Source organism: Lycorma delicatula, chromosome 2 (genome assembly GCF_047948215.1).
Source record: "Lycorma delicatula isolate Av1 chromosome 2, ASM4794821v1, whole genome shotgun sequence".
Classification (NCBI taxonomy): domain Eukaryota; kingdom Metazoa; phylum Arthropoda; class Insecta; order Hemiptera; family Fulgoridae; genus Lycorma; species Lycorma delicatula.
Genome location: NC_134456.1, coordinates 192,412,823 through 192,557,001, shown reverse-complemented (window position 1 = coordinate 192,557,001; position 144,179 = coordinate 192,412,823). Strand labels below are relative to the sequence as shown.

The 144,179-nt window shown below is 32.0% G+C and overlaps 2 protein-coding genes across 3 annotated transcripts; both read right to left on the bottom strand.

The window, feature by feature from the left end:
* Window positions 1-28,145: 28,145 nt before the first annotated feature.
* On the bottom strand, window positions 28,146-107,594 carry LOC142319533 (uncharacterized). 2 transcript variants are annotated; one of them, XM_075356919.1, is made up of 12 exons: window positions 107,400-107,594; window positions 106,063-106,236; window positions 104,957-105,030; window positions 101,441-101,503; window positions 100,049-100,186; window positions 84,925-85,050; window positions 67,033-68,103; window positions 57,073-57,924; window positions 47,020-47,109; window positions 43,173-43,333; window positions 35,570-35,660; window positions 28,146-28,986 (listed from the first exon to the last, which is right to left on the bottom strand). In XM_075356919.1, exons 2-12 carry the CDS (start codon window positions 106,200-106,202, stop codon window positions 28,907-28,909), a joined length of 2,886 nt encoding a protein of 961 aa, XP_075213034.1. In that variant the 5' UTR covers window positions 106,203-106,236; window positions 107,400-107,594; the 3' UTR covers window positions 28,146-28,906. The 2 variants fall into 2 exon arrangements, with proteins under 2 accessions (XP_075213034.1, XP_075213035.1); XM_075356920.1 differs by having other exon boundaries at window positions 47,020-47,106.
* A 9,298-nt stretch (window positions 107,595-116,892) lies between these two features.
* Window positions 116,893-143,284, bottom strand: LOC142320021 (serine protease inhibitor dipetalogastin-like). Its single transcript, XM_075357701.1, has 9 exons — window positions 143,269-143,284; window positions 136,260-136,475; window positions 134,990-135,166; window positions 129,924-130,079; window positions 128,197-128,367; window positions 124,206-124,282; window positions 124,088-124,154; window positions 120,289-120,482; window positions 116,893-116,925 (listed from the first exon to the last, which is right to left on the bottom strand). The coding sequence occupies exons 1-9, from the start codon at window positions 143,282-143,284 to the stop codon at window positions 116,893-116,895; spliced, it is 1,107 nt and encodes a 368-aa protein (XP_075213816.1).
* Window positions 143,285-144,179: the final 895 nt, after the last annotated feature.

Sequence of the window (144,179 nt, the reverse complement as noted above, 5' to 3'; positions counted from 1 at the left end):
ATAAACAGAATCTGTATCAAAGGTAATTTACTACTGTTCACTATACTGCCAGTACAGTATTTACATGTAAATATACTTAGCTATTTATTTGTGTTGCCAATAAATGTCTCAAATTTTAAATTCTGTACTTACTATGCTAATACGGTAATTTTATATGAAATTTACATATTATTATTACAATTTACTTACTATTATTCATATTAACATTGTTCACAGTATCAACTACTTCCATATTTTTTATTGTAAAGTATGTATTTTGCCAAATTAATAATTTCAAATTTCCATTTTGTAATGAGATTCCTTTAGCGTAGCTGTGTGGCCCAGAACATAAAAGGACATCATAGTCTTCTTATTGCTTAGTCTTTTGCAGAAGCCAGTCGTCTGCTTCTTAGAGGGTCAGGGTCAGTCGACCCTCTAAGAAGTGTTGTTGAGTGCCAGTAGCATAATTGTGGATACTGGGTCTGCCTAGTTAGTTAGTAGGCTAGTCTCGTTTGTTGTAGTAATTAACCAGACATATTACTTTGACTAAGAATAGTCACACGCTGAATCAAAAGATAACTTTTAATCTGTCAATCCTTCTGGTTTCCAGTCCTGCTTTGTTTTCCAATGTCTTTTTAATTTTTCATACTTTCCTTTTCACTATTAGAATATTTTATTATGCTTTTCTTTTGTTTGTGTTCTATATAGTATTCGTCCTTAACATGTGCATTCGTAATTATTTATTAACTTCATTATGTAATCAATTGTTGATTACTCCTGAAGGAATCATTTTCACTTTCTCAGCCATAAATTTTTTTGTATAGTTGTACGGTATACTTTATCAGAAAAAGTGTGTTATTGGGTCAAACTCTGCAAGTTAGGTTTTTAAATATTGATGTTTCATGACCTCTTCTAACCAAAAAACACAATTTTAGTAGTGAAAAATTACAAAAGAGTGAATGTGTGTACATATATGTATGATGTATATTGGCTCTGTTTTTGTTTTGTATCTCTAGACTGAAAGAACCATTTGGATGAAATTTGAAAATTTGGCACACTTGATTTCTGTATATGGGTCTTTGATGCTGCTTAATTTCGGCCATTACTGATCAAGGGAGCAGAGAGATATGAACCTTATGGATCCTGTACCTCAAAGTTTTATTCAAAGTATAGGTAAATTTTTTCACATAATGTGTCATGTCTCTTAGATAATTAAGGTACTTTCTTATTACGTTTGGTCTTATTCAAACCCCGATAAAGAATTACTAGCAAAAAAATCCTTTATTCTCTTTTCTGAACTCAAATCACATTTTTGTAGTAATTAGATGATTTCACTGTATTAGTATGTCACTTTTCTTGGGTATTTGAGAAATTTCATTCAATGGTGGGGGATAACAGGTTTAATATTTTTGTCAGTTATCATTTAGCTTAATATATGTTTAAACAAGATAAACAGATTTTATTAATTTTTTTGGATGACTTCTGAATATGAGTCATTGATGGCATTTAATTTTATTTATAATTGGTCAAGGTTTAGGAAGGTATGTTTATGGGGAGGTCCTGTATTTCAAAGAGTAAAATAATTTTTTACATAATTCTTTCATACTTAAATGTTCCACTTAATTTTCCTCCTAAGTACCAGACTGTTGAGGGCGAAGCCCATGGTAACCAGAGCTGCATAACTTCCTCTGCTTCACCAGCATAAAACAACAACTCTGTTGGCTTTTTTATTTTCTTTATTACTTTTTTGGGGTTTTTTTTAAATTAGGACACACATATCTTCTGATATTTTACTAGAATTTATAAAGTCTCAGTCATACCTATTTTTTTCATAGCCATTTTATTTGTTGGTTATATTCATTTTGCATTCCTACGCCCAAAGTTGAAACTTTGACCCTCCTCAGACTATGATCAGATGTGGAAGAAATCAAGGAAAACAATTTATTATTTTTTTTTACAATTAATATTACTATTGCTACATTCTCTTTTATTACTCTGTTATAGTAAATAACATAAAGTGAAGAAAATTTTGAATTATGTTTTTATTTATTAATAATATTTGTATTATGTTCTCTTGCAGATACCTCTGTTTCTTCAGATTAAATAATGAACCATTAATTATGCTAAATAAGTTTCCTAAATCAATCACTTAAGTAAAATTAAATAATGTGCTGCTAACAATCTGTTGATAGATAATGAAACTACTGATTTGGTACCATTTTTTTAATATATTTTAGTAATAACATTTTAATAATTTAAGTTACATGCATTATTTCTGTGAACTAATGTTCAAATTTAGTAAAATTTGAACAATGATTGACTTAAATAACATAATTTAAATATTCAAACAATTGTAATTTGTATTTAATATATTCAGGCATACATAGTTCCAAACAATTGCTTCATTACAGATCAACAGAACGTAATAGCAATAGATTATGACATTTTACTTCAGTGATAGAGGTAATAAACATTACTCTATATAGATTTTTAAAATTATTTTTTATAAAAATCTATTTTGAAGAAGCAGAAAAAGATGCTTAAAAGAAAAAACACAATAAGTGAAAAAAGAATATAACAAAATTATATTGTGCTGGTAGGAGGGTCCAATTTATTAACTACAAATACCCATATTTAAATTTTTTTAGTAATTCAACGATAATATTCACATAGTAGTTCTCTACAAATAAAAGAAAAAATAGATTTCTGTAAATTAAAAGAATAAATGGGTTTTATCACTTAACTTAAATAACAACTCAGTAATATAAACAAATAGCATTTTAAACCTTGTGGCGGGATTTTTTTTTCCTTTATAATCTAGGAAATTAAAATCCATTTTAAATAGATAATTGAGAATTATACTTATTTTTAATTGCATTATAACAAGATATTTCATTTGAATATACACTCAACTATACTAAAAACTATAAACCATACTTCATATAAAGCATTTATTTAGATATCTAATTTACTAAGATAAAATACAAAAGGAAACATTCTAAAGCTATCCTTATTTACACAATGAGATTAAAAAGGCAATGATAAAAAAAATCAATTACTCTACATCTAAAAATATAGACTGATCTTATTTCACAGAATAATTAATTAAGATCAGTCTATATTTTTAGATGACCAAACAGTTTTTTCACAGAATAATTAATAACACTGTTTGGTATAAATATCTTATAACTAATAAAAAGGTGTTCATTTAAATTTATTTTTAGATAAAAAATCTATGTTTAAATATTATTTATGAAATATGGCAAAAATTATAATTTTATTTCCAAAATTAGAAAACTCTAACCTGACTAATCTGTAGTTCATGGTATACTATATTATATAACATAACATAACTAACTGATATTTACTAGATAATGATGTATTACAAATTTCAAGTTAAAATATAAGATTAAAAGTTGATAATGCTAAGTTATGTTTTAAAAATGAATAAAGATTTAACAGCTTATAAATTAATAAGATTTAAAAGCTTGCCTTTTAATGTGCAGTAATAGAAATCTTGCCCAGCTGTATATGGTACAATAATAATATTGAACACACTATTTACTGCTATAGCAACCATAGCATTGTTTATCACCGAAAATATCATCATCACACAAAACATTGACAATTTAATTGGTACAAATTCACTTCATTTAATTTATAAATACATTTACCAATCATCCTGATCATTACTGTTATTTTACTTATACAGCTATATTAATAAATATTTTTAAAAATTTCTTAATTTTCTTTGGAAGGTCTGAGAGAAGATTTTGAATCTCTCCCAGCGTCAGTCAGTAATCAATCATGGGATTGATTACTTTGAAAATGAACGAAAGAGTCTTCACAAAGAACTGCATTCAGCACATCATGCAGGATGTAATAGTTAATTCTTTTCCAATTTTAACTCGGTTCACTACTTAATTTTTTTCATTTATTTAGTTTATAGATTTTACATTGTAAAACATTTTCTTCTATTTGATTAAAATATAAAATTGAGATTTGTGTACTTTCATGTGGCTTTTATTTTATTTTTAACAATGTTCAGTAAATAGTAATAATTAATAAAAACAACTTTAATTATAAAAGCTACATGTATAAAAAAAATATTTCAAAAAGTAATTTTAATTATAATGTAAATATACTTTTGAAATATGCATAATATTGTGTTTCTTTTTCATCAGTGATGTTGTTCAATTAGTCACCACTAATAAAGGAGCTATGCAACAGTTCTGAAAAACTTCTGAAAAGATAATTTCACAAATTTAGAAAGTCCATATATTTAACAGTACATTTTATTAAGCTGATTAATGAATATAATGATTACTCATATTAAAGAATAAAATAAGTAAATGTTTTTAGGAGAAATAAATAAAAATATTACAAACTGAATACATACAGAAAAAAAATTATTTACGTTAAAACTAAAATACATTTTACACAACTAGTTTAAAGATAATTAGAACTTTGTTTATTCCTGCTTGAAATATATCTGTAATGTATGATATTTGCAAACTTTGAAACCACACTGACTCCAGCTTTCTTCAGATAGTTGATATTAGATCTTCAATCAAGAATTACCAACTGCTGGGCAATTACATGATAATTTTGTTTTAAAGGATCAAGCCTTCTGAGACAATACTTGACTAAGTTAATGTGATGTTTATGGATGGATATTCATCTCAGGAAAGATTGTACAATTGGATAAAATTATTTTGTGCGAGAGAATGGAAGAAAAATGAAACTTGTACTTTGCAAGTGAGAGAAATTGATTACTCCTGATAAAATACTTAAAATTGGTAGGACTTTTCAGAATAACTAAGAACAACTGTGGACAGTTTAAACAACTATGCTTTATAAGGTAGAAATCAGTGACGGGAGGATTGAAAAAATACTACATGAAAATACAGTACAAAAAAATGGGTGTGAAAGGTGGGTTCTTTGCTTTCTTACACTGTAGCAAAACTTCTTTAACAATTTGAAAGAGAAAAGAGTTTATTTAAGTTCATATAATATTAAAAGAAAATCAAAACTGTTGTATTGGTACTAATTTTTTACTTTTTAAAAACAAAATTGTCACATTTCTCAATTATTCACATTTTTTTCTTGGTCATTCTTGTAGTCACCTGCAGTTGCTTTCAGTGAATATTTTTTCCATTAACTCAAGATTTCATAAAAATGACTGAAAACATTGATGGAAGTTTTTAAAGTATTAAGCTAAATAAATTTGGTTTAGTTTGTCATTAAAAATTAATACTTTTGCCTAACTTTCACTGGTAACTGATATGAACAAAAACATTCTAGTTTTTAAATTAGCATTATCAAGCTTTCAAATTTTATTCTCAGTCTATAAGCAGATACAAACTTTAACAAATTATTTACGTTTATTTTTATTGATTAAAATTAGCATTGTTATAATTAAAAATCAAGACTATTTTTTTAATTGTAAATTATAATTAAAAATTAATAAACTAAGTATGGTCTAAGAAGAATAGGTATAACTCAAATGGTGAGTTTATTTATTAGGTGGTTCATTGACATATGCAATTCATTATTATTGTTTCTTTTACTTATTTCATGATGTGGCTGTGATGAGCTTTCTTTATATCAATAAAAGGGAGAAAATTCCTTTTTCCCATTTTTTAGGGCTGGAAGGATGTAAAAGTAAAATAAAATTCCCCATTAAACAGGGATTAATGAAAGATTAAACAATTTAGGTAATTTGAGAGAAGGGTCTTGAAAGATCGGAAGGCGTTTTTGTTACTGGAAGGTGTGGTAAAGACGAAAATAAAATTATTGGCTATCAGTTCAAAAGAATAGTGTCAGTATAATATCAACAATTCATTAAAAGTAGCAGAAAAATACTAAACTGCATTAACAGTGGCCAAAAAGTAAAGAAAATAGAAGAAATAATTAATGCAAAATTTTCTATTCCATATTACCATACAATAAGCTTCAAACTTGCACAATGAATTGATTAATTAACATAAATAGTTTCTTTAAAAGCAATCTAATATTAATTACACAGATAATTCACAATTCAAAAACTACAATGCTTCCGTTAATATTATCTGAATTTGACCATACGTAAGTGTTCACTGCTTCCCAAATTAGTTCACAATTCTATTTACCTTTATTTTATATTACTTCATACGTACATTGCAATCTATTCAATTTTTGAACAATAAGCAACCCCATGGCCCAATGAGTCAGAATATGTAATGAAAATGAGGATACAGAATAACATGAAAATGAGATGTAATATTGCACACTCAGGTTGAACCTTAGATGTGAGATTAATTGAACTCCACCCACTAAAGTACACCGGTATCCTTTCTTGTATTCAAATCCATATAAAATTAATTTATCTTAACTAAGATTTGAACCTCAGAACCTTCAGCTTCAAAAATCAGCCGTTAAAACAACAGATTTTCAACAATTTTACCACAGAGCAAACTGGTGAGTCTCATTCTATCAGGTTGGTTTTTTATTGATGTACAGAGTGATTTAAAGAAACGGGAAATTTTGAAAGTTATTTTGGTAGCCGTGGGCGATTGGTACACTTTATATGGCGCCAGCCTCCCTAACCTAACCTGCCATTTAGTAGTCATGAATCCTTGGAGTGATGCGCAACGTGCATTTGCTATCAAAGCGTTTTACAAAAACAATGACAGTGTGGAGGGAGCGTGTAGAGAATTCCGCCGTCATTTTAATCTGGGACGGCACGACCGTGTTCTATCAGCACATACAATTCCGTACACCGCAGAATGTTCAAGCTTTATAAGATGCTGTCACACGAAGTCCACATCGGTCAATCAGTCGTCTCTCAGCATCTTTACAATTGCATAGTTCAAGTGTTCGAACAATGTTAGTGAAGGACTTGCAATACCATCCATACAAGTTGCAGATCGTCCAGGAACTGAAACCAAACGATGCAGTTGAGCGAGCACAATTCTGTAATGTAATGCTTCAGAAGATAAATGATAACGAAGAGTTTGTTCACGAACTGTGGATGTCGGACGAAGCGCATTTCACCTCAGTGGATTTGTTTACAAGCAAAATTTCAGATACTGGGCACAAGAAAATCCTACCCAGCTACACCAGCGTCCGTTGCACAGCCAGAAAGTGACCGTGTGGTGTGCTATGTCATCTTACGGTGTTATAGGCCCTTATTTTTTTGAGGATGACAACGGTCTTGCGATTACAGTGACGTCGGCTCGTTACGTAGCCATGATTGAAACCTTTGTTGTGGAACAACAAAAGAGATTTCCACCGATTCTTAACACAGCCTGGTTTCAACAAGATGGAGTAACGTCACATACTGCACAAATATCGATGGCAGCTGTACGCCGATTGTTTGGACAACGTGTCATTTCACGAAATGGTGACATTAGATGGCCTCCCAGATCGCCTGATCTCTCAGACTGCGATTACTTTTTGTGAGGTCACCTTAAAAGCAGTGTTCCACAGTAGACCTGCTACAACGGAAGAACTGAAGGCAAAGATCCGAGAAGCAATTGTGGAAATTCCAGTTGAGATGTTATGTCAAATCATGAACAATTTAACGAAGAGACTTCGTGAGTGTTTACGTAGAAGAGGAGGTCACCTGGAAGATGTCATAAAACTAAAATGTATGTATCCTAAAATGGCAACATTTGTACAATTACATGAAATAAAATTCTTTTTCTAAAAAATTTTTCATTAACGTTATTTAATTTTTAAAATTTCCCGTTTCTTTGAATCACTGTGTATAAGCAACGTATATCATTGTACAATAACATAATTGCAAGATAAGTTTAGTATTTTACATAAGTTTTTTACTTATATTTCTTCATGCATACTTTTTACCCAGTCATTAGTTAATAAGGTTATTTTAAAAAAGGTTACAAAAGAATTAGGAAACCCAAATTTTAATAACATGCAATAAAAAATATAACAATTTTTAATTAAAATCAATCATTCTTTATTCTTAATTACAAAATTTCAAAAAATAGAAATTCTGAAATTTTATATAGTATTTGAGAGAAACTGTTTCCATTTTTAATGAATTGTCTCTAACAAATTATTTGTAAAACAATTTTTTTCACTTTATTGTTCTTTCAATGATTAGTCCACCTGCTATTATTACGAGGGTAAGTCAATTATCATCCGCAATTTAGTTATATTTTTATTTATGTTGGTAGTACTGTCGTGTTAGATGCACTGTCATCTGTGTAGGTTTGATGTTGCTAGGTTAGTTCCATTATTGCTGCCCTGCCGTTAACAATGGTTGTTCCACTTTCTGTTTGCACCAAAGAAGAGCAACGTTCAGTGATCCATTTTTTGTGGTCGGAGGGTGTATCAGGGGCTGAAATTCATCTAAGACTTTCGGAACAGTACAGAACAGTGTGTTGCCGCAACAGTGTATACGAATGTATTGAAAAATTCAAAAATGGTCGCACAACGAAGAAGCCGGACGACCGTTTACTGCCACAAGTGAGGAAAACATTGAGCGTGCACGTGACATGGTTTCCTTAGACAGACGAGTAACTATTGATGAAGTGGCACATCGTCTGCAAATTAGTCACAGTTCTGCCTACGAAATCATCCACAACAGAATTTATAAAGTCTGTGCAAAATGGGTCCCAAAACAACTGACGCAGTTACATAAACAAACGCACTTGGACATCTGCCAAAAACATTTGGGTCGCTATGGTAACGAACAGCACATCTTCTCAGACAGAATCATCACTGGTGACGAAACATGGATCCATCATTACGAGCTGGAGAGTAAACGGCAGATTATGGAATGGAAACATCCAAATTCGCCCTGCAAAAAAAGTTCAAGACACAACCATCTGCAGGAAAACTGATGCTTGTGGTTTTTTGGGACTCACAAGACTACTGGAACATTATGAGGAAAGTGACATGACAATAAACAGTGTACGTTACAGTGAGATTCTTACTGTCAAGCTGAAGCCAATTCAAAGCAAACACAAAGGACTGTTGTCGAAAGATGTTGTGTTTTTGCACGACAATGCCTGAACACATATTGCTGTCCACACTGCCGAAACGCTTCAGAAACTCAACTTTGAAGTACTGGCTCATCCTCCGTATAGTCCTGATCTTGCCCCTTTTGACTACCACTTGTTTGGTCCACTCAAAGAGGCATTAAGGGGCCATCGATTTACCTCAGATGAAACAATGAAAGAAGCAGTGCATTACTGGCTCGCAGCTCAACTGAAAACCGAAAACTACATTGCGGATAATAATTGATATACCCTCGTACTTTATGATAGCATTTACTTTTTGTAAAGTTTCTTTTACCCCATGATGTCAGACCTTTAACAGCCAATAACAAAAGTAGTATAATTAAGTGAACAATATAAACAAAAGAAATATGAGTATACAATAAAATAATGAGGAATATGTAAAATAATAAAAAAGATGCATGTGTATTAAAGTACTTCATTTTATTTTTTTAGATCATCTTGAACATGCAAATATTATCTGTCATGCAGGATTAGATCCAGCTCAACCTGGTTTTGAAAAGGCTCATCCAAGTACTTGTCTTGATCCAGCTGATGCTCAATTTGTTGATGTCAATCACACAAATGCCAACCATTTTTATCAAATCTTGGCTTAGGAATAATGCAACCTGTAGGTCAGTACAAATTGTAATAAGTGCAATATTTTGATTATTAGTCATGGTAAATTATTAAGTTTCTGACCAAATTATCAGTATCCATAGTAATTGTATTATTCTTAGTTTCAAAACATTTTTTTACTTAAAAAAAAACGTTTTAAAAAATCTTTGTTTCTTTTGACCAAATGAAAATAATTTAAAGCACAAACATTTTTATCTAGATAATTTTCTTTTAAATTTCAGCTATCACCCCTCTTGCAAAAAACTGATTTTATGCACATTTCCTTGGTTATTTTATATTTTATGAAAAGTATTACAGGAATAAAAATTTTAACAATTTTTTTCTCTAAAGCATCTCTTGAAATGTTGACTAGAGTTCTTACCTACCTAACAGCGAAAATGGACTTTTTTATTATTTATTCAGAAATTTCATTAGAGGAAAAATTAAACCTTGTGTTTTTAACTTCTTTATTCAATAAATTGTTTTTAGGGATAAATTTTTATGAAAAACCACATTAATGTTTTAGCATTTTTGGGCTCAAGCTAACAGCTCTTCTGTAAGCAGCATGGAATTGATTAAATAACCATTTAATACAGTTTTCAGTCAACTACCTTACTGCTTAAAAAATATCAATCAACATGGAGATCAGTTATTAACTTATGTACAAAGACAGGACACCTTCTGGGTATTTTCATATCAATAACTAAAGTTTTGAAGTGGCAATAAAATTTTAGGATTATATAAATTTTTTATTTGCAAAAAATCACCCAATTTAGTAGTCATAGAGTACCCAATAAGTAGTTGTTAGCAATGAATGAACAGAAAAATAAATAAGAAAGCATTATGTTATATACAAATATTGAGTATAAATACAGAATATACCAGATCACAGTGCTCTAAACCTTTTATTTGCTATGTGAACTTAAATGATTATTATGTATATTTTTAGCAAAATCTTTTGTAAACAAAACAGTCACAGAATGTTCTCATAAGATGTTATTGATAGTAATATGAATTGTTCATTTACTAAAAAAATATTGCTTTATTTGTCCCGTAAAAAGTAACATTTTGAAATAATTTTGTAATGTACATACATTCTTAACTCCACAAATTCTTCAGTATAATAAATAAATTATCCACATAAAAGCAGCAAAGTAAAGAGAAAACTGGCACAACTTTGTATATGAGTAAACTATAATCATATACAACAGAATCTTGTAAACTTGTACCGACTAGACTAAATAAATGTAATAAATTAATTTCAAGAATGAAAAACATTATTACACAGTTTCTTTGAAACTGAAGAATTTTTCCCCATAAGAAAAGAAAGGGTCATTCACGGGAACCGGATGTTTTTAAAATAATCATAAAAAATTGAATATTTACTTTAAAAAAGTTTTATTGGTACTGAAACACTTGTTAAATCAAAGCATTTGTTACTTACTCATGAACGAAAAATTATGTCCGGCAAGTGATGTCCATTTTGGGCATTGTTGTAGCCTTTTACGGTAACTGGCCTCAATTCTTTGCAGCATGTCTACATCAATCTGGGTGACGTGATGACGAATTGCGATCTTTAGGTCCTCCAATGTACGCGGTTTATTGCCGTACACACGCGATTTCAGAAACCTCCACAAAAAAAAATCACAACTACTCAAGTCGGGGGACCGAGGGGGTCAAGAAATGTCGCCGAATCTGGAAACGATCCGTCCCGGAAACAAGTTACGAGAACAGCCATCGTTGCCCTCGCTGTGTGCGCTGTAGCTCCATCCTGCTGGAATAACACATTTTTAAAATCGATTCCCCGGTTTCGTAACTCAGGGATGAAAAACGTATTCAACATCGTAATGTAACGATCAGCTGTTACAGTTACGGCAGCGTCATTTTCTTCAAAAAACCTTTGGGCTATGAAGTGGTCTCTCGTGAAGCTGATGTGGGTTTCTTTCTGCCCAATACCGGCAATTCTGTTTGTTGACGAAGCCATTCAGATGAAAATGGGCTTCGTCACTCATTAACAATAACAAATTTTCATTTTCTTCAAAAATGGTAAGCATTTGTCGACAAAATTCTAATCGCTGCGTGAAATCTTGCTCGTTTAACTGCTGCACGACGGCTATCTTGTAAGGATGGAAATGCAGGTCTGTATGCAGAATTCGTCTTACCGTACTTGTGCTCATTTGAAGCGCTGCTGAATGCCTCTGAATAGAGCGGCGTGGGCTTCTGACAATGGCTTCCTTTACTCGTTCGATGTTCTCCGGAGTGCTAGCAGTTCGTCGGGGACCCGGTGGTTTTTTCTTCAATATTGAACCACTTGTTCGAAGGTTGTTTACCCATCGCAATATTGCGTTACGAGAAGGGATACTTGCATTACGATGGATATTAAACTGACGGCGGAAATCTCGCTGAACAGCAGTTACGGATTTGTCATTTCGCACAAAACTGTCATACGCGTACAGGCGTTGGTCTAGCGTCCACGGCTCCATCTCAACGACTAAAATGTAAATGCTATGAAAAAAGGAAACGTCAGACACCAGCCACGTGCCCCTCCCACCACGAACGCCCGAATACAACCCACTTCAAAAACATCCGGTTTCCGTGAATGACCCTGCATATATATATATTTCTGGTGTAAAAATAAAATTATGAGGGATTTTTATTTAAGACTAGCCGTGGTCCGCGACTTCGTCCGCGTGGGATTTATTCACTCGTTACAAATAGAACTTCATTGTGAAAATTGATTCGCAAAAATTAACGACTATATGATACATAGCTGAAACCCGCGACTTCGTCCGCGTCGGAATAACTTAATTTATTGAATATAGCTGCCCGGCCCGGCTTCGCACGGTTGGTGTACCCATTTAAAAAAATAAGATATTTGTTGCAGTCGTTCAGGGTTTTGGGCCACTTGTTCAGCCGTTTCTGCGGTAAAATACACCCTTTGGCCGTTTTCTAAGTGAACGGCTAACTGCAAGACTGTAGGATGTCGCTCGTGAATGAGAAATTCTAAAATTCGCCAAAATGCTTCGGATGTACTTATGTACCGGCCCTTTATGTACCTTTATTCTGTTTATCAGGGCCCCCCCTGGTTCATTGAAACATCACGACCTCCTCTTCTGGTTGCCATGATGCCTCTCCCCAGAAGGGCTACCTTCCCCTTCGCTACATCCTGGTCAGAGTCCAGGTATACAACACAAGCATGCCCCCCCCAAATAGCGCATCCGCCTCACACATACCTCAAGGGTGCTCAATGTTTTCTAAGTGAACGGCTAACTGCAAGACTGTAGGATGTCGCTCGTGAATGAGAAATTCTAAAATTCGCCAAAATGCTTCGGATGTACTTATGTACCGGCCATTTACATAGTTTTTCACTTCATCGTTTGGGTTTTTGACGCTAAAAGTAGATCCTTTATTGATATATGTACAAATGTATTTGATGGCTTGAACTGAGTGGCAGTACTCGATATTTATGTGCGCGTTTAACACCCTACACAATAATGGAGAATAAGGGACAATCCACCTATTATCTATATAGAAAGTACTTCCTCTGATATTTAGCGTAGCGCTCTGGCCTCCATTTTCAGCGTCACGACGACGATAAACTGGATATCCGTCCTCTTCGGTTTGGGTATCGTTGACGAAACGTCGAGGGTACTTTTTTGTGCAGATACCGTTTTTCATACATGGTGCTGTTAAGTTATGCTCTCCGCATGGACCGTGCACCATATTTTTAGTCACGATATCGTACAATATCGGATCGTTTTGTTGGTTGGGCAGTTCCGCAACTATGACACTATCAATTTCGTCTGGCTGGATTTTTCTTTCTAGCCAAAACAGCAAATGACAGTGAGGTAAACCCCGCTTCTGCCACTCCACACTTGCCATGTAACATTTCACTTTGCCGAATATTTCATCTTTTGTGAATAATTTTATGGATTTTTTCATCTTTAAATGAAATACCCTTGAAATTATTTTTATTGCCCTAGCCTGTAAACTATTTCTAGAAAGTTGAGATCTTAATCTTTTGGGCATTTTGAAATGATAAAAAAACTAAATACTACATCAACTAATACTAAATTATTTGCTTACATGTTGAACAGGAATTAGCCTGTATATGAAGTGGTGATTAAAAAATTATAAAAAATTCAAAATATTTTCAAGGAAAAATATTCGATATCGCACACAACCGCTGCGTAGGAAGCCGACACTTTATTTTGTGACATTGACTCCCCTCGCGCACTGCAGTAACGCTTAGGTCACATGCTGCTGCCTAGCTACCCGAGCGGGGTATGGGCGTGGCGATGTAGCAGAGGCAGGCGGTGGTGGGGACGCGAGCGTCAAGAGTGACACGACGACGACGACGGACAGTTGCTAGTTACTGAATTACAAAGATAGAAAAATTAAAATATGTTGCTTAAATAACACGGTAAAAAGTAGCCAATGTTCATCAGGGATAATGTCGGCTTCTAATGGAAAAAGAATTTTTTAAATCGGTCCAGTAGTTTCGGAGCCTATTCAATACAAACAAACAAATCTTTCCTCTTTATAATGGTGTAGATTTTAATAAAAAAGTATTATTATTAAATGTGTAGAAAATTATGTTTAAAATAAAAAGATGTTATAAATGGCTGAGAATTGACTAATTAAATTTGAGTAGAGTATAAAAGATTAGTCAACACCCATATTTCCAGTCTAGGAATTATCAAATATTAACTATTTTAAACAAAAAAACACCACATACATTGCTTTAATTACTTCTTTTATAAAACTTACATCATTCTAAAAAACACATAAGTTATGAAATAACTTTATTTCAATAAATAATTGTCTTTACTAATTGTCTAAATTAAAAAAATAACAAAACACCAAAACGCAGTAACAGAAAAACCTAAAAATAATACCACGATCCCACATCATAAGTTAGCAATTCTACAATTACATCAAAAAAATAAAAAAGATAACACTAACAATATTGTTTTCTAAATTTTTATTTGTTTGATGTAATTATAGAATTGTGTACCAACTGATGATGCAGAATCCAACTGAAGTTGACTATTGTTATTATTTTTTTTAAATTTTTCTGTTTTTTTAAATAATAATTGACAACATTTTAATTCCATATTATTTGTAATTGTAAAAAAATAAAGTCTGCTTATCTGCTGATGGTAAAAAGTTGTCTGCTGATGATAGAGCTGTAAGCTCTGAACACTACAGACAATAGGAAAGTGTTCTTAATCTAATGAACTGTATCTTGTGATATAATTTTCAACACGTGCGCGTGCACACACACACAAGATTTTTTAATGCAATACATAAATTGAATGTCAGTTGTAGCAAGAATTTCATGCAATATGCAGTAAAGTGATTCTACAGTGCAAGTTATAATATGAATTAACTGTATTTAATTTTTTAGAATTTATCTTCCATTTCACTGACTTTTCTAGTAGCAAGGCAGCCACTTCTTTAATGGGATCAGTGGATGGGGAAGACCCTTTTTTACTGTCTTTGAACAATTCAAGGACTCTTGTTACCTTATTGAAGGGGGTCACATAAAATCCAAACTAATGGCTGATCTACTTTTATTACATTAAATCAAATCTTAAATTATTAGTTTTTCATAAATAAAACAACTTCAACACAAAACTGAAAAGGGAGAAAAATTTCAGAATGTCACTCTTCTTAAGGTACAAATAATGCTTAGATGAAAATATTCTCAAAAGATCATTTTCATAATACACCAGCGTAAACAATGCTAAAGAGAAGCTGGTTTTTATGATCCTTATGTTCTCATAAGGATCACAATTGCCAATAAGCCAGCAGCATCAAAATAAATACTTGTTTAAGAATGCTTATTTGCCACTCAATTCACTTATGAACAGCCAACCCAATCTTGTAGAATGAGATTACCTCATACCCTTAACTTCCCAGACTTGTAGAATGAGATTACTACAACCTTGGAATAAAACCAGCCAAGTTTCTAAGAAAAATTTTATGAAGATTAATGCTCTCTTTAGAGAGTCGACACAAAGTTGAATACACAACTGATTTTAATAATTAACAGAAGACAAACAAATTTTGTTTTTTTGTTTAATATGATGACTAACAGAATAAAAGAATACATAAACATAAAACAAAAGAATGAAATAAAATGAAACAATCATATTTTTTTAAATGTTTGAAATTGTTTAAAAATTATTATTGATTTTTAATTATAAATTAAGACCTTTATTTATATGGAAATAACTATGATGGAAACATAAAAGCAAGATAAAAATTAATTAAAATTTAACCATTTAAAAATATCTTTTCTAGTTTATTTTCCACTAACTTTTTCAATACCCAACACATCAACATAAATTTATAAATCAATATACGCCAACACTAAAAATTCAATTACAGTACTATTCTAAATGTTAAAATTCTGCAAAACACCAGATTACTTGTGTAATGAGCATATTCTGTAATGAAAGGGGGAAGATTAATTAAAATTCCAGTAACAATCAGTTACTTGACAACTGTTATTTTTTATAAATACACTAACAACAAGCAGACACCCACTTACAGCAACTGATGGATGATAATAAATATTTGTAGCATGTGTAAAAATGTTACGCTTTGACCAGGAATCAAACCCGGAACCTCCAGATGAAAGGCCAAAATGCTAGCACTCTGCCATGGAGATCGGTTCTAATCTGTCAACTACCAAATATCTTAATCTTGTTTAGTAAAACCTTATATTGCCATTGCTTAAATGACTGCAATCAAAGAAAAGAATAATTTAGAACTGAATCAACCCAGCTCTACTTTTTTATCTAAAGAATACCTGAAAAAATAATTAATTTCATTTGTGGACCTCCAAAGTTAGAAGCTATAGTACACTGCAAATTATGCATACAATTAAAAAAAAATTGTAAGAATAGAAATAATTATGGTAAAGTATTTTCTTGATTTTATACAGTAATAAACAGAAAATACACTGTTATTTAATAATACAGGTGATGACTTTTCTGAAGAAAATAATGGAATAAGTACAGTAATTTTTATAGTTGATGTAAATGTTAATAGCATTCAGCAGTCTAGGATAAAAGACAATTTTTTATCTCCTAAAGTACTATAAGTGTACTATATGTTTGAAAACAATAATCATAATAATAAAATTTGAATATTCTGAAATGGAAATAAAATAGTACAGTAACAAGATACACATACACAAAATATTCATGGCTGGATCCACCATTTTATAAGACAACCAAAAATTACTCCATACAAAAATTAATTAAGCACAATAAAAACATGGTTTTGAAAGTAAAGGCTGGAAAGAAAAGAAAATTTAGCTAACTAAAAATATCAACAACTTTTTTTTGTACTAATTTATCTTTATAGGATTTGTATTAATGTTGCAAAAATTATTTTTAGTTACTGCAGACTACTTGGCCTGCAGTCATAAAAAAGCTTATCAGTATTATATTGAATCTTTGAAGTATACTTCTTCATTCTGGACATGTAAATAGTAAGTAAAATGATTAAATTTTTAAAAAATATTTATAGTTACAACACAATGTTTAACAGGGATTATAAACATAATGTAATAATTTTAATTAATTATAACTGCCCAAGAATTAATTTGGCTAAAAACTATAAAATTGCCAGGAAAACAAGTAATAAACTTAAACCAGTTTTCCATATCCAGTTTTCATAATATCTTTTGCTTTTTAAAATTGCAAGGAAATCAAGTTTTTTCTGTTTTACACAAAACTTATGTAATAATTATAATTTTTGTTATCTGTCATTATTATGGTTTGATTTTATTCTCTCTTCCTTTCTATTTTATATTTAACTACTAAAAATGTTCCTTCCCTCATAGTTTTTTCTCTCCATTAAAAAGGAGTTTTTATTCCATATTAAGGAATTCATTGTTCCTTAATATACCACAGTAACTTAATTCTTCTCTTTTTAGATTTAGCCAAAAACTATCATTCCTCTCAAACTTACCTTCAGCTTTTCATTTTGTTTTCCATTATTACACCTTTCCTTTTCTTTTTCCTGTTTACCCTCCAGGAATTACTGTTCAGGTATTACTTCAGAAGATGATATGTATAACTAACTGTAACTGAAGTGATCTTGTACAGTCTCAGTTTGACCATTCCTGAGATGTGTGGTTAATTGAAACCAAACCATCAAAGAACACATTATCCACGATCTAGTATTCAGGATCTGTATAAAAGTAACTGCCTTTACTAGGATTTGAACGCTGGAACTCTCGACTTCCAAATCAGCTGATTTGGAAAGACGTGTTCACCACTAGACTAACCTGGTGGGGCTCCATTACCACACCTTCCTAAATCAACTACATTATAGTTATAATAAAAAGGTAAGTGAACCAATTGTACATTATGCAAATGAACCTTAACTACATTATAGTTATAATAAAATGGCAAATGAACCAACTGTACATTATGTAAAATTGATTAAATGGTAATTATTAATAATACTTAATTTACTATTAGTTTATTACTAATGAATCACAATTTTTTTAAATATATATGTATTTTTGAAATTGTATGTAGTTGGTAATTATAATAAAATTCTTATTCTTTTTGCCTAAGAGCCCCACCAGCCCAGTATCCATATACACCCAAAGTGTGCCAAGAAATGGGTAAGTTTACAGGTCTACTTCCAGGAAGAGGTTCATTTTACATTCATACTAATCTAACATCTTCTTTTTGTAGCAAGTAGCTCTTGTCTTAATTGATTTAACAACAAGGTCTTAATATTTTTAATTATTTTACTACTCCTAAAAATATCTGTAACAAATTATTATTACTTCTTCAAAATTATAATAATTAAAATTGCCTGCCAAGACGATTGTTATAAATAAGGCAGTACCTAGTAATAAAAATAATGAATTGACTACCAAAAGAAAGTAGACAATAAGAAATTAAATTTTTTCATCATTCAATTTATAAAAGTTTTATTCCAGTTTTCATATATTTAAGAATAATTTACCTAAAAAATATTTATGTTTAAGTGATAAATATTTGCCATTTCTGTTTTAAAATAATCTACTTAAATTTCAGAGGAACAAGAGTGGACCATGAATAGAAATAAAATAATTAAAAATTATAATTCTGCAAAAATAATATTTGTTCTAAGTTTTCTAAAGTTGAAAATGACCACACTGGGGGCATATTTCAATTTTTGCAGTTAAGTACCAATTTAAATTTTAAAAAAATAATTCACATAATAAACATATAATTAAAAAAGGTTTTTCAAAGTTCAGTTTTGTAATCAATATTTTTTATCCTATATCAAAACTTAAGCAAGAGAAGGTTCATAAGGATCAACTTATGTTCTCAATACTGGAGTTCAATCCTAACTTTAAAGTTTCTCTTGGTTCTGCAAAAAAAAAATAATTTATCTGCATAGATGATTTGAAAAAATTTTACAGTGTAATATTAAATACAGTAGTGTGCAAATTAATTTGCAAGCATGGAATTTTTTTGTTCATTTCTGTGTTGTGGCTATACGCTTGACCAAACCTATTCTTTAGGCTGCCTGTAGATTTAGCAATTCTGAAAATTGCTAAATAAGCATGTTATTTTGTTATAACATGTTTTGTGGCATATATTTTGTTCTGTCTATATATATATATACACACACACACACAGTAATGGACTAACCCCAGAAAAGCATTCAAAAATTGTTTCTTTCTGTGCATACCAGTATGACTCAGCAAAAACAATTTAAAGAAATTGGTTTCATTTCATCTCAAAGGAAAGCCAAATGCAACAGTAAACGTAAAACTACTCCAACACAGGATTAGTTATTAGTGAGAAAAAATAACTTGATCCAAAGTTATCTGGTGTGGACAGAAATCAAGAATTACCAGCTAGTGGAAAAGATTTATTCGCAGACTGTCAAACACAAGTCTTCTTGCAGCAAAAAAGCAGCTTTTTAGCACCAGTCCATACAAAAAGAGGCTCTTATAGACCAAAGGACATACTAATTGGACCACCTAAGACTGGAAAAATGTTAATTTCTGGTTAGTCACATTTTAATGTTCAGGGTCAAAAGGTTCTATATGTTAGAAAAGCATCAGATGAAAATACATCACTAGCCCATATCCAACAATCAGTTAAAACATCCCCCAGAAAAAAATGTTTTGGGATTTTTTCACATTTGAAGGCCTTAGTTCATAACTTCTAGTAAATGGTTTATTGAAAAGTGATGGGTATATCATTTTCCAGAAGAAAATAGTTGTGATACAACTTCAAAACAAATTTCCACAAGGCAACAGAGTGTTCCAACAAGATTTGGTGTCATGCCATACTGCCAAAAAGTTGGCAAATTTTTTGAAGAAAGAAACAAAAGTGCCCCCATGGACAGGCAGCTCCCCAGATTTAAACCCAACTGAAAATCTTTGAGCAATAGTAAAAAAAAACAACTCAAATATGAATTGTAACGCAAAAATTGACCTCATTAAAGTACTAAACTGGAATGGCTTCATGATTAAAAAATCAAAAAAATGTATAGTACACTTACTGAATCGATGTCAAATTATGTACATGAGTAATTAAAAATAAAGGTTGTACTAATTACTATTTTCATTTGCCTCGATTTAGAAACATTTACATGAAATTACCTCTATAAAGTGTAAAACTAGGCACGGGGTTCATGCTTCCGCAGACTCGGTTAGCTAGTTCAGAGGGCAACGATGTAGGATATTCAAGATGTCTGGATGAGGCCTGCAGCGAAGCCAAAAGCTGAGTTATAAATCACTGATGCAAATGTCTACAAAGGAATTTACATCAGTGGCATCCCAACGAGGCCTGGCTTATTACTATGAGATGCAAAAAGTTGGAGGGTGAAAGACAACTCCCGTTAAAGCCCTATGTACAGGGGGGGGGGGTGGCAACTGGGAACGTCAAGGCGGGTGTAATCCCCTACGGAGCTGGAATGTATTAATTACTAGATATTCAAAAATTGTACAGGTAAGATTTTTTTTTTCTAAATAAAGTTACTTTCTATTAAATAACATCTGTGTTCAGATTATTTTGTACACCACTACATGATGTTATTTCTGAAATTCCAACAATTTTCCCCAAAAATTTAAAAACTTAAACATTAAACTTAGGGTTTAAAAAATATTACTTATTCCTACATTCAGAAGAGCCTTATAACTCAAATTCATCAACAAACTCTTGCTGTTTCTTTATATACCATTTCTTATTTTTCTCAAAACATAAATTTCTTGCCTTTGCAATTCTTCCAAATATCTATTTTTCATATAGGTAGTATTTTTGTAAACCCATCCAAACAATTACAACTAAAAAAAATGAAATGTGATTCTTTAAAAATAAAAAAAATTCCCAAAGTATTTTAAAAAACAATTTCCAATTTTTCTTTAAATTTTTTCAATCTGCTTTTGAGGTTAAAAAAACAATTGTCTGGTATTTTATTTCTCAATAACAATTTTTATTTTTATTAAATTTACTTTAAAAAATCATAACAGAACTTTCATGGTTTAAAATATATAATATACATTTTAAAAAATATAGGTTTAAAAAAAATATATATATACATAATGTATATATATCCATACGTACTTATACAATACACAAATAGTTTAATTATATATTAACATATATAATTATACATTCACTATAACTATGTTTACCAGAAGATAATTCACCTTTGCAGTCAGTATTTGTATGAAACTTGCTGTTTTTAGTAAATATAAATATTTGTTATTACAGTTATGAAAATATAATTTGGTTAGGATTTAATATAAAGGAAAAAAGATATAAAAATACAGAATTACAAAAGTATTAAAAGAATTTATTTCTATGAATGAAGTAAGAAAAGTATTAAATTTTTTTTATGGATCTGCCCAAATTCCAACAATAACTTCATAAATTTAGTACTGCAACAACACCAATAAATAGGTAACCAATTCAAAAAGTCCTCTATTCCTATAAAACCATACTGACTTATCAAGAACATACGGGAAGTGGAATTAGATATAGCAATAAATTACATCTGGAAACAACTACGTTTGTGTGTATAAACCATTCAGCTACAATTTTGCATTTAACTTGTTTTAATGGGAATGTTTCATGTGAAATATATGTCTCTAAAATAATGGTAGAATTTCAAACAGTATGATTCAGTAGCAAAGCTTAACAGTCATAAAATATATGTCAAAAAGAGAAACTCTTCAACAATCTTATCAGAGTTCAATAAATTTCAATATGTACTCTTTTAGCATCCTGCAGACATCAAGACGATACTCATCCTTTTTCCCAAACACTACACAGAACATTCCATGTGATATATGAAACAGCTTCGGTGTGATCGATCCTTTTAAATGGTCCAAATTTCTTATTTGAACAAAGAACATTTGTGTCTCTACATAGTCCCGCAAACAAAAATCTCTAAGGATAAGATCTAGGGACTATGGGGGCCAGGCTACTCACCCTTCTAGTCTAACCCAAGGCTGAGAAAATGTTACTTTCAGGTAATCCTGCACAAATTTATAGAAGAGATCTGTTTAGCTAGAGAATGAAATTTTCTAGTATTTGAAGCACTGAATACTCTTATATCCAAGAAGTTAACACATGCGTCCTCTGCACTGTAATCACAGTGACTAACAAGCTTCATACAGTTGTGTTAATGACCTTGTAGCACAGTCTACACATGCAAGTATTTCCCCAGAGATGTAGCATTGTTTCTGATCAAATGTTTCAGAGCATAGTAAATTTAATTTTACAGGACTATCTTGAATTAAGTTGAAATTATTTCTACAGTTTATACAGAAATGAATAAAAAATATATTTTTTCTTTTTTGTTTACAGTTTGAGATCCTGAATCGGAAAATAACATGATATACTATTTGGATGAAATATCAAATAAAGCAGCTCTAACAGATCTGTATGAATAAAATCTTTTTATTTTGGAGAAGATGAAATACTCAATCTATTTTCAACAGAAATGTTTAGAAAGCAAACCGTGCTTTTACTAGAACTTATTTACATATCACAAAACTTGGCTAATTTCTCTCAATTTTGACACATACATTATAGATAAATTAAAAGTTAATTTTACCATTGAAAAATTCTGGAATTATATACATACCACATATATGTATCAAAGGTTATTTTTTGCTTAATATCTCCAGACTTGATGGACAGGTTTGTATGAAATTTGGCACTACTATGTCTGTATATCGGCACTGAACCCAATTAATTTTGTTTACAACTAATCAAGAGAGTGGGAAGATAGTCTTCATGGACCACATACCTCAAAATTTTACCCTAAGTATAAAATAGTCTCTTTACATAATTCCTTAATTGCATACTTATACACTTTAACAGTTCACTTAATTTTCCTTGTAAACAGTAGTCTATCAGGGGTGACACACTCAAGCCAGTAGCCAGGAAAGCTATTCAACTCCTTGCCAGCTTTTTTTTTTTTATAACTGGATTTACTTAAGAACTTTCATGCATAATTCTATAAATGAAAAGATATCTACAATATTCATGGTAACATTTTAGAACATTGATACTAAAAATCTTGAGAAAAGACATATTTGGCATTAAAAACTTCTCCTGAAGATATTTTGCCTGACTGATATCATCCACTTTTTGATATTAACTTCAAAAACACTGACAAAAAAATGTGTTGTGAATAGATTTCCCTAATGCAAAAAGTAGCACTGTTTCTTGAACAGCTTTTTTTATTTCTGACGTCCTTTTAGAGTAGCCGATTTTTACAAGCACCATTAGTAGATGGGATTTCTCTAAGAGTAACAGTTTTTATAGACAAACAATGAGAGAGATTATTGTATCATTAATGTATAATATTAACTATACATCCAATTGCTATAGTGAACAGAGTGAAAGTGCCACGGACTAGGGAGCAAAAGTACATTGGCTCATAAAAAAAAAGGTAATGGGAAACCGTTAGACCTCTCACACTCTCTAATGAGCCTAATGAAAAAGGTAGCTGGTTGTTTTTCAGAATTCTTTTTTACTTATCCTGCATTCAGAATCATTTGGGTCCTTGATCCCCAAATCAAGACCACTATAATGGTAAATTATCCATTTACCTTGATTCAAAACTATAACCCTTTTTTCTCGTACCATTTTAACAAGACCGACAGGTAACTAACTAGAAGACATTGCCTCGTTCGGCCCTAAGTGATGTGGCTGTAGAATAGCCCTCCCTGAGGTAATAGACTAAAGCTGGACTACCCATCAGGGCCCTACCCTTTCTTTCTTTTTCCTGTTTAGCCTCTGGTAACTACCGTTTAGATCAGAGGTTCCTAAACTTATTTTTCTCATAGACCACTGTCAAAATTTTCCTGGTTCCGGTGAACCCCCTTGCAGCTACATTTCTACCATATTTCCAGTCGACGGAAAATGTGAAGATTAGATCTAACTATGAAAATTTGCGTTACGGCTGAGTTCTACGAACTAACAGCTTCCGAAAAAGTGAGAATTGATTGGTTAATTTTTGATTGACTGTGCTGTGAGTGATGTCAAAAAAGTAAAGTTGGCCGATCAAAAAAAATGCTTCCATCCAACTTTACATTTTTGACATCTACTCACAGCACAAGAAAGGAATCAATTCTCACTTATTTTATTTAGAAAACTTCCCATTCAGAGTGGTAAAAAGCAAAAGAAAATAGTATATTTTTTTGTGTTGCATTTATTCAAATATGTAATCATTACACTATTAATTATTATTGTTATCACATTGCAATGTAATATAATAAAATTGTTGTAATATAACTAAAATTAATCATTAATAACGTAATGTAACTTCTACAATGACAATCACAAAATAGTAAAAATTTTAATGGGAGGGATGTACTTGATGGATTGACAGCAAATTATCAATATTTGTCTTCAGTTTTGTTAGGAATAAGCGCAAATCTCCCAGTTCTGTGATATTGAATCTCCTTTTTTTTTGATAAAAGGTTTGTAAGACACTAAAAATTTTTTCGACAAGATATGACGAGGGAAACGCTATCAAAAGCTTTCTTGCAATTCCCCACAGTCCAGAATATTTTTCTGGTATTTCTGCCTGCAGCCAAAATGTTTGATACCCTCTTTTAAATTTCACCTTCAGCTCCTCATTAGTGCTAAGCTCCTCTTGTAATATCACATTCTCCACTTCCGTTTCATCAAATGGATTTATGATCAGTGGTGGTATTTCCATCGTCAGAATATCTTCAAATCTGATTTTGAAGTCATCATGCAGGGCAATTAAATGTTGAACGTATGTCTGAATATCCTCATCAAGGCATTCTACCTGTGACAAGTTTGAAAACTGGGAAAATACGTGCAGACTAATATTTTGCTTCATAAATTTCAATTTTCCAAGAAATGCTGAAATTACACCCTTTGTTTTTATTAAATTGAGACTGTCCCCTTGTAATTGTAAGTTAATGTCATTAAATCTTTTGAACAAATCTGTCAAATACGCGATCAGCTTTCAAAGTGATCAGGTTTTCTTTTAAATCTGAATTTTACCTTCCAGAAACTCTAAAACTGATTCAAAAAGTGAGTAAAATCTTGTTAAACATGCACCTTTCGACAACCAGCGTACTTCAGTATGTAAGAGCAATCGTTGGAAGTCTTCATCATTTTCATTGCACAATTGGGCAAATAAACGGGCCAATGCATTGCTTCTTATGTTGTCAACAGCATTAATTACAAGTTGAAGCGATTGTTGCAATCTATCACTCAGATTTTTCGCTACTAGGTGTTGTCGGTGGAATTTTCGTGGACCCCCCACTTACCAATTGTGAACCCCCATTTTTTTGTCACACCAACGTAGATCCCGTCAAGTCTCCCGTGGACCCCTGGGGGTCTACCTAGACCACTTTGGGAATCAATGGTTTAGATAATACTTCAGAGGATGATATGTATGAGTGTGAATGAAGTGTGTAGTCTTATATACATTCTCAGTTCGACCATACCTGAGATGTGTGGTTAATTGAAACCCAAATACCAAAGAACACCGGTATCCACGATCTAGTATTCAAATCCGTGTAAAAGTAGCTAGCTTTACTAGGACTTGAACGCTGGAACTCTCGACTTCCAAATCAGCTGATTTGGGAAGACGCATTCACCAATAGACCAATCTGGTGGGTTATCAGGGCCCCACCTTTTTTTTGCTTTTTCCTATTTAGCCTCCGGTAACTACCGTTTAGATAATTCTTCAGAGGATGAATGAGAATGATATATGTGAGTGTAAATGAAGTGTAGTCTTGTACATTCTCAGTTCGAACATTCCTGAGATGTGTGGTTAATTGAAACCCAACCACCAAAGAACACCAGTATCCTCGATCTAGTATTCAAATCCGTGTAAAAATAACTGGCTTTACTAGGACTAGAACGCTGGAACTCTCGGCTACCAAATCAGCTGATTTGGGAAGACGTGTTCACCACTAGACCAACCTGGTGGGTTATCAGGGCCCCACCTTTTTTTTTCCCCCTACTCTCCCCGACCGGATATCCATTTAAGTATACTCAGTCGGGGAGAGTGTCTTTCTACTCAAAGGGGGCGTCCCCCACCCACCGGCTTTACATCCGGCACGGCAGGTTGCCCCCCCCCCCCCGGCGGTCTTGGATCTTTTGTTTTATTTTTTGCCTGCCTCTAATTCCCTGCGTTAGGGCCAAGGTCCGGCGATGCCGTCCCCCCAGCCCCTCCGCAGGGAACCAGGTCTCGGTCTTTACGCCTATGCCTCTAACCGACGGTACCCACCCCACAAAGCGCCTAGACGCCCGCAGGGAGAAACACCGCCAGCCAGAACTCGGTCTTTTCTTTTATTCCCATCTCCCCTGGAGTTCTCCCCCTTCACAGGAACCCGCATACCAGGGCATACGGGCCCTCCACGGAGAGACTGTCCACCCTTCCCTACTTAACTTAATCACAGTCTACCGCCCTCTTCTTCCTTAGTTCTCAGGATCTCTCCAGCAAACCTTCTGAACCAGTCCCAGTTCTCTTGATTTTATACCATCCAATTAATTAGATTATCCGGTGTTAATCGATTTGTTATAATTACCCTCCTGTTTTTAGCCCATCTAGGACTTACAAATATAGTGTGCTCCGCATTATCTGTTTCCTCAAAATAAACACATTGTGGTGTGTCCCTTTTTCCAATTCTGGCTAGGTACTGCCCAAAAGATCCATGCCCCGATAATAACTGTGTCATGTAGAAGTCAACGTTTCCGCGTCTACTTCCATACCACCTACCTATATCAGGGATTAGTCTTCTAGTCCAATCCCCGACTCTTGAGGGTGACCATTCCAACTGCCATTCTTGCTCCAATTGAGCCGCTATCTTGTCTTGTGGTAGTTCCTCATATCTAAGCATCCTGCTTTTAATCTGCAGGTCTATTGGTAGAACCTCTGTTATTACGCAAAGCGCGTCATAGGACACCGTTCTGTAACTAGCGGCCACCCTCAACAGTGCAAGTCTATGCGCGCTTCTCAATTTTCCTTTATTCTGTTTATCAGGGCCCCCCCTGGTTCATTGAAACATCACGACCTCCTCTTCTGGCTGCCATGATGCCTCTCCCCAGAAGGGCTACCCTCCCCTTCGCTACATCCTGGTCAGAGTCCAGGTATACAACACAAGCATGCCCCCCCCAAATAGCGCATCCGCCTCACACATACCTCAAGGGTGCTCAATGCATCATCACGTCCCAGCCCAGCCGCTCTTGAGTGTGACTGGACCGGTTCTTATTTAGCACTTATTTAGCAAGTCAAAATGGTATCGCTTTTAACAGGTTTTTCATGATTTTAGAGTGATTATAACATTTTTATTAATACAATACATAAGAAACTTTTTTATTTGCCATAAACATCTACAATAACACTGTAACTTGTGCAAATTTGAGATGTCTATCACCAGTTATTTGAAGCCAAAATCTGAATGTAAAAAAATTCATAAAAATTTATGGGAAAGTATATATCCCCATTAATATTATTTATGGTAAAACAATTAACATATACCTACATAAAAAAAAATAATTCAAACTGGGTATGCCATCCCTACTCTTGAAAAAAATTACCAAAAGTGAAATTTCACAGTTTTTCATGTTCAACTTTATTGGTAATTTTCTCATAGAAAGACAAGATAGGTAAATAAACCATACACTAATTTTTTACCTTGAGAAAATATGATTAAATTGATTTTTGTTTCATCCTTCCAGGACCAATAATTTTAGTTATTACAAAAATAGATTACAATCACAAAAATAGATGTGCACACCATAACAAAAATGGCTGCCACAGGTAAACTGCTTAAATAAAAAAAATAAAAAATAATTTTATTGTCCTGAAATTGTAGGAAATAAGTGGGCAACTTTTAATTTTTTTTTGAACTGGTCAAGCAACCAGCTTATGTTTTTTTGGGACACTTCAAATGGATTGAAAATAATTTATAATCAAAAACATAAACTTATTACTAATAAATTCTATTAATTTTTATAAAGGTACAAAATCTAGAATGAAATAAACAACAACTAATTTATTATAACTTATCAAGCAAATTACACTTGAAAAATAATTAATATATTTTTTTCATATTCTTATTTATATTACAACTATATTTTTAACTAAAACAATATAAACTCTGAGTAACTAAAAATTTTAACTTTCTTCTTGAATTACTTGATAAAAGCAACATAATCTGAATGTATGTTTAATGTAAGCATACATGCTATTTCGCACCCTAATTTTAATCTATGCAAGTTGAATAGCTTGAAGTTGAACATTAATCATAAACTTTTCATTTACAAAACTCAATATTTTAAAAACAAAAATTATAGAAATTATACCTGCCAATTGTGCCAAGAATTAACTGAAGGTGTTAAATGGAGAAAAAAATTGGATAATGGTTTACAACACGTAATATCTATTTTTGTTAGGTAATGATGATTAAGGATTGATGATTCTTAAGTAATGATGAATTAAGCAAATTTTTTATTATACCAAAACTCTTAACAAGGTAGAAATTGAGAAAAAAAAATGTGTATATATACACAGCAAAAACTTAGACATACAGGACTCAGACAGTGCTTAACACATTTTTTCCTTTTAGTTCTGCCTACTTATAAATCCACACTAGAAAAATAAAACTTTCACATTCTTATGTTACAACCTTCAACAAATGGGGGGAAAAATCAGAAGTTACACATAAGCAACTTTTATACTGGATCAAGTAATCATTAAAAACTTACACAAGACTTTATGTTGTATTTCATACATGAGAACACATAACAGCATCTTTACAATAGTTTTCGAGAAGTTTTCATAAATGATAGTTGAACAGTTTCACAAGTTGTATTTCTGATTTCATATATCGCATCTGAAATTTTAAAATATTTTCTTTTAGAGAAAAGTTATTTACAAAAACAAAAGAAAAGCTACTAGAAAATTCTAAATCTAACTTAGGCCTTTTTGCTGGCCAGAAGAAGTCTTCAGAGGGCCATATAGCGGGATTCGGCCAATACCGATGAGTTGGTTGCACAATACCGATCAGTCAGAAATTCTTAGTGCACAGCTATAAAGTGGGCAAAGGCTGAGAGTTGGTCTAAGCTGTTGGTGGACTTGGATGAGTGCCCACGGGGGACAGCCTACCCCAAGTTGTTATGAAGAAGCTTGGGAGGTCCCTCCCTCGGCCAAGTAGAGTTCTGCGTGCTGTCCTACAACTGTTTCCCTGTAAAGAAGAGGATTGGGAGAGAGTAAATTGTCTCCACAGTAATCGGTGAGCAGTGATGGGCCGTTGGAAGAATCTACATCAAGAGGAGTCCCAGGTCGGATGGCATATCAGCAGCCATAGGGAGGAATTTTTCAGAGGCACACCCTTGGACCTCCTGGACATCAAGAATAAGGCATCAAGAGGGTGCAGCTTTCCAGTATGTTGGAAGGATGCCCATCTGGTCTTATTGTCAAAGACTGGGACGAATCCCTGTGACAATGGATTCAGGCCTATCAGTTTGCTAAATGTGTTTTGACTAGAAGTACGAGCGTCTCATAACGGAGAGAATCTGGGCTGAGTTAGAGGCTGCCTTTTCCAGACACAGTTAGGGTTCGTACAGGGAAGGTCGACAATAGGAGCCATAAAGTATGTTTTGGAGTGGGCTCAGATCTGCGCAATCGGTACCTGGCGAGTGCATTTGGGAACTTACCATGGTCAGTGGTGCTCGCCTCTCTTAGGGTGCGAGGGGTCAGCGATTATCTCATGGCCACCAAAAATGTCTACTTACATGATCAGAACTTGGTGACAGAGGAAAGGCCGGTTGAATTTGAGGTGTATGACAGAGTTCCGCGGGGTTTTGTCTTGCTCCCATTCCAGTGGAAACTCCTTTAATGGCTTGTTGAGATTAGCATTCCTGGATGACATAAAAATTGTGGCCTATGCTGATGATTTGGCCTTGCTTATCTCTGGCAAAACTGAGGCTGAGGTAGAGGAGACGGCCAACACTGCAGTGGCCCAGGTGAGTAACTGGTTAGCAGACAGAGGCAAGGTGGTAACGTGGCCATGGTTAGCTTATGGCAGATCAGAGATATGGTTATAAGTGTGGATGCTGTACAAGTTGAAATGTCAAGGGAAATTAAGTATCTCAGCGTCTGGGAAGTCGGGCGTTTTCAACAAGCACATTGGGGAGGTCATGTTTAAAGCCAAGAGTGTCATGTCCAGTCTGGGCAGACAGATGACTAAGAGCAGGGCCCAGACAGAGAGCCAGGAAGATGATCCTGCTAGTGATGAGATTGCTATTGCTTTATGCAGTGCCGGCCTGGGCATCTGCATTCTCTTGGAAGAAAAATGTGTGGATTTTGGCTTCTGTGGCAGGTGATCATCCAGGCAATTTTGGTTTACCACACTGTCTCAGGGATTGCTGTTGATGTGATCGCAGGTGTTATCCCGATACACCTATTTGTCAAACAGTTGAGACTGATATATGACGATACACAAAAGAGTGAGACAGGACACACGATCATGGAGCATTGGCAGGCATCCTGGGAAGAACACCCAAATAGAGCATTGTGGACTAGGAGGTTAATCCCTCATATTGCACTGTAGGTCCAGAAGAGTCAAGGGGAAGTCTTATTTCCTTGCCCAGCTCCTTTCGGACCATGGAGAGTTCTCTGCTTACATCATTTTGGAAGGAGGGACTCTACAGGGGTGTCTATTGTGAGGAAGTGGACACCCCGGAGTATACCTTTTCTGGTTGCATCAGATGGATTGATGTTAAAGAGGAGCACAATCTTGGATGGCTGTCACCAGACAATATCATAGCTCAGATGTTGAAGGCCCTCATGAGTAGAGAAAACTCATTAAAGACATACTAGTGGAGAAGGAAGACGAGGCCAGGATACTTGGACTTGGATAGTGGACCATCTCAGAAAATCAGACAGACTGATAAGAAGTCCTCGGTTTGAGGCAGAGCATAGGACCAGAGAGGGATGGGGTGATGGACAGCCCTCAGCGGAGCCTTTGTTTGTCCACGCTTGAGAGGGTTTACATTTGTGATGATGCACAAGAACTCCAGACCCCCTGAGCTTAATGGCACCCTGGGGGACCTCTATGTTAAAGGAGAAGAAAGATGAGGCTGTGCTACTTGGTCTCGGATGGTGGTCCACTCCAGAAGATCAGGGATTGCTGTTGATGTGATCGCAGGTGTTATCCCGATACACCTATTTGTCAAACAGTTGAGACTGATATATGACGATACACAAAAGAGTGAGACAGGACACACGATCATGGAGCATTGGCAGGCATCCTGGGAAGAACACCCAAATAGAGCATTGTGGACTAGGAGGTTAATCCCTCATATTGCACTGTAGGTCCAGAAGAGTCAAGGGGAAGTCTTATTTCCTTGCCCAGCTCCTTTCGGACCATGGAGAGTTCTCTGCTTACATCATTTTGGAAGGAGGGACTCTACAGGGGTGTCTATTGTGAGGAAGTGGACACCCCGGAGTATACCTTTTCTGGTTGCATCAGATGGATTGATGTTAAAGAGGAGCACAATCTTGGATGGCTGTCACCAGACAATATCATAGCTCAGATGTTGAAGGCCCTCATGAGTAGAGAAAACTCATTAAAGACATACTAGTGGAGAAGGAAGACGAGGCCAGGATACTTGGACTTGGATAGTGGACCATCTCAGAAAATCAGACAGACTGATAAGAAGTCCTCGGTTTGAGGCAGAGCATAGGACCAGAGAGGGATGGGGTGATGGACAGCCCTCAGCGGAGCCTTTGTTTGTCCACGCTTGAGAGGGTTTACATTTGTGATGATGCACAAGAACTCCAGACCCCCTGAGCTTAATGGCACCCTGGGGGACCTCTATGTTAAAGGAGAAGAAAGATGAGGCTGTGCTACTTGGTCTCGGATGGTGGTCCACTCCAGAAGATCAGATAGACTGATAAGAACTCCTCGCTGGTACCACTCCTCGGCACCCCATTGCTCACACCGAGCAATGGGATGGGTGATGGACAGCCTCTGTGGAGCCTTTGTTCATCCTCGCTTGTGAGGATGGATGTTGGTGATAATGCACAGGGACTGAATCCCCTGAGCTCTGTGGCACAATTTGGTTTCAGGAAAAGTATAGGGACAAGGGAAGCAATTTTAGGCCTCAGATTAATAGTAGAAGGAAGATTAAAGAAAAACAAACCAACATACTTGGCGTTTATAGACCTAGAAAAGGCATTCGATAACGTAGACTGGAATAAAATGTTCAGCATTTTAAAAAAATTAGGGTTCAAATACAGAGATAGAAGAACAATTGCTAACATGTACAGGAACCAAACAGCAACAGTAGCAATTGAAGAACATAAGAAAGAAGCCGTAATAAGAAAGGGAGTCCAACAAGGTCGTTCCCTGTCTCCGTTACTTTTTAATCTTTACATGGAACTAGCAGTTAATGATGTTAAAGAACAATTTAGATTCGAAGTAACAGTACAAGGTGAAAAGATAAAGATGCTACGATTTGCTGATGATATAGTAATTCTAGCCGAGAATAAAAAGGATTTAGAAGAAACAATGAATGGCATAGATGAAGTCCTACACAAGAACTATCACATGAAAATAAACAAGTACAAATCAAAAGTAATGAAATGTATTAGAAATAACAAAGATGGACCAATGAATGTGAAAATAGGAGGAGAAAAGATTATGGAGGTAGAAGAATTCTGTTATTTGGGAAGTAGAATTACTAAAGATGGACGAAGCAGGAGCGATATAAAATGCTGAATAGCACAAGCGAAACGAGCCTTCAGTCAGAAATATAATTTGTTTACTTCAAAAATCAATATAAATGTCAGGAAAAAATTTTTGAAAGTATATGTTTGGAGTGTCGCTTTATATGGAAGTGAAGCTTGGACAATCGGAGTATCTGAGAAGAAAAGATTAGAAGCTTTTGAAATGTGGTGCTATAGGAGAATGTTAAAAATCAGATGGGTGGATAAAGTGACAAATGAAGAGGTATTGCGGCAAATAGATGAAGAAAGAAGCATTTGGAAAAATATAGTTAAAAGAAGAGAGACTTATAGGCCACATACTAAGGCATCCTGGAATAGTCGCTTTAATTTTGGAAGGACAGGTAGAAGGGAAAAATTGTGTAGGCAGGCCACGTTTGGAATATGTAAAACAAATTGTTAGGGATGTAGGATGTAGAGGGTATACTGAAATGAAACGACTAGCACTAGATAGGGAATCTTGGAGAGCTGCATCAAACCAGTCAAATGACTGAAGACAAAAAAAAAAAACAATCATAACTGATCAGATTTATTTTACAGATAAAATGGGTTTACAAGGGCATTCAACAAGACCCCTGCAGGAAGACTATAACAATGTGGTTACTATTTTTCTGAAACTTCCTCTCCGAAGTAATATTTGGGTTGGCTGAAATCATTAAAAATTCTAATCGCACAGTATGTCTGAAAAGTTCCCGAACTAAATTAAATAAATTACAGATTTAAAGAAACAAATTTACTCACATTTGCCCTCTATATAGAATCCTTATCTAGTTATATATTCGCTGTAGCGCCAGTAGAGCCCGTCAAACACTCTGGAGAAATCACTTTGTGTTATTGCCTTCATCTGCTCAGTGCAAGCCCTTTGGATGGCCGGAATGTCGTCAAAAAAGCGGCCTTTCATCTTCAATGAGTTTTGGGAATAAAAAATAGTCTGCTGAAGCCAAGTTGGGTGATTTGATTTGATTGAGCAAAATTTATTTCATTTGCGGTGTAATAACATGTTAAAACTGTTGCCATGTGTGCCGAGGCATTGTCGTGCAAGAATCCAACTGCCTGGATCCTGGTACTCGGTCCAGATTCACCGAATGCAACACATAAGGCGTTTCATTATAGAATTCCAAATAGAATTTAGAATTCACGGTTTTTACCAGTTGGGACAGTTTGACCAGTTGCACGCGCATTTTTGCAGAGTTTTGATTGTGAACAGCTGTTGACAGCCTCCCACTTTGTTCATCATCACCCAACGACTCTCTACCATCTTTAAACCGCTTCCACCACATGCAAGTTGTAGTACGATATGCGGCTTCTTCATTGAATGCTTGCTGTATAATAGAATAAGTTTCAACAAAAGATTTTTGAAGTCAAACACAAAATTTTATTGCGCTTCTCTGTTCCATGTCGCAAACGCCAAATATATATCTAGACTGGAGAGGCAAAACATAATGAAATTTTGTACACACACTCGTCAGACATCGTACTACATAGTTCCTTGGTTGTCTGAGAGATGGCACTACTTTTATTTACTACAGAAATTTAGTTCGGGAACTTTTTAGACATACTGTGTACTCTGAGGAACATAATCTGCAAGTGGTAGTTATTAATAAAAAATAATCCATACTTTTATCCACATCCATAACCATTACTCTCAGGAACAACCATAACCTGTAAATGGTACTTTAAAAAAAAGTCTATACTTTTATACACATCCATAATCTTTACACAAGAGATCACCTTATAATGTGATCACCAAAAATGAAACTTTCTTGAAAAGTTGCAATTTTTAAAAAAATGAGAATTTCTGGTCTTTTTTAAGATTCAACAGGTAATCCATTTATACATGTTACAAGCTTATGTGACTCTTTTATATAATTTTATTCAATTCTTTTATACAAATTTCGGTAAGTTCAAAAATAATATCCACATAATAAAAAAATTAAAAGTTTATCCATTATACAAACCATTTTGAAGAGATTTAATTTCTATAATAATTTAATAACATTCAATGTTCATATGTAACATGCTGTTGTATAATCTCTGCACAGTGGTATCATCAAAAGTTATTTTTAAGCAACCTTGGGTTAGGTTTTTCAAATGTCTCCGTTTCATATTGAACAAAAGGGTCAATCTGAATAACTGGAAAGATTTTTCAAATTCTAAACAGAAGTCTAATTACTAATTATAATAATATTCACATGAGCATGGTAAATTAACCAAAAATCTTTCAACCTGATCAGCAGTAGTATTTCAATTCATCCTAAAAATTATTTTGACTTCTGGATTAGAAAATATAAAGTAAGGATAATTAAAAGAAAACAAATAAGCACAAAGCAAATGAGAAATAAAATCAATGCATAAGCACATAAAACTCACCAAAATTTAATATAGAAAATTAGCAGTTAAAGAAATATGTAAGAAATTATTATTTTTACAATGACTACATTTTAACTCCTCAGAGGGATAAATAAAGCTGAAAAATAAATATATTAAAATTTTATCAAAATTGTTCAGGCAAATTATTATTTTTTTATAAATTCATCTGAATTCAGCAAAACAGTGATAATAGCTACCATGAAAAAGTGCTTACAGTGCTTTATCATAGATTACTAAATTTTTCCATACTAAAAGAGATTCATTTATATTATTCCGAGAGTATATTTCTTTTTTTTTAAATAAAATAATTTACTTACTTTCCACTACCATGAACCAATCATTAGTTTTCAGATTTTTAACATTTCCAGATATATTAGCTCTTATCATACCCTCCATAACCATGTATACCTAAAACAAAAAAAATAGCTACTAATTAGTTGTGGAAATAAAACATGCAAATGTTTTACATAGCTGAAGGTGACTGTTTCTTTCTAATAATGACAATATATTATTTGTCAGTTAAAAAAAAATATCACTTTATTAAAAGAAAATTATTTTATAAACTCTACCAATATAGATAATATGTACATAAAAACATCAACTCTTGCACATTAAGTACAAATGTTATACAAATAGATTCTCAATTAGCATATTCTAATTTTACATATGATTAGTAAAACCCAATTCACGCTAGGAAAGTAGGGATTATGAATACAGAGAATAGAAGTAAATTATAACATTGTATTCAATGTACAAAATGACACGTTATGTAGTAAAAACCATGCTGAACATTTGATGAAAGATAAGTTTAATACGAGGGTTATTTTTATTTCAAGGTCCGATCGGTCACGAAATTAAAACCAGTGAAAATAAAAAATTTTTTATTTTTAACAAGTACTTACATAGTTACGCTATTTCTCTACATAGTCGCCACTCCAATTTAGACATTTGTTGTAGCGTGGTACCAACTTTCCAATACCCTCATCATAGAACGGAACCGCCTGTGTTTTCAGCCATGTTTCTACACTGGTCTGCACCTCTTGGTGGAATTCATGGAACGTGACATGACCATCACTGCAGCCTCATACTGCGTGACTCTTCAATGTCTACGAAGGGCAATTCAGAATAAGCGGAGAAGAATGTTGTCATCAGGCATTGTCTTTCTTCATGACAATGCTCAGCTGCATACTGCAGCTATAACAAAGAAGCTCCTGCAGCGTTTTTGTTGGGAAGTGTTTGATCTCCCACCATACAGCCCAAACTTAGCTCCATCCGATTTTCAACTCTTTGCTCACATGAAACGCTGGCTAGGAGGACAACACTTTGGCACAGACATCAAGCTGCAGACCAGCATAGAAACATGTCTGAAAACACAGGCGGCTCTGTTCTATGACGAGGGTATAGGAAAGTTGGTACCACATTACAACAAATGTCATAATCGGAGTGGCGACTTTGTAGAGAAATAGCGTAACTATGTAAGTACTTGTTACAAATAAAAAATTTGTTATTTTCACTGTGGTTTTAATTTCGTGACCGATCAGACCTTGAAAAAAAGAATAACCCTCGTATAAGATGAAGTGGGGTAAGTAATAAAGTACTTAAAGCTTTGTTCTTAAAAAAAAATTCTGTTTAAAGCAATGTTCATTCGTATTTAAACTCTGCTCATTTGAATCGAAGAAACAACAAATTTTTAAATAAATTAAACCATAAATGACTTCATTCGAATGTACACATAAGATAAAATATATTACAATTCTATAATTTGAGGTTAAAGAAAGGAAGTGACAGAATCTAAGCCCCCAACAGGAAGTTTACCAGTACAATAAGAAAGTATTAGAAAATCTGTATGCAAGGATAAAGTAACTAATGCCAGAAGAGGAATGAGACAGTAAAAGATAACTTAATATATTTCTCTATTATTGTAGTAGCCTCCTAAAGACTGATTTGACTAACAGACGTTATTTTTTCAAGGAAACTCTATTGAAATTTTTCAAATAGAATTCTCAAAAAACAAAAATCATCTAATTATCTTTTCTGTGGGCAGAATATTGAGAATATCAAAAATATCTTCTACGTTTATTTCTACCTCATTTATTACTTCAAACTGACATGAATCTTCAATATCTTAATAAGAATATATAAAAAGATCACTTTTATTACAAATAGCAACAAGAGTTACTGAACTTGCTACTGAAGTTGTTTTATCTAAGGTAAAAAACTAGTACTGCCAGGTGTACTGCTAATCACTAAAAATCATTGCATTAGACAAGAGTTCAAGTTAAGAAATCAATCAAGGATCTTCCAAAGATATTTATTGTCTCCTGTATCATTAAAGAAATGTACAGAGCAAGTATTCAAAAATCACTCATAAAATGCAGAAAAATATTCCGTAACGTGAAACATTAATTATTTATTAATATACATGCTTACAGATTGCTTTATATTAACGTTCAGCAATTGTTTTTTTCACCTCCAGGATTCCAGATACAGAGGCAATATTTTTATTTAAAAGAACTAAATTAAATGGTTACTATACTGTTTGTTATTTTTACCTTCAGAAATATAAAATACACATGGGACCAATCGGTCCCATTAGCATGACAATCAAATTTTGATTGGAGATGCTGAGATACCAACTGGTCACATTTTTTTTTTTACCTTATGTACATAATATTAAATTTATTTCAAAGCAATATTCACAATACTTAAAATATAATGAAATTATCATTATTTGTTATGAATTATTTGTTTCTTAAGATTTATCTATTTATTATTTATTTAGCAAAAAAGAAAGTCTTTTTCTTGAAAATATGTATAATCTTCAACTAAACTGTTCAATTTACAAAGAACCAACAGCTTTCAATTTATATACTCTTATGTAACATAGTTGAAGTAGCATTAGTGTCACTGTTGGAGAATGGCTGTTTTTACCATTTCTGTGAGCAGAATTTTATCAGAAATATTGCAAATATCTTCTACATTTATTTCTACAAATCTGTTAATTTGAACTGACATGAGTTTATTTCTCATACTGACTATGAGATTCAACAAAAATATTTAATTTAAAGAATATTTTTAAATAAAGAATTTATTTAACAGATCTTAATGTAATATCTGAATGAAGTCATAAATTAAATTTGAATTTTTTTCCAAAAATTCAAATTTAAATTCAGAATCACAATCTTCAATCCAGGCAATCTTCTATATAAGAATTTGAATGCAGATAATTTGTTTCTTAACATACCTTATTTACATACCTTTATTCCTTATAACAAGACCCCAGAATGTCACTAATTTTTCTTTCTTTCAATAATTAGATAAAAATTTAATGAAAATACAACAATTGTATACTTATTTACGAGAATATAGTTCACAAATTAAATAAACAAAAGAAAAAACAAATGAAGAAACACAAAAGCAAGTGTAAAAATTACTAGTGAAGAATAAAATATATAAAACCAATTACATATTATATTACACTTCATACTCAAATGACAATGATACAGTACTAGCTCAGATATTAACAGGTGCCAGAATATCATTGGTCAGCTTAAGAACTGCTGGTCCTGTAGGCAGGTGGCACATTGGTGGCAATATGACTGATTGCTCTCAGAAGCAATGAATGTGTTAAGCCTTATTGACATACAAAAGGGGAGCTGCAATAATTTGTTAGTGAAATAAATTTGAAAACAAGGAAATTCACAATAACCTTTTATTTTTTAATTTTACTTAAAATGTTAAATTAGATGAACATTTTGATTGTTAAAGAATCATTATCATTACATAGTGAGGAAATATAGTATATAAAAATATAATTATTTCATAATCATAAACATATAAAAATGAAGAAATAAAAAATATTAACTGAAAAACAACAGTAACCAAACATATATGAGTACAAACACCTTATTAAAACAAATTTTAGAATAAAAACTTAACAAAACAATTGTTTTTAGATTATAATTGGAAGTACAAATTTCAGTTAAAAATATCTTAAGTATGAAACATTCTTCTCAGACTGCCCATCAAGTATGATTGGCAATCTGAAAAATGTATATCAATACATTTAATTGAATTAATCAAATTCAGATACATGGACATTTTTTGTGTTTGTTGTTATTAAACAGATATTACACATTAGGAAACTTGTAATTTCTGGTTCAGTACATGGCAAATAGAAAACACCAGTACAAAGATGTTGATGTGCAATTATATTTATTTATAATTAAATGATACACTTGTTAAGTTTTTTTATGATTTTACATTTAATTTTACACAAAATTAAGTTTTTAAGCTAAATTCTTTTTAAACAATTGGCATGTAATAAACAAAAAATCCAACATTTTGGTTGGTTTGCGATTGCAGGCAAACATCCTGATTTAATAATGTTTTTTATGGTTAGTTGATAAATTTTAGGCCATCTGCCAACCAATTTAAAATGTTTGACATATTAGTTTAATATAATAAATGTAAAAATCTTAAGTAATAAACGACGCAGAAAAAATAAACAAATAATTTTTTAAGCACACAATTTAATCCTTCACTTCTTTAATTATTTATTTTTTAAATTAATTCATTATTTAATTACTTTATTAAATTTATTTTACTATATAATTTTTTATTCATTTAGATAAAGGAATTGCAGTAAGTCTGGTGCTATTTGAGCTACAACCATCAAGAAGAGTATCATATTTCACCTCCCACACTTACTACATTTAAATCATTAATAGTATCACGGTAAGTTGCTGAGAGCTGTATGGCTCTTCTTTCATCTAATGCAAAAAGAAAATTCCATCAATTACCATAATTTGGTTAAGGCATTTCATTACTAATATTAATTTTTCGAGTGTTTTTGTAAAAACTGGCTTTTTTTTCATCTTTTATTTCTACAAAGGGACTGTTCGGGCCTTGCAGTCCACCCATTATTTTTCCATACGTTCCAATCTCCATGCCCTTTCTGGTCTTGAAAATATTTGTGTTGTGTTTCTTTCTTGCGAGTGTGAAGCAATTCCTTGATCTCTTTGTTTAATTTTATCTTGTCTATAGTGTCTTATGGAGTAAAGCCCATTTCCTTCAAATCTTCTCTATTTCTCTGATACTGATTCTCAAAACTGACTTTATAAACGTGTTATAAAATGTTTTTTTTTTTAAAATGACTTTTTATAAAAGCGTTTTACATATATTGCCATTGTAATGGTCTAATTGTAGTTACAAGGGTTATTTTTTTTTCAAGGTCCGATCGGGCATGAAATTAAAACCGGTGAAAATAAAAAATTTTTTATTTGTAACAAGTACTTACATAGTTACGCTATTTCTCTACATAGTCGCCATTCCGATTTAGACATTTGTCGTAGCATGGTACCAACTTTCCAATACCCTCGTAATAGAACGGAGTCGCCTGTCTTTTCAGCCATGTTTCTATGCTGGTCTGCAGCTCGATGTCTGTGCCAAAATATTGTCCTCCTAGTCAGCGTTTCATGTAAGCAAAGAGGTGAAAATCAGGTGGAGCCAAGTCTGTGCTGTATGGTGGGTGATCAAACACTTCCCAATGAAAACACTGCAGGAGCTTCTTTGTTACAGCTGCAGTGTGCGGCTGAGCATTGTCATGGAGAAAGACAATGCCTGATGACAACATTCCTCTCCGCTTATTCTGAATTGCCCTTCGTAGACATTGAAGAGTCACGCAGTATGAGGCTGCAGTAATGGTCGTACCACGTTCCATGAATTCCACCAAGAGAACTCCATTCCAGTCCCATAACACAGTAGCCGTACACTTTCTGTTGGAGAAGGTTCGCTTGAACTTCTTTGGTTTACTGGGAGAATGAAAATGCATCCACTGTTTAGATTGTTCTTTTGTTTCTTCATTTTCGAAATGGATCCATGTCTCGTCCCCTGTGACAATTTTGTTCAAAAAATCTTCTCCTTCATTGTGGTAGCACTGGAGAAACGTTAAGGAGGCATCCATTATCATTCTTTTGTGATGGTCGGACAGCAACTTGGGAACCTATTTCGCACACAGTTTCCGGTACTGAAGTCTCTCATTCACAATGGTGTAAAGAGCTGTCCTTGAAATTTCAGGAAACAAATCACTCAATACAGAAATTGTGAACCGACGATTTTCTCGAATTGCCTCATCCACTCGCTCAACGAGATCATTGAAATTGACACTCGCTTCCTTCCCTGACCGCCTGCATCATGAACATCTGCACGTCCTGCTTTAAAGTTCCTGCACCATTGTCGTACTTTACTGTTACTCATTGAAGTTTCACCATACACATTACTTATTCGTCTATGAATTTCAGCTGCATTACACCCCTCAGCCTGAAGAAATCGAATTACCGCACGCACTTCACACTTGGCGAGAGATCCTATTGTTGTAGACATGTTTACGTGCTAGCTGCGTGTTCAGAACTAAACGAAGTGACACGTCGTGATTGAAGGCCATACTAGATGCTGTGCAACACATGCGCAAAGGTTCATCCGATTTTTGTGCAGGTTTTTATTTCGTGACCGATTGGACCTTGAAAAAAAAAATAACCCTCGTAATTGGGTAGCAAAACATTTTCTCTATTTGTTTTGAGTGAAATTAAATTGAAACTAAAGAATTAGCTCATTAGCCAGCAATAATGAATTTGCAAGGTTTTATGGAATAGACATTTGTTCACTGATAAAGGATAAAATTATATCAGTGACATGTTATTTAGACTAATAACAATAAAGCTATAATGATACTATAATCACCTCCAAGTGAAGACCACTTAAGAGAAAACTTTTATAATACCAGGATATCTGCCATAAACTGACCAAAATAGCTGTCAATCATTTTTTTTTTGCATTTATTGTGGATCAATTATAACTTCCAAAATCATAGAAAAACTAAAATCATATTATTAATAAACTAAACCACACTCAACATTTTCTGCCACCACTAAACTACTAAACTAAAAATTTATCACATATTCAGCCTGACATAAATTAGTTATGAAAAAATACTCTAACCCTCATACTATAGTACTGAGTTACAATCCTTTAACAATACAGGGAGTAGCATATTTAGAGTTCTAATTCTATTTAAAATGTTCAATTATTTATTCTGTGAAAGGTTTCTACCATAAAAATGTTTAATAGTTATCACTACCCTTGGATAAATAAAGTAAAAAATATTCCCTCCCTTCCTACGGGAGGGAATATCTTTTTTGGTTTAACTTTCATACTCTGTGTGTCTCTCTTTTTCTCTCTACTTTTCTTTAGTACAGTACAAACTGCATTCCTTATTAGTTAGTCAAATGGAGATGTACTATGTGGCTCCATTTCTAACATTTAGAACCATTTTCTAACATGAATAACAGAACTGTAAATGAAGATAGAATAGAGTAAAATTTACATTTCTTAATTCTAGTAATATTAGTAAGAAATGAAAAAATTAAGATAAGTCAAATATTGATCACTCCTATGCAAATTACAGAGAAAAAAATAAATGTATATCATCAGGAGCATAATATTAATACAAATAGACTCAGAGAGAAAAATTTGAGAACTTCGCTATAAACCACTAAATTGAGAAGAGCAAAACCAAAGAAAAGATGAGAAAATTACTATATGGACCACACATAAGTTTAACAAAATATGACAAATAGATATGAAACAGTGATCACTTCAACTTTTTCTCTGGACTAAAATATATATAGAAAGAGAATGCAGATAAAATGGCAATGCACAATAATGATTAATCCATAAATGATCAATTAGAAGAACCACAGATGGTGTGACAAATAAGATTATCACACTGTTGGTGTCCTTGTAACTTTCCTATCTTACTGTGACATCAGTTATATATCTCAACAGGAACTGAATATCCAACTGAATGAGGCAGTAACTAAATATTTAAAAAATAACATAATATACAAAGCCAGTCATTACTGTATTATTTGTAGCTTTCCCAGACATAGAACTATCACCATGAATTCTAATAAAACCAGCCATCAAGCTTTTTTCATGCTTTAAACACTTCTGTATTTCAACACCCTTTCCCAGAATCCTTTTAGAGGCATATGAACCATCACTATAAGGACCAAAACACTCTGAAAATAAAAAAAAAACATCAAAGACAATTACAGCAAAGAATTTTTATTTACTCAATTATTTACACAATTATTATGTTTTAATTATTTTATTTTTTTTACTTAATTATTTAAGTATTACTTAATACTTTTTTACTTAATTATTTAATAATAATAATTTTCACACTGTTTGTTTAATAATAAATAACATCCTACACAAATCCAGTGCAATAAACAATACTGAAAGTGGGCAAAGCTAATTAATCAAAACTAGTTTTCAAAAATTTTAATTTAACTTTACACAATTGGGTTGCGCCAATAAATTTTTTTTACAATATGCTTCTTCTAAAATTCTGTTACTTGATAACTTCTATTTCTTTGTACAGACTATCATATTGAAATCTGTTAAAATTATTAAATTTTATTTCTTGATTACAAATTTAGTATTGATAAATATTTAGTTAATTATTTAATATTGGTAAGCTCCAAAATAGTTACAGAACAGGAAAAGTAATATTGGAGTTTATAAATAAATAAAAGCCTAATTTTATTTTTTGCTTGATATCACCATATAAGCTTGTGCCTGGGATATGAAGAATGGAATTTTATAGCTTATGAAAAACGCCATGCCTGCCCGTTTTCCCGGATTTGAATCCCGGTCAGGCATGACCGGCAATAATGTCATGGAGATCGGCAATATACTTTAATAATTATTCAGCATTGTACTAATGCTTTTCTCTTCCCTATTCGTTTTCTGGTAACCTATTAATAGGAATTTGAATTACTATTCTATGTAACTCCAGACTTTTACAATATTTTTTTATTTTTATGTAGTTAAATATTAAAAAAAGTAGAAACCTAATTGCAAATTGGAAAAAGAACAAGCTTTTTTCAGGGTAATAAAAAAGTTACTTCCCATTTTAAAATAAACTTGATTAACTAGAATTTTTAAAAGAAATGAATAAGAGAGGAAGGTGTTTAGCACGAGGTACTATTTAAAATATATGGGCATGAGATTTCACTAACAGTTTCCCAAGCTGCCCAGGAATTGCATCAACTGATTTCATAAGAAACTTTTGTGGAATGGATGACATATAACATCTCGTATTCATCCTTCAAGTTCTTCCAAGTCTTTGGTTTGGTAGAGCAGACTTGGTCTAATCAATCCCAAATAAAAAATTCACAGGAAGTTAAATCAGGACCCCTCGTTGGCCACCATGCAGACTATGATGACCAGTCTTCTGGGAAAGTGGACATTCAGTCATTCACAAACAACAATAGCAGAATGTGGAGGGGCACCATCTCACATGAAAATCAAATCTTCAACATTCTCCCACGCATTGATAACTGGCCAGATTTCATCTTGTAGCATGGTAACGGTACCTTACCTTACAGCATTCATGATATTGCAAAGAATAAATGGACCCATAATTCAGTGGAATGGATCCCACATCACATTATTGCTTTGGGCTGATTCTGCATTTTTTCAGATATGAAATGAGGATCTTCTCCCGCCCAATAGTGGCAGTTGTTAACAGTTCACAACCTACTGATATGAAATACCACTTCATCACTCCAGAGGATAGGCTGAACAATCTTCATACCAAGCCAACATAATCTCCCCAACTCCATCCTGACAGGATGCAGTCTTCAAGTAATTGGAGTAGTTTTCATACATTTTCACATACTAAAGATCAGAACAAAAAATTTGAGACAAAAATTACCATAATAACTTCTAAGTATTTTAAAATAGGGAGTTAATTTAAATCACACCCATTATTTAGTTTTGTGCAACCCGTAAATAGGAAATAATTCCTTAAGCAAAGCCATCATCCTACAGCGTTAACAAAAAAATGTTTACTTGAAGTGACAGCAGGAACCAAGGAACCAAAATGGAACCAGATCAGCAACTGGCGATTTCCATGTTAGCATTAGCTGATAAGTAGCTGTGATTGCTACTGAAGTCTTCCTGCTTATTCTCTTAGTAAGTAATTTTACTAGTTTAAAAGACGTAATTAGTACTTTCCCAACTGTATAGCTAACTACGTAGGGGAAATTATGCTAATCAGGTTAAATTTTGAATGTCAGGATTTTTTTGCAAATCTTGATATTCCATGATCTCCCTTATACCAAAAACACAATTTAGCATTGACAAATTTCAAAAGTATATGTTAACACCCATACATATGTACATTAACCAGTTTTTTGCTTGATAACTCCAGACTGAAACAACCAATTTGGATGATATTTGGCATGATGATTATGTATTTAGGCCATTGTTGCAATTTAATTTTGGTAATAATCAGTCAAGGAGGCAACAATATAGGAACCTCACAGAATAGCATCTCAAAATTTTACTCCAGGTTAACTTTTTCACTTAATTTAATGCCCATAAAAGTAGGAACTTCTAATGGTAACTGGTCTTATTCAAAACACGATATAAAGAGTAGAGAAACAAAAACCCATTATTTGCTTTTTTGTCACTTCAGCATTCAAAGTCACATTCTTGAACTAATTAGATGATTCCATTACATTTTCCATTTTTACTATGTAATCTCATTTATGGATGGGGAAGCCTATTTTTTTTCTGTCAGTTATCAGTTTGCTTGATATCTTCACAATGGATAAATCCATTTTTATGAACTTTTGTATAATGAAGTCTGAATATGATTCACTGATGTCATTTAATTTTGGTTACAATTGGTTAAGACGCCGGGAAATAGTTACCAGCATCATGTAATTAAATTTACTAAAGAGTACAACAATGTTAATATAATTCATACTTGCAAGTTTACCCTTAACTTTACTTTAAGTTTCCCCTTAACTTTCTTCCTACATTGTACTTTGTCAAGGGCGACACCCCTTGTTACTAGAGTTGGATAATCCCCGGCACCACCAGGAAAATTATTTAAGTCTTTGGCCCCTTCTCCTTTTTAACTCATAACAGGATTCATTCTAAAAAATATATTTATGAAATTACAGATCTCTTGCATACTTTGTTAAGACGCCATGTAAGTAACACTGCAGGGAATAATTTCTCTGAAACTTTTCAAGTTTATTTATTAGATTCTCTATTTTTCACTTAAAAAAACAAACAAGAACCATTTTCTAGGCCAGGAAAGGAAACTGTAAAAATTTTAAAATGTCATACGTGTTATTTATCTTAAGAATAAAAGAATAATTCTTAACTGCAATAACGTTGTAAACTTTAAAAAGGACTAAAGGATTTTTTTTGCAAAAATCAACAGGTTTTGAGGTTATTTGCAAAAAATTTTATCTTCTGCTTCTTCCAAACCCACTATACAAGAATCAAGAGAATTTTAATATAAAAGTACTTCAATTCTCACAGTCAATATGCTCCCTAATTATTTCCTTTTTACCCTTTTAACAGTCTACTTTTATTGTACTCTGACTAATGGAAGTATAATTCAATGTACTGAAATCTACCACTAGGACTTTCATCCAGTTGGATGTGCGTAAACCAAACATACCACTGAACATAAAAAATGCAGCACCTAAATGATGTTCACTTTTTAAAAATAACTTTTTTTTTTTAATCCAGACCACCTTATAAAAATATCTTCTTTATTAAACAATTTAGCCAAGATGTAATTTCTTGCATCATTACATTCCTGCATAAATTATAGAAACATTACAGAAACAGTAGAATAAAAGCAATGTAAAAAAAAAAATTATTTAATACTTACGTATTTTTTTCTGACACTGACATGGTAGCTTAATGAAATTATCATTATTTTCTCTGCTTCTTGTTTTTGGCTTATTTTTGCAAATTTCTGCTGGAAAAAATAACATTATATGGATGATATCAACTTAAAATAATTCCTAGTTTTTTTATTAAAGAATGAAAAAATTTAAATATCACCTTATTCAGGGTAACATAGAACCAAACCCATAACGTAACTGCTGCAGAATCAGTAGATTATGTTGGAATGAAATTTTATGAGTGATACAGATAAATTAAATACGAAAAACATAAAACTTAATTTAAATGTTGCATTTATGTTACAAAAGATGTTCAAAATGACCACCCTTGGCATCATACTGAGAATCGTCTGATGCAAAACATTGTAGTTTATTACATTTCTTGTTGAATGTTCACCTTCAGTTCATCAGTATAGTGGGGATTAGATGCATAAACTCTTTCCTTTAAGTAGCCCCACAGAAAAAAATCACAAGTAGACAACTCTGGAGAACATGGAGGCCACTGTCCTCTGCTGACAGCTCGTTGTCTCTCCTTCAGTTGCTGCACAGTTGTAGTGAGGTACAGTTTCAATCTTAATTCATGAATAAGTTTACAAGCATGTATTTAATACCAGATTTTTTTTTTAATATAGGTGAAGGAACCCCATTTATGGGCACCAAAGCAATGTGTGACTCGAACAGGTTCCACAAGGTACAAGTGCGTATGTGTTCCTGCGCACTACCAACAAAACCTCCACCCCTGGGTTTGCACCCCTCCCCTGGGAATCGCTTTGCAGCATTACTTTAGAAAGGGGAGAAACAACCACACACACAATCACAACTAAAACATCCAGACACATACTCTCACAACACAGGAATTTTTTTTACATACTGTGAACACTCATGATAACACACACTCATGCAACCACAACAACCAACGGCAGGAGTAAAAAATCACACACATCACACAAACAGACTTACAAACACAGAACTTACCAGCCCAGTACTTACCAAGTGGCAACTGTTTTCCGTAGTAATGAGAATGTCATCGAGCACCAAGAACAGAGTGCTCATGGATTCACCTCATGAAGGCAACCTCCAGACACACAGGACGCCCTTGGCTGTGGGCCTGTTCACCCCAGCACCCTCCAGCATCTCCTTTGGGCTTCTTCTGCAGCTCTTAGCTCTTCCATTATGTACTTATTGAAACTTGCTATTTCCATCCACTGCTGTTCTCCCATTACAATGACGCGCAAGAGTTTCTCCAGTGTGAACATATATCCTCACAATCCAGTACATCCAACATACACCGTCAAACAGCTTCAAATTGCACACAAGAAAAAAGAACATGGTGCACAGTTTCCTCCTCATCATCACAGACCAGACAATGGTTCGAGTGGTCCAGGGCAATCCTATAAAGGTACGCCCTGTAACCCCCGTGTCCTACCAAAAACTGGATAATGAAGAAATTAATTTGGCCATGTTTCCTCTCACACCAAGCTCAAATGTTCCCAATTAGATGATGGGTCCACCAACCCTTCTGGCCTATGTCCCACCGCTCCTGCCGTATGCACTATCAGTTCCATGGTGTAGGCCTGAAGTTGTTCCTTTTTCTCCTGGAATGGCAACCTCCTATTTTGCACTCGTTTCACTCTAAGGGCTATCAGTAGATCAACCAGCATTGCCCCCACCAGTACCTCCACTGCCTCGCAAGATATCGTCCGATAGGCGGATGTTATCTGCAGGCAACACTTCTGATACAGTGAGTCTAACACTCCCTTGTATCTGCCACGTCTTAATGCACTAGCCCAAATCTCCACATCATATAATAGTGAGGAGTACGTCATGCTTAACAGAAGCCTCCTCCTCTGCTTACTAGGTCCTGTTGTGTTCGGGAGGAAAGCCGCAACCGTATGCATTACTCTTTCTGCTTTCTCTCTGGTTTCCAAGATGTGGGTCCCAAAACTAAGCCACTCATCAACTCATATCCCCAAATATCTGATGGCAGGCTTTGACACAATCCTCCTTCCCTCTATTTCAACGATCAGGGTGGACGTTGTTTGCTAGTAGTAATTAAGACTTTCTGTGTCTTTTCTGGTGCTAGTTCCAATCCTACATCAGCCATCCAGGCACTAATAGCTCAATATGAAGTCCGAATTTTGTCGGCAATAAAATACAAAAATCTTCATCTTAAAAAATTACTTTGCCATTGGTATTATTCATATTTTTAATTAATTAATTAAAGTATGAATTCTTATTTAGTCAATTACATTTTCAAAGAGATAGATTAAGCCCTAAAAAATAGGTTACTCAGTTTGGTTTATTTCATTTTGACAAATGTAAATTAAAAAATGCTGTGCTGTTATAAAACAAAACTACCAAAATATGATGCTGGATTTATTATATATTGCTGGATTTGATATACAGAAAAAGCATAATAGACTCCGATAATTACTGCCAGTTGCAAGGCAGTTCACTAATACTAATTGTGTCAATATAAATTCTCTCATTAATTTGTCTTTTTCTTAATTTTTTGAGGTACCAAATATAGCAATTTTTTAAGATAATCTAGTGACATTTTACACTCACATTTAAACACATTTTATACTCATGGATGTCCTCCAAGGTCAATTTTCTCAGCAGGACAAGAGATGCACTGTGTATCTTTCCTTCAAGCCAGCTTCTCTTCATTCTTTCTCTTATTTCTTTAGTCAGTTTCTCCTCTAGGACCTCAGCAATTTCTAAAGTGCATTTGATATAATCTGCTTATGCACACTATTGCAGATTGCTTGGATAACATTTTTACATTTCACAAACCAATAGATAACAAGCTGAGTACAATAGCAGGATGTCTAAACAGTGCCTTGTTTCAATGGTAGAGTAGCAATACAAGAAGTATTTTAAGATCATAGAATTTGTTTTAAGTTAATTTTGATATTCAAACTACTATTTAGCACAGTAAAAAGCTAAAAATCACCGATTAAATAGCTAAGCCTTTCATAAAATATTTTTACATATCGCAGTGAAATTTGTCATGTTAATTGTCTTCCTGGAGTAACCAAAACCACCTCTGAAGGTTACCAATAATAAAAAAAAAATTGATTTTGGTGTTGAGAATTGTACTATTATCTCTACAATAATCCTCTCAAGAGAAAATTTCTCTTTCAGTAAGAAGCTCTCATGTTGGAAAAAGGGAAGAAATCCCTACCATTTACATAAATGAAGCTCTATATTTATCAAAAGTTAAAACTATCAGATTGTAATGCAATAAGATTTACTTAAAAGATACACTTTTAGAAAATGAAGTGATAGTACAAAAATAAAAAACCAAATAAATCAATAAATAGTGATTGATTAGCTAATCTTTACAATTCATCTCTACTGTTTAAATGGCAATTGAATTGCTGTTTTAAATTGAATACATTACATTGTATTGAATACATTTAGCACAGTATTTTCCCTTACTTCACTTTCCATATTATTATTATTCGCCTATGATAAAAATTTGTTGTTACTATCACATAATATTCTGAAAGAAGACCATCTCTAAAATAATTTCAAAACTATCATTCATTTACGCAATTAACAAACATAGTTTGCAATATAAATGAAGACTAAACAGTTAATTAAAAAAAAATTGGAAAACTAAATTATTCTTAAAAATCAAGGAGCAAAATGTTTAGTTAAAATCTAAAACTAAATGGCCATTTCGATTGTTAATAATTCTGATTGTTAACAGTAGACACACCGATGCAAAAAGTATATACAAGAAAATAAATAAATAAATTACAAAAGAAAAAATAATAAATATTAAATGACAAAAAAACAATAATTATGGAATATTAGAAAACAAAAAATTTATACAATACACATACAAATTATACAATATATATAAAATTTATACAATATATTTAAAATTACAGAAATAATAATACAAATAAATAGTAATTATGAAATATTAGAAAACATATGGCTGGTAATTTCATAAAACTTGAATAAGTTTTTAAAATAAAAGAAATTTAAATAAATTTTTAAAATAAAAACTTCTATCATTATTTAACACAATCTAAGCAAACAAAAAGCATCTAAATTTAATTTATGTGGATTATATATTAATACGTAGATGATATTTTATTGTTTTTGATATTTATCAAAATTGTTAAAAAATTAAACCACATCAAAAAACAATAAATTTACCTATTAGATTGAAAATAAATATCTCCTACAATTTTTGGATTTAAAAGTCAAAATAATAAAATCACTTTTGTTATATATAGAAAATGTACACCCAATAAATATACAATCAATGATTCTCTTCTTCCTGCACAGCATAAGATGACAGCAACGATGAGATAGTTTTACACCACAAACTGGATTCACACTTGGTCTAGAGGCTTATTGGAGAGAAATGGATTTTATTAAAGAGAAAGCGGAGTTGAATGATTTTACTAGAAAGTTCAGTGGTAACAAACAGAAAAGAATCAAAAAAAAATCAGCAATGCAGCAAAACAACCTTACTTCAGAATAACAGAAATTATTATATTGACCTTATTATTAGCCTTAGTAAAGCAGCAAGATAAAAAAAATATTTAAAAAATCACATCTTAAAATTATTGTGGCTGTTGCAGGAAAATTAGCCTTTGTACTCAAATGCTAAAAATATTACTAAACTCAACATAATAGCAGACACAAATTAATTTTTAAATGCAGTAATTGGATTTAAAATATGTAGATCAAACTATAATATAGGTTCATCTACCAAATACGGACCTAGAAAATCAGGTTTACCTAACATTACCTGGTAATGGTCATAAAATTTGAATAAGTTTTTAAAAATATATGTATAAAACAGGAATTAGAAACTTGTAGCGCAGAAACTTCATAGCTAAATAGTGATAGGAAAAACACCATATCTGCTCAAATAGTTGGTCATTACCAACATTTCCTCCCAAAAAAACGGAAAGATCAACCAATATGCAGGGCCGACTTACAATCGTATTAAACTGTGCTTTTAAATTGTTTTGTAGTTTATTTTTGTTTCAATATTCATGATGGGGGACTTATTACAGTTTATAGTAGTAACTACCTTCAGTTATTATTATTACATGTTATTAATAAAAGTACCTTATTTAGAATTTATTTTCTTAAAGATATTAACTTTTTAAATTAAAATATAGGTAAATTTAAAACATAAAATTACATTTTATTCAAACTTTTAAAGAAAAGGGATGAGCCTATGTAATCAGTGCATGTTTTTAATTTTCCCATTTCCTTGAAATCATCTTTTTTTATTTCATTTATTTTATTCTATTTATTTATTCATTATTATATTATATTATTATATTTTATTTATTTCATTTTTTTCAAATAATAGTTGAACATTAACTTTTTGGTATTATATAATTTTTTTATTTATTTTGACATAATGATTCAATACAAGCATTATCATCCCTCTGAATGCATTATCTACTTGCATGTACAGTTAAGGGTAATAAACAATTAGAATTAGGACTAGCAAGATAAACCTGTTTGTTCATTAAACAGGTTTCACTACAATAAAACAGTTTTTTTATTTTTTTGTAAGTAAATAAATTTGGTTTTCATTCTCAACTCTGTTTATTTGGCTTCAAGGTTTCATCCAGTTTTAAAAGAATTATTTATTGTACCAGGATTGTCTGAAAAGTTTTGAGACGTAGTTTTTCTGTCAAATAACGAAAATATCTTTCCTCCAAGCAAAACTTTAAGATTAAGAAAGAAGAAAAAGTCACTTGGGGTCAGATCTGGTGAATACATTTAGTGGCTAACAAATTCAAAGTGCAATTAGTGTATTTTAGCCGCAATCATCAAAGTGTGAGCAGATGCATTATCCTGATAGAAAAGCACATTCTTCTTCAAATGTGGTCTTTTTTGCAATTTCTGCCTTCGGCATGTCAATTAATGATGCATAATACTGTCCTGTTATTGTTCTACCTTTTTGAAAATAATCGATAAATAAAATTCCGTTACTATCCCAAAAAACAGTTGCAATCACCTTCCTGGCCGATGAAACCATTTTCCCCCTTTTCAGAGCAGGTTCACCCTTTGCAGTCCATTGTTTTGATTCCTGTTTCATCTCAGGAGTGTAGTGGTGGATCAATGTTTCATCTAGTTACGTGATGCAAAAAATCTGACTTGTTTTGCTTAAACTGGTCCATCATGGCCTTGGAAATGTTCGTTCAATGTGTTTTTGGTCCAAAGTGAGTGAGTGCAGCACCCAACCCGCAGATATCTTACACATATACAATTCTTCAGTTAATATATGACAAGCATTTTCCTTCAATAAGCCCATAGCCTCTGTTATCTCTCTAACCTTAATTCGTCATTCATCCAGTATCATCATTTCATGAACTTTTTCAATATATTGGTGGTGGTTAGAGTTTTTAGCCGTCCTGAACAGACATCATCAACCAAGCTGATACAACCATGTTTAAATTCAGCTGCCCATCTTTTCACAGTGGCAAATGGGACAGAATCCCCATAAACAGCATTCACCTCAATTTTAATTTGCATAGGTGTATTGTCTTGCAAATGCAAGTATTTAATCACAGCACGATATTCAATTTTTTCCATTTTCACAAAAACATTCACAATGACTTAAATGATTATCAAACATCTGAGCATCCAAAATGGCTCAAATTTCAGCAAATACCTTTCAACGCATGCACGAATACATTCCTTAACTTTTGTTGATGAGTGCTGTCATCTTCAAGTTCAGGCACAAAACATTTCAAACAACCCTCGTAATTTTTTCCCCCAGAAATAAGTGAAAGTGTAAAAGGTTTTCACCAAAATTTTAATTACAAGTAAAATGTGAAGCTGAAAAGTTCAATAATTGTAATGCAGCCCAAAAATATGATGTCAATGAAAAAAAAACTTACATTGTTAAAGAAAACAGATAGACTCCTTTACTGACTACAATATCTTCCCAGAAATCTTTCAGAGGCTGTTTTCAAGAAAATGATGATTTAGTTGTAGAATTCATTAAAGTAAATAAAAGTAAAGGTTGCTGTATTGCAAGAGATGTAATCATGATTAAAGGCCATGAAATTGCTGAAAAAAGGTGTACAAAATTTTCAAGAAAGTTTAGATTGGTGTAGGCGCATGATGAAAAGGAATGGGATAGAACCTAAAGACATTATAAAACATAGTACAATGATTAGTGGATTACAAAGAAAAACTTATTGCTTTCCAGAAACATGTTATTAATTTAAGAAATACACATCTACTAAATAAAATTGGTAATGTTGATCAAACTCCTATTTTTTTTTTTTTGATATGCCTACAAACACAACAACCAACGCAAAAGGTGAAAAATCTCTTTAACAAATGGAAATGAAAAAGCACAGTATGCTGTATGTGTAAGCTGATGGATCAAAATTGCTACCATTTGTGATTTTTAAAGAGAAAAACATTGCCAAAAGAAACACTATCAAAAAACATTATTATATGGGTAAATGAAAAGTGTAGACTATTTAAAGCCAATCTTTGAACAAAGACTCATCCATACAACCTTTTTCATATTTTATTTTTTCTGTTTAGCCTCTGGAATCACCAAAGGTATTACTTCAGAGAATGAATGAGGATGTGTATGAATGTAAATAAACTGTAGGCTTGTACATTCTCAGGTCAACCATTCCTGAGATGTGTGGTTAATTGAAATCCAAACACCAGTATCCACAGTCTAGCATTCAAATCCATATAAAACTAACTGCCTTTACTTCATTTACATTCATACATATCATTCTCTGAAGTAATACCTTAGTGGTTCCGGAGGCTTAACAAAAAAAAAATAAAAATGAAAAAGTTTGGATGGGTGAATCTTTGGTCAAAGATTGTTTTAAAATAGTCTACTCCAAAAACGTATGTCTTAGAAGACAGCGTCCATGTTATTAGATGCATTCAGGTGTCATTTGACCAAGAAAATGTACAGAAGTAAAAAAATAAACACTGATTTTTGAAGTTAAGCATCAGCTTCACATCCAACAATCAGTTAGCTGATGAACAGTCATCAACTAAGAAAAATAAAAAACCTTCCATGAGCTCATTATGCGAGTGGATTACTAAATTTGATAACAACGGAAAGCATTAGACAATGATTTAAAAAATGTTGCAATAGCAATACATTACATGGCACTGAAGGTGATATTCTGTGCGAGGAAGAATCTAATGATGAAAACATTTTATTTTCAGATGACAGTAGTGATGATGATAGCACCAATTCAAGTGTTCCATGTGTTTTCAGTGAATTTTTAATGCATTTTTACTTCCTTGTACGAAGTAAAGGAAGTATTGTGATAAATTTTATTGCAAAAAATTTTAAATTTCAATGGAAATATTCATTTCGGCCAGTTTCAGCGACATACGCATATACATACATAAGAAAATGTGTATCTCGCATAACTCAAAAACAATTAGCCGTTTGATGTTGAAATTTTGGATTTAGGAACTGCTGTAACATCTAGTTGTGCAACTCCCCTATTGATTGCAAAAGACTGGACCAAAAAGTGTCCAAAATAGCCCAAAATCAAAAACACAAATCGGATTTTGGACTTTTTCTTAACTGGCTTAAGTAATAAGCCCTCATTGAGAGCTTTTCAATGATAAAAAATTGTTATTAATGAAATATTTGGATCTTACAAGGGGAAGGCACACAGATTCAAATTCAACTTTATCTCCTTTTTTTATTTATTTTTTTTTTTTAATTTAAATATATTGATTTATTTAATAGTTATTAACTTCTGATTGTAAAAAAATGTTTAAAATAAATAATTCAATAATAACAATAAAAAATAAATAAAAAAATATCAGAAATTATTAACAAAATAATATTTTATGTTTCATTTTAAAAAAATGTGTATATGTATGTAATTTAATAGGTGTAGAAGGATGTCATGTTGTGTCCAAATCAGATTTTTTTCATGAAAATATAGAAAAACAAATTATTATTTTTTTTAATTAGATACAATATTTAAGAATGAATAATATTATAAAATAGTATAATGAAAGAGTAATATATAATAGTATAAAAAAGGCATACATAATATTAAGTATAATAAATTTTGAAATTAATTTCTTAATGGTAATATAAATACTATGTCTGCTGGGCATGCAACAGTTTATTTTCCTAATATGTATAAAATTAGAGTATTCAAATTAAAACATTTGTTAGTCTTCTGACATTTAATAATTAAGGTTAATTAGCAAGTACAGTAAGTATTAGGTTATGTTAAAATCATACAAAGTTCAGTTCATGGAAATGCTAATTACCTAATATTAACCTAAATTTTTTTACGTCAAGCTTGAATTACAGTAATAGAACATGAAGATGACAAACTACCGACTAACATTGCAATCCATTCCTAGACAACTAAAGCCATCTAGTGGAGATGTACAAGATTGAATGTTTTTGTAGCAGATGCAGTATAATGTCTGTGGGGCAAATAAGGGAGTTCAATTAAAAAAACTATACAAATTTTCTTCCTGAAAATTAAATTCAAAAATGGGGGGGGGGGGTCAATGTACATTCAAGCAAATGCGGTATGTAATAACAGCCCTTTAGGATTGTAAATCGATTAAAAATATTTTTAATGAAAGTTTTCTGTCATAAGAACACTACACAGTTATCTTCTCTTATATTTTGTTCACGGAACTGGATACTGATTGATTGGTTTATGTTTACATGTTACATGATTGATTGGTTATGTCAGTGGTTTACATGTTTTAAGCTTATGATTGTCCAAAATGACAACAGGTGTTTGTATTTTTTATTTTGTGTAAGGATGCTGTTAAAAGTACTCATTGTTTTGTTAAGTGCTGTCTGTCAATATTTTTTTAATATTAATTTTTTTTTTTTCATTTATTATTTTTTTATACTTTTTTCCTCAGTATGGAATGATGAAAATTGTTCAATTCAAATGACTATCTTGTCTTAAATTTGAAGTAAAAATTTTGTAAATGTTTTTGAGCATAATCTAGCTTTCTGACAGCAATGTCACAATTTATAAACTACAGAAACTTACCTTTTTCAGTATGTAAATTAGTGCTGGAAACTAAATTTATTTTATTTGATTCTGTGCAATCTGAGGATGATGGAATAGAATTGATTTCTGTTTTCATAACCACACAATCATCAACTTTATCATCACTACTTGTAGCTGCAGCAGTATTCACTTTTTGAATAACTTCTGATACTGTTATTTTATTTGATGTTGCAAGACTTTCTTCATTACCAATTATGTTCAATTGCTTTTTATAAGTATCCTGAGTTTGTTTTTCAGTATCTTCATGTGGTTTAAAAGCTGAATTTTCAGGCAATTGTTTACCATCATTGTTTTTAATAACACTTCCATTATTCATTAAATTAACTTTTTGTGATAGTTCTACATAACACTCTTTAATAGCTGCATCTCCTATACTTTTTACAGCAATATTATTCAAATTATTTTTTTCAATATTAGATTTCTTACTTCTTTTCACTCTTTGCTCTAGATTTTGTATTTCAATATCATCAGTATCAGAGACATTTCGTTTACAATTTCTGTTTGTTTTTGTTCTTGTTAATCTCTGATAGACTAGTTCTGAATCATTTTCAACTTTATCTTTCAGTACATTCAATTCATCAATCTCAACATTATTTTTTGCTGAATCATCTCCTTTTGTTTCTTTATTTTTAGCAACAGTTTTTGTGCCATTATTACTTGAAACAATGCAAGGTACAGTTGAACTACCTTCCAATTCATTATCACCAGAAGACTTTTTCTGTAAATGATCTTCTGAACTTGGAACTGATTGATCATCACAATTAGAAGGTTTTGTTCTCCTGCTTCGCTGCGTTCTCGTCTCTCTAACTGCAGCAGAAGGAATTTCATTTTCTAAAAAAAATTCAAAAATTAAAGTCATTAAAATATCTACTAGATTCAGATAAAATTTCTATAAAAAAATAAAAACATTTGAACAGAAAACATTATATTGGTTCAGAGATTCTTTAGAAAGGTACCTGATACACAAAATCTAATGAATGATGTAGTCACATCAAAAAGACACTCTTCTGAGCTAACATTATATTCTTGCACATCACTACTGATTATTTAGCTCGATCATCTAAATGTAAATTCCATAATTCCAACAAATGTGAACCACACAGCCATATGCTGCACAGCAATACAGAACTTTTACATTTTAAAAATACAGTAAATAAAATTTTTAAATGCAAATTTTCTTACTTAAAAAATACTTTATTTTAGTGTTAAATTGAATAAAAAGTGAATCTCAACTCAATCAAAATTGATTAAAATTTTAACTTGAGTAGTGTTTTCAATTCAAGAAAGTAAAATTAAGCTCGCACCAAATGCTTATAGATCCATGTAGCCTCACAACTCAAAACTGCAATTAGTTTTTCTTATTATAAATGAATCAAAGTTTATATTTAACAAATTGCAAATATACAAAGTGTATATACAAGATATTCATAAAAAAAAATTTTAATTATAAAAATATATAGAGGTACACATTTTATAAAGTAATTTGTATTCTATTTTTTCTGCAACTGTTATTTTAGAGAATGTTTACTTTCTGGACATAAATACCATTTTTTACCATTCTCTAAAATTCAATTTGTTTCTTCCATACTGGATTCAAATTAATTTGTTTAAATAGCATTATAGTCATATGACATCATTTCCATGTAAAATTTTAATAAAAACAACAATTGACAGTGAAAACCGCACATAATGTCGACTTCCAAGACATTCACCAAAATCCTACAGACTAAGGGTGCTTATCTGGAAGACAATTTATTGTTTCATTTTACATTAATCAATTTTGTCTTAAAATCCTTTGAATCATTTGAACTAAATTGTTGATAGAAAGTAAATTAATAATATTGAATTTAGTTTTAAATGAAATGCTTGAATCCTTTATATGTATCTTTTGACACTATTCAATATGTTTACAATGTTTGGCATGTAACCATTATAATACAATTTTTTTGCTTTTGGATTAGAAGACATTTTTAGGCATTCATTAAAGACTACCTTTGGCACAGAGTAAAAATCATTTCAATCAATAATTGCTTGGATTTTACTAGTGCACACCAGGCTTGATTAGAACATTGTATTTGATTATGTTAGATGCTATGTTGTTAAGGAGGGCAGAATTTCTATCATCCTTTAGATTGCTCCATACACATTGCCATTTTAATGAAATTTTGAATAATACGGACAAACATCTTTGAAGCCTAAATATTCTGCAACATCAAACCTTTTAACTAGAATTCTCGGCTATTGACTAACTGCATAATAACCAAAATATACTAATCAAAAGCAGGAGCTCTAGCAGCAAGTTCAAATTATTTGAGAAAAGGAGATTTATTTATACTACACACTATTTATGAAAATACTAAACCAATCTGCACCAATTTAAACTTTTCTATGCAAATACTGTAATAACTTGTATGCATCCATCAGTGTACAGCTAGCGCTATTATCCACTCTCTCAAAAATTAAATAATTTAATAATTCCAATTTAAAATTGAAGATGCTGTATGCTTCTGAAATATTAAGACATGGTCTATAGATTTTTGTTTAACTGTATTTAATTACAAGAGTTTTTTTTTCAAGATCCGATTGGTCATGAAATTAAAACCACAGTGAAAATAAAAAATTTTTTATTTGTAACAAGTATTTACATAGTTACACTATTTCTCTACATAGTCGCCACTCTGATTTAGACATTTTTTGTAGCGTGGTACCAAATTTCCAACACCCTCGTCTTAGAACGGAGCTGCCTGTGTTTTCAGCCATGTTTCTACGTCTGCAGCTCAATCTCTGTGCCGAAATGTTGTCCTCCTAGCCAGCATTTCATGTGAGCAAACAGGTGAAAGTCGGATGGAGCCAAGTCCAGGCTGTATGGTGGGTGATCAACCACTTCCCAACGAAAACCTTGCAGGAGCTTCTTTGTTATAGCTGCAGTGTGCGGCCAAGCATTGTCATAGAGAAATAAAATGCCTGATGACAACATTTCCCTCCGCTTATTCTGAATTGCCCTTCACAGACATTGAAGAGTCACACAGTATGAGGCTGCAGTGATGGTCATGCCACGTTCCATGAATTCTACCAAGAGAACACCATTCCGGTCCCATAACACAGTAGCCATACACTTTCTGTTGGAGAAGGTTCGCTTGAACTTCTTTGGTTTACTGGGAGAATGAAAATGCATCCACATTTTGGATTGTTCTTTTGTTTCTTCAGTTTCGAAATGGACCCATGTCACATCCCCTGTGACAATTTTGTTCAAAAAATCTTTTCCTTCATTGTGGTAGCGCTGGAGAAACATTAGGGAGGCGTCCATTCTCATTGTTTTGTGATGGTCGGACAACATCTTGGGAACCCATCTCACACAGTTTGGAGTACAGAGCTGACATTGAAATTTCAGGAAACGAATCACTCGATACAGAAATTGTGAACCGACGATTTTCTCGAATTGCCTCATCCACTCGCTCAACGAGATCATCGGTTGACATTCGCTTCCTTCCCTGACTACCTGCATCATGAACATCTGTACATCCTGCTTTAAAGTTCCTGCACCATTGTCACACTTTGCTGTCACTCATTGACCGCAAATTACTCATTTCACCATACACATTACTTATTCGTCGATGAATTTCAGCTTCATTACACCCCTCAGCCTGAAGAAATCAAATTACCACACGCACTTCACACTTGGCGGAATATGCTATTGTTGTAGACATGTTTACATGCTAGCTGCATGTTCAGAACTAAACGAAGTGATGCGGCGTGATTGAAGGCCACACTAGAGATGCTGCGCAACACATATGCGCAAAGGTTCATCCGATTTTTGCATGGGTTTTTATGGGAGACCGATCAGACCTTGAAAAAAAATAACCCTCATAATATTTAAAACTGGAATTGATTAAAATGAAGATTCAACAGGCAAACTGATTGTGGTAAATAAATTTAGGTATGAAAATGGCAAAATTAATTTAAATGATTATAAACAATATTTTGAAATTATTCTTGCTTAATAGTCCAAAAAAACCTTTTTTAATGTAACATGCTGGTGACTTGTTTGACAATGTTTTAGTTTTTCCCGTACACTGGTTGTAACTATACATGCTACTGTTAGATAGTGTTTATAAATTTCATAATTATTAAACAGAATAAATGTTTAACATTTGATATTTTAAATAGTATTTTCTAGATTACGTTTGATTAATATTGTATTTTTACAATTAAAGTTACAATCTGAATGAAGAATTTCTATTAGGAAGTGGTACAATTAATGAGGTACTGTTAAAATATTACTTTATTATAAGGAAGCAAGAGAATTATAATGCTGAATTTTCAAAAAATGAATAGGTCAAAGAGGATCACTGGAGTGGCTAGCATGTTATCCAGACCTTAAGCCACTGGAGCTTTTTCTTGCATGTCATTTGAAGTCCAATGTTTATAAATCCCCTGTAGAAGATACTGAAGACCTGAAGAACAGAATAACTGCATATGTCAATCCCATATCCCTGGCATGCTTGGAAATCTAAGGAAGCATTACAAGAAAGAAAAATGATGTCACATGATTGATGATTGTTCAACCTCTACTGCTTTGAGGTTGGAGGATTTCATTTTCAATCATTTTCTCTTAATACAATAATTAAATTAGCAATAAAAACTAATAAAAAAATGTTTCAATTTCAGAAATTGAAGTGCTTTTATTTTTACCAATTTATTTATTGTTAGTCAAAATCTAGATAAGCACCTTCAGTTATAGGCTTTTGTAATGACTAATATCTTGAAACTAGGTAGATACGAAACCCTGAATTTCACAATCAATTTTTTTATAAAATTTTAGTTAATAGTTGTCAAAAATGTATAATAGAATAAAAAATAATATTTACGTACAATATAGATTGGCATTAGTCAGCAATCTCCATATTAAGAATAGTGGGAACCTATTATATACACTTGTCGTGAGTGAGTGAGTGTATGTGTGTGTTATGTGTATGAGTGTGTGAGTGAGTGGGCGAGTGTGTGTGAGTGAGTGGGTGAGTGTGTGTGAGTGAGTGGGCGGGTGAGTAGGAGAGAATGTGTGTGTTGTGTGTATATGTGTATGAGTGTGTGTGTGTGTGTGTGTGTGAGTGGGCGAGTGTGTGTGTGTGTGAGTGGGCGGGCAAGTGTGAGAGTGGGTGTGAGTGAGTGAGTGTGTGTATATACATTTTTATATATATATATATATACACACAAACAAAATATTTTTAATATTAGCATACTTCAGTGCTAAAAATAGAAATAATTTATTGCCACATGATGTGGAATTTAGTAGAAACATAGTAGTTAATAAGTTAATATACTTTCTTTTCTTTTCTGTTTAGCCTGCAGAACCACATAAGGTATTACTTAATGATGAATGAAAATGAAGCCTCAAGTCGACCATTCCTGAGATGTGTAGTTATTGAAACCAAACACCAATATCCACGATCTAGTATACAAATCCATATAAAAGTAACTATCTTTACTGGATTTTGATCTTAGAACTAGTAGTTAATATACCCAACTGAAAATAAGTTTACTTTTAACAAATCTTGATTTAAAGTTATTATAGAACTATTATTTACTTCAGAAGGAAAACCCTAGCCACATAAGAAACCTTTTAAGAAACAGCAGGCAAAATGCGTGCATATGTATTAAAAGGAATATAGAAAAAGTACTCAGTGAGCAAGCAACTCAGTTATCTAAAACACAAGATTATGATTTTTTTTTACTTTAATTTCCCAAGCTTAAGTAATTACGTTATTATCCCTGAATAGTAACTAATATTAAGCAGTGATAAAAACAAAAAAAATGTTATAAATCTATAAATTATCACAACACAATTTTTTGTTGACATGTACCACTTAAATAATTTAGAAATAAACAAATGACCACAAGAGGAGCATCCTGTATGGAATAATTTTTTTTTTTAATTAAAATTTGTCAATAGAATAAGATATGAATATTTTTTTAAAAGGTATACATACATAGAAGTTTTTTCAGATGAAAATGTAATTGAAAATAGACTACTGACAATGTGAAGCATTTTTCCGAGCAATATTACCATTTCGCATTTCCTGTTTCCTTTAAAAATTTAAAACCATGTTATGTGTACGAGATCTGTTCAGAAAATAACCGAACATTTTTAATCACACACCAAGAGAGATATTTAGTGATAAGCAGTTGGCAGCATTGTGTTCTGCATAACCTCCTCTGATACTACATACATGTTCTTGGATTGTTCATCTCATTTAGTTTTCATGTTAAGTGGTCAGTCAACTGAAGATGACCCTCTATCAGGAAGACCTTTGACTTCTGTTGACACCCATGTTCATAAAATCAAAAATCTGGGGTATCCAAATCGATGATTGGCTGTTAGACAATTTGCAGAAGAGGTTAGCATCTCATGCCATGACATTTTGACTGAAAAACTGAACATGCATCGAGTTGCAGTAAAGTTTGTTCCTTGTTTGATGACCAAACAGCAGAAAGAACATAAAGTGAACATTTGTCTGCAACTTCTTGAACAAGCCAATGACAATGAAACATTCTTGCAAAGGATCATAATGGGAGACAAGAGCTGGGTTTACGGTTATGACAATGAGGCAAAAGTTCAATCATCACAATGGATTGACAAAGTATCTCCACACCCTAAGAAAGCAGTCTCAATCCATGTCAAAGTTTTTTCATGTGGTTTTTCATACACATTTTAATGGAAATGTGCTAATATAGCAGTAAAGTACTTTCTTAAAAATTTTTCTTTTTAAGATAAATATATCATTTTATCACAGCTTTTTAATTTTTGTATTGTGAGTAATTTTTACTTCATTTTTATGTTAAAAGAGAAATGGTTTTTTTCTTGGATGGACTAATTAAGATTAAATTAGAACCATCATACGGTTATGTTTTGATTTGCTGCAGACTTTTGTGAAACAGATTACAGTAATTCATTGGTTTATAAAACACAAGAAACAAGACTAATATTTGACTGAGCTATATTCCTTTTATTTCAACTTACCTGAAATGTTTATTAATTAGATAAGAGATTTATCTAATTTAATTCTCTGTAATTACTAAAACATTACTACTAATAATCTTGCGCGCATGCACACACACACATGCATATATATATATTGTTACCACATATATGCCTAATTTAATATCGGTGGACAAACACAGTAACAACTCAGATGTGAGCTGAGTTGACAAACACAGTACACGTATGCGCTTATACAAGCATCACTACTGCTGTGCAGATGACTGCACATTTGTCCCACCACAGCGGTGCTGCAGCACCACCACTCTCAGGCCCCAATAAAAGAGCGTGCACGAGAGTGAATTTTTAATTCATTGTCAACCACCACCTGGAGAAGACTAAGAAGAAGAAGACGACAGAAGATGTTCCTTGGCCGCCTCAACATGGGACCTCCTGGCGGATGCTAACATCTCCGCCGGAACAGCTGGCCTGGCCAGCAAGTCAAGGGAGCCGCTGGATATGAATGCTACCTTCCCGCTTCTGCTAGCCAGGTTTCAATCGCCCTGGCCAGCGAACTCAGCAGCAGTATGGGATCGCTCAGGAAGAACCGCCTCAGCCACGCTGGCAAAGAATGACTGATGCCAACCCAACAATGCGAGACTCTGGGGGCCACCACTGCCAAGCTGTAGTGGGAACCCAACTCCCGCTGAGGGAAAGCCCGGTCTGACTTCAATGGACGAGCCACAACTCCCCAGCTTCGTCGGAGACCAGCTTCCAAACTCAACAGCTCTTCTTGGAGCTACCATAAGGTTAGGAATTACGACGAGCTGTCAAAGCCAATTGACAACAAAAATGGCTCTTTTCAGGGCTACCATAAGGTTAGTAAGTGCCATGTGCCATCAAAGTCATTCGGCGATAAAATATATACATATATATATATATTCAATATATACATATATATAGTCAATTATTATCCGCAATGTAGTTATAAATTTTATTGCAATACAAATAGGAAACTTACATATACAACATTTTTCAACATAGTCCCCTTGCATTTCAACGCACTTGGTCCATCATTGCACAAGCATCCTGATGCCCTAATAAAAGAAGGTTTTAGGTTGAGCTGCAAGCCAGGAATGCACCGCTTCTTTCACTGTTTTGTCCGAGGCAAATCGACGGTCCCTTAATACCTCTTTGATTGGACCAAACAAGTGGTAGTCAAAAGGGGCAAGATACAGAAGATGAGCCAGTATTTCAAAGTTGAGTTTCTGGAGCGTTTCAGCAGTGTGGGCAGCAGTATGTAGACGGGCACTGTTGTGCAATAACACAATAACACAACACCTTTCGACAGCAGTCCTCGGTGTTTGCTTCAAATTGCAGGCTTCCGCTTGGCAGTAAGCATCTCACTGTAATGCGCACTGTTTATTGTCGGGCCCCTTTCCTCATAATGTTCCAGTACTGGGCATTGTGAGTCCCAAAATATCGTAAGCATCAGTTTTCTTGTGGATGGTTGGGTTTGAACTTTTTTTGCAGGGCAAATTTGGATGTTTCCATTCCATACTCTGCCGTTTACTCTCTGGCTTGTAATGATAGATCCATGTTTCGTCACCAGTGATGATTCTGTCTAAGAAGATGTCCCATTCGTTACCATAGCGATCCAAATGTTTTTGACAGATGTCCAAGCACGTTTGTTTATGCAACTGTGTGGGTTGTTTTGGGACCCATCTTGCACAGACTTTATGAAACCCAAGTCTGTTGTGGATGATTTCATAGGCAGAACCATGACTAATTTGAAGACGATGTGTCACTTCATCAATAGTTACTCATCTGTCTAAGAAAACCATGTCACGTGCACACTCAATGTTTTTCTCATTTATGGCGGTAAACGGTCGTACGGCTCCTTCATCATTGTGCAACCATTTTTTAATTTTTCAATCCATTCGTAGACACTCCATGGCGACAACACACTGTTTCCGTACTGCACCGAAAGTCTTCGATAAATTTCGGCCCCTGATACACCTCCGACAACAAAAAACAGATCACTGAACAGATCTCAAAACAGATCTCTTCTTTGGTGCAAACAGAAAGCGGAGCAGCAATGGTAGGGCAGCGATAATAAAGCTATAATATAACGATAAAGCTATCCCTAAGGGCAGCGATCATGGAACTAACCTAGCAGCATCAAACCTGCACAGACATAACAATTAAACCACGCATGCATCATCTACACAACACGACAGTACTACCAATGTAAACAAAAATATAATTAAATTAAATTGCGGATAATAATTGACTTACCCTAGTATAAAAGAAAAAATTAATGGTTTTTGGAGTATAATATCAATAACAAAAACATTTTTTAAAAGGAAAAATTCATTCAAAACTAACATTACACCCATCTTTCATTGGAACTATGTCTTGAGTTAATTATCATGAAACAACTGACAAAAAATTACAATTGAAAATACAAGTTGTATGCACAAAATGTAACATAAAATATGTTCTTAAATATGACATTGTTTATAAAATTCAATAAGATCCAATTCAAAGTACTAGCAGTTCATCTTATATTATGAAACAGGTAGCTACTGTCTCATTTAGACTTTCCAGTTCCTTTAACCATTGAAAATATATATGCTAATGAGGACAAGAAGTCTAGGAAAAGATTTATGAAACAAAATTTAATACAATATCACAACTACAAACCCTAATCCACATATTAAAAAAGAAGATGATTTATGTTTAACCCAAAAGCATAACTAGTTACTGACGTGTGAACATGTCATTATATTTACTTTCAATACACCTAAAACAATGTACTTTTAGTTTTAGGCATATGAAAATGGAAGAGGCTATATAAGATTTTGTGTAGAAAAAAGAAAACTTCAGATAGCTGCAAAAATGATATGTGAATTAAAGTACAAATATTCAGGTTTTAGGATTAAAAAATTCTTAAAGATTACCTTTAACAGTAGAAGTACTATGTTCTATAATTTCATCTCTAACAGAATTATTAAGTAAAACTGGATCCGCATCATAAAAATCAATCTCAGGTTTTTCATTTTTTGAATTTTTTATTTCCATTTCATTATCTATTTTTAAATTAACATCAACTCTTTTGGTTAAAAATTCATTAGCAGTTTTTAATAATTTTTTTCCACTGATGTTATGAGTAATATTTTTTTCATTATCATCCTCAATATATCGTTCTGGTGATTTAATTAAATCTTCACCATGATCATGAAATTTAATTACAGTTTTGTCACCTTCTTTAATTACTTCTAATGGATTACTTTCTGTTTTCTTACTCAGTATTACAGTACTGTTATTTATAATTTTATTGTGCGTACTCTGTTCAATACAAACTACTGTCTCATCTTTATTCATAGGCTTAGTTCTAACAGACTTACGATTACACTTAGGGAAATCACTTAGTTGATTCCCATGAACAATTGTAACACTACTCTCAAGTAAATTATTCTCTTTACTAACACTAGCTAGATCTTTATCTGTCTTCAAAACGAATTCGGTTTCTCCGTTTTTCATTGAGGTAAAAGACTGATTGTTATTCTTGCAATTTCTTTTCAATACCCTTGGTTTACGTTTCTGTAAAATTTTACTTTTTTTAGTGAGATGTTGAGAAACAGTTTCATTTGTGTCATCATTTTTGCATGTAATTGACACACATTCCTTAGCTTTTTCATTGTTATCAGTCACAAATTCACAACCATCTCCAATTTTTTTCCTTTTCCTACCCTTGTTTTCCTTTCTCTTTTTGGAAGCAGCCTTTACTCTTACCTTATTCATTATGACAGTATTTTCTTTATTTATACCATTTTCATTAAACTGCTGATGTACATTTATAACAGCTTCATTAGAAGTTTTTTGTATATCTGTTTTACCAAGGCTTACATTAACTTTAATCTCTTTTTCAAGAGATTCTTCAATCAATTCAACATTGCTTTTTTTATCATTAACCGTATTTTTCACAGATTTATATTTACTTCTAATCCCTGTTCTTGAATTTTTCTTGCCTGTAAAAAAGTAAATAATTAATAATATTCAGCAACATAAGTTACCATACTTTGAAATTTTTAGCAATAACCATAAAACCTACATGCTTTGCCTTAAAACCATGCAAATAATAAGAATATTAAATTAAAAATAGTAAGACTACTATTACAATAGAATACAGTAAGAATATTATAGGAATAAACAATCACAAATATTATACTAATAAACAATATTATAGTATAAACAATCATTCCACAACACCCATCAAAAACCCACAAGGTTGATTATAAAAAAAAAGAAGAAGGAATATGTATTAATATTTGATAATTATGATGTAATATTAGAACAATGACTTCCTTAAACTGCCAGGGTAAAATACCTACATAAGACAGCAGCAACCGACTCTATTCACAACAGTCCTAGCTACAAGCTCGGGAGGTTAGCAACTACAAAGATGTTAGATGTTATCATGGTTAAGTAAGGATTTTATTTATTTACTCTTGTAAATGAGTAACTGAGCATGGTTTGCTCACCACAACAGAATAACTTATGGTTCTCTATGAATGTAAACTGTTGCTGGGAAAAAAAGGTTTATATTCATATAATCTAACTTAATATTTAATTTTAATTTGTTAATATTATTCTATGTGACCTCCTCTATGAATCATGAGACCTTGCCGTTGGTGAGGGGGCTTGAGTGCTCAGTGATACAGAGTAGCTGGACTGAAGGTGCAACCATATCGGAGAGGTATCTGTTGAGAGCCAGACTAAGAGGAATGATTCCTGAAAGAGGGCAGCAGCTCTTTCAGTAGTCGTTAGGGGCGTGAGTCAGGACGACTTAAACGGCCATATCAACATCACTCAGTCCTCTGAGTACTGCGCAGCTAAAAGCAATGGAAAACTACAGCTGCTTTTTTTCCAAGAAAATGTGGCTCTCTGCATTTTCATATAGCAATGATGGAGGCACCTTCCTTGATAAAATATTCCGGAGGTAAACTAGTCCCCCGTTCGGATCTCCGGGTGGGAACTACTAAGGAGGGGGTGGTCACCAGAAAATTAAAAAATAACATTCTACGAGTCAGAGCGTGGAATGTTAGAAGTTTAAAAAAGGTTGGTAGGCTGGAAAATTTAAAAAGAGAAATGGATAGGATAAATGTGGATGTAGTAGGAATTAGTGAGGTTCGGTGGGAAGAGGAAGGCGACTTTTGGTCAGGTGATTTTAGAATAATAAACTCAGCTTCAAATAATGGGCAGGCAGGAGTAGGTTTCATAATGAACAAGAAGATAGGGAAGAGAGTAGAATATTTCAAAACGCATAGCAATAGAATCATTGTAATAAGGATAAAATCAAAACCTAAACCGACGATTGTTAACGTTTATATGCCTACAAGCGCCCATGATGATGATGAGGTAGAGTGTGTATACGAAGAGATTGATGAAGCAATTAAACACGTAAAAGGAGATGAAAATTTAATAATAGTTGGAGATTGGAATGCAAGCATTGGAAAAGGCAAGGAAGGAAATATAGTAGGTAAATATTGGCTGGGCAAAAGGAATGAGAGGCGACAGACTTATAGAGTTTTGCACAAAGTATAATTTATTAATTGCCAACACCCAATTTAAAAATCATAATAGAAGAACATACACTTGGAAAAAGCCAGGCGATACTGCAAGGTATCAGATAGATTATATTATGGTTAAGCAAAGATTTAGAAATCAACTCGTTGACTGCAAAACTTACCCTGGAGCAGACATTGATAGCGACCATAATTTGGTGTTAATGAAATGTAGATTGGGGTTTAAAAACCTGAAGAAAAGGTGTCAGATGAATCGGTGGAATTTAGAGAAGCTTGAGGAAGAGGAGGTAAAGAAGATTTTTGAGGAGGACATCGCAAGAGGTCTGAGTAAAAAAGATAAGGTAGAAAATGTAGAAGAAGAATGGGAGAATGTTAAAAAGGAAATTCTTAAATCAGCAGAAGCAAACTTAGGCGGAATAAAGAGAACTGGTAGAAAACCTTGGGTTTCAGACGATATATTGCAGCTGATGGATGAACGTAGGAAATATAAGAATGCTAGTGATGAAGAAAGTAAAAGGAACTATCGGCAATTAAGAAATGCTATAAACAGGAAGTGCAAACTGGCGAAAGAAGAGTGGATTAAAGAAAAGTGTTCAGAAGTGGAAAGAGAAATGAACATTGGTAAAATAGACGGAGCATACAGAAAAGTTAAGGAAAATTTTGGGGTACATAAATCAAAATCTAATAATGTGTTAAACAAAGATGGTACACCAATATATAATATGAAAGGTAAAGTCGATAGATAGGTGGAATACATTGAAGAGTTATACGGAGGAAATAAATTAGAAAATAGTGTTATAGAGGAAGAAGAGGAAGTTGAGGAGGATGAAATGGGAGAAACAATACTGAAATCTGAATTTAAGAGAGCATTAAAAGATTTAAATGGCAGAAAGGCTCCTGGAATAGACGGAATACCTGTAGAATTACTGCGCAGTGCAGGTGAGGAAGCGATTGATAGATTATACAAGCTGGTGTGTAATATTTATGAAAAAGGGGAAGTTCCGTCGAACTTCAAAAAAAGTGTTATAGTCATGGTACCAAAGAAAACAGGTGCAGATAAATGTGAAGAATACAGAACAATTAGTTTAACTAGTCATGCATCAAAAATCTTAACTAGAATTCTATACAGAAGAATTGAGAGGAGAGTGGAAGAAGTGTTAGGAGAAGACCAATTTGGTTTCAGGAAAAGTATAGGGACAAGGGAAGCAATTTTAGGCCTCAGATTAATAGTAGAAGGAAGGTTAAAGAAAAACAAACCAACATACTTCGCATTTATAGATCTAGGAAAGGCATTCGATAACGTAGACTGGAATAAAATGTTCAGCATTTAAAAAAAATTAGGGTTCAAATACAGAGATAGAAGAACAATTGCTAACATGTACAGGAACCAAACAGCAACAGTAATAATTGAAGAACATAAGAAAGAAGCCGTCAGCCGAATAAGAAAGGGAGTCAGACAAGGATGTTCCCTATCCCCGTTACTTTTTAATCTTTACATGGAACTAACAGTTAGTGATGTTAAAGAACAAGTTAGATTCGGAGTAACAGTACAAGGTGAAAAGATAAAGATGCTACGATTTGCTGATGATATAGTAATTCAAGTCGAGAGTAAAAAGGATTTAGAAGAAACAATGAATGGCATAGATGAAGTCCTACACAAGAACTATCACATGAAAATAAACAAGTACAAATCAAAAGTAATGAAATGTATTAGAAATAACAAAGATGGACCAATGAATGTGAAAATAGGAGGAGAAAAGATTATGGAGGTAGAAGAATTCTGTTATTTGGGAAGTAGAATTACTAAAGATGGACGAAGCAGGAGCGATATAAAATGCTGAATAGCACAAGCGAAACGAGCCTTCAGTCAGAAATATAATTTGTTTACTTCAAAAATCAATATAAATGTCAGGAAAAAATTTTTGAAAGTATATGTTTGGAGTGTCGCTTTATATGGAAGTGAAGCTTGGACAATCGGAGTATCTGAGAAGAAAAGATTAGAAGCTTTTGAAATGTGGTGCTATAGGAGAATGTTAAAAATCAGATGGGTGGATAAAGTGACAAATGAAGAGGTATTGCGGCAAATAGATGAAGAAAGAAGCATTTGGAAAAATATAGTTAAAAGAAGAGAGACTTATAGGCCACATACTAAGGCATCCTGGAATAGTTGCTTTAATATTGGAAGGACAGGTAGAAGGAAAAAATTGTGTAGGCAGGCCACGTTTGGAATATGTAAAACAAATTATTAGGGATGTAGGATGTAGGGGGTATACTGAAATGAAACGACTAGCACTAGATAAGGAATCTAGGAGAGCTGCATCAAACCAGTCAAATGACTGAAGACAAAAAAAAAATTCTATGTGACAATGACACTGCGCACTATGTGACAATGCATGCGCATGTGTGTGTGTGTATATATATACATGTGTGTATATGTATGTGTGAGAGAGAGAGAGAGAGAGAGAGCATATACACACACACATACAACATACATACAAACTGTAATATTTTACTATAAAATTTGGGGTGATTGTAAGTATATTATAGAAGAATACAGTTAATAAGAATATTAAATTAAAAAATTAGTATAAAGGTTGTATCACTTAATACACATAAAGCATCAGATGAAAATGATTATTCTGAATAGTATACATAAGTAGCATGTATCATTCAAATCAAAAACTCAGATGAAGGCAATAATAAAGTTCTAAAGTACAATTACCTAAATAAAATTTCCACCAAAGCACTTTTCAGGTTTGTTTTATTATTTTTCTTTTAATGAAGTAATACAGTTATTTATGATGTATATTTGTTACCCACTAGGATGGTCTAGGTTGGTCAGCCTGAGTCAGTACAAGACTACACCTCATTTACATGTCATAAATATTATCCTCATTTCATAAACCGTGGGACTGCTTGTTGTTCACAAGTTGAACAGATTGTAACATACAAATTAGGTATTGAAAATATATTAAATACAACAGATTACAATGTACAAATTAGGAATACAAAATGTATTAAATACATTTGTTAGTACAGAGCCAGATAAAACCGCTTTGTGATGGCTTATGAAACAAGACGTTGTCCAAACATTCAGCTGTTCACAGTTGCATTGTTTTTTTGCTAACTTTCTAAATGTACCTTAACTAATATTACATCTTTGCTTATAGTACATTGAGTTTTCTTGTAAAATATTTTAAATCGTTTTAATTTAATCTCATGTAGGGGAAATGTATGTAATTCTCATATACTTTGTTTCTGTTTAGATGCTAAAAGTTTTGTATAGCAATTATTTGTTTCTTTATTAATAATCTGCTGTTGAGTTTGATAAGTTGTTCTCGTATAACATTTATTTGGTTTAGGAACAATTTTAAAAGTAACAGATACAAAAAAGTTAACTGTATAAAGGTTCAGTACAGATGCACATTTGATGATCAATGTAAAGATAATTTTAGAGAAATTTTCACCAAAACAAATTTTTTATTTCTACAATAACTACTAGTGTCTTGGAAAAATGGATATGGGATGGGATGTATTCATAACATTTATAAAAACACATTTAAAAATTATACTTAATTTTTAAATTATCAATATACTTAAACTCAAAAGAGGTAAAAATGAATAAGCAGTGAAAGGGTTAGGAAAGTATAAATCCAGTTAACAATGAAGGAAGTCAAATTAACAAAGAATAAAAAAATAATTAAATGACATCCTATTAGCAAAATATAATAATTAAAAACCAGTTTTAATATTCACTGAGTGTTGCTTAATTATCTTTGACATTGCCATGAACACTTTCATGATGATCACCACTTCTTTAGAGTACAATTTAAAACACTAGTCTTTTTTTAACAGATTTAATTAGTTTGAGAATGGAGGAACCATTGTCATAAAAAAAAAAATGTTACATATTTCAATTATGATCTCATGAAACGTTGATCACCATGATATACTCATGATGTCAAAAATAATTGAAGTGCAATAATGATAATTTACATTTTTGTGATACTGTTTAAACATCTAACAAATTATTTTTTTCAAATAGTTCACTTTCGAACACGTTAGATCATTTATTCATCTGTCCATTTATCCATCTGCTGTTGTTTCTTTTTTCTGTTTTTATATCTGCCAAATACCTCTTCATTCTTTCTATCTCTTTCCTTCATTCTACAGAAAGTTCAGCACTGCTGTTCTTGCATTTTGGCGCTTCTTGGAACCTTTTGTTTTCATTTTTTAATATTCTCTTTAAAATTTCTCTTTCTCTTATAATTTCTTCAGATATCTTCAGCTCTTTTAGGTCTTCTTGGACTTCTGTGAACCATTTGCTTTTGGTTTTTTTTTACTTCAGAAGAAATCAAAATTTTATTTTATCAATCTATTGCAATTCATTCTAAATAAATAGGAGTAAAATGCAATTCGTCTTTAACTTATTGTGACTGACAGTTTTTCAATTTATACTAAAATTAAAGTTTGTTATTTGGAATTAATGTTACCTGATTATTTTGTAATTACCCCCTAAAATTTTTCTTATCTTTTTTCCTAGATTTTGTAGTAGACCTTTGTTGCACGGTCTTAGGGTTTCTGCTGCATAGAGTGTACCAGCTTTATCACAGTTTTATATAGTTGAAATTCCGAGTTCCACGATAAAGACCATTTGTTATATGTGTTTTTCATTAGCTGGAAGACTAATTCCATTTTATTACCTCTAACTGTTAATACTTTTTTATCTAAAGCATTCCAACTGATCCATTATTCGAGATATTTGAAATTATCCACTTTCTCTATTTTTTTTATTATTTATACTAAGGAAATTCAGACAGTTTATATCAATAGTCAAAATTTTCATTTTCTCAAATGCAATTTTTAGTCCCATTTTAGCAGCTTGTTTTTCTAATACTTTAATTTGTCGTTCAGCTTCATTCCAGTTTTTAGCTAATAATGCCATGTCATCAGCAAAACCTACACAGTTAATCTTTAGTACTTTAGTTCCTAGTCTTATTCCACTATTTTTGTCTAAATTTTTTCCATTCTCTATCTCTGCAAGAACACAGTTAAAGTAGTGGAGAATGTCCATCTCCCTTGTCTTACACCAGTTTTGATGGGAAAAAGATCTGATAATTCTCCCAAAAATTTTATTTTAGTGTGTTAATTAATATTGCTTTGATTAAGTTTGTCATTTTGTTATCTAAACCTAATTCTGTCAATGTTGAAAAAAGTGATATTCTATCTCCTCAATCGTATGCTTTTTGAAAATCCATAAAAATTATAGCATTGTTCTATTTTGACATTTACAATATTCCATAATATTTTAGAGATTATACAATCAAAAAAAAGGATTGCACAAGATCTATTTTTCCTAAATCCACCCTTATATTCACCCAGTTGAGGTTCGACAAGATTAAGAATAGCTTAAATAGAATCTTGTATGTAACTTCCAAAAGTGAAATTCCCCTGTAGTAGATTTCCAGTAAATTTTTTTCACTATTCCATGTTTCACTAAAACATTTGACTAGGGATTCTTTTGCATTTATGTTGGCCTTCTCCACATTTCTACTATAATTGAACTTTCCCCAGGAGCTTTATTATTAAGTTTTTTAATTAAGTTTTGAATTTCATCCAAAACCAGAGGTGTGGGGTTTCTGCACTATGGATATTAATTTTGAAATTTTAAATGTTTCTTTTGGTTTCTCACAATTTAATAAATCTTGGAAATATTTGACTAAGATTTTACTGTTATATGTGCGTTTTTACCTGTTATGACATATCATCTTCCAACAGAAGAGTTGGTGGATTAAATTTAGTTAATTTTTGTTTAAATGTTTGGTAGAAGTTGGGAGAATTATATGTATTAAAGTTTTGATTTATTTGGTTTAAAAGTTCTTTCTATTATTTTTCTTGACTTGTTTCATATTTTTAAAAACTTCTTTTTGGATCTTAAGGAAATTTTGCCTATTTTCCTCATTTTTGGTGCAGTTCCACCTTTGCCAGGCTTTTTGTCTTATCAGACTGTCACATTCTGATGTCCACCAATTGTTTATTAACTCTTTTACATGATACAATACTCTCTGTTTTTTGTATCATTTTGGTTTTAATGTTTTTCCACCTTCCACTTTAAATCTTCTGTTAATTTCAAAAATTTGCTGGCAAATTGTATTAATTTCTCAGGATCAATCTTTTTAGTCATCAGTATATTAGATTTCCTTCTTGTTTTGGGGAATTACTTAGTTTTATTTTCGAGAAGTAATGACCTAAATGTAAATTAGCACTTTTTAATACTTTAACATTTTGAATCTCTTTATAAATCTAATGATAAAAAAAATTCTCTTAAGTGGGGATTTGGTAAGATCCATGTTTTCTGTTTGTGTGGCAGTTTCTTAAAAGCTGTGGACTTTAAAATCAAATTGTGACTGGCAAATTTCTATTAATCTTTTCCCATTTCTACTGATTCTTTTGTGCACAAGGTATTCTCCAACTAGTTTCTTAAATGTCCTCTCCTTTCCAATCTGTGCATTACAGATTGCAATACAGTATTAATGTTTTGCAAAATGTCATTTAATTTATCCCAAAATAGCTGCACTTTTTCTTTGTTCATACAATTTCTTTGTTAATTGATGCATATCATTAACTATCATATACATTTTATTTATGCTTTTAAATGTAAGTAGTGAAAGTCTTTCGTTACACAATTCGACGTTTAGAATAGAATTTAGAATATTTTTGTTTATGATGAAACCAATACCTAGATGTGGCATGTTCTTCATTATTCTTGCACCTTTCTTACCTTTATAAATTCTGAAACCTTCCGTCAAAAACATTTTCATCTATAAAGCAGCATGTTTCTTGTAGAGCTGTGATCGTAACGTTTTGAGTTTTTGTGTCTGTTAGGTGTTTTAATTTCCCTGCTTTTAAAAGAGAATTTACATTGAAGATTGTAATAGTTAGGTGTTTTACACTTAATTTTGTTTTTAAAAGGTTTCCAAGTTGCTCTGATTCAACTCTGTGTGAGGTTACAGATTTCCCAGAATTTGGATATCTGCTTGCATACATTTGTGTGGTGGATTGGATACAATCTAGGTTAACATCATTCATATCCATAAATGATCATTTTTTTTGGTAATTTCCAGAGAAATTACAGAGATACAACGAAGGTTGTAAGCCTTGGATACTCAAGCCAGCCGTCCCTAACATGGGAAACAGATGCTGACCAAATGTCGCCCGATCCGGGAACAGATTAAGCTGGATTTCTTATTTTTGTATTGGTCCATGTGTGATATATTATTTGCCACCTACCCTGCATATCTTCATAGCCTTCCCCTATCCACCACCTGGGACGCAGGGTACAGATGATCCTCCAAAAATTTTTTATTATAAAGAATAAAATATTTCTTTATAATGAGTTTAATTTATTAACTTTAAATAATTTATTTTTATTATTCAACAATTATTTTTGTTAATATCCACAAACAAATACATACAGATGATTCAGGAGGAAGGGAAATAATTTGGAAACTGATTCTAAAGCTTGAAATAAGGAAAAAAGTTCATATAAACATATGTTAAAAAACACTGTTATCGAGTTATGGCTAGTGAAAAATTTTTTCCTGCATTTTAATTCCTCCGGTGAAATGAGGTTATACTGAAATTTTTAAAGCTTTACTGGTAGTGGTATTGCATTTGCCTATGCACACACACATGCACGCACCCACCCGAGGAAACTGAAATCCAGGCAAAATTTTTCATTAGCCATAACTCAATAAAAATGCATTTTCAGACATATGTTTGTTTTGTTCACAAAAAAATTAAGTGACACTACTTACCCATTTTATTCTTATTAACATTTAGCGCTTTTAAAGAAATCCCTGCTCCTTTAGAATGGATAAATTTATGTAACATAATTACAAAACATTAAAAAGTAGAGCTGCATACATACTACAAACAATATCTCAGTTGCTGCAGTAAAATAAACTACTTTGGTGCTATTGCAATTTATTGGTAATTGAAAATAATGCTTCATACTCGATTTGAATATGTTTTTAAATATAATTAAAAATTTTTAAATGATTTTAAATTAAATTTATTTTCCTCATCAAGTCTTAATATCCAAATTGTCAACTGTTTATCAACTACACATTCAATGTTGCTTTTTATTATATATATATATATATATATATATATTTTAAGAGCCAAAACCATAACAATTGTAGGTGACTAAACATCAATTACAAGTTGCTCCTCAAAACAACATACACTCTCTCAACAATAAGTTTCAAGAAAGTATAAGAGATTAGAATTTGCTATTACTGACTTATATTGAAAAATGTTCAATATTTGGAAATCGTTTCTACCTTCCCAAATGAGTTGTCATTTCTACACAAAATGTTGAATTACTTTGCACTCCACTTAATATTTAATAGATAACAGTTTTATTATACAAATTAGAATTAGATTTGATGTCATAAATAATGGTATATGGTTTTGTTGTTGCCAGTTTTAAAAGCAATTTTAAATAAACTTTTTATGAATATGTTCATGTTAAAATTAAAAAAAATTAATATTTATTTTCTTCCCATTATAGATCTGTTTCCCATGGTGCAAAGGCACATAAACATGAATTATTTTATCTATTTATTACATCATTTCTTCCTCCTACAGCTTTACACAATGTTTTGAAATTATTAATATTTTTTTTGGGTGGGGATGCAATTCAGCAAAAAAATTTTAAACAAAAGATGTTTATTTTATAATTTTTCACAAAAATGTTTTTTTTTTTTTAAATGCAATGAAAATCATCCCTTTTACTGCCTTATATAAATCTTCAAAATTAAAACATTTTTAGGGGTGGGGTGAAATTTAGTAAAAATGTTTTTGTTACAAAAGTTGTTTACTTTATTAATATTCACAAAATTATAAAATGTTAAAATATATAACCTTAATTATGCAGAATCTGGAGACGATTTCATTTTTCCTCCCTGTATTCCCACCCTCTGATGTTTTGAATTGAAAATTTAATAGCATAAATGCCCCTACTATAGAAATATTATAGCCAAGATTGGTAAAAATCTGCAAGTAGTTCTGGAGATATAAGGCGATTTACACATCAACATACATACGTAATCACATTTTATTGCAGAAATTTCAATGCCATTTTTCAGTTTTCTGTGGTCCTTAGAGGGTCAATTTGTCAAGATTTGGTGAAAACCAGATATGCCCAATTTTGATTGATCACCTTACTTTCCCTTCTACAAAGCTATAGCTGCTTTATAGACGGGAAAGTAAAAACTGAATTATAATAAATTTATTATGTTTCTAATGTGTTGCAATCTGTTCAGTAGTGAACAATAAGCAACCCCCCCACCATCGCGGCTCAATGTGATAAGGATGATATGAATGACAGGTAAATGAGGAGGTGTAGCCTTGTATAGACTCAGGTCAACCATTCCTGAGATGTGAGACTGATTGAATCCCAACCACCAGAGTACACCAGTATCCACTGGATAGTATTCAAATCCATGTAAAAGTAACTAACCTTTACTAGGATTCAAACCTTAGAACCTTCAACTTCAAAAATCAGCTGTTAAACAACTGATTTGCAACAATTTAACCATTAGACCAGTTTGGTGAGCTATTATAAAATTGTGGTGGGCTGTTATAAAGTGAACAAAACTTCTTTTACAAAATTTATCAAATTAAATCAAAACCAAAATAGATAAATAAGTTTTTTATCATAAAGAAAGAACTAGGGTAAGTAACTGAACACAGGCCTGTAGTTTCTGGAGAGAGAATAAATAAATATGACAAAAAATAAGTAAAAAAAATTAATAACATTGGAATACGCAAAATAAAATATGATTTTTAAGTCAAAACCTTGTTAATTTAGTCAAAAATAAAAGCAATAACAATCATTTATCGGTATCATAATAAAAAATTGTTTAAAAAAAAATTTACAAAGTACAAAGAAATTCAATGATAAAAAACAAACATGCAAAGATCATAAGTAAATAACTTAAAGCGAATTGATACAACTTTTAGATAACGAATAATTATACTAGTAAATCACTTTACTACTAAATACATGCAATCAACATTACAATAAATCTGTACTTTTTACAAAAGTAGAATAATATAATCATTCTGGTAAGATTTTAACTAGGCTTTCACAAAACCAACGTAATAAGTGTGGTATCAAAAATTCTCTGAATTGATATTAACTACTACCTCCAGCTATCAGCCTCAAAGTAGTACCTTTGAGTAATGAAAGTGGTGGTAGAAAAATAAACTACTCCCAGCAGTTATTCTATCTCTAAATGACTCCTTAATAAACAAGTATCTAGAATCTTTTGCATTTCTTTCAGCATTTCCTAACTAGGCTCAAAATGACAACCTTTCAGCTTAATATTTATTTTTGAAAACAGAAACAAGTTATTGAGAGCTATATCTGATGAGAAGCCCAAGAAAATGAAAAAAACACATTTTTTTAAGAACTTCTTGAAACATGTAAACTAATTACATTATGAAGCACTACATACCCATGCCTATAAGAATCAAGGTTTGGTTATATCCTCATTGACATGGCATAACCAATTCCCATAATTTCACAATGGTGTTAATGGTTTAAAACTGATTATCAAGGTCAAGCAACTTAATTTTGTATCTTCTAAGGAGTATATTCATCAAGAACTATCACTGTGGTTATCACTGTTATCACTGTTAACCACTGTTTTTTGTTGGTTTTTCCCGTAGGGAAAGGAAAAAGCTCTGCCAGCCTCCACCAGACCCACTCTGAAGGCAAGCACGGAGATCTAACCCGCTACAAAACCTCCCCCTCTGGTCGCTCAGGGGTTGGACCTAATCCACATGTTTTGCACACAACCCTTGCACAATCACCCAGCGCTCTTATGGCCACCTTGGGACAGCCCAAGCAGCATCCCCGAGGAGCCACTGACGGTTAATGACTCCAGAAAGCCCCCGCAGCTGGCTGCCCACAGCCATCCAGCAACAGCTATTCTGCCTGGGATTGACTACTTTCTTCCAGCTCGCCTTCTTTGTTCTTTTTCTACCTTAGATCTAACTATGGTAGCTAACACAGTCACTATTCTGTTCCAGGAAAACCTGTCTGTTAATATTATAATTATGATGTTATCTGCATTTACTGGACCTTGCTCCAGTATATGGCCCTAAAGCCCCTCCATCTTATACACAAGAATATTACATGATCAGTGGTATACCGCTCACCACAGTCATGGCAGGTCCCTGAAATTGCTCCTGTTCATTCTATGTAAATAGTTTCGAAAGCATCCATGTCCTGAGAGGAACTGGGTGAACTCATGACTGATGTTCCCATGCTTTCTCCATCCAGCTCCTCACATCGCAGCTGAGCCTTTGCATCCATCTTTCTGTAGCTGCTTCTTCTCATCTGTTATTCCAGGCTCTGAACATCATGTCAATATCCGTTTTCCTGCAACATGCCATTACGATGGAATGTCTCATTTTTGCCGGAAGATCTATTGGGGGCATCCTGGCCATTACTACCGCTGCTTCTGTACTTACTCTGCTGACTCAGCAATCTCTTGCTGTTGCAAGCTCTGTCCAGGGCACACATGCCCAAAAATTCCCTCCATAAAGCACTGTCGAGTTGTATACATCAGCCAGTAGCCTCCTCTTCGTAGTTCGGGGAACACCCTGGTTGCTCATCAACCTTGTTAATGCCTGGACATCCTTCTTGCCCTTCCTGACAGTTTCTTCTACATGGATTGTGAAGAACTGGTGCCCATCACCCACACCCTCAGATATTTTGCCACTGGGCTTGGATACACAGTTATTTCACACCCCCAGAATTGAATGGGGCTTAATTTCTGATGCCCTGTCATAACTACTACCTACACTTTGTCATCAGCCAGACAACCACCTCTTCACCTGATTTACTGCTCCTTCTCCCACAGCCATCAGCTTCTGTGTCACTAACTAGCACCAGTGCTAGGTCATCCGCAAATGCGACTGATGTGAGCCCCTCCATATAGTCCTGCTTAATATTCTGTCAAATCCTATGTTCTACAGGGCGGGGCTCAACACTGATCCCTGTGGAATACCCCTCTCACCGCAGAAACTTCATCTTGCTCTCCTCAGAGAACCCGACCACATATCTCTCCTTGAAGTATTGCTGGACTATTCTCCTTAAGTAAGACTGTATCTGCCATGGTATTTCATTAAACATGTTGCTTATATCTAGGTACATGGTCCACCATGTTACCATGACAGCTGACTGCACAATGTTCCTCACCCGTTCAATGGCATCCAATGTGGAACACCCGGTCCGGAAGCCAAACTGCTCTAGATGAAAACCACCAGAAGCTCCCATCCCTCTTTCAATCTATGAAGAATCATCTTGTTAAATAGTTTCACCAGGCAGTTTAGCATGCACAATGGTCTGTATGCCACTGGTACTCCCACTGGCCACCCTTCTTCAACATGACCAGTCTGGCTCCTTTCCATCCTTCCAGTATCCATTCATTGGCCAATATCATGTCCATAGCTAACAAGATCTTTTCTGGTACTGTCATTACAGTAATTACCACGACCTCCAGAAGGATCCTGTCAGGACCCAGACTTACCGCCCTTAATTGTTTTGGCAGCCTCAGTAGTTCATGTAAGGTAAACGGGACTGCTGAGCTTGCCTGAATCAGCTAGCCTCTTCACGCTCAGGGGCATTCTGTGAGCTCTGTTCTTGGGGTCCTGAGTGGCAACTCGCAGGTCAAGGAGCTGTATGGTATCTTGTCCATTCTTCTTGGAAAGGGGATCGTCCACCACCCGCACCATCCTGAAAATGTCTTCAGCCCAGTGTTGATTGATCATTGTGGGTACCTCTTCTTCATAGACACCCTCGTCCAATCTCTTTTTTAAATCCTCTGCTCCCACCCATCTGGGCGTTTCCATGGCCACATCCACCCTTCTCTTGGTTCTGGTGCCACAGATGCTGCAGATCACTGTGGTAACAGGGGAAGACAACTCCTGTAACAATTCAAGAAGCTGGCCGAAGTAGGCCTCACCAATTTCACCAGTCGCTTTAAGTCCGCCATGCGTGTCTTAATTTCAGTCTTAGTGTTGAAAGTGTCCTAGAGACCACAATGTCCCCACCTGTTCAGTTAAGCTCGTAAGAGTAGCCATAAATTCGTCCAAGTTCATAGCCAATTGGCTTCCTTTGCGTAACGTAATCAGAGGATCCACTGGTTTCTCTGAACCTGAGCCTCGACTCAACTCCTCAGCCGAGTTCCTCAGGCTCGCCCACATGCTCTCTTCTTAGCCTTCTTCAAGGTCGGGAAACCAGATTGATGGTGCTTGAGCTGTGGTCTGTTCTTCTCCATCTCGGTCTCGTGCTGTGGCAGCGAGACCTCAGCCCGCAACCCTCATCCTCTGAAGAACTTCGAGCTCAGAATCTAACATTCTATGCTCATTGAATATATTCTCTCTAGAGTGTTCTTCCCTCTATGAATAGATGGTGAAGAATCCATAGCAAAACTGCCATCGGCAGCCATTGCCCATGAAGAGCAGAGACCATGTGTCAACAGCAAGGGTAAACAAGTGCCTCGCACCTTGTTGCCGGACTCGCTGTCACCAGATATATTACCATGAGATCTGTCATACCCCACAGGTCCTCCTCCACTCACTGAGGCCTGGGAATGATCTTCATAGGAATCGGAATCGTCTACACCAGGCATCCCAAAAAAGTTTCTAAGTAAACATATAAACAATACTCAGCTGTTTGAAACAAATTTTCATAAAATAAAATTAATAAATTAATTACAGTATAAATCACTGAGATATGTGAAAACGGGCATGGGGCAATTAAAAAGTATAAGTAAACCCACCAAAACACAGAAAGTTCAAATATAATTAAAAATAACCCAAAATCAGTCTTCGTAAGCCAGTCTTTGCAAATCACTGTAACCAGGCGAAACAAGCCCTAGCAACAAGGAAACAGGATTTAACTAATTAACAAAACAATAACACAAGAAAATTAACAGAAACGCAATTAGTATTAACAAAGAACACGCACGAATAAATAAAAACCAAGAAAATGAAACTAGAACACTCAAAAATGAACACGAGTATGGAGCCGTTACTTATCACTTAAAGTCTGTCACTTGATAGCAGAATTCACTCACTGAAAATCAACCACTGTTGGACTAGCCCAATATCACTTGCTATTTGAATAAGACTTTTTGAAAAAATGAAGTATATTTATTTTTCTATAATGATATAAATATATTCTTTACAATAATGACATAATATGCAAATCATAAAGTCTTACGTGATCAGTATTCTAAACCAAAACCTCTAACACAATCATTCATGCAACATTTTTGAGCCCATAACAATGGTTTCATATCACTACCTTTACTTTACAATTACATTTACTTCATATACATATTAACTTTTTAAATTTTTTTAAAAGTTATTTTTCATTTATCATACTTCTGAAATGGCTTTACACACCAAACAAATAAATTCTTGACATCGTTTATTAGGTACATTACACATTTTGAATATTTGATATGTGATGTGGACCTTTATGTTCCAGAGAACATTAAATACACATTAGTAACACTAAAGTAACATATTCAAAAGAAGAGACGTATTAAAAATTCACCTTATCTTAATTAATAACCTATTTATTTTTACTTTATTACAAATTCATTTTGTGAAAATTAATAACACTGCTAATTTTTAAAATCTTAAAATTCCAACTAATTTTCCTGTCCCCAAAATTGGCATTTACCTTTGAAACTCTTAGATATCTTTTCAAAGGTCTACACATAAACAAAAGTATTTTCTTTTCAATTTTGCATAACTGATCATAATCAAGAACTAAAGCACATCCAAAACATGATTTCAACAAAGATTAATAATTATTTACAGATTGAAATATAGCATTGGATTTGGTTAAATTTTAAAATGTTTTGTAGATATACTTCATTTTTTCTTTATAATTTTGAGATAAGGGCTGAACACATATGTGGTAGGAAGAAAGTAATGAATAAGTAATTAGCTTCTGAATGCAACCCTGACACTAGTTAGCTGCTTGAATAGCCTGCATTAAAAAGATTAATTTATTTATTTTTATTTTTTAGTTAGTGTGAGAACATTTTAAGAGTAAATTCCATCAACAGAAATATTTTTTAAACAGAAGTTTTTAAAGCAACATCAAGAATAACCTTATGAAGAAAAAAATCTGGTGCTAATCAAACAAATAATAGAATAAACTGATACCTTCATCAGATGTCTCCTTAACACTTATATCTTCACCCATTTCTTGTATTTCTTCAGCAATTTCATTGAGAGAAGTATCGTTTTTAAGTCCATTCCTTTTTAATTTATTGGGTTTCTTTTTCCAATCTGCAACAGGAATTCTGGTTGATTTCACTAAAATATTAAAAACTTACCATTAACTAACTACAAATGCTACAGAAAAATACAAGGACAGTAGGGAAATTTGCAATACAATGGAATGGATCATCAGAGGCAGCTACAAGTCAGCAAATATTTAGATAGGTCCCAACCTTCAATGTAGCCACTCCAGTCACTGTCTCAGGGTCACTTTAGCAGTTAGTGAAGTCATCATGGTCAAAGTACTGGGCAATTATGGGATACAATTTTGCACGCAGGATAGTTCTCATACAATATCACTGATAGATAAAAAAAAAAATTTTTAATATCTCTAAGTATGATACCATTTCTTGAATTGCTTTTTTGCGTACATAACAGATTTGTAAATACAATTTTTCTATCACCCTTATTTTCAGATAAATTATGCTTCAAAAAAAATAAAGGGAAAATATAGTTAAAATCTGTAAAATTTATAATTTAGCATGGCCATACCTGTGTTAGAATGAGTTCGCTGATGCTTTTTTTTTATAAATAGCCTCAGATACATCCCGAATTAATGACCAACAGTAATCAACTGGCATGTTAGTATTCCATTTCCCTTTATAGCGGCTTTCCATCACCGAAATGTCTTGGTGAAAACGTTCATCGTGTTCGTCACTTACATCTTCGAGGTTGACTGCGAAAAAATCCAGATGTGAGTGGAGGAAATGTATTTTCAAAGACATATTACATCCCATAGCTCTGTATGAAGTAAGAAGTTGACTAACAATATCGTGGTAATTGTCAGATTTTTGTTTGCAAAGAAAAGTTTTACAAATGTCTTTAAATGAAGCCCAAGCTGCACTTTATACATTATCTACAAATATGCCTTCTTTAATTTTTACTTCAGTTACATTCGGAAATTTCTGCCTGATTACAAAAATCTGGGGCACTATCCTTCTTCATTGTTTTTATAAAATTTTTCATTAGTCCTAGCTTGATATGGAGGGGGTAAAAATATTTTTTGGGTTCAACTAAGGGCTCATGAATAACATTTTTCCCATTTAGAGTTAATTGTCTTGTTTCTTCCACTCTTTGGTAACATAATGTTTATCCCTAGACAGGCTGTCCCATTCGCAAAGAAAACATATATACTTAGTATAGCCTAACTACATGCCTAACAAAATAGCTATAACTTTCAAATCACAACATATGTTGCAGCTGTTTTTATAATTTATATTTTCAAGAACATCTTTAATCACATTATATGTCTAACAAATTATTACCATGAGCAATTGGTAACGTAGGATATTTGTTACTGTTGTGTACTAGAACCACTTTTAAATTATACTTGGACAAATGTATGAAAAGGTGCCAGTCCTCAGGTTTATGAACTTGTCCTAAGTGCAACATAAGTTCATCAATATTTGTGCAATAAACCAAATTATTTTCATCAGTAAAGTATTGAGAAAGTTCTTTTTGTCGGCTTTGAAAGCCCAAATTTTTTGTATTTTTTTAATGTAAATTCCAACATTGCAGTCTTGATCCTAACAGTTCAGCTTCATTTTTTGATAAATTTAAATATCTTACCAAGTCATTTAATTAATCTTGTGATATAAGATGTGGCTTATTGGAAGATAATTCAAAATCAAAATCATTGTTGTCTTTTTCAGTACTGCCTGATTCTTCATCGCTGCTTTCAAAACACACATTCACAGGTGGCTTATGAACTGAAATAATTTCACTGTTAGATACAGGCCTGATTGCAGATTGCAATGAAGGATATTTTACAGTATGTTTATAGTTTTTAGAAATTCCAGACACATTTGTTAAACAAAAGTAACAATTCATCATTACATGATCCTTTGGTTCACATCAAACCACAGACACACCAAATGACAAAGACTTCTGTGTACCTTTCAGCCATCCTCTTAAATATACTGAACATTTAGTGCATACTATAAGAGGAGCCCAGCTCTTAAACTGATCACCAATTTTACACTGAAAGTACAAATGATATGTTTTTTTTTTAAATTAAAGGTGTAATGTTTTTCCTATTTGATTTTACGGTAAACACATCATTTACACAATTTCAAGGCATTATGACACTGCAATGTTAACAAAGTTAAGAGCAATAAGAATGAACAAAATTAATTCATTCCTAAATCCAGTGCTTAATACAAACAACACAGCTGTGTTTTCAGCAACATGTTTTGACCTGCACAGACATGATTAACTTGTCCATGAAGAGTGAGCCTTCAGTATTAGATATGATGTCATAATATGTGACTATGATATGATTTAATTAATTCTTTGTCTAGTATTGTTTATTTATAGCTTACAAATTGTATTAACGAAGTAAATAATAAAAAATGAGCTAACAAAATACAAGCTTAAAATGCTAACTGTACATTGAAAAATGAAAAAATCCTTTAATTAAAATTTAAAAGTTTTTCAAAAATGGTGGGCGATAGAAAAATTCTGAATTCATATTCGTTTTTAGCATCAGAAAACAGATTAAAATCATGTATAGCATGTTAGAAAACAAAAATTATGTTTATCAGTATATTTAGATGGTACCAAGGGGTTGAAGGAGAAACTTTTGGCTCCATGGTCAGGTCAACTGTCTTCATTTATGACTAAGGAAAACATTGCTGCAGTATGAAAAATGGTCGAGACAGACAGGTGTGTGTTTATCACCAAATAGATGTGACCTTGGGCATTAATGCACCAGCAGTTCATGTTATTCTGCAAGATCACCTTCAAGTTAGAAAGCTTTGTACCCTTTGGAAGAATCAAATAAAGACCAATGATCAGATGATGTTGCATGGTGCTGTGAGAAACTGAAAACATTTGGAAATGGGAAATATCCCACTGTGATCAGTGTTGTGACTGATGATAAAACTTCATTGTACTATTATGATGTTCCAACCAAGGTTCAGAACAGTGTGGATGTTCCAATATGAGGAGATCCCATGATGTCCAAAAAACTAGATCAATGAAGAAAAGAATGGAGGTCATACTTTTTAGTATCAGAGGAGTTTTAGAGTGAGTTATGTTGGAAACTCAGAAGAGACAACCATGGAAGTGGTATACCTAGGAATGACTGCCTAAAGTTGCCATAATTCTTAAGAAGCTGCACCCAAACTCAAGGATGGAATCGTGGTGAAGAAATCAACACATCAGCGCACTGCTCCAAAGTCTGCTCTGAGTATTGGCCAGTAATGGAATAATACTGTTACAGCACCCTCCCTATACTACTTAACTTGCTCAATGTGACTTCGTGCTGTTCCCCAGATGAAAAACAGACTAAAAGGAATGCACTTTACAAGCAATGTCATCCTCCTAATGGCTTAGGACAATGAGTGTGTTCTGATCTCTGATAAAACATGGCAGGATTTCTTTGACGATTGGATTCAAAAGATGGAGAAGTTTATAACATACAGTAGAAATTATTTTGAAATATTATAAAAAATAAAGTTGTATTCCAAAACTTTCCTAGAGCCTTGTATTGTTAATTTTTTTTATAATAATAATTAAACTCATTATTACTTCTTAATAATGAAATCTTAAGATGTATATTATGTGAGACATGATAGAGCAGCTGCACAATGTTTCCACAATTATTTTCAGAGATTCCAGAGGCAAAGGTTATGTGAAACACTGATACAAAGTACAGGTAAGATACAACAAATAAAAAAAAAACAAGCTCTATATGAACACTCGCACATTCTAATACAGTTGTTATAACTTAGCTTTATTTCTCACCCATTCTTGTAGTGTAACTGAACAAGAGTTGTAACATATATATGGAGCCCATGACTTATCCTGGTCCCCTACCTTCATACCAAAATAATGCTGACAATCTTCACAAGAGACGTCAAATTGCGTTTCTGAGACGAAAATGTTATTTCACCAAAATGTAACAAAAATTATTCACTGAGTTCACACATTTTCATGGCATTTTGATTTAGCAAATTTTTCACTTCAAAGGCACTCAAACACCAGAAATTCTGCACTAATTACAACACAAACAATATGAAACTCACAATCAGAGCAACAGTAAAAATGTTTATAAGCTACAAACAGCTAAAGAACATTGTTTTGTCATTTAACAGGTGTAACAACTCCAAAATAAAAAATTACCTCCAAACTAAAAATATAGATCGGGTGAAAAACATGTCATTGTATCTCCAAAGCAGGAGCTAATCAGTCATTTTTATGGTGATTTTTGAATTCAGCAGATAGAAATACATACGATTAAGCAATTTCTGAGCCTGAAACATTTTCATTGTTGGGCAGTATAATTTTTCTTATAACTTAGCTAGAAAGTATTCTCTGAAATAATGGTCCAAGACAAGAATTAAAAAATAAGTATTTAACATTATAATAAAAAATAAAAGAAACCCAATAGAAAGATCAATTAAAATGCCTGGTGAGATGATAATATGCTAAGCCTGATAATCAAGAAATTGAAGATAATGTGTTTTAAAAGAAGCAAATGTATACAGAGATGAGATTAAGGAGTTTGTAAGTAGGAAGAGAAGAATTAAAACTCAAACTGAACTAGAGGTAGCAGTACAGATGATAATGGGTGGAAAAACAAATATGAGAAATGGTAAAATATTAATAGTGGCTTGCCTGATTGGTATGCACACGTTTTTTTATTATTCAAGTGCTCAAGGGATTAGTACCAAATGACTGGGAAATGGAGGATACTGAGTTCTTAATAATATAATAAATATTAGGTAATGTAATACGAAAGTTTTTTTTTCAAGGTCCGATTGGTCACAAAATTAAAACCAGTGAAAATAAAAATTGTTTATTTGTAACAAGTACTTACATAGTTATGCTATTTCTCTACATAGATGCCACTCCGATTTAGAGATTTGTCGTAGCGTGGTACCAACTTTCCAATACCCTTGTCATAGAACGGAACCGCCTGTGTTTTCAGCCATGTTTCTACACTGGTCTGCAGCTCGATGTCTGTGGCAAAATGTTGTCCTTCTAGTCAGCGTTTCATGTGAGCAAAGAGGTGAAAGTCAGATGGAGCCAAGTCTGTGCTGCATGGTGGGTGATCAAACACTTCCCAACGAAAACGCTGCAGGAGCTTCTTTGTTACAGCTGCAATGTGCAGCCAAGCATTGTCATGGAGAAAGACAATGCCTGATGACAACATTCCTCTCCGCTTATTCTGAATTGCCCTTCGTAGACGTTGAAGAGTCACGCAGTATGAGGCTGCAGTGATGGTCATGCCACGTTCCATGAATTCCACCAAGAGAACTCCATTCCGGTCGCAGAACACAGTAGCCATACACTTTCTGTTGGAGAAGTTTCGCTTTAACTTCTTTGGTTTACTGGGAGAATGAGAATGCATCTACTGTTTGGATTGTTCTATTGTTTCTTCAGTTTCGAAATGGACCCATGTCTCGTCCCCTGTGACAATTTTGTTCAAATATCTTCTTCATTGTGGTAGCATTGGAGAAACATTAAGGAGGCATCCATTCTCATTGTTTTGTGATGGTCGTACAGCAACTTGAGAACCCATCTCGCACAGTTTGCAGTACTGAAGTCTCTCACTCACAATGGTGTAGAGAGCTGACCTTGAAATTTCAGGAAACGAATCACTCAATACAAAAATTGTGAACCAACGATTTTCTCGAATTGCCTCATCCACTCACACAACGAGATCATCGGTTGACACTCGCTTCCTTCCCTGACCGCCTGCATTATGAACATCTGCACGTCCTGCTTTAAAGTTCCTGCACCATTGTCGCACACAGCTGTCACTCATTGAAGTTTCACCATACACATTACTTATTCGTCTATGAATTTCAGCTGCATTACATCCCTCAGCCTGAAGAAGGAGATGCTATTGTTATAGACATGTTTACGTACTAGCTGCGTGTTCAGAACTAAACGAAGTGACGCGGAATGATTGAAGGCCATACTAGAGATGCTGCGCAACACATATGCGCAAAGGTTCATCTGATTTTTGCATGGGTTTTTATTACGCAACCAATCGGACCTTGAAAAAAATAACCCTCGTATTTATAGAAGAATAATGCTGATGGGCAAGTGCATGTTTAAATAATTTGAGATATAAAATTTAAATTAATTTTGGTGATATTAATTTATATAATCAAACAATCATATCCAATAAATATTTAGATGGATTCAAATAATCAATAAATAAAGGGACTAGAGATATCTAAACATCCTCCTTTATTGATCAAGTTTTTTTTTGTTTTTTTAAGAAGCACAGATAAAATTCAGTGTTTTGCTGAAGTTTTTTAAAACTAACATAATTGATCATAAGTTAACAATAAGAAATTTTTAATTTCTACACGTAAATTTTAAAGTTAAAATTTTTTCTCACAGCAGCAACAGTAATAACAGCCTTGTTATTTTTAAAAAGGTTTTCATTTGAAAAAATTAGGGAGTTGATATATTATAGTAATTTATCAACATATGTGTATCTCAAGTAGGTAATTAGTTCAGTCCGAAAAAACCCTGGATTTCTTTCATGATTTTGAACTCCATCTGAACTTATAACGTTTAGCATACATAAAACTTTCAGATGCACAGTATTATAGATATCATGGATGTACTGAGAATAGTTGTGAATTATTTTATAATAACTGTATAATGACACCAGATTGAAGAAATAAAATAATGGTGCAACAGTAAAAGAAGCGATTTGGAAATGGGGTCGAATGAAAGTATCACTATCTTGTAGCGTAATCACTCAGTCATGATGGAGTCGTGGAATAGTCTACACCATGGTTTTGCCAGTGTTTTACAAAAACAATGACAATCATGTGACTGAACACATGAGTATCTCAGAATCATTTTAATATTCCTCATAATGATCGCTGCTTTCTGTCTGAGCAATAAAAACTTTGAAATAAGCTCCACATTGAAAAGAAGAACTACAAACACTAAAATAAGCATACACCAGAAATTGTTGAAGCATGGAGGCAACTTTACAATAAAGTCTGGTTAGCACAAATAGTAGTTAATATTATTAGGCAATTCTGATCACAGTGGAAAAATATTTTACACCAAAAAGCACCAGTACCTCCATACAAGATTCAGATCCTGTATGCACTCAATAATATCAATCACACAAACCGACCTGCTTTTTGTCATTGGTTATTGAACATAATAGATGCTAAACCAGGCCTTCTAAAAACATGTTTAATGAGTGATGATGCTCATCTCCATATTTCAGACTTCGTCAATAACCAAAACTTTTATTATGTCAAGTGTAAATTCTCAAAAACTACATGAAAAGTAACTCCACAGTCTCACATAGGCAGTCTGGTGTGTAATTTTATAATTTGAAATTATAGGGCCTTTTTCTTTGAGGACAATGCAATCCATGCAAAATGTTATTTGAACAAGACAATGGTAAAACCACACTTCAAAAGGACTTCCATGACAACTGTAAGGAAATTGTTTCCTAATCATGTCATCTCAAGGAACGGAGATATTCTGTGGCTCACAAAATCAAAGGATCTTTGTTCATGTGATATTTTCCATTGGAGGTACTTGAAATCAATTTTTTCTGAACAACACCACAATATAATCTCCAGAACCTTAAAAAAGGGAACTGAGAAGAGACAGCTCAAATTTATTATGCCCACATTGCAAAATATAATGGATATCCTACACAAAAGGCAGTTGGAATGAGTGAAACAAAAAGGTGGCCATTCTATTTTTATACTTAAATAACAGTAACTATAAATGAAGTATTTTCATGTACAATAATATGATGAAGTTATAATTTTTTTAATTATGGCGTATTTTTAATCGCCCAACTCACTCCCACACCTCTTAGGGTTAGTTACTGATCAAAATCAAAATTGATTTTGTTAAAATCGATTATAATGATTGATTATATGATTGGGTAAATCATGTTAACAAACTAAACACAGAGTTGTGTAAGGGCTTAAGAAAGTTCTGTTTTCTACATTCGCATTATTTTCCACAGTTTGTTCTGAAATTGATTATTTGTCCATTCTAGGTTACAATATGGAGATGATGTGGTACTTATAAAAATAAAATTAAACCATTAAATATCATATTAAAAAGATTATTTTATTTAACAATAGTAAGCAGCGCTTACAGCATTCTTTAACTTTACTCAGTGAACTTAATATTTATTTATTAAAAATTTAAAAAACTTTTTATTAGAAGTGGAAATGATAATAATGGTGAGTTCAATATAAAAAGACCAAAATTTAAGGTCAGTAAATAATTATTCTTTATTCAAACCCAGAAGTAAGACTCTTCAAAGGAATTTTTATTATTTCACTCCTAAGATCAAAAATAAGTTGCCACAGTTTATTAAAAAAAGTAAGACAATGAATAAATTTCTACATTAATCAAAAGAATAATTTTGATTGTTAAGTTTGTTAATGGTAAAGTTCAAACTCAATCATAATTTTTTTTTAAAGATATAACTAAATTTTAAAAGTTCTCTGGATTGGAAATGTTTTTCTGCTTATGGAAAAACGACGATCTGGCCTCCATGTGGTGCAGTTGGATAGGTTAACACTTTAAATTGAACTGAAGCGGAGACCTCTAAAGACTGGCAACCTTTAGTTGCAATAGAATAAATTCCTCGGAAGGTATTCTACACTAAACATTTCACCTTTCTAAAGGCGGAGACGGAAAAACTAAAATGGAGTTACCCCATGGAATTTTAATCTCACAATGGAAAGATTATCTTTGCAACCTGCTTCTGATTCTGGGGAGCAGGATACATCTCTTAAGATGAATCGGAGCAGTTTGGAATCTTCAAAATTCAAATTTAAACAAAAATATTTTTTAGGAACACTAAAAGTAAATTCAATCTTAAAAGTAGGGAAATTTAAAGAACTAGAAAAACATTTAAATTAGTTTAAAACTGATGTCATTGCTTTGCAAGAAACAAGATTCACAGACGAAACCCTTTGGATTTTGGGAATTTTAAACTGTAAAAGAAAACAGCCAAATACATAATTAAAAATATTCTGATCTTAAGAACCGCCTTCACAATAAATAAAAAATATGAGACTAACATAATCTCCCCTAACAATAGATCCTCCATTCTAACAGTGAAAAGTAAAAACAAATACAATTAACCACGACAACATTAATAATAAAGAAAAACTGGTAAAGTTTTGGAATGAATTAAAACAACTACAAGACTACATAAAAAACACGTTAGAATAATACTGGGAAATTTTAATACTCAAATAAACAGAAAAAATAAACTGGGTACAGCTGGAAGATTCTCTATACATAAGACTAATAAAAATTGAAAAACTAATAGAACTCTGTGAAAAACAAGGCCTGAAAATAATGGCAACCAGATTTAAAAAACATCCAAATAACTAAAAACTTGAAAATCACCAAATTACATGCTAGGGTAATTTCAGATAGATCAGGAGGAAATCTCTTCAAAATCGTCAACAGAAATCCAAAATGCTAAAGTAAGAAAAATAAATTTTGACAATGATTACTACCTTTTGCAAATCAAAATTAAATTCTTCCCTAATTCTAAAAGAAAAGCTAAAACCCCACTAATTAAATATGAAATTCAGAAGTTAAAATTCAACGAAGCAGAGACGGAACTTATTGAAGAGTTTGAAAAATTCAAACTAAAAACTAGAAATAAAACAAGTACAAGAGAAAAGTTTAAAAATAACTGAAAAAACTGAAAAGAAAAACACATGGTGGAATGAAAATTGTGATAAAGTTCTGGAAAACAGAAATACCCTCTGAAAAATTGAAGAGCAACTCTAAATGAAGAAAATCAGATAGACTTAAAAAACTCTAAAAATTTGCCTAAAAAGACATTTTTACTGAACTTTTAAAAGTAAAATTAAAAGTTACCAACTGTATAACACATAATTTAAAAATGAAAATGATCAACTACAAATAAACAACCAAGAAAATCTTAAACACTTACAAAGTACTTTGTGACGTTATTAAATTGCTCAGAACCCAAAGAACTATTTAATTTTGAAAAACCTAACAGATAATAAAAGAGGTGTAATATAAAGTTTCTGGAGAAGATAACATAACAGAAATTTTAAAAATTAATTTCCCAAGTTAATAATAGATTAAAACTATTTGTAAGAAATTTGGCTAACGGAACAAATCCAGAGGAATGGAAGACGGCAATAATACAACCACTTCACAAAAAAGGAAGTAAAACAAAGGAATATCACTTTTATCTGTTCCTTACATTTCCAGTAAAACACTACAAAACGAAATAATCGACAAAGTTGAGAATTATTTAGAAGAGTATCAGGGTGGTTTTTTCCCAGGAAGATCCTGCACTGAACAAATTCTATCATAAATTACACAACAAAAATAGTAAAAAATATGTTGCAGTTTCTATGGATTTAAAAACGCCGATTCCGTACAGTGTGAATCGTTATTTACAGTATTAGAATTAGAAGTAGATAGGAAAAGTATAGCAATAATTAAACAAACACCAAATCTAAGATTAAACAACATGGAGAATTGTCAGGAGCATTTGAGATAACAACAGATGTTAAGGCAGGGAGATAGAATCTCTCCAATTCTATTCAACAATGTCTTAGAAAAAGTATTTAGAGAATGGAACAAAGAACTGGTTAAACACCGAATCTCGGAATTGTATACTTACAAACACAAAAAAAGAAATTAGTAATTAATCATTTAGCCTTTGCAGATGATGTAGTTATTCTAGTTAAAAATATAAAAGCAAAATTAGAAGTAGTAAATCTATTGGCAGAAAAATAAATAAAAGTTTAAGTTTAAAAAAAAGTATAGAAATATCACATGAAAAACAGAATTTTTAACCAATGATAAGAAGTGTGTAGAAGAAATAATCTTTGAAAATGGCCAAAAAAATACACAAATAGGCAAATCAAGTATCTTGGGGAGAAAACCAACTGTACTTGAAAAAGAAGGAATTAAAAGTAGGATTCATAAAATAGGAATAATATATAGACTGACAGTGAATGTTTACTTCTTAAGCTAGAAAGCTAAACTGCAAAATAGTAATTTTCCCAGAAGCCTTACATGAAAGTGAGTGTTTAGGAAAATTTAATATAAGAAATCTTTTAAAAGAAGAAAGATGAATCTTAAGGATGATTTTTGGACCCAAAAGAACAGAGGTGGGTTATAAGCTAAAATTTTCTAAGAAATAACATAAAATAGATTTAGGAATGGAAATACAGAAAAGAAAGAGTTTTTTTGGCCATATTTATAAAATGAGTGACAACAGACTTACAAAACAATTATTTAAGTTTTACAAACATTGAAAAACAAAAGTAAGGTGGCAACAGGAAGTAACCCCAGCCCTAAAAAAATTAAATAAAGATTGGAAAAAAATAACATATAGAACAGAGTTTGGAAAACAATTGATCATTTTAAACTAGATTTTAAAAGGAAAAACCAAAGAACAGCCCCACAAAATTTATAAAAGAGCAAAAACAAGCACTCTCAGAAAGGATGAAAAAATACTGAAAACAACAGAAAAACGAGGAAAAGAAGAAAATCCAACAAGATCTAAAAAGGTCTAAATAAAAGATGAGAAGATAACCACAATTTTTTTTTTAAATAATAAATAAATAAGCGAATCCAAATGCAATCTTGTAAGTTCTGAGTAATATAGAAGCCAACAATCGCTAGCTATAATTTCAAGCTGTGGAGCATTACCCTCAGCTTTTACTATAGTTTTATAAAGTGATGATAACCTCAGTTCTGGGTTTTTCCATTTGGGGTACATAATTCCATAAATAGTAAATTTTATGCTTATTATAATAACACAATGATTTTGTACCTTAGTTCTTTTTTATACAGAATTAATTATAATGTTTAACTTTCACACCGGAAAGTTTATGGAATGAATAAATAAACTGACAGCTTTTACATAATAACATTTATTCTTTCATACATGTAATATTCTGTAATAAAGGAACCCATTTTATTTACTGCACTCTACACAAAAATTACAGTAATATCAAACAAATATCTAATACCAGCTTCTTGAGCAACATAAATTTTTATTACCTTGAATTTGTGTATTAAAATAGCCCATTTTACAAAAATTTATGTTAGTGTAATCACAATTACAAGGGCAAATCAAAAAGTAAAGTGAAATTCAAAAAATCAATATTTAACAGGTTGAGTGCTATGAGAGACATATTTATCTCTCGGGGAACAAATCCAAGATTGACTCAAAAAAAATTTTTTGGGTCATTTTTGCTGAATGTTTTTTTTTTAATATTTGAATTTATTTTAATGTAACAATTAATCAGAAATATGTAAAGTATTATTATTGTGTTTTTTGTACTATTTATAACCAAAAAGAGTTGAGAGATAAATTTAACCAAAATACAGTGTAGCACTCAACCTGTTAATATTATTTATACTTACATGCATTATTTTTCAACATAATCCCCTCCTACTTCTATGCACTTAGTTCACCTTTTAATGAGCTTTTGAATTCCTTCCTGGAAGAAAGTTTTCAGTACGGTGTACAGAAAATTTTTCACCACTTCTATGGACTCTTCATCAGATCGATGATTCCCTTTTAACTCTTCTTTTAATGGATCAAAAAGATGAAAATCGGCACAGATCCAGACTGTATTGAGGATGGTCCGGCAACTCAAAACCAAGATCTTGAAGGCAAAGGACTGTTTTTTTGGCCGTATGAGGTCGAGCATTATCGTGAAGCAATATCACGCCTTTAGAAACTATACCACGTATTTTGGATTTGATTTTTACTTCAGTAAATGCAGTAGCTCACAGTAGTTGTCACTGTTTACTGATTGATCTTTAGATATGAAGTAAACCAGAAGTGAACCTTCCATATCCCAGAATATCATAATCACCTTTCCTGCAGGCATCTGAGTTTTGAACTTTTTTTTCTGTAGAAGATGAAGGATGTTTCCATACTAAACTTTGTTGCTTACTCTCGGGTTCAAAGTGATGGACCCATGTCTCATCAATGGTTATTATTTGCTTAACAAATGAGTCTCCTTCATTTCTGTAGCATTTCAAAAGCTTCCGGGAAATTTTCAAACGATTGTCTTTATGGATGCTAGTCAGTTGACGTGGAACCCAGCAAGCACAGACATTTTGAAAGTTTAAAGAATCAATGGATGATTGAAAATGCTGAGCCATAGCTTATATTCAACTCTCTTGCAATGTCAACAACTGTAATTCACAGGTAACTGAGAATCATTTGTTTAACCGCTTCAACATTGTCATTAGTCTTTGAAGTGGAAAGCCTACATTGCTGCTGTCCATCACAAACAGAAATCCTACCATTTTTAAAGAGATGAATCCATTTGCATATCTTGCTTCCACTCAAACAACTCTCTCTGTATTGCTACTGCATTCAATGAATAATCTCTGCTTGTTTCACCCCTTTTGAACTGAGGAAACGTATCACTGCTCGCATTTCTTCCTTGGTGCAATCAGACAAAAGAGCCCTCATTTAAACAGACTTTTAAACACAATCACAAATAGCTAACAATGAAACAATATTTTTAATGAACAGCTGATAGATGTTATGAGTTATAGCAGAACAATCACTGCTGCCATACATGTGACTGGAAGCGAAATCAAAATTTCCCTTTACTTTTTGACTTATCCTCATATATACGATTTGTCAAAGTTATCATTGTACAATTATGTAGTTCCACAGCTAACCAGTTGTAAGAATATTAGTGTTTGTGAATGTATGTGTGTCCTTATTAATGAGGCAAGAAACCAAACCAAAGCAAGCATAACAAACCCCTATTATTAAACCAATCTATCTAAGAATTGTACAAACATTTTGCTTTACAGATTGTAAATGGTATTTTTATTAATTATATAATAACTATAAGTAATAAATGACATTCACAGAAACTAAGTAATTTAGATTATCCGTACAGGATGGTTCCGAGGGAGGGGGTACGAGTACTGGCAGGACTACCTCCAATGACATTACTGATTGAGGAACGAGACCAAAGGCGTAGAGGACTGGCACCAAGGCAAGAACAGTGGGTCACGTCGGATAAGGGGAGGTGGATCTGGAGGCTCATCACAGGGACTGAGTCATGGCAAGGGAAACTGAATTACTACCTTACACAGCTCTTCACTGGCCACGGTGATTTTGGAGCCTACCAGCACTGGTACAACCTACATGCAGATCTTGGGTGTGTTTACTGCAGAGAAGTAGATACCCCAGAGCATACCTTCTTCAACTGTGGAAGGTGGGTGCCGCTAGGAAGAGACCTCGGGGTGCTCCAACTGACCCCGAACAATATGCTGGAATATATGCTCAGGGGAGATAAAGTGGCTTGCAGAACTAACTACAAAGATTCTGCAAGAGAAGGAGCAGGGCGGACAGCTGAACAGATAGTGAAAAGAAATGGAATGCAACCATGTCTAGGCTGACCCAACTCAAATGAGGAAGCAAGGCTCCTCAATAATAACATGAGGACCGTCCAGGAGAACACAGAAGACCAGCAAAGACCTCAAGAAATGATGTGAAGGATATCAAAGTAGAGAGCAAAGGTGGGACAGATAGCCCTCTGCAGAGGTGGCATTCATTCAAGCTTGCATGCATGGGTGACAACGATGATGCACAGGAACTCTGAACAACACACTGAGCTCGAAGGCACTTCCTGGCCTGACTAATGTTTAAATGCGGTTTCCGGCCTCAGGAGAGGGGGCTGGTGAGGTGGAGGTTTAGTTGGTAGGGTGCAAGATACATACGCATTAACATCTGCAGAACCTGTTAGCAAGTCCAACACTTTGTAAATGGGATTATTCCCCTCACCAGACGAAAAAAAAAGTAATTTAGATTACCTAATTAGTAATTTAAATTCACAGAAACAAGTTGTTCTTAAAAAGGTAAAAATTTTCTGAATGAAATCCAATAAAACTTTTGTAGAAAACATTTATTTTTGTAAATACTGTTTATTGCTCTTACACTTATTTTCAAATAAAATCTTAATCAATATAAAATTAAAGGAATTAAATTTACCTTTTGAAGGCTGCTGAAATTCCTCTTTTTGTCCTTTCTTAACATCCTTTTTTATTTTAGTTGTTTTATCTACTTTATTAACATTTGTCTTCAATTTTTTAGATGTGTTTTTTATTTCTTCCTCTTCATCTGAACTAACTAAAAGGAAAATAGAAAACAATAAAAGGTTTTTCCTTATACAATAAACCATTGCACTTCTACCATTTACTGTTAATTTTGGGAAGTCCAACCAAACCTTTTGTCTATTAGTAATAAAACTAAGATTTCCAAATATACAAAGTGCTTATAAATTATTAAGCACATTTCACATATAAATAAAAAAAATAATACTTTTGTAACAACCTCCATTTTGTTCAAAACGATACAACAGCTAAACTAGTTTGTGCTGACTTCAACTGAACATAGGTCGCATTATAGTGGCGAGGATGGGACCTCAATGCTAAAATGACTACCATGCAGAAGAAAGTAATGTACATTCTGTAGTTTCATGATAACATTTCAAAGACATTTTTGCTTAGAGTATAACCAAGGTCTTCCCAACACAAAATACTGATAAAAGCAAATTAAGGAAACAGGAAGTCTCAGACCACCAGTCTGAGTGAGAAATGCTTTTACAAGAACTTGCTTATATTCCTCACACAAGTTTGGATTTGGGAATAATGTGAACAATTATGAAGCGCTTAAAAATATCATGCATACAAAATCCAGTTGTTGTGTGAAATATAAGCAATGATAGAACATATCATTATGAACTCAAAGGCACATCACTGATGAAATCAACAAAGACAACTCTTTCTTTAGAAAAAGATAATCTCTGATGAAGCAACCTTCCATGTTTCTAGTTATGTTAACTATGTCAACTGTCACAACTGTTAGAGTTGAGGTAAAAAAATCCTAATGAAGCTGAAAAGAAAAAACATGATAGTCAAAAATCTGTGGTGCACATTGGCTGAGTTTCTTCATCAACTCTACAGTGACTGATGCTATAAATACCTTAATGTTAGAGAATAAAACACTATCTCAAATTGAATACAAATAACCAAATATTAACTTCCAGCAAGATGGCACACCTCCACATTGAGGTTTAATTGTTTGAGACTACCTACAGGCGAAATTTCCTGATGTTGATTGGCTATGAGGATTCCCTGGGCATCTTGTACCCTGAAATTACACTCAGGATTTCTTTCTTTGGAGGTTTATCAAAGACAGGGCGTATATAAGGAAGGTTCATAACATTAATGAATTAAAAAGGCAAATCAATGGAGTTATTGGGAAATAACAGGCTAAGTTATTGGAATAAAGTAAATAATTTTACTTATAATTACCAAGTTAACACGTTAATAAATCTATAACTTTTTTTAGTAATAAATAATTTAAATACAAAATTCTTACCAACATAAAGTTCAGCTAACGAAGAAGGCATTGCACAAGATGAAACTACACTGCTATTCTTAACTGCAAACAAAGATTTTAAAAAATAAAAATAAAAAAACAGATAATACAAAATTATTTTTATGTTCAAATATTTAGTCTATTAAGTTTTATTATTCAATTTTTCAACTGAGATTTAAACATTTACAGGATTATCCAAAACACAAATAAACAGTGAAACAGAAAATGATAAGTCTAGTTTTGTCATTACAGCTATATACATTAGACTACTCTCTAGCCAATAATAAGGAATAGTAATAGTATTCAGTACTGATTCTTCTATTTGAAACCCAACCACAAAAACCTGGTGGAGGTTGTTAATTATTTTGCTTTTTACTACAGTTAAAAGTTGTCATTTGATGCACTGAACTGCATTCTTAACAAAAAGCTTCTCTCATATTCTTAACTTTAAATTTATTATACATAACTGATATTAAGTCTTTAATCTTTCTTGTATCATCAGTAATTAATGTGTTGTCAACAAATAATAAGAGATACACATCTTTGGAATAGCATAAACAGTAATCATGCTGTGACCTTTGGAAACCACTTTCTTCCATTACCACATTAAATCTGTCATTCAGCATTTTAGTGTAATTTTAAATCCATACAAAACACAATTTAACTTCAATATTTCTCCAAAACACTAAACTCCTTGCAGTGTTTTAATGTAAACATCAAAATTACAAGTACGATGGAACATCTGTTTGTCTCGATATCCAATAATTTCTCCTTAAAGTTGACATCCTACAGACTGGAGCATAAGAATAAAATTCTTATGTTTATTATTCTTATCAGATTCTTCTTGTAATTGAAAACCTCTTGATATAAGTTGTCATGCCTTCTTAATACCATCTTTAATCTTAAATACCCACTTTGTATTAGTAGCCTTGTCATTAAGCAGTTTTGAAGGCGACCAACTACTAATTTTTTCATAAGAATCTAGTTCATTTTCATTAGCACTTTTCCCATCATACATCTTAGCAGCATCTTCATAAGTTTGAACTTCTTCTGTTTGTGACAACAGACTATATGCTGTGTATAATTCATAGTCAAGCAGATAAACACACAAAGTAACTTTTCTTCCAGATCTCATAACATTTGTTTCATCTTTTCCCTTTTCATTACCACCTTGTTGAATCTCTCATTTCCAGAGCATTCTTTTGTACTCAACTTTACTTCTTTGACCTTGTATATTTCTTCTGTCTACGTAATTTTATTTGAACTGAAATCTTTCAATTCTCCAATCTGATGTAATGTTGGTCAATTCCAATTCAGTCTTGTCAAATCTCACATCTCTTGAGTGCATAACTTTATTTTCATCAGGTATCCACAGTCTATAATCACCTTCACAATAGCCAATCATTACTGCACATCTGGCCCTTGAACCTAACTTGTTAGAGTTTGTTAAAACTGTGTACCAAGCCCTACAACCAGAAATTCTTAGTTTTGTAGTATCTTGTCATTCCTTCCACAGAAGAGATGGAGTAACATCCTTTTCTAGGACTGAAGAAGGGGATCTATTTCGTTCATAAACAATGTATCTTAATGCTTCACCCCACAAAAATTTAGGCACACCTGAGTCTATCAATTTAGTTCTAACCATGTTAAGTAGTGTCTTATTCATTTGTTTGGATTTCTCATTCATTTGTGGACTGTAACTAATAGAGTATTCAAGTTTTGTGTGACAATATCGGTTTTGTATAATAAATTTAAAGTTAAAAATATGAGAGAGGCTTTTTGTTAAGAATGCAATTCAGTACAGCAAATGACAACTTAACTGTAGTAAAAAGCAAAATAATTAACAACCTCCACCAGGTTTTGGGGTTGGGTTTCAAATTGAAGAATCAGTACTGAATACTATTACTATTCCTTATTGTTGGCTAGTGAGTAGTCTAATGTATATAGCCGTAATGACAATTTTCACTTTTAAATAAATTAGAAGTGAACGTACCACACTATTGTCCATTCTTACAAATTTCACTTGCATCCCTTGCTGCCATTCTCTCTCTGATGTAATCAATCAAGTTTGTTTCAACTTTAAATTTAGTTTTCAATAGATGAAAAATTGCAAACTGAGAAAAGCCATCGATAACTTGAAAAGGTTTTTCATCATTACATGTTAGTGGATTGACAGGTCCCAAAATATAGGTATTAATTCACCAATATGTTTAGTTATTTGTTTTTTTCCTTCTTGTAAAAAGGAAGTCTGGTCGATTTACCTTCCAAACATGCCATGCATTTTTCATTTCTGAAAGGCAACCCTAACTGACATAGGCTTTCATTATTTAATGTCCCAAACAATGATGCCAGACATTTTCTTTGAATGACTGTCAAACAATAAAGCATTATCCTTCTGTTTTCAGAATATTGGCTTTTAATACATACAAGCCTTTCACTTAAGTCACAAAATAATTTAAAATTAAACCTATTTACTAATGTATAATTTTTGTTAAATTTCAACTAATTTTTGAAATCAACTTACATAAAGCTAACAGATTATGCTTTAAACCAGGTAAGATAGCCTATGTTCCAGGCCGAAAACCTGTTACTACCCAAAAGTTGGTTGAACTTGGAACTGTGAAGCTACAGAAGGGAATAAACAAACATATATTACAGTTAAATAAAATACCACTCTTATGAACATACTAAGGTAAAAACGTCAGTACAAGAATGAAATAAAAATGATCAAAGCTAGGAAGTACAAGCTATATTATTTAATTCAATTCAATATCTGACGAGAGGTAGGAATGTCACACAGGTTCTAACTTGTATAATGATAATAGATAAGAGATATTGCGGACAGGTTCTGACCTGTCATACTTCATCATTAACAACAATGTAATGTAATATGCATACCAGCAATAAACAGCATGCAGGTGAGCGCCAGCTGCGATCCATTCCTGTTTCCTTTTGCCGAGTACATTTTTGCTTATATCTAGAGAATCATGAATTTTTCAAAAAACATCACAAGAGGTAAAAAGTGTTTCTTTTTTATAATTTTACAGAAATACCATCATTAACATTTGAATTAAGGCATGTATGTGCTAGCCATGTTACATTCCTTTCTTTTGCTGAGCACATTTTTTGCTTTTATCTCAAGAACGATAAATTTTTAGAAAAAATCGGCAGAGGCAAAAGGTATTATTTCTTTTTTATCATTTCATGGAATACAATCATTAAAATTTGAAAATAGTGTAATTTTTTAATTTTGTCCCTCAGTATAGCAACGTTACTAGATAAGACAATTTAAGGTAGCCTATATTACTTCCAGACTGAAGACCTAGTTACTACCCAAAAGTTGGTTGTAACTGGTTGGTTCTGTGAAGCTACAGAGAGAAACAAACAAACGGACAGACAAAACAATTTTTATACATTTTAACTCCTATAGATGTAGTATAGTAATAATGTAGCACTGCCACAAACACAAGAGTATTCTACAAACATGACTCATTTTTTACATTAAAGTATACTGACTGAGATGTTTTGTTTGATAAGTTGATTGAAGTGCCTTCCTTTTCAGGTTTGATGAATCTTGATGATCTGGTTTTCTGAAACCAAAAATTAATTATGACTACAGAGTATAACACAGGCTTTCTGAGAAGCAACCATTAAATTTTAGTAAGAAATTGTTTAATTTTAAAATATAGAAATTGCTCAATTTTCTACTTATTTTTTCAATGCATAAATAATTGACAGCTTCCAACTTGTTCAAATGAATACAAACAACTATAGTACAGCAACTGATAATGAAGCAGATAGTACTTTCATTATTAAAAAAAAAAGAAAAAAAGTTTAATTCAAACATGAGGTTTCCAATTATTCCAAACATATACCAAGAGTGCAACCAAATGATAACATAAATATAAACATACTATATTAGTTTTAATATATCTTGCCTAATTTTTTAAAAATCATATTTACCTATACAATGAACAGAAAAAAAAATTTCATATGAATGTAATAAAATGTTAACATGGCAATAACAAACAAAACACAGCATAACAATCTTTTACAGTGATGAAAAAAAAAATTTAATAAATATAAATAATTCAATAAGTTTATTCGGAAGAAACTGACTGTGGTACTACAAGAGCTTTTTCTACAAAATAAAAAAGGAATCATCAAAAGTTACATTAGGTCATGAATAAAGCTTAAACATAACTTTTAAAAAAAATTAATTGCTTAAATTGAGAACCTTTTTTATTTGAAATTTAAAAATAGCACAACACAAAATTAAAATTTAATAAATAAGAAACAGTTCATATTTATAATTAACAATTACTATTATTTTTTATTCTATGAAGTAATAACTGGAAACAAAAAACAGTGAAACAAATAAAATACAAAAACTCAATGTTTTTCTAATTTTTGACAAACCTATTTGTACAAAGAGACCTGCTCTCTCGTAGTTTTTTTATTCATATCTCTCTCTCTCTCTCTGCATAAATTCACAAACTGCTCAGAAATTTTTGAATAGGCCAATTTAGCTAATTTTTTAATTCTTACTGCAAATCACTATAAAATATAGTAACTGCAAACCTGCTATTAATTGGGTCATGTTGTAACAAAAGAACTCTTACCTTTTTGATCCATCATCAGACCCTTGTGACTTATTAATTGGAGATACATCACTTATAGCAAGAGGTGGCCTGTTGGGGAAAGGAGTACTAGCACATGAAAGCTGCTCTTTTTTAAAGGAAGCCTTTGGAGTAGTAGCCATCAGTCATATGGGGGAGATCACAAATATAAGGTACCTATATAAAATTAAAACAAACAATATAGTTAACATTCATCATATAAGATTATCAACATTCATTTAATTTCATAGATTTTGTTTCAAACTCCATATTATTAAAAAAAAAACAATTATTTCAATCTAACATACATCATAATTACTAATGTTAAACTGAATTTGAAGAATTTAAATAACACACTGTTTTAATACTGAAATTTCAATTCACTGTTAGTTATCTTAAGTAACTACTACAGATGTTAGTTACCTTAAAGTAACTACTACAGATGTTAGTTACCTTAAAGTAACTACTACAGATGTTAGTTAGCTTAAAAGTATCTTAAGTCACTGACAGTAATTGTTAAAATCTGAATTACATTACAAATAAGTAATTACATTACATTACAAGTAATATTACTCTATTACTTGTTTTGGCTATTAGTACTTTCCAGTCAATCTTCATGATACACATATAGCCACATGTGTTGAGAATCTGCTATAAGAAGTCATGATCTTTTACTCCGTCTTATTCATAATAAATATTTCAATTACTATTTCTACAAAATGGTAAAAGTTTCTATAAACTATGAAGAAAAAATGGATTAATAAAAAAGTTAGAATGGCATCCAATGTTAACAGCCTATACATAATCCCTGGCATACGAAAATGCCAGTATCTTAAAAAATGTAAAAATATATTAAATTTTTTTTTTTTGGCAAATATTTAAAATGTTATGATAACTAATTTGTTTGTTGTAGTGATGTATTAAAAAAATATTAAAATTGAAACAATACAAAGTTTTTCCTGACTTTTCCAAATTAACTTTATAATTCCTGACATTTCCTGCCTGTGGGAACAATATCAAATTCACTCAACTTACTTTAAAAAAAAGGTAAACTGATGGATGAGTTGCTATATATATTTTGTTTTTTATGAAGGCAAGTATAATTACAATAACAACTGAAAGAATGCTAGGAAAAACAAGATATTTAAATATTTTTATTTTTTCTCTCCTAGAACAGTTCAAAACCTCTAAATGCTATGAAACATCCGACTAAAATTCACAAAATAATACTTTAATAAGTAACAAGTTATTACTACCTCAAATATTATGACGTATGACAATTACTATACAACTGTCCATTGTATAGTCTCGGAAAAAACTGTTTATTTTGACTAACTTACCACCTGAATCACAAGTTACATACGCGACCAAGTAAACAAAATCGGTAGTTAGTAACAAACAAGTTTTTCTTTAAACAAATCACTTAAAGGTAAAACTGCATAACACAGTTTATAAAACTAAAAACAACATAAAAAACTTAATAACAATTATAATATGAATTTTCACACAATGGAAAGTAATTCATCATAAAATAAACAGATCTTCCAAACAAGCGCAGACATAACCAATTAACAGCATCTACTTTACATGATACAGCGTTTGGCGCCAAAATGATAAGACATTTGGAAAAATAAATTAATTATTCAAAGGTAATGTTATAAAATATTTATTTTATAATCAGTATTTTATGCCAGTACTTTATTTTTCATGCTAGTATTTTATGAAAAGCGTATGAAAATGAAAGTTTAAAATTAAATTCTGTTGCACTTAGGTTATAATAAATTGGTAAATAAATTTTACTAGTTGTTATACCCCTAGATATATAGAAGATAGGTATGTGCATTCAATGGGTTGCACGCTATGTATCTATATAGCGGTTAATTTAAAAATCAGCCACAATTACATTATTTTATTTTTAAATTTCTTAAATGTGGTTTCTACTAAAATACTTTAATAAAATAAAAAATAAATATTGTAATATTTTTTTGCTGGTAAGGTGGACTATCATTTTTAATATTTTTTTTTATTTTATTTTTATTTATTTATTTTTTTGGTGTGCACAACGAAGATTCGTTATTAAGCCCTGAATTCAAATTTTCTACAACGAACAAACTAATTCTATAACAACAAACACTAAATATCACGGATATGTAAACAAAATAAGAGTAAATATAAAAAATAAAATTAACAAGCAAAATGCACAGTAACACAAAAAAAATAATAAAAAAATGCAATATAAAACATTAAAAAATGTATTACAATAAGTATTAAATATTCAAATACAGATGCACGGCCTTAAGAAACAAGATATTTGACAAAATTGTTATATTGTTTTCTAGATTATCTTGGATGTTAACTCCTAATTTCAATTTCCAATGCAATGTCGTATATCACAAACACACACACAGTCCACAAAGATGAGGTGCATCATTAGTTGGCAGTTGCAGCAAACACAAACAGGTCCATTTATTCTGATTCATTAGGTGTCCATGAATAAGCTTAGTGGCCCAAATCGCAAACAGCAAATAATAACCTCCTCTCAACGGTTATTACTGCACAAAGAGCTCCATGATACACAATGTCTTTAACTCTCTCCCTCTTTTCTGTTTAGGCTGCAAAACCACCATAAGGTATTATTACTTCAGAGGATGAATGAGGATGATGTGTATGAATGTAAATGAAGTGTGTAGTCGTCTTGTACAGCCTTAACCATTCCTGAGATGTGTAGTTAATTGTAACCCAACCACCAAAGAACACTGGTACCCACAATCTAGTATTCAAATCCATATAAAATACAGAATTTGAACCTTAGAACTCTCAACTTCAAAATCAGCTAATTTGAGATGATGAATTAACCACTAGACCAGCACAGTGGGCTAAACAATATCTTTAATTGAACAAAGTTTATTGTTGATGATAGCATTTCATTCACTCTGTTACTAATCACAATGTACCCTCTTTAGAAAAAAGACAAGATTGTTAAAAATAATGTGATTAATGAAAGGAGGCTGCAAAAAAGCCTCTTTTGCTGTACGATATGTGCATTCATTGCCTGACACACTATATGATACACTAAGTCATTTCAGGGATAACAGACCACAGGGTGTCTGGAGTACACACATCACTAACTGTCTGCAGGGCACTCTTGGAATCTAAACAGACAAGTGTTGAAATGTTAAGCTAAGAATACTTAAGGCCTTCTTAATAGCATACAGCTCTATGATGAAAACACTGGCAATGCTGGGAAGGCAAAATGTGTGTTCTATTGCCAACCACAAAAGCACAATCAAGCGAATTATCATGTCTAGAGCCATTTGTATAAATTATAGCATTATTATTCATGCTATTTACAACAGTAAAAAATCATTCTCATAAGATAACTGGAGTGTTCTTTTTTTTATATCAACCAAGACTAAAGCAATAATTCATGAGAGAAGGCCACCAAAGAGCACAACAACAATGAGTAACCAGAGGTGCTAGAGGTAATTGTATATTTAGAGATAAGAAAATGCGATGATCTCTGATGGCTAGCAGGCTGTTCCTCATATTGATTAACATCCTGGTTGGAGAATATCACATTAAAGGTAGGATGATTTAGTTGCACTTTAATGCGAGCTTCATAGGAGCAGATGATTTAATTTGGTCTATTCCAAAGAGATGGTTCCCCACTGTCCAGTAGTAGACTTACCACGACTTGTACAAGTCAAAAACACAAGTCAACAAAACACTCCTGTAGCAAGACAGATAAATGAATAATGGAGTGTATCAAGCATTCTAAGAGCAGTGCCCAGAGCGGATGAATAAACCATGCAGCCATAATCCAAGTACGAATGGATCAGAGCTCACTAGAAGCGCAACATGCATACTCAATCAGCTCCCCAGTGAGTATTAAATACAAATTCCATTTATTTTATAGAATTTCCTGATGTAGGAAAGCAATTGTATATTTTACATAAATTACCAGAAGAAATTCTTTTTCTTTTAATTAAATGTAAGATGCTTTGAAATCAATGAGATTTAATTTGATCAATGTGAATCTTAAGGTGTAAAAAATACAAGCATTTCTTTCTGGAAATGAAAACTACTTAAATGATGCCCTTATAGTTGTTTAAAATTATAAAGTTATTTCTATGAAGTGTCATTTGCTCAAAACACTGAAAAGTCTGTAGAGATTCAGCAAAGCTGATAGCAGTAAAGTTTTTGGGATTAAAAAAACTTTATTGGTAATTATATTAACAATACTGAATTTTATTAACAAATTACAATTTCCCACAAAAATATAATGAGATGACATTCACCTCTCTTCGGTAGTTTTTCATGTATGACTGCTTTAGTTTATTCAAACTATGGTTATCATAATCACAATTGGTGAAGTGAATAAAATCTAGCAACTACAAGCTAGCATCCAACAGTTAGCTTTTTCTCAAAAAAAAGCTAAAATTATAAAAAAAGTTGAATAAAAAAATGCTGGTTCTAGCTAGAAATAACTAAGTTAGTTTAGACGTATTCAGGAAAACTTAAGAAATTTCTTGGGTTAGTATTTGTTAATCTTAGCTACAGCTAGGTTTATGGCTTTCATGTTTTAAGGAAACTTCCAGTAATAATGAAAAATCCAAGACTCCAATGTCAGTTAAAACAAAAAATTGAAGCTTGGGAAACTATAAGTGAACAGTTTTTGTCAACTGTTGGTAAGGAAGTGACAACTGTACAACTAAATAGATTGCTGAGCAATATGAAGAGTAATGTCAAAAAGAAAACTGACAAAATTACAACAGGCAACAAGCCTATCAAACTAAAAAAGTTAGAACAAGAATTTTATGAAATTATCAGCCAAAATAATCTGACATTTTCTAAAGTGCCAGCAAAGCACCAATCATTTTTAATGTTATAAGAAGGCAGGCAGGCACCTGCCTGCCTGCTAAGAGAAAGGCAGACAGTATGTCTGTTGGAATGGGATGTAAGCCACTCACGTCTTTTATAAATACAATCATGAACAGTGATAATGATGATGATCTTATCAGCAATTCGAAAGAACTTAATGATGCAAACCACTTGGCAACTAAAATAAGAAAAAGTGCTAAAAAGGTTTTAGCTTATGAAAGTGATGAGATTATTGATCTTTCAACACCACAGATTCAGCGAATTGTTTTACTGCAGCAAATGCAAATTAACAAGATGAAACTTGAAAGAGAGAAAATGAAACTTGAAAGTATTAAGAAAATGTCAGATGTATCAACTCAAACTGAATTAAAAAGCCTTGTTGTTTACCAAAATTTGTAATAAAGCAAAATATATTTCCTTTAAACCCCCCATCCTTCTTACTATCAATAAATAAAAAATAGAAGATAAAATTTAAAAACCAACATAACAATTGCAAAACATAGGCATACATGTAACTGTGTGTATGCCAATGTGTACGTTTAGAGGTCCATGTGAGTTTATTTATTTCTATATTTCTTTAATTTTACGCTTATTTTTTAGTTTGTATATGAAAAAATGTATTACAATAATAATACAATTTAATAAAATCTAAATTAATACAGTTATATAAAACAATTTAAAAAATAATAATATAAATTACTGTTCTTTTTACATTCATTCAAAAACAACATCACTTCTTGGTGTTTCTGTTGCCTCCTCAGAGATGTGGCTGCATTTTCAAATTGCTGTTCTTCAATTTCCTCCTCATGAAAGACATTATTGTCATCATCAAAAACATCATTAAGGAACTTTACAATGTTGTGTAAGACTACGCAAAATACAATTACCTTGGGCACTTTTTCCAAAGATACACAGACACAGTTTCCCAAAATTGGGAATCTTTTTTACAGCTGCCCGAAACACCTTTCAATGATAACTCTTAACCTGGAATGGTGCAAGTTGAGATTTTTCTCTGCTGCATTAGCAAGTGATTTGAATGGTATTATTAACCATGGAGATATTCTGTAGCCGGAGCCACCAAGTAGACATGCTCCACCATCAAAATTTGGTATAATCCCCTGACAGGGCTTCTGTGCCATATATGTGCATCATGAACACTTCCTGGCCATTCTGCACTCAGACTTGTAAATTTTTTAAGGGCGTCACAAGTATCCTGTACATTAATATTAACATATCCCTTTCGATTTATATACTCATCCCCATGTAACTTTGGTTTTGTTATTTTCACATAGGGGTAGTTCAGAGCTCCTATTACATTTGGCTTTTGAATTTTATAATACAGCTGGAAATATGAAACTTAAAGGAGTTGACAAAATTACAAAAGTACAGGAATTAAATTTTATCAGGAATGGAACTTACAGCTTAAAGAAAATATACAAAAAATAATCCACGGGATATAATGTAATTTAAACTGTGAATTTACACAGATTTTATTTAATTCCAAGAATCTACTATAGATGTTAGTAAATAAATCAAATACTAAAGATAGAAAATCTGATGTGGATACCACATTACTTCCTTGTTCACCTATTAAATTATTATTATTATTATGCTTTTACGGCCAACATGGGACCACTTAAGTCAATTTTAGTTGGATCTTTTCTGAGAAAAGCGTGTTATTTTACTCTTCTGAGCTGCCCAGTATTTCTTCATCCGTTCAGAACTTGCTTTCTTTTCTTCATCCGTAAACACCCTCTTCGTTGTATTTTGTCGTTTGTCTGTCTTTTGTTTAAATCTAATGCTTTTATCTTTTAGCTTTATAATTTTTCCAGTTTTATTCTGTAGGTCAGTCAGGGAAATTCCCAATTCTTTCATATCTTCTCTAATTTCTTTGATCCATCCTACTTCTAGCTTTTGGAACCAAAGCTTTTCAATGATATTTCTTGACAGTCTTGTTTCCGGTGTCCTTATGAGACGACCAAAGAAAGAGATTCTTTTTTTCCGCATAGTATCAGTAACAGGCTCTATTTCTCGATACACCACCTCATTTGGCACAATCCACCATTGGCCTTCTTTTTGGTGTTTTTTATTGATACACGTTCTGACAATTCTCCTCTCTATTTTCAGAATTTTTTCAATTCGGTTTTTCTGAGTGATTTTGAAAAGGGTCTCGCTTCCATAGGTGACTTCTAGCTGTACTACAGTTTTATAATGTTTAAGTTTTGTTTTAGCAGAAAGGCATTTTTTGTTATATGTTGACCAAGTTAATTTTTGGGATTTAATCATTTTATTTGTCCTGTTTTGCCATGTCACTTTTTCATTTAAATTATAAGTTATTATTTCCCCTAGATATTTAAATTGTTTTACTATTTTAATTTTCTGATTGTTTACCGTAATGTGCTCTATTACCAGACGATCTATGGCCATTAGTTCAGTTTTTTCGAAAGAGATATGAAGCCCTATCTTTTGTGCTAGGTTTTGAAGGCTCATGATTTGTGTTTTGGCTTCTTGAATATTATTTGCTAAAAGAGCGAGGTCATCTGCAAATTCTAGGCAATTTAGTGTGATGGAGTTTTTCTTAGTACCCATTTTTATATTTTTGGGATTTACTTCATACCATTTTCTCATGACAAATTCGAGGGCGCAGTTAAAAAGGAGTGGTGAGAGGCCGTCTCCTTGCCTCAATCCAGTTTTTATGTAGAAGGGTTGAGAGAGTTCAGCTCTGAATTTCACTCTGGACTGGGTATTGGTTGAAGTTAATTTTATCATGTTTACGAGTTTAGGGTGAAGGCCCAGGTTTCTCAGAATATTCAGCATGGATGGTCGGTGTATACAATCATAGGCCCTTTTAAAGTCGACGAAGGTGATTATTAGTTGTTTTTTCCGTCTTTTATATAAGTCCATCATAAGTTTTAGGGATATTATTTGCTCCGGGCAACCTCTCCATGGCCTAAATCCCCCTTGGTATTCCCCAAGTTCCAGTTCAAGTTGGTCTTTGCATCGGTTGTATATGATTCTCGACAGGATTTTGTATGTGCAATCCAGGAGAGATATGCCTCTGTAGTTTTCCGGATTAGTTTTATCCCCTTTTTTAAGTAATGGATGAATGAGGGCTGTGGTCCAGTGTTCTGGAAGTTTTTCTTCGTTCCATATTTTCACGAGGCATAGATGTAGGGAAGTTTTGACTGAATAAACTGATGAGTGTTTCCAGAGTTCTGCGAAAAGCTGGTCTTCTCCGCTTGCTTTGTAGTTTTTTATTTCATTTAAGGCTGCGAGAACTTCTTGAATTGTTGGCGGGTTTTTATTTACTGATGAAGTTTTAACTGGAGTTTCAGTGTCAATCTCAAAAAGCTCTGGGGGGTCGTCACAGTTGAGGAGTCTATTGAAGGTTTCTGCCAAAATTTCAGCATTTTCTTTATTGGTGTGGGCCATATTTCCTTTTTTTCCTCTCAGCATAAGGGTGGGTGGTTCATATCTTTGAAGAGCCTGACCAAAAATTTTATAATAGTCTCGGAAGTTAGTTTTCTTGGAACTTTCTTCTATTTGCTGAATCAAGTTTTTTTGGGCTTGTCGTTTGGTTCCTCTTATAATTTTCTGAGTTATTTTCCTTTGTTTGGTGAATTCATGGTTAGATTCTTCAGTTTTCTGGGTTTGGTGGTTGATCCAAGCCCGGTGTCAGTCTTTGACTGCTTTGTCACATTCTTCATTCCACCATTGGTGTTTTTTTCTTGGGTTTATAGGGGCTAGTTCTTCAGCTATTTCTTTCAGTTGGGATGTCAGTTCTTTTAAATTATTAGTTAATTTGATTTTTTTTTTTGTTTCTTCAAAGATGGCATTGTTTATTAATTTATGTGGATCATAAGCTCTTTTGTTTTTAGGTTGGGATTTTTTCTTTTTATGCGGGGTGAATTTTATTTTAACTTTAATTAAGTAATGGTCCGATCCAGTATCTGTTCCTCTCAAGACTTTTACATTATAAATCTCCTTGTGATAATTCCGGTCCATGCAAACATGATCGAGTTGCCATTCCCCTTTTTTCCAATCTGGGTGTTTCCAAGTCTTCAATTTGTTTGGTTTTCTCATAAAATAGGTGGATTTTGAGATCATATTATGGTTTCTGCAAAATTCTACAAGTCTTTGGCCGTTCTTGTTTGTTTTCTTTTGGGCAGGCCATTTTCCGATAATATCATGATATCTTCGTTCTTTACCAAGTTGGGCATTGAAGTCCCCTATTAAAATCTTGGAGTGGGTCTTATTTATGTTGTTTGCAGTTTGGTCAAGAAGTTCCCAGAATTTGTCCATCTCTTCTCTATTTTTTTAGGATTGTTTTTGTCATTGTTGGGAGCATGGACATTTATTATGGTGTAGAGTTTATTGGCTGATTTTAGGGTTAAGATTGAAATCCTGGGGGAGTAAGACTTAAATTCTACGACTGAGTCAATTATTTTAAGATTGATTGCAAATCCTGTTCCGAACTGTGGGCAATTCTTCATCACACGTTTCCCGGGGATTCCTTTGTAAATTTTCCTTTGTAAAACAGGCCACGCTGTCTGGTGACCTTGATTTTGTGCCAGAACCGGTAATTCTACACTACAAAGTCGAGTGAGCTCGAAGCAGACTGAACAATATCAAAGCATTGCCGGGTCAGCTAGTAATAACATAAAAAGTGTGTCCATAGATATGATTAAAAACCAAGGGTTACACTTACAAAGTAATAAGTGCAATATTACAATATGGATCTTCGATTCATGAAGATCATTATACTACTAGTTTTATTAAAGAAGGAAAAATATGGTATGAAGTGAATAATATGATTATCAATAAAAAAAATTGTCTGTGAAATTCAAAAAAAGTATTTTTGTTTGTTCTAGAAAGGCAATAAATTTTAATAATAAATCCATAAGATAACAATCAGTAATTCATAAAAAAAATAAAAGAATAATCCAATAAAATTTAGTGATATCCAAAAATATAAAAATAAAATTGTAGACCATATGGTAAGAGTCTCACAGATATCATTTCTTCCAATGACAAAAACAATAAAACTGTTTTTAACAAAATTATATCAAAAAAGGTAAGACACTACATTTCTATTATCAAAATCTGTTAATAATTTAGAATTTTGTTTAAAAAACATTAAATGTATTTAATAGACAAGAGATATACAATAATATATAATAAACAATGTTTAAGCGTTCCATATAATAAGCAAAAAATATAAAAATTTGTTACAAAACTCTTACTGGTCCGATTTCATTTGTATATAATCCATATTACATTTACAGAAATAATATATTTCTTATGATTATTTGTTGTTTGATAAATGAAATCGGGCTGGTAAGAGTTTTATAACAAATTTTTCTATTTTTTGCTTATTATATGGAACGCTTAAACATTGTTTATTATCTATTGTTGTATATGAATTGTCTATTACATATATTTAACATGTATTTTTTTAAACAAAATTCTAAATTAATAACAGATTTTGATAACAGTAGTATCTTACCTTTTTTTTATATCAGTATCATTTTGTTAAAAACAGTTTTATTTATATTACAAATCTTTGTTTTTTCAGTGGAAGAAATGATATCTGTAAGTTCTTACCATACAGTTTACAATTTCATTGTATTTTTTTTGGATTAATTTTTACATAAGGTAACTGACATTGCTAAATTCAGTACCAACTAGTGAAATATCGCCACCAGAACCTCTAGGAACACTATAGAAAATCAATTTCTAAAATTGTTTACCAAATTTGTTATCTGAAATAGATTTCCAAAACCATTTCTTTTTTGTATTATATCTTTTTTGTAAGGGTGAAGCCTGGTAAGTTATAAATCCGTTGTCTGTTTTTTTTTTAAATAAATAAACATAAATTTTTCTTTAGTAGAAAAAAAATTTATTCATATAAATTTTGTTAATAAATTCCATAGGTTTTCATATCATTGTGATTCATACAGCTTCCATCATGTAAGTACTCAAGTTCTGAAAAAAAATTTAGTAAAATGATTAAGAAATAATATTAACAAAGATTAATAGATTTAAAATTAGACTTTTAGGGCAAAAAAATGAATGATTTTGATAAAAAATTTCTATGAATCAGCATGAAAATGTAAACAATCTTAAATTTCAAATCTGTAACATCTTTCCCAACTAAAAAAGATGTATTTATGAGTAAGATTGTTTATTTTCTCCAAAAATAAATTATTTAATGTAAGAAGCTCCGAAATCACTTTAAAATAATGCTTTAAAAATCACTTTAAAAATATAAATTAATAATATAAAACAGTAATATTAATCATTTGTCTTCAGGGATTCCAGCTATTTATTCTTTATTTGTATTATTTTTACTATTTTCTAATCCTGTTAATTTAGACTGTTATTACACACTAAACACTTCATATATTTGGTGAATTGTTTACTTTTATAAACTGGATTCTTAACTCTACCTTCAGCAGTACAATGTTTCCTTTATTTCACAAAGTCAATTACAAAAAATTAAAATGTTAAGATAGTCAGCAATCCCACAGACAATAAAACACATCATAATTGAATGTGTGCTGTTGAGTGGAAGTGTTAACATAACGTTGGGATCAGCCTTTGAGCAATATGGACACCTGGTCAAAAACATTTTGTTACTCATACCTATACTAAACAGGAATTTGGCATAGCGGGCTGCTTTATAAACTAGCGCAATCGGCGATTCCACACCGCTATGTCAGACTGATACGGTCATATCTGCTAGACCGACGTTTTGTCGTGCGAGTGGGAGAAACAATTACCTCTATCAGAGAAATAGCCGCTGGAGTTCCCCAAGGAGCAGTGCTTTCTCCTTTCCTGTACACTTTGTACATCAACGATATGCCGCTGTCGGAAGGAGTTAAAACGGCCCTTTATGCAGACGATACGGCATATTTCTACGAATCCGCAAATTTGGATTACGCGGTCCGGAGGCTCCAAAGGCAACTGGACTTAGTGGAACCGTGGCTCGATATGTGGAGAATCAGGGTCAACGGTGAAAAATTGGTGGCCGTAATGTTCACATACAAGACACGCAAACCGGCCAGGCAGCTAGAAATCTCAGGGGAGAAAATCCCTTTTGAGAAAACGGTTAAGTAAGTACCTGGGGCTGGTCTTGGACAGGCGGCTTACCTTCGGCGAACATGTTAATTATGTGACCCGGAGGGCTAAGGCCGCCAGAGCCTCACTATACCCAGTGCTGAACAGTGCCAGCTCGTACCCACTGGCAACTAAGTTACTTATTTTTCGGCTGTACGTACTGCCGATTCTGACATATGCTTACCCGGCATGGGGGGGCAGTGTTGAGCTCCTCGCTTCAAAAGAAGATTGAGGCCGTCCAAAAAATTGCGTTGCGGACGATATTTGGAGCTCCGTGGTTCGTCAGGAACGCCACTCTCCGATCCGATGCGAGATTGCAATCCGTGTCCGAGGTGGGGGTGGCGCAGGCGCGCAGACTGTTCGGGAGAGCGGCTGTGTCCAAACACAGTCATCTCCGGGACATCTGCCGAGAGGACCCAACCCCGACAGTTGTAAGGAAGCGGCCTCACGCCGTACTGGACGAACCACCGTGATGGTGCGGTGCGGGAGCCGAGAATCGACAAACCAGGCTTAAGGGCCTCCATATCCCATGAGCCATAAAACGGAAAAACGCGTTAGAAACGTTTCCGGGGTCGCGAGTGAATAAGTTTTAAGTATTAATTGTAAAACAAGGCAACAAGTTATACTGTCTCACTAAAAGACAACAGAATGCGGTAAGTTTTTTTTTTTAGCGTGTGTATGTTCTGTTTCTTTTGTTACAGATACGTGAGAGACGTGTGCGTGGAGCGATTCGTGCCCACTTGGTATTGGTCGTTGGATCACCGAAATAGAGAGGGAAACGCCTTTCCTTCTTATCCCGCCATCCCAAAATAAAAGAAAATATAAATATATATATATATTTTTTTCGTGTGTGTGTTCTTCTTCTTTTGTTACAGATACTCACAACAGCCACCACAACAAACATAAATGGTTTCTTCACTGCGGCCACGCGGTCCGCCCAAACCCTTCCCGGACACATGCGTGTCTGGAGATTAATATTATGATGTGTAGTAAAGAACCTGCTTCTTGCTTCTTCTACAAAGGCGATCGCAACCCCATAAACGCGATCGCGAATAGGTATCATCAAAAATTGTAAGTTCCCTATTCCCTTTCCTTTCAAGAAAGAAGAAGCCCAGCAGACACCAGCTCAGCAGCCACTGACAGCATGGAAGAAAGAAGAAACCTGCACTTTCCCCCGTTCAGCCCTTCGGGGCCACGGGAATACCAAGGTTAATGGAATGTAACTTCGGTTACTGCCAATTCTCGGAAAGTGCCGGCCAAAGAAGAAAGAAGAGGTCATCGGAAGAAGAAGAGGAAGAAGATGAAGAAGAAGGAAGACCCTCTACTCGACCCAACATCACGGACAGGAGTCCGGAAAAGAGCCCAGCAGAGATGCGTCCTGAAAGGCAGCCATCACAGAAGTGGATGAAGAGCTTCTACTTAACATTTCCTTTAAAACTTACAATTAAATTAAAATTAAAATAAATCAGCAACTGCGACCCCTCCGGAGAAGGGGGCGCATTGCTCCCTCTATACAGTTAATGCCCCGTTGTGGCGTATTCCTGCTAGCCTATGAAGCGTTAGCACCGAAAGGACTTCAGTGGACGGTCTGAAGGGGAGTTACGTCGGGAGGACAGGTTTCATAAGCCTAGCCTTCCGCGGTCGGCCCATAAAATGGGTTTGATAACGCTGGTTAACAACGGATTGGAATGCAATTAAATCCGTCCTTAAAAATACAAAATATTAAATAAGACAAAAATTGGAAAATTAGACCCGTCAAATAAAATAAACCTTTAAAAACACGCCCGATAGAATCATCCAGCAACAAGGGACACTGTCCAGGTTCTGCGATCTGTAAGGAGAAAGTAAACTCCCGCCAACTTTGTATTCCATTCCATTCCCTAAAAGGTTGGTTGGTTTATTTGGAATGACATACCAAACCTAACATTTGAAGTCTTTTGGATACTTGTTTTCAGATATCTCCAACATAATATGTTCTGATACACTTAACATTTTTGAACACTGATAGATTTTTTTAATCTTTAAGTGTATTTAGATGTAGTCCTTTTAAAAAGGAAGATATCTGACAAAGTTAAAATCTTGGAACCCTACTATAATCTTTCATAGGAAAATTTCATTTAAATTTCTTTGTTTTCCATAATTTTGGTTGCTATTTTCTGAAGATAAATCATTATGTAACTTTCTATTTTATAACTTTGAAAGAAAAAATTTATGTATAATATTTCTTACAGAAATCTTAACCTTTGAACATGCTGAATACTTACGACGATCTTTTCGGCTGGAAATGCACCACAAGGCATTTGTACTGACATATGTAACTCCATCCATTCCACACACTGGTTGTCCTTCATCTTGAAGCTCCATAATTTGCAGACATGGATCATCATCGGGTGAACATTCACCATCATGCAGCCATGTAAGATCTAATACAATTTAGTAGGTGAAAAAAAAATGGAAACCAGTCTCTTTAAAATATGTTTACAAAAGATATAAGTGTTTCATCAGTGAAAATAAAATTCATAAAAATTAACTTTTAGTTTTACAAAAATGAAACGGATTTTATTCTGAAAATTGATTCATAAGAAATAAATTCAATAAGAAATCTTTATGATCATAAAAACAATAAAATTTGTAACAATAAAACAATGCAGTTTTCATAACAATTTACAAATAAATAAAAAATACTATCAAAAACTTACAACTTAATTTGAAATAATATTACCTCATAACAACTGCAGACCAAACCACAGTATGCAACAGTTGATCGTCCCAGTTTCATGCTAATTACTCCTAAAACACTGTCATTAATTAAAATTCTGCTTCAAGATTATATTCATACCATAGCAGTCAAATCCAATTAAAGGTAAATATAATTTTAAGCAAAACTTCTGAAGACACTGAATGTGTAATCAGGGATGTTACTAACCACTAACTCAAATGATAGGTTAACCAACTTTACAATCATTTACATTAAAAAAATGTTTAACAGTTGAATAAAATTGAATAACAAACAAATTCATAAAGGAACTAATCAGTATAAAAAATATGTTGCACACAAAACTGTACTCAAATTCTACAGTTTACTTTATAATCAATAACATTCATGTTTTTTCATATTTAAATGACTAAAACATCTCTGAGAAAAAATTAACATGTTTGTTTGTTTTTGAAATGTTGAAACATGTTGATTAAAAATACGTAGCGCTGTTTGTACTAGTTCACAAATACAGACTATATAAAAATAGTTGTCCATTACTTCAGTAGTGTGTTTCTAACATCATTAAAATAAAATTTCCTATAAACATAGGAAAACACAAAATCATAATTTTGTGTTTTTAAATAAAAATTATATATATAGAATGGATTGAGTTACTTTATGAATGAATGATGATATTTGGCCCTATTTTTTTAGCCGAATTTCCCATGAAATTAATAAATTTCATATTTAATAAATTTATATTATTTTTTAATATAATAAATTTCTCATGAAAATTTTATATGCATAGATTTATTTTAATTTGTTATTCTACAATAGTTCAAAAGTCACTAGTCATAGAAAGTAATGTTTTTTATTAGCTAAAATTTTAAACATTTCATTTCAAACAAAATGACACTTTCATTTTTTAAATTGAACTTCAAACGGTTGAGTTATAATGGAAAATGTTAGTCTGAGTCTATGCTCAAATTGCAAAATAACTATACCAGTTTTCATCAGTATGATAATAATAGTTAATACACTCGAATAGTGTACACATTCCTTAAATACGACTTAACCAGTCATGTTTGACAAAAAATTCTAAAAAAATTTTAATTTAACTATTATTGAAAAGAAAAAAATTATTTTATTAGCTCAAAATTCAATAGCATTGATATTGTACTAAACAGCGCCGGCTTTAAGGTAGGCCGACAGGTTGGTCACCCATGTATACAATGTCTTGGTGGTTTTATTTTACTCAGAAACTTTTTTTTTATTTTTACTCACCATACACAGGCTACTAAATTTACATTACCTGGGTTCTTTATATAGCAAACAAGCACCTAAACCCACATACCCTAAGCTCTTTTCATTACAGATGGGACATAAAACCCACAAACAGTTGGTTTCTTAAATTGTAGATAGGCTATTTACTACTATTGTTTTTTCGTGCCCCCTGCCAACCCCGGAGTTGTACATTCAGACTTATAAAAAAGTGCGTGTGCAATGACCAGAGTAATGAAGGTTATTGCAATTGGAAACACTTAAGTGCCGCGATAGTTGTGCATGAAAACATTGCTAATCATAAGAAATTGTATGTTCAATGGTCTGAAGCAGAAAAAAAGATTAAAAAATAAAACGATTGGTGATTTAGAACAATCACTAATTGCTAGAGAAGCGGAGCATTGGAATAATGTAGTTCATAGATTATTGAATATAATTTTATATGACAAAAAATAACATGGCGTGTTGTCGATCTTCAGATAAAATTTTCTCACCAAATAATGGAAAGTATTTAGGATTTATTTAAACATTTGCAGATGCCAAAGCAAGAAAAATTAATGTTTTTAACTAATGCACTATAATGTAACATTTTTGTAAAAGTATTATACTTGTTTAATAGAAGCATAAAAACAGAGATATTTGATGTAGAAGTGTTAGTGTTTTTTAATTATTACTTCTGTATACTACAAAAAAATACAATTTTTGTATTTCTATGTAAATATCACTCGGTGTGAGTGTGTTATATATATATATCATTATGTGTGTGTGTATATATATATATATATATATGAATTTATATTATGAATCTGTAGTTTAACATCATAACAGAATATAATAATTATTATAAATAAACTAAAATAAAATAAAAATATAAAAAATATTACTTACTGCTTATTCTGTTTAAAAATTCACATTAGTGCTTTCAAGGTGTGCTTTTAATATATATATATATATACAGGTGTCCCATATAAAACGCAACCCATCAATCACTCATCCATGAAATGTCAGAAGTCAAGCCTACTCCCCTACTCGTTACTGAAATGGACTCGTCCAACATTTGAACATCGCGGCGACGCAGTAGAACACTACCGATAGTAACAATGCAATCATAATGTTCAGTGTATTGCTAGAAACAAAATGGTGTTTTCGCTAGATGAACGTGTTTTCATTGTTGAGTCGTACTAAAGTACGAAATCAGTGGTTGCAGTGCAAGATTTGTTTTACCATAAATACCCAGATAAACCAGTTCCTAACAAAATATCAGTATTAAGGATAGTTGCAGAATTTAGAGAGACTCCCCACGTTTATCACGAAAAACAATTACACCCGCAGAAGTTGGGCGTGTGGTGCGCGATATCGCGGAAGAAATAATCGGTCCTATTTTTTTCGAGTACACCATTAATGCAGAACGATATCAGGATATTTTATTTCAGTTCATCGCACTCTTGGAAGAGGAAGACGGACACTGCTGGCTACAACATGACGGTGCGACATCGCACTACGCAGGTTCAACTTGTGTTATCAATCGTGTTATCGGTCGAGGCTTGTGGCCACCAAGATCTCCAGATTTGACTGCGGCGGATTTTTTTCTATGGGGGTTACCTCAAAGAAAAAGCCTACAACAACAAACCACGAACACTTGAACAATTGGAAGTCAATATTGAACAAGCTGTATTAAATATCCAGCCACAAACTTTGAAAAAGTTACAAGAAACGCTGTAAAAAGAATTGAAGCTTGTATTCAAGAAGATGGCGGCCACTTCCAACATTTACTCTAAATGTAGGGTAATGGATGGTAATAATAAAAATTACATTTACACATTCCTTTTTATTATTTCAATACCTACCAATATAAGGTTGGGTTGCATTTTATATGGGACACTGTGTGTGTGTGTGCGTGTGTGTGTGTGTGTGTGTGTGTGTGTGTGTATATATTTATATATATATATAACATTTGTTAAATATATTTTTACTACTTATTGTAAAGTGTTACCTTTCTTTATTTATAGCTAGTAGTGTATTCTTACAAATTTTACAAAAATTTCTTACATTTATCCTTTTTACTGGAACACATAAGATGATAAATAGTCATATGTGAGAGCCCATCACTACCACACACAATGCCATAATCACCAATGAAATCAATATTATTTTCTGTAGCATCATTACTTTCTATTATTTTTGCCAAAATACATGCATTTTCTTTTTCATCAGAGCACTCTCCCATAAATTTCATTTCCATATCTGTAATACCAAAAACATTACTTTTAAATATTACTTTAAGCAATATCAACTATAACTATGGTCATTAACAATTACTTTCAAATGGTATCAATTCCTCCCACCAAAGAGAAAACAACAGTAATCATTTCATAGATTAGCTTGGTTATTTAACTGATTCAGTGTTACTGTTATTAAAATTGCAGCTTATTCCCCACTACTATTTAATTTTCTGTTGATACTTCATAAGTTATTGGAGATTAACTATAGTTTGATATCAATGTACATGTCATTTTGTACTTAATTTTTACTTCTAACAAGAAGTAAGCCTTCCATTCAATATAATCACAAAATAAATATTAAAATTTTTCTTTGAAGATCTACAAAAATACTACAAAAACCACAGCTAAAAAGTACATCAATCATTTCAAAGCGTTCATTTTTCACTGTAAAATTTGAATTATCATTTTCTGGATAATCTCTTCCAAATTTTTGATCAAGCCATTTGCTACATTTCTCTACCTCTCTTTCTTACACATCACTCTCCTCAGATCCATCCAATATTAACATCACCATGCCCATCATGCACTCTTAGTAAATTATTTGGCCTCCTACCCTCCTTTAAATTTAGTATTGGGGAAGTAATTTAATTTTCCTTCTTCCATTCTCCAAACCACCACACTTTGTCTGCATTCCAGATCTTCCTAACAAAGAAATTTCAATTCCTTTCCTAGCTGTATTTAATTATTTTTATGTTATCCTAGCAAACATAATTATTCCTTTTATTATCCTACTTCATTTTTCCTAAAATAATTCTTTTAGATTTCATCTCAGCCATCTGCAGTGTACTTTCCACCTCTTTTCTCTGTAACCATGTTTCATAGTATAGAGTCATATTGAATTAAACTCAATAGAATAACTTCTTGCACTGTTGTGGGATTTTATTATCCAAAATAAGTTTCTGATATTCAATACTCAATCTTACTACTTTTATAAATTTAAAAAGCTTGTTGTTTATTCTTGACAATCATCACCTGAAATACCATCAATATGCACTAAAGTCTCACATAAAATGTACAATTAAGAAGAATATAATGAATAATTTCTCTTGTGTAGGATGACCATATGTATTTTAGATCAGAGTTAATTTTAAGTAAAAGCATCTGCAAGTCAATGTGGAATGACTTCAACAAATACTTCAGTCTCCAGATCAGATGTCCATTCATCTAAGAAACAAATAATATACCCAAGCAATGCACATATTACTAAAATCAATGTCTGTAAACTGCCTTACAAAAATAGGAAGAACATACATAAGGTTTGATCAAAATGTTTGTGCAACTTTTTATTCACCATGCTAGAAATCCCCAGTTGAAAATAGTATAGTTTAGATTTAATAGCCAAATAAGTTTCTTTACTTATTATGATTAGTATTCAACTTATTATTTGAACTATTTTTTCATTAATTTTTAATTTATTCATTTATTCATAATACTGGCCTCAACTGACTGATGCCTAATTACTACTTAACTTCTTTTTTCTATGATGAGAAATGAATTTTATAGATTATGAAAAATGCCTCTATTTGGTAATATTTTACATTTGTAACTGTTGAAGACATTAAACAAATATTGAGAGAGAACTAAAGGCAGTAAAACTACATTCAAAAGATACAATGATTACAAAATCAAATAATGGGCTGCTTTTGGTTAATAATATTACAATTTATACTAATTTCATTGAAAATTTAATATATATGGACTTATATAGCAAAGCTCAATGCAAGAGTGCAATCGAGGAATTTGAAATATAGAATAAAGCCTCCAAAATTCAAAAAATGCTTTAGAGCAGACTATCATAAGTATTATTGTTTGTATAACACAATTAAAATCTGGGTAGATAGGACAGAAATTAGTAATTGAGTTGATGTACAACCAACAAACAGTATACATTGTAATAACCAACTATATGCTACATGCAGTTATCTGTTTCATGTAGTTGTTAGTTATCCTTATTTTTATTTCCATTGATAGATTTGAGTTAAATGAATTAGATACATTTTCATCCATTGATGGGATCTTGTAACTGAAATATATTTTCTGATAAGAAATACAAATTTACAAGATAGACATGGATTGAAAATTGAAGCATTCATAAAAAAATTGAAAAAACTACATTTCTACTAAGAAAATTAAAATAATTATTAGTTTTCATTACTGTTTATAGTATGTAATTTTTTTAATTCATTTTTTTAGTTTATTATGATCAAATTATTTAGTAAAAAGGCAAAACACAATGATCTGTAATATGTAAGAGATAAAATCTCACAAATGTAAATAAACAAACTGCTATATCTTCTTAATAGAAAATGATTCTCTGAAAACTGAATTAGATTATGATAAAAAAAATATTGTAATAGATTTTTAATTATCTGTTTGGAAAATATGATCAATGACTATCAGAAAATAATTTATTAGTAGTATTTGGAAGTAGTAACTATAATATATAATATTATCAAAATCTATTTTCAAGCAATATGTCTATAAAATACTTCCCACTTTTTAATGGGACAAAAAGCTTAAATTTTATTAAGGGAAGTCAACAGAAAAAATTCTAAAAATATAAAATTGCAGCCCAACAGAAATGGTTACTTAAATATCATGTTAATAGTATGATATTACCAGTTCCACTAGAGATAGCAACTGGAGACTTTTTCAACTGAAGTTTTTTTTCATCAAAGAACATGATCCACGACAAGGTAAATAGACTTGTGATATATGGTATATAATCTTTCAAAATTTCAGGGATCCAAAGTTGCTTGTTAAAGGCTGAGTCTGCCATCAATTTGTACGACCTTTCAGATTATTTACAAGTTTATCTAATAATTGATTAAGCAGATAACTAAATAATATTTCAAAGTTATAAACAATTTTGAAAAAATAAACATATACATACACATACCCTAAATACATTACACTACTTTTTAGGCAGTCGTGAAAAGTACTTGAGTCCAATCTGACCCTCCTTAATCAAATGATGTTTTTACTTTAAAAATTGGAATATTAAAAGTATAATTGAAAAAGAAAATCAGATACTTAGTAAAAACTTTAGGATTCAGGCTGATCACCTAGACCAATGAATATATAATTATAAAATGGATTTTCAATAAACATCATGTATTTCTTTATTAAGCAAGTTTATTGTTTCTGGATATAGAGGAAACATTAAAGAACTGATCAAAGGTGAAAATGATGTAGGATTTATTAATGAAAACCTAAAAACATAGTTGGTTAGGATATGTTAGAAAGAAAATTTGCATAAAGAATGAAAATGTGGTGATAAAAAATATATATATAAATAGAAATGCAAACAGACCCATTATTAGATGGATTTTTGAGGTTATTGATAATTTGGTGAAAATGGTGGTGAGGGGTTACAAAGCAAAAGTAGAGGAAATTGATGTACGGACACTGATAGTAATGAAAACAAAGGCCCCCCTCCCAGTGAGCTGCATTGCCACAAGAAAAAAATATAAATTTTGACAGTTTTTTTTGTAAGGGACTTGATGTTGCAAATATTAATTCTGATGTTTGACTAATTTTATAAAAATTATACTTGTATTAAAAAAATAATTTTAAAATTTATAAATTATTTCAAAAGTGAAGTTGAAAGCCTGTTTCAAGATTTTAATTTCATAATACATAGATAAAACTACCAATTTTATCACAATCATATAATTAATTTTTAAAAAATAGTCCTTAATCAATAGAAGAAATAACAAACTGAAAAGTATCATTATTTTCACAAGTACTGTACTTTTTATAGAAAAATAAAGGGATAAGCCCAACTTAAAGTTCTATCTTACAACTTTTTTTAAATAATGAAAAAATTATTTTTTTTTTGTTAAATTATACATAAAATTTATATTTAAAACTAACGTGGTGCATAGCAGCTGAATACATAAGGATTTATGTAAGTAACATTGTTTCTTCCACATACAGGATTCCATTCAAAGCAACCTTGAGCTAATGCACACACCTCAGCTCTGGATGGATATATTGATGTTACTTCAGTAGCAGAACATCCACCAGAGTGAACCACATCCAGACCTGTAAAATTCAAATAATAATAATAATTACAAATATCTTTTAAATGTCTGAATTAATAAAAGTTTAACAGCTGTGATTTATACTACAGTTTAACCCCAATTTATATACATACACAAAATTGCAATAAGAATATGTCATAAAATTTCAATTAAATTTCAGTTATACAATTCTTATTGATCACAATGGTGTATAAATTATGTTACTTCAAATGTTTTTTACATTATGTTTTTCATATATGAAGATAATGAATTAAGAATCTTAAGATTTTTATAATTATATCATAACAAACTATTTTATGCCAAGATCTTGGGCTAGCACCTTCCAGATCTCATTTAAACTTGATTACAATACAATAATAATTTAAAATTCATTTAATTAATATAAACATATACCCCATGTTAACAGATAATTTTTTTCCTAATGTGAACATTGCAATCTGTTCATTCTCTCTTTTTCTGTTTAGCCTCCAGAAGGAGGCAAGAGACATTTGATTATACAGATAATTAAGTTACTAAATTACATCACTACAGACTGTAAGCCCAATTACAGTTTAGCAGCTGATTATAATCAATCTCAAGTTGACCAATCTTAAGTCAATTATGAAAAAGTAAAATCACATTATACTGAAAGCATGGACATTTAAATCTGCTTAAAAATAAGTATCTCTTTGAATACAATTGAAACCATTATACTCAAACATAGATCAACAGTTGATCAACATCACAGACAGTAGCATGGATGAATGGTTAATAACAATATTTTGACTAAATTATGCATAGATAAGTAAACTCTTTATATTTACAGATAAATAAGTAAACAAAAGCTTCAGCAGTTTGTTATCCCTGGAACACAAAGCTATTAAATATGGAGAAGCAGTAATTTCTATGGCTATTAGCTGTTAATAATTGTCAACAGTAATTTTTTTTCTGGAAGCACAGCAAAATGTTATCAGCGCCCTGACACAACATTACTGTAGTAAACAATTTAAGTTAACCACACTAAACTTAAAAATTAAATAACAGTAATGTAAAACAATTAAAATGTTCAATATCATAATGAAAAATATTCCTCATACAATACAGCATAGATAAAGTGCATATGCCATATGCTAAAGGTAAAATAAAACCACAATGAAATACAATATTAAAAATCTAAATTAAAATGACAAAATGGCTTACACCAGATAGCATAAATAGACGAAACATGTTACAGTAATATAATTAAATATTTGAATACAGATGCACGGCCTTAAAAAATAATGAGACGGTCAATAACATCGTCATTAGTTCCCCATAATATTTTGGAAGTTAGCACCTAATTTAAATTTCCGACACAAAGCCATATAACTCACACAGTCCACAAGGATATGGTGTACTATTAGTTGACAGTCACAGTAAACACAATTGGGTGCATTGGTCTAGATCATGAGATGTCCATCAGTGAGTCTAATGTGCCCAATCCCAATATTATCATTATAGTTTGAATTTAAATGAGTTCAATTTTGAATACACATTTTTACATGGTAAATGAATAACATAAGATAACAATGAACTTACTAGAATGGTAGTTCCGAAGGCAGCGAACCTGGTCAATATGAGCATAAGTATGACCATTTGAGGCACAAACAGAATCAGATCCTTTTGCAGGGTGACTGGCAGCAGTAACACATGGATCTTTTGTACTACATTCTCCATTTTTCAGAACAGTTAATTCTTTAAAAAAGGAAAAAAAATTAATCTAATCAACATTAAATATTTAAAGTAAAATCTCCTCATTAATGCATTTATTTTTTGTGAAGTAATATTCGTAATATCTATGCAATAAGCATTACATGTCCACAATTTTTTTTCTTCACAGTGTCAAATACAATTAATAGCAACAACAATAAAAATATGATATTCTGTCAGTTAATAAAGAAAATTTAACAAAAATGAAGCGAACACTTTGTTTTCTGTTCTCATAAAGCATTATTTTGAAGAACAGTGGTTGAAGTAACTTAGTATGTTCATTAATCACTGTATGTTTTTGCATTTTTAGTTTGAATATTTTTATTTTTTTGGATACATTTTGAAAATTTGTTGAAATCCCCAAACTAAGTGAATATTTAAAATGATAAATAAAATAAAATTAAACACAGAGAGAATACTACCCTACTAAAAATGAATTTTAAAAATAGAACACCAGAAAGAGGAAATAACGTATAACATTATTATTGTGAAAAAAGAGAAAGAAGGCAACCATATATTTAATTTCTGTTAAAAAAATTATTTATTAAAAAATAATAAATTTGATTACTTCAATATCCAAAAACTTTCTTCAAGAAAGCACATATAATATGAAAAAAATACATCAATCCGTTAATAAAGCCTTTCATTAGAAAATTATAAGGAAACAAAAAATAAAACAAATAATATGTTAATAATATTAATATAATATATTTTTTATCTGTCAGATAAAAAAAAACTATTAACACAAAAAATTAATAGTTTCTTTAAATCAAAACCACAAAATTAAATTTGTGATAATTTAAATTAAATCTGATCTACTGTATAGTAGGAATAATACTAACAATTTCATAGAATTATCTGCAAAGCACAGCAATTACATAACTTCACCAAGCAACTGTCAACAACATTCAAATTTTAATTACAGATGGTTTAAGGCTCAAAGTATTTTTGTCAATGGTATATACTGTTCAAATAAATACTACATTTGGTGATTCATTTATTATTTTTATTATTATTGACAAATAATTAATGACACTTTTCTTATATTTTTATGCAGTAAGGAAAAAAATAATCTAATGCATGTGTAAATCATGTAAAGTTCTTTCTGTCACAGGTTCAATGCTGTAAGTGTGTACTTGCATACAGTAATTAGCAGACAACTTTTTCCTTTAGAAAATAAGATTAATACATAAATTTTGAAATTTAAGTAAAAAAAATTTTCAATATTTTATATGTTATTTAAATCTCCTCTGTAACTTATTAGGAAAGAATAGGCATGTGAAATTCACATTCATGTAACTTTCCACTGAGTTATTCCACTTGACACAAAGTAATTGAAAGAAGACGAACTTATCATAATTTAAGACAAAATTTGTTATTCTAGCTATCAAAATATAACAATTTCCATTTTAAAACTATTATTACAATTCATAGATTTACTTTTAAAAAAATATTTTCAATAATAAATAAAAGATTATTTCTTATTGATGTTATTAATATATTTGGATTTTATACAGCAGAATAAGGGCCTTCTGTGTTGGAAGAGCCAACCAGATGAAAATTAAATCAGGAATGTTTTAATAACAAAAACATAAATATTAAAATTTACACAACAGAATTATAAAGTATGTGAATTAATAAATTATTTAAAATTTAATTGCTGGGAATGTATTGTAATCAGAATGTTATTTTAAAAACAAATTGGGAAAAAAAAACTACACCAAAATTTTCCAGTTATCAATATAATACAAAATAATATTGTTATTACCAATATTTTTACCACAGTATAGTAAGTATTGAAAATTAATACACATACATAAATAGATATTTCGGAATAATTGAGAAATACAAAACAAAATTCATTAAAAGAGACTCAGTACCATATACTGATAAAAATCATACAGTAACTCATACATTCATTCATTCAGCAAACATTTTTTCAAGTAAAGTTAAATTTATTATATTACAAACACCTTTAAGTAAATATAAATTTTTATGATAATAGAAAATACATAAACTGTATTGTTGTTTTATCACACTGATTTCTGGCAGAGAACATAAATTAATCAATATAATCTAAACCAGTTGTGGAATTCTTAAAAATATGGATACTAATATGGATTGCTTTCATACTGACATAATAATGATTTCATGAAAAATACTTTATTATTAATATTTGTCCAAATTATAAACCATTTATTTAAAATACTGCTGAAAATATTTGTATAATTAATTAGTTATTTAGCTTAACATCTATAAGATTACAGATTATAATTATATATACAGAGTGTAGTATCTCTCTTTCATCCAGAGGTCCTGGTTTCAAATCCTCGTCAGGCATTTTATGCAGATTTTGAAAATATGTATGAAAAATGTGCATAATTTTTCATATGCTACAAAAATTCCACTTACATATCCCACACACAAGCTTCAAGTTTATGTGGCAATATAATCAAGCAAAAAAGAGATTAATAATTTTCACCAGGATTCATATATATTTATATACCAAAAAGATTGATAAAGTCAAGAACAACTTTCATTTGAAGTATTAGCTGATACCATCAATCACTACTGAATATTCAACTGAAAATTTTATGAAAATTAATTTATAGCAAACAAAGCTGATTAGTAGTTTATAGATAAAACAAAGTGATTGCAAAATAAAGAAAAAACAAACACTGTTTTTTCAGGGAAAGTTAAACCTATTAATAAAAACCCTTCAGAAATTAAATTTTTAGAATTGTGTATTTTAGGAATTGAAGTTAATTCTACACTGAAGGTGGATATCACATACATATGTACTTCATCAAATGAATAATTACATTTACGTGTGAGTTTATCAGGTTTAATGTGAGCTGTTATAAAATATTTTTTTCTTTATATTAATTCATAGTCACTTATTGCATGCTATTTTACTTTAAAATCTTGTTTCTAGCACAAAAATTGCCTTTTAAGCTCAAAGAAGAGTATTATTATCCCTATAGTACTATAAAAATTAATTTATGGAACTTGAAATTCTTGCAAACTTTTCATTTATATTTTACTGTCAATAATAATAATAATAATAATAATAATAATAATAATAATATGTACTGACTCATAAGAACAATGACTTAAATTTAGAAATTTAAATCATATTTAAATGTGTAAAAAATCTAATACATACATATTAAATACAATCATTTTATGAAACAGCAAAGTAGTATTAACTTTTGAACTGTGATTTTTTTAAATATTACTGCCCCCAAACTTAAAGAAACTGAATAGAATTAAGTAGAAAATTAGATATGTACTAAAAATTGCACCTTAACCTTTCAAAGAATTTTTTTAATTATAAAGGCACTTAATATGACTTTTGACTGATTATTTTGAGTATATTTCTTTGATTGATACCAGATTATAGCTGATTGGTTTTGTTTTGTTATATAATGTCTTCCTTCCATGTATTATGTGGTTTTTTATATTATTCTGGATTTTCCATGTGTACAGTAAATAGTTTGTAATTATCTGATTATTGTAATACTTTCAGGCAAATAAATCAAAGTGAAATAAAATCTTAAACCTCTGGAATTGAGCAAAATAACAAAGTTAAATTGCAGAAGATTATTATTTTTAAAAAAATTATCATCATATCTTACAAATAGTTCATATTTTGAATAACATTACTTTAAAATATGGCATTTGAATCAGTCTCTTCATAAATATTAACATATTTTAATTGTACAAAAATGACCAAATTTTCATATTAGTGCAACAAATAACCTGAAGTAATAACATTCCATAATATGAAACTTTTCTACTGGTTAACTCATGATTGCAAAATCAGCTGATTTTCAAAGTTGAAAGTTCTATGGTTCAAGTGTTTGTAAAGGCAGTTGTTTTTATATGGATTTGAATGCTAGACTGTGGATATCAGTGTTCTTTGGTGGTTGGATTTCAATTAACCACACATTTCAAAAGTTGACCTGATGCTGTTCCAGACTACATATTTACTAGTATAATTACACTTACATTGCACTACATCTGCAGCTATGTCAGGCCTGGCAAGCTGGTAGCAGTAATTCCATTTGTTTAAACACATACACTCAGACCTGGCAGTAGCTGGAAAACTGGTTGGAGAAAACAAGCAATATGGAATTTTAAAAAATCAGCACTAAGCAAGAAAGCAAGGGGAATAACTAGGATTGTTATGGGTGATGAGACAAGAGTGAGTAACTTCATCCATCTATTTTGTTTTTAATAAACATTATTTACCAATAAACTCAATTTTTAATGTTGCTTATGCATATAACTGAATATAACTGATACTGTGAATATAGAGTAGTACTGTGAGAACTAGTCTAAATATCAATGACTAGTATTTCTGAAACCCAAGAAAAACTGTAAATTTGGTCTTGCTGTCAAGCTCAAATTTTTCATTTATTTTCTTTTGTAAACTCATATGCATTTCTTATTTATTAAATAAACGCATATATAAAAAAAATAAAACTGTAGAATATTTCTATGTATTATAAACATCATAAAACATTTTGAAACTATTACAAAAAACAGTCCCTGAAAAATATACACATACAAAACTTGCATGAGCGTTTCTACATTTTATAACTTCACAAATTTCCTTAACTTTGCCTTTCATATCTTCAATCAATTTTCAGTTCCACATATGCTAGCAAATTCTTTTCTGTCATAAATAATCAACAAATTACTAATATGGTACAGAAATCCCAAAGGATATAATGACCTTAACTACTTTGTAAAAAGGACAATCTCTTTTTTCTCGATAATGGTAATCCCTGTTACAACAAGAAATAGCACAAAACCCATCTAATTTTTCCACAAAACATATGGAGACACTAATTATTTATTTTATTATTCAGAATAAAATAAAGCAATACTTAATTCTGGATTGATAACATTCTTGCACTGAAGAGCTTCAATGTTGGCGTAGGTTTTACTATCAGATCCACAAACAGGTTTATATATAGGTGACCAAAGACATCGCCCCTTGAATCTTCTATCCCCTGTTGTTGTATCATTTGTGAGACATGGGCCTTTATGAGCTATTTTTACTTCTGTAACATTTTTATGAAGAAATTATAATTTTACATGACTGATATCAGAAAACAAAATTAATTTTAAAAAAAATTATTGGTCTATTTTATACTGTTATTTAAAAATACATTTGGAAGATGTTACTGTAAAACTCCTGTTCAGAATAAATTTTTAATAGATCTTCAAAAATGTATTCATTTTTATTAGTCCTTTATAATTTCAATAACATAAATTAATTTTAATTTTATTTAAATAAAATAGAACTTTTATAAAAATGAAAGTATTAAGAAAGTGAGTCTCATTAAATTAAAGCTGTCTTTCTAAAGTTCTGTATTTGATTTTTTGAGTTACATTTTTATACTTCTGTTACATACAGACTATGGTAAAATCAATATCTCTTTGGCCTTCAGATTAATCTTCAAAGGCAGATATAAGAAAAATAAGGGTATTTACATGGTATTTTATCATGCAGAAGAGAATAAAATAATAATTTTTTTTATGAAGATTAGAAGAACTAGTATAGGAATACAGGATACATTTAAAAATAGTTTAAGAATGCAAGGAGAGAAAATAACAATGTTAGGATTCGCTGATGACATTGTTCTTATAAAAATTAAATTAAAAGAAATAAAGTAAGAAGTAAGTAAGAAATAAAAGTTATAAAAGTAAGTTAAAAGAAATACTTAAAGGAATAGATTTACTCCTCAAGAGAAATTCAATCTAAAAAAAAAAATTAAGAACAAATAGATAATGAAATGGACAGAGTAGATGTTATATTAAATGAGAAGATATGTGAACGTTATGTAGGAGTAAAAAAAGTCACCTATCATGCAGTAAAATTTCAAATTTCAAGATAAATTAAAGAAAGTAAAAAAAAAATATTGTGATTAAATAGCAGAAAAAATTATAAGTGTTTCAGAAATTTAAGGCTAAATAAATGGCTCCTCAATTTTTTAAAATTAAATTCATAAAATATTTTCTTACTATACAATAAAAATAAATTTATAAAAATTTTATTCCGCAATAAAAATGTCATCTAACAATATAAACCAAATATACAGGATCTCATAATTAGCACAGAATTTGTTATAATGATAATTATTTAGAAATTACCTTTCTCTTTTGGTAGCCAAAAATTAATACAACTAAGGTATACTACGTTAGCATAAGTAATTCCATCATCCCCACAAACATGTCCACCAAATAAACGATGGTCATCAAAACTTGAACAGTCACTGTAAAATTCTGCTAATTTTAAATTACTTTCCTTGTCTAGTAATGGTTCTAGTGATGTAGTTCTTGCAATAAAACACAGAACTAAAGGAGCTACTGAAAATGAGTAAAAGAATACATTACAATAAATTCATATAAATTACATCAACACATAGACATTTTTAATAACTCAGGAATAACAGATTAAAATCTATCTGTATCTTAATATTAACATTTGTCATCCATACTAGTAAACAAATGAATTCTTTACCAAAGTTGTATAATTTTTCCTCTACCTAGTTTTTACAAATGTCCTAACTGTTTACAAATTTTCATTAACATTATTTCTGCTGTAGTCAACACTCAAACTCTCACTTTTTTATTATAAAATGCCTGATTATAAGCCTGATTTAAAAAGCTTGATTTTAAAGAAGCTTAGACACATTGAGTAGCTGCATTTGATAGTTATGAAAGTGACAGCCTATGTTTAATCCTGCTTAACTTGATATAAGCAATTTCAATTGCTAATCTCTTATGTGCTAAGTTTAAAACATGAATTTTTAACTCAATATTGCAAGCTATAATGATGAAATTAAATAAAATAGCAACTTACATAATGTAATATATGTTCTTTAACTATAATTAAAATCAGGCTAGTAGGAACAACATCGGACTTGAACATTTTTACTGCAGCTGCAGTTTGTGAAAGAATATTATCATGTTTACTCCAAAACGTGGAATATATTTACCATGATAATAAATAAGCAATTAATTAATCCAGAAATCCGCAAAATATATCTATTTAATTAATTTATTTATATTACCAGTACATTTATTTACATTTGTAAATCCTATAGAGGTAAACAAATTACCTGATACATAGGAACTGGATACAATCTAATATTAGCAAAATAAAAAACTTATTACTAAAATATATTATTCCATGAAATTCAGCAGATAATTATATATATATATATATATATTTTCACTGATTACATCCTATGCAGCATGCATTACATAATATGTTGTCATGAAAAAAATTTTCAGCAAATTCGAATTATTATCTTGAAATGTGTAGTTACAAGTTTGAATCAGACTCCTACAGTCACTAGTAAAGTGACCAGAATGGCTAGTAAACCCATTCTGTGGGTTTTCTTTTAACAGCAGGTCTTCCATTCATAAGTATTCAAACATCATTTGGCAAATCATTAAATGCTTCTACAGCAATACAGAAATTTCTAGTACCTACAACTCCATTCATTTTAAGCAGTGCGATACTTTTAATTCTCTTAAATTAAGAGTATTCAACTCTTAATTTCTCATATTTATAAAATAATGATTGGTAAAAAAAAAAATCTGTTCCAAGTTGAGCAGTATTTTGTTATTTCATAATTGTTTTTCATTATTATTTTTAATATCCTATTTAATACGGTGTAACTTTATTTATTTAGGAATCAGTGAGATTTCAACATTTAACAACATCTTAAGAGGTTAGGTTACGTTTAAAAGGTAATATTTAACTACCAAATTTTATTTGTAGTTTTCAGAATTTTTCTAATCTGTTTCAGTATGATAGCCACTTAAAAGTAAATCTTGACTCTCGGTAAAGGTAAAAATTTGTTTTTTCACTGAACTATGTGTTTAATAATACTATTACGTAATTACAGTCATAATTTAGTTTAATACTTGATGGGAAAACTGTTGTAAAAGAAAGAAAAATTTTCTTAAAACTGCTATTAACAAAAGCTATTATTTTAACATCCAATCATAATGAATAAGATCACCAAAAACATATTATTCCTGAGAAGAATGGAATTCCGTTCAAAATAAAAGAAAATATTATTTTCAAATTCGTATTTATTTGTTTTAGTACATTGAAATGTACCAAATTCATCCAGAACAATTAAATCATAAAAAAGTTTCATCAAGCTTTTCTAGGCAACATATACTTGGGCAGTAAAATGTTATTAACCAAAGTTACACATTTAAAAAGTGTATATTTCAACCTGTGGAATTTCCTTCTCTTTTAGTCTTCTGCTGGAATCCAGCCCTCTGTAAATAAATTTAAAAAGGTTTTCTTAGAGCGGTGATTCCCATTAAAAATGTTATACAAGTGCCTTACAAAATTGTTAATAAATTTTAAGTTTTTATTTTTTTAAATTATTCTTGTTACAGTTCATCATGACTGAGTAAATGCAAAAAAAAACTATTGTTTGCTTAAAAGAGGCTCTGTTACTAATGCATTTTAATTTTAAAAATAGCTAAGATTCCAAATAAAAAATTCTTTGATAACTAAATACAATTTATCAGTGAAGTAAGACAATTTTATAATGCACATTTCGCTGAAATCTGTTGATTTATTCATATATGATACCAAGACAAACTAACACATATGACCTAGTGGAGTGGACTGATTTGCTTAATTTTTATATAAAATCTAACATAAAAATTATTCCTTGAGTAATGTGTAGCAAATACACCTAGATTCATAATTGGATACATATTGTTCTAGATTTTATGTATTCATCCCTTAAAGGCAAATTTTGTTGCTCAGTGGCTGACAAAATGTTTTCCTTCTTAGTTTTCATACTGTAATACCACATACAGTAGTAGTATTCTAATTAAAATTTTTGTTAAAATATAATAATAAATGCATATAAACTGATTAAGAAGGATATTTTTATTTTATACAGTCCATATTTCAAGTATTCTGTAATTTAAAGAACAGATGCAGAATATCTGCTGAGAAAAGGGCTTTTGAAAAATGAAGTGATTACTGATAACAAAAAGGATCCAGATTGAACTGAAAGAGAGGTTTGGCAAATAATGTTAAACTGTGTGTTTTGCTTTGGAAGCAAAACTTAATAAAACACTGAGCTCTTCATCATTATTAAATATTTATTATGGCTATATACATATTCCCATAATGTCATTATGGGAATAATGACATTATTTCTTGGGGCTCGCTCAAAAAGTCTTGAGTTTTTAAGATACAAAATTGAGCTGTCAGATCATTTTGGGCCCATAAGTATGAATCATATTGATCAGTATTTAGAAAATTACGTTAACTTATTCTTGTATGAGTATTTATATTTATGAATGTGCAATCTTTATTAAAAAAAATTGTCACTTATTATAAAAAATAACAATATTCACCTTTAAAAAACTTGACAAAGTAATTGTTTTCACATAATATGACATAGTAGTTCGCTTACAAGAAAGGGTCTTATTTTGCTTACCTTGCCATTTTTAATAAATTTCCAAACCATTTGAAAAACCTTCCTACCAATTTTTCTAAAATACAATTAAAAGACTTTAGTTTACAAAAAAAAATATTACACTATCAGTTAATTTACTAATTAAAAAAAACCCTGATTTACATGCATTCCATTCAACATGTACATTAATGTGTCCTCAAAATAATTTTAATTGCACCTTTTAAATTGTGAATTATTTTATAGTAATTTTTTATATTTAATGAATTACTATAAGTTGTTTACATCAAAAATTAATTTAAATGTCAGGAAAAGATTTTTGAAAGTGTATGTTTGGAGTGTCGCTTTATATGGAAGTGAAACTTGGACAATCGGAGTATCTGAGAAGAAAAGGTTAGAAGCTTTTGAAATGTGGTGCTATAGGAGAATGTTAAAAATCAGATGGGTGGATAAAGTGACAAATGAGGAGGTATTGCGGCAAATAGATGAAGAAAGAAGCATTTGGAAAAATATAGTTAAAAGAAGAGACAGACTTATAGGCCACATACTAAGGCATCCTGGAGTAGTCGCTTTAATTTTGGAAGGACAGGTAGAAGGGAAAAATTGTGTAGGCAGGCCACGTTTGGAATATGTAAAACAAATTGTTAGGGATGTAGGATGTAGAGGGTATACTGAAATGAAACGACTAGCACTAGATAGGGAATCTTGGAGAGCTGCATCAAACCAGTCAAGTGACTGAAGACAAAAAAAAAAAAAAAAAAAAGAATTTACCTGTATTGTTTTACATGTTTGTATTTAAATAATCAAATAGATTCTAATAAAATAATTAATATAAATAATTTCAGCATCAAGACATGTCCATTTAAAATTATATATGATGGCTGCACCTAGAGTACTATATTATGATGAGATGTGGGTTAAGACAGAAAGCAGGAGCAACAAATAGAAGCTGCAAAAATTCAGTTTATGAGATTAGTTAAAGGACATTCCAGGATGGACAGGCTTAGAAATGAGTATATTCAGACTGAACTGCAGATTAAAAGCATCACTGAGGTTCGAACTTGTTATCGTATCAGATGGTTAGAATATTTACAGAGAATAGATAGCAGACAACTACCATGAACACATGAAAATATCAACCCAAGAAAAGGTGAGACCCAGGAAGATTTGTACAGTTTTAATGTCGGAACATGTTTCACCAGGAAGCTAGTATTCATAGACAGATGGATGGGCAACCCACTAAGCAAGCCTGAGATGCAATGCTGAAAAAGTGGCAAAAGAGATACATCTGGCCGCTGGATGTATGGGATCATTCCAGATTTATGGGTCTGTCGGTGGCATGGGAAGGTCAACTTTTGGCTCAACCAACTCCTGACAGGCGATGGAGCTTTCATTGCCTACCTGGGGTGAGGAGGAAAAGAAGAAAAGACGCTGGGTGTATATTTTCTGGCCTGGAAAATACAATCAGGCACATCTTTTTCAAGTGTGACAGGTGGGCGGAGGACAGACAGTTGTGTACAGCGGTCACTGGGAGGTTGGCTACTGACAATTTTGTTGATGTCCTTCTTTGCAACAAAGAAAACTAGAACTCTGTTGCAGAAATGAGTAGGACAATACTGCAACAGAAGGTGATGGATGACAGAGAGGAAGAAGGAGAAGAAGATGGCAGAATATAATATTTTGCGAGAATATACTATTTTCTATCTTCCTTATTAATTTTAGTTTTTTTACATTGTGCATTATGTGAAAATATATGAATATAATCATTACATATATACATTATATATCATCATATATATATATGATGATATATATATATACGGATATATATATTATAAGTATGTATTGTTTGCTACAGAGCTGAATCAAAGCTGTTTGTGGTAGAGTCAAACCCTTGCGGCCTTGACTGCTACCAGGCTGGAGGGGAAGACAGCCAGGCCAAAGAGGCAGTTGGAGACGCTTAGGGGTCCCTGCTGCTGATGTGTTCAGGACTCATCCAAGTAATCCCACAAGTGTACAGCATGCTCTGAGCCAAAAAGCAGGTTGCTAATTAAAGTTGTACATCAGGGCATACTATTAGGGGGAGGGGTTTCAGTCAGTGAGAACTTGACACTTGCCATCTATACAGGCAGATGGAGGCTGACAGAGCTTTCCCCTCCTCTGAAAAAAAGAAACCTAATATCCATGAATCAAAGATTCATGGATATTAGACTTTAATCACATCTATTTTTCAATCTTATAATCTCTTTTTATATTAAGCATTTATCTTAAAAAACATGATCTACATAACACATTATTATGCATCGATCAAAATAAAATACTTACTTATTTATTGTACAGAGTGTATTATACGAATTTGAATCACAGACAGTCGTAAAGAGGGGAGAGAGTAATTGGATAGCCTGAAATGTGACTGTAATGAAGAAATGTAAAAAGTGAAATTAACAGAAATATTAAGAAGAATAGAAGAACGGAATTTGAAGAAGATTAAGAAAAATAGTTCTTTAAAAAATTAGAAAGTTATATCATAATAGAATGATATGACCGTTCAATCGTATCAACGAAAAATCTGTGCAACACTACGCATCTACTTCAACTATCGTTTTAATAATATGTATGTTAAATAAAATGTCTAACCGAGTCATAATGTATTTTCAAAAAAAGTAAATCAGAAAATGTAGAATATATTAAAAGTTATATTATGATTAAGGTGAGAAAAAATGTCTAGGCCACTGAAAAAGTAAATCACATTTTACCAATAGGGAATAATAACGTAAGACCCATTACAATAGAGGGTAGGTTTAAATGGCATTAGATTACTAGAGTGTTTTAACCCACCGGGTTGGTCTAGTGGTGAACGAGTCTTTCCAAAAACAGCTGATTTGGAAGTCGAGAGTTCCAGCGTTCAAGTCCTAGTAAAGCCAGTTATTTTCCTGGTTACCGGTGTTCTTTGGTGGGGTTGGGTTTCAATTAACCACATATCTCAGGAACGGTCGAACTGAGAATGTACAAGACTACACACTTCATTTACACTCATACATATCATCCTCATTCATCCTCTGAAGTATTATCTGAACGGTAGTTACCGGAAGCTAAACAGGAAAAAGAAAGAAAAGAAGATTACTAGAGTGAAATAAAATCGAAGAGGTTTTAGACAAAGGATCACGGGGCTTTATCCGTTACCCACCACTCTAAAAAATTACGAAGATTTATATAAATTATTTATTATTAGATGTGAATTTACTCAATAAAAATGTACAAAGAAATAGGTTTTATTTAGCCTTCTCTTAAAAATAGACAAGCTTAGACATAGAAAGTGCCCGAAAGTAGCATCCGAATGCATAATTTCCCTTCTTGAATCACGTTAATATCGAATGCGAACACCACTCTCTTCGTTATAATTTCATTCAAATCATTTGCGAAATTATAAATCAAAATAATACAGATAGAACCAGAATACGGACTATTTTAACAAAATAATTTAAAAGTAAGAACATTTTTGAAATTTCGTAATTTATAACTAGACCGCTTTAATTACTTTGATTAAAAATATTTTTTTAACAACATTCCTTTGATTAGAGGATTCATATGTAATTAAAGTATTTTACTCATCAGTTTAATTATTGCTTAATATAGCTTATAATATATTATTTACTCCTGATTAAATTCCGTAACATAATAAAGAGTACACTTACCGGATAGAGATATCATAGTAACGAACACTACACTTTAACGATCAGTTCATATCAAGCTGTAAATATAGAAACAAATTTGCTTTAGGCTAGTATTTAGTGTTTCAATTCAACGGTGTATGACAGTAAATGATTACTGATCACTACCGGTATGTTAATTTTCATTACAATAAAAACAGGGAAGTAATAATAAAAAATATTACTCCTTTTCCCTAAACATTAACATTACATAATAATTTTAGTTAAATCTTTCAAATTGATTTCTCTCTGTATCTTTTATAATTTTGTTCCTTTTAAAATATACAAGTAATAAATAATTATATTCCAACAGAAATATGCTGCACAAACATTTTTAATATTATTTCATGAAAAAAATTAACGACCTACTTTTTATTTCCTATTACACTGTTTATTTTTCACGAAGGACTAACTGTGTTCAACATCATTTACTAAGAGTAGAATTATTTCATCTATCACTTACTTCCAACTTCTCAATAAGATTTTTCCCCAAATTTCAAATAACTAATGGCAATATTATTTATCTTAATTGTAATATAGTTAATACTGAAATATCATTACCGTGACTTCAAACATTTAAAAGTCATAAGAGTCATAAACGTAATAGAATCATTGTACAATGAAAAAATTCAATCTGCCTTTGCGCCACATAAAGAACAGAATTGATAATGCCACATGCCACGACCCCTACATAAGATCAGCCCTGTTACTACAGCGAAACACTACTTATGTAATCTCGAAGCACTGTAGAAGTAAAACTAATATCTTTGACGGTAAAGCTCAGTAGAGGCTATATGGTGAAAAACGCGGGTCACATAAATGCGAACAGGAAGGAATCGTCCTTGTTCCTTGATAACTGTACTTCGAAATGATATGATTAAGTTGTTATTAGTATT

What these genes read in the sequence shown, in the direction of transcription:
- LOC142320021 (XM_075357701.1), bottom strand. An exon ending in TTGGCTACCAAAAGAGAAAG is followed by an intron (nt 135,167 to 136,259) that starts GTAATTTCTAAA and finishes AAAATGTTACAG; the next exon opens with AAGTAAAAATAGCTCATAAA. An exon ending in TGTTATCAATCCAGAATTAA is followed by an intron (nt 130,080 to 134,989) that starts GTATTGCTTTAT and finishes CCTTTTTTAAAG; the next exon opens with AATTAACTGTTCTGAAAAAT.
- LOC142319533 (XM_075356919.1), bottom strand. Translation starts at nt 106,202, where the DNA reads ATGGCTACTACTCCAAAGGCTTCCTTTAAAAAAGAGCAGCTTTCATGT. An exon ending in ATTTCAGCAGCCTTCAAAAG is followed by an intron (nt 85,051 to 100,048) that starts GTAAATTTAATT and finishes TTCCTGTTGCAG; the next exon opens with ATTGGAAAAAGAAACCCAAT. An exon ending in TAGTACTTCTACTGTTAAAG is followed by an intron (nt 57,925 to 67,032) that starts GTAATCTTTAAG and finishes AATTTTTTTTAG; the next exon opens with AAAATGAAATTCCTTCTGCT.